Genomic DNA, 110783 nt, shown 5'->3' with positions numbered 1-110783 from the left:
GCTTGTGGGCGATCCTACCTCACTAGATACTCTCTCTCTCTCTCTCTCTCTCTCTCTTTTTTATCACTTCCGAACCACTTACTCTCTCTTCTTCCGGGTATATTCCATTACTACCACCGCCTTTCACATTTTTCCCCCGTTTGACGTAATTCCGGGTTTTTTTTTACGAGCTTCTATTATATATTTCTAGTTTTACAGCCAAACTATCAGTGTATTGAGTCGTAACACACACACACACACACACACACACACACACACACACACACACACACATGAATTACCGAGCTTCCCTAAGATGTGTTCAATTAGATACTCAAAATTGGGAGAAAAAATAATTGAAAAACAGTTTGTGTAGTTTATCGTGTCATATAAAATCACATTTGGATACTTTATATGTTAAACTAAACACTTTTTTTTCCATGATTTAATTAGATGTCAAAGTTTATGTTGATTAGCTGGAATCAAAACAAAAACCTAAGCTGTCTTGTACGTGTCCTTGTACTTGTCCTTGTACTTATCCTTGTACTTGTCCTTGTACTTGTCCTTGTACTTATCCTTGTACTTTTTTACTTGTCCTTGTACTTGTCCTTGTACTTGTCTGTACTTGTCCTTGTACTTATCCTTGTACTTGTCCTTGTCCTTGTCCTTGTACTTGTCCTTGTACTTGTCCTTGTACTTGTCCTTGTACTTATCCTTGTACTTGTCCTTGTACTTGTCCTTGTCCTTGTCCTTGTACTTGTCCTTGTACTTATCCTTGTACTTATCCTTGTACTTGTCCTGTCCTTGTACTTGTCCTTGTCTCATCCTTGTACTTATCCTTGTCCTTGTCCTACTTCTGTCTTTCCTTGTACTTGTCGACTTATCCTTGTACTTGTCCTTGTCTTGTCTGTCCTTGTCCTTGTGACTTGTCCTTGTACTTGTCCTTGTACTTGTCCTTTCCTTGTACTTGTCCTTGTACTTATCCTTGCTTGTTTACTTGTCCTTGTCCTTGTTGTACTTGTCCTTGTACTTGTCCTTGTACTTGTCTGTACTTGTCCTTACTTGTCCTTGTACTTGTCCTTGTACTTATCCTTGTACTTGTCCTTGTACTTGTCCTTGTACTTGTCCTTGTACTTGTCCTTGTCCTTGTACTTGTCTGTACTTATCCTTGTACGTCTTTCTTGTCCTTGTACTTGTCCTTGTCCTTGTACTTGTCCTTGTACTTATCCTTTTTCTTGTACTTGTCCTTGTACTTGTCCTTATCTTGTCCTTGTACTTGTCCTTGTCTTGTACTTATCCTTGTACTTGTCCTTGTACTTGTCCTTGTACTTATCCTGTACTTATCCTTGCGTCCTTTACTTGTCCTACTTGTCTGTCCTTGTACTTGTCCTTGTACTTATCCTGTACTTATCTTCTTGTCCTTTCTTTATCTTGTCCTTGTACTTGTCCTTGTACTTGTCCTTGTACTTGTCCTTGTACTTGTCCTTGTACTTGTCCTTGTACTTATCCTTGTACTTATCCTTGTACTTGTGTACTTATCCTTGTACTTGTCCTTTCTTTGTACTTGTCCTTGTACTTGTCCTTGTACTTATCCTTGTACTTGTCCTTACTTGTCCTTGTACTTGTCCTTGTACTTGTTTACTTGTCCTTGTACTTGTCCTTGTACTTATCCTTGTCGTCCTGTATGTTACAATCCAAAACCTGAGTCACCTTGTACTTGGTTATACCCCAAAACACGTGAGTACCTAGTACCTAGTTCTACCCAAAGACCTTGCCCCATGCTGTACCCAAATGCTCCGTTTTACCCCGAAAGGCAGACACTTAAGACTGTTTGTGAAGGCCCTTGACTGCCCTGCCCCAAGTCGTAACCTGAAGATCTTAGTTACCTGGTCAAACAGACTTCGACTACCTTGAATCTAATTAATGACTAAGACCCAGTTATGTAACCACCTCACACCTGGCTATACCTGAGGACCTTGATTAACTTGTTACGTGGTCTCTCTCTCTCTCTCTCTCTCAGGGTCGTGTAACTTGGTCGTCTGCCAACTCTTGTTTATCTTAAGGTACAACGAGATACTGACGGTAATATAGATTAATCAACCCACCTGTTGTGTGTGTGTGTGTGTGTGTGTGTGTGTGTGTGTGTGTGTGTGTGTGTGTGTGTGTGTGTGTGTGTGTGTGTGTGTGTGTGTGTCTCCTCTCTCCCATTTCTCACCGGATTTACATTTATCTCTGGAAATAAATGTCGATCTCAGAGATAAGCCTCGCAGAATTCATCCCAAACCTCGAGGAGAAATTTCCCATACTGATTTAAGGCGATAGGAGGAAATAATTACTAGTTTATGAGGAAAACCACACAGAAATCTTTAAATCCATGTGTGTGTGTGTGTGTGTGTGTGTGTGTGTGTGTGTGTGTGTGTGTGTGTGTGTGTGTGTGTGTGTGTGTTGTGTGTGTGTGTGTGTGTGTGTGTGTGTGTGTGTGTGTGTGTGTGTTATTGGATTAAATGTTGTTCATGTTAACGCAATTACAGACTATAATTGTTAGCACTCGTGGAAAAAGTTTAAAATTAATAATGGTCTTAATCACTAACACTAACCTAACCTAACCTTAAAAAAAATAGAACCACGACCCATTGACACTGATCTCCATTAAGACGGGAACCAATTAAAGTGAGTCCCGATTGACGTGTGATTAGGTTAGGTTAGGTGAATAAGCCTATAGGGACCTTGGTAGCCCGTTTGACAAGTCACCAACGACACTATGCAAATATGGTATTGAGGAAGGACCAGCACCTGTAGCCTCACCTGTTGCCTCGACTTACGTAAGGTGGAGTGTTACTGTGAGGGGGAGGGAGGAGGGGGAGGGGGCGAGGGGGGAGGGAGAGAGGGGGAGGGCGAGGGGGTGGAGGGAGAAGTGGGAAGACAATTGGTATCCAGTTCAAGTAATATCTGGACGTGTGATTTAAGTATATTATTTTGGACGTAATTTTGTGTCTTTTGGTTTAACGAGGAAGAATTAACAAGAGAAGCATGACAAACACTGTACCCAGGGCCCTCCATAGGTTTAATGGTTTTTATTTTTTGTCTGTGTTTGTAGATTTCGGGTTATTGTTGTTGTTGTTGGTGGTGTTGTTGTTGTTGTTGTTGTTGTTTTTTGGGTGGTGTTTTTTTATTTTGTTTTTGTTTTATGTTTTTAAGCAAGAGAATTTCCCAACATTTTAGGAGGGGTCGTAGCGGCGTTTTAATTTGTGTTGGTTCGTGCCTATTACTTCCCCCGGCTGGTTCATCATCACGGGAGTTAGACAGGTGGAATGGTCTTCTCCAGTCCACGTTTTGTTTATAAATTACCTTCATTACCTTCAACTGACGCCATTACCTTCAACTGACGCCATTACCTTCAACTGACGCCATTACCTTCAACTGACGCCATTACCTTCAATTGACGCCATTACCATCAACTGACGCCACACAATGTACGTATCTTCAATTCACTTTCATATGCCCTCTAAGATGTCTTTAAGTGATCCCCTACCACCAATATTTTCACTACCATTTTCACCATCATTCCTCACCATCACCACCATCTCCACCATCCCCCACCCCCACCACCACCACCATCAGACCTCCCTCAGAAACGGTATCTTGAGTAATGGCCAAAGAATTCATTGACCTGAGTCCACCAACGTGAAATTGATCGTCATTGTTTATATTCTGACCCCACATTGAGGTAAGCTTCTCCTCTGCCGACTGTCATCACATCTTCAAACTGACTTTAATCTGTTTTAATCGATTCTTAAGACGAATAAACGTATCTTACTTACTTGTATTCATAACGATGCCAATTTTATCCACTTCAGGACGATGTTAACCCTCTGAGTACGATGAATTAACACTGATGCAGATTTGGACTTCATTCCTTGCCTAGTATAATCCCCAAATTAGTACGACCCGCTGAATAAGATGAAGACTAGACTAGTACTACCACCTAACGAACGACTCTAAGGTTAAGTGAGAAGGCAAGCTGGTACGACCATTGACCTAATATGACGGCGAGTTAATACGACTTTGTACGACCACCTACACGGCACGACCACTTGCTTGGGTGGTCGCGATGTTCTGGTGTTCTTCTGCAATCGTGTGGTTTTAACGGACGTATTCACCCGTGACGAGAGAGAGAGAGAGAGAGAGAGAGAGAGAGAGAGAGAGAGAGAGAGAGAGAGAGAGAGAGAGACCTATCAGAAGAAACCAATTACCTGTATTTTTACCTTCGACTAACTCCATAAAGTAAATATGACCCTTAAACGGAAGCTACACACGAGTTAACGAGTCAATTAGGGGCTGACGTCACTTACATCAATAAATAAAACCAGGATAACATCGTCTATATCTCTCTCAGTATTACGTATGAATGTTTATGAAGCAGAATGATTTAAACAAGTCGCTGGAGATCATGTAACTGTATATATTAATATCAATGTTACGAATGTCTGATAAACTGAACGTGGATCCCATTACACCTGATCGATTTCATTTTCTTGACTGCAGACAGGAACCCATTCACAGCTGGGATGTACTAGGGGGTGCCTCAGACGTAAACCAATGACCCCTTAGTACAGTCAGTGAGAGCTGCATCCACTCGACCACAGCATCCTAGTTATCTAATTATATCGATTCTGTGATCTATATACATTGCGAAGAGAAACATAACTTTAAAATTAATCTAACCAATTCAGAAACAAGTGTAAGATAAGTATACTGATAACAAACTAATGTATATCCTGTACACAGTGATTCTTGGTCTGTATATAACTGAGAACTACACAAAAAAACTTATCGAACTGAATCCACAATATCAACCTCACACTCGGCCTCCACCACGCCCGTAAACACCACTGTAATGTGATAATCCAAGTCTCAGATTCACTCACAGATTTGCTAAGTTAATTTTACCTCTAACTGGGAAGGAGGTCGCTAAGACAGGCAGGAGGGGGAGGGGGGAAGGGGGATGGGGGAGGAGGATGGGGGGGATGGGGGAGGGGGAGAGATAAGGCGTTGAAATTGCACTGAAACCAAACCACTAGACGAGGATCTAAGGAGTAAATATTATTATGTGAGAAATTAAGACCCCCTGAAACACATTATAACGGGGTGGTCACAGTGATACAATCTCTCAACACACTCTCTCACTCTCGGTCCAAATCATATCCATGGAGACTGATATTTTCCCGAAAGCTTTTGCCTTGAATGAAAAAAAAGGTACAATAAAATAGAATTCTGTTACTACACAGTAAAAAAAAAAGTTATCTTAATTAGAAAAAGTTATCTTAATTAGGTGGGGGGATCAATAGCCTGGTCACTACATGGACACCTGTACATCCAGATTTCTCACAGGTTCATTAAGGTGTTCCGTCACACAGGTGGGCTGGCTCATGGTGGTAATAATCTCAGCTCCATGGCCACAAATGACACGGGTCACCACTCTCATATATCACACGAGTTACGACGAATTAACCAAGACTTATTGTGGGTAAATAATAGAGTATTGTGTTGTGGTGTAGACTGGCCAGTACAAATTCCCCTCCCCAAGAACATTAGTTTGGTGAGAATGACAGTTTGGTGGTGGAGTTTAATAGTGGAGTGTGGTGGTGGAGTGTGGTGGTGGAGTGTGGTGGTGGTCGCTGATACAATCACTGTAACCTTGTTTTTGTGATGGTGTACCACTCGCCCGATATCCGTCACTTAATATAGTTTTTTTTAGGGTGGAGAAGAATGATCACGTGTGCTATGAATTGATGGTGTGAAGGTTTAGTTACTGGAATAATCCTTCTTAATCTTTATATCCAAGATCATCTGTCAGTATAAAGTGAAGAGTCTCACAATTAAACCTTCTTATAACGTTCGTGTATCACATTCGGATTTATTATCGGATTTCTTGGGATTATCAACGCTGTGTTCAAAGAGTGGATGGACTTGTCGGGGAGTAGGTGGGGAAATAGACGGTTACACTTGACGCTGGTAATAATTTAATGTTTCCGATAGCTCACTATACATCTTCTTGACTACACTTGACAAAAAAACCAATCTACACTATCTGGAAACTGACGGAAAAAATTACGGTCTAACACCCATAAAAAAAACAATAATAGACACGACCCATATTGCTCACTGCTGCCAATTGAATAAAGATTAATGGGGACAAGACCATAACGGCAAATTGATATTTATATATAGGTTAAGAAACTCCTGTGGGTGGGGTGGGGTGGGGTGGGGTGGGGTGGGTGGGTGTGAGGATTCTTCCGGGTGAGTCAAGATGATTTATAAATATCTTGGAAACTAATTTTGTTTTATTCCGTTTTTCTTCCTTCCTGCCTTCTATCCTTCCTTCCTTCATTCCTCCCTCCCTCCCTCCCTCCCATCCTCCCTTCCTTCCTTCCTTCCTTCCTTCCTTCCTTCACTGGTGCATCCATTCTTCTACCCTACCTTAAGCCCGTCTACATACCCGTACATGCACTTACCCACCTCTCACAACCCTCAGAGAATTGAAGAAGTCTCTGTGAGCAAGATGGACAAGTTTTATAGTCTCAGCTAAATTTATACTACGGTCACAGCTAAATTTTTCTCTACGGTCACAGCTAAAATTTTCACTACGGCCACAGCTTAATTTATACTACGGTTACAGCTAAATTTTTACCGTATCGCCCGTGTTGATGGTCGCTGGAAATTGCCTAACTAGAACACAGTTTGTTATTTGGGGGAAAAAAGTGTTATGTGTGTAGCTTTGACGTATTTCACGAAAGCAAATAATATATACGAGCACATAATGTCATGTTACCGTGAGAAAGAGGCGAAATTACAGAGCCGCTTCTCTCAATTCTCTTCTTAATGACAATGACGAGGGTAAATAACTGGACCGTTCGCCTTATATCATCACTTGAGCCTCTGCACCAATCAACGGGCTACCCTATCATGACGTATATCACCTCTGCACCAATCAACGAGCTGCTATATTATGATACATATAACCTCTGCATCAATCAGCTGAGGGTATAATTATGACGTCCTTCACCTCTGTACCAATCAACGAACGGCCACATTATGACGTTACACACCTCTGTACAAATCAACGGCCATTACAACAGCACTAAAATATCAAAACAACTAAACTACAGACACACTAGAATTTGACCACAAGAGGAAACATTGATTGATCAGTAAACAAAACCAGAAATGAAAAAAATATAAATTATTGACCTCTAATCAATCACTATTCACCACTGCCATATAACAAGCACTACGTCAGAAAATCGTAACTCAAGAGACAAATTTGCTTTCTAGATATCACAGGGACAGTCACACAGAAGCACGGACACTCACACGGAAGCCCGGACACTCACACGGAAGCACGGACACTCACACGGAAGCGTCTCCCCCTTCCTTATGAGCCAATGACTAAGATTTGTGAGTTTATTACCTTGAAAACAACGACTTACGGCACATAAACGTATTAGTGATCTCATTAGTGCTGCCACCTGTCCCCTATTAGGTTATTAGTGTCATATAAATACCTGTATGTTCTTATATTACCATCTGAGGGATAATTATGGTCTTCGTATAGGTGATAATTTGGTTAGTGTTGGGTATTATTCTAACCTAACCAAACCAAACCAAAACAAACCCAACACTAACCAAACCTAACCTAACCTAACCACATTATTATCCCTCGTCTACCTCAACGACAGACACACTACACTGACCCTAATACCTCCACACTATTTGACATAAACTTTACCCAAACCACGACAAATTAAGCCCTCGTAACTTCGTGATAAAGATGGCCTTACTACTCCCACACCTTGAAGAACTCCACCAAACACGACAAAAACATCCAAACACCACGACAAACACGATAAAAACATCCCAACACCAAGACAAACACGACAAAAACATCCAAACATCACGACAAACACGACAAAAACATCTAAACACCACGACAAACGCGACAAAAACATCATCCAAACACCACGACAAACAAGAATCCTAACCCTCCCGTCACCCGAGTACAAGCAACAGTGTCACACCAGACCAGAGTGTCACACCAGACCAGAGTGTCACACCAGACCAGAGTGTCACACCAGACCAGAGTGACAAACAGACAATCATCCACACTGGTGCTCTGTCACAAGGAAAACGTCCCAGGAGGTGATTGCATGCACTTGGAAATTTATAACATCTAATCTACAGGAACATGAGAGCATCAAAGTCTAAGTTATGAGCGAGGTAATAGTGGGACCTTTAGATTTGTCTTGAAGACTCAATGATAGCGGTGGTGATGGTGGTGGTGATGGTGAAATAGTGGTGTGCAGTGAATGATAGTGATGTTGGTGGTGATATTAATTGAGTGGTGGTGGTGATAGTGGTGTGGTAGTGAGGTGAAATTGGTGGGTAGTGGTGGTGATAGTAGTGGTGAAGTGGTGGTGGTGGTAATTGGTGGTGTGATAGTAGTAATTTGAACTGGTGATAGTAATTAGTGGTGGTGGTGATAGTGGTGGTAATTGGTGGTGGTGGTGGTGGTGGTGATAGTGGTGGTATTGGTGGTGGTGGTGATAGTAGTGGTGGTGGTGGTGGTGGTGGTGGTGGTGATATTAGTAGTGGTGGTGGTGGTGGTGGTGGTGGTGGTGATAGTAGTGGTGGTGGTGATAGTGGTGGTGATAGTAGTGGTGGTGATAGTAGTGGTGGTGGTGGTGGTAGTGGTGATAGTGGTGGTGGTGGTGGTGGTGGTGGTGGTGGTGGTGGTGGTGACTACTTCTCTGACTGACTGACTGATTCGTAAATGGCGAAAAGGAACGATCAACAGTACGAGCCAAGCAAGACCTGTTCAGAGATACACTGGTCTATATACACTGTATAAGCTAACCTAAACTATCCTACCATCGACATAAACAACTCCTAACACAACCAAACTCACCATTTTAATGTTATTTTCCGGTTTTATTTCATTATTTCACTTCGCTAAAAGATCTGAAAATAAATTATTGCTTTTGTTTATATATATATATTGCTCTTTATTCCAGTGTTTATGTCCAGTGTATATGTCCAGTGGAAGAGTTTAAATTCCCGTAACTAAGTATCAAGACGTGTGTACATGTAAACCCACCCTCTATATCCGTGTTGACTTCCTGGTACTTCAGTGTTACGATGTCTAATTCACGGTCACCGCTCTAAACACACCAAAACACACGAGGAAATTGGTTCTCCTCCCCCCCCTCCCCCCTACAAGATGTACAAATTGTCCTGATAATGTAGAATGGAGTCGTTTTAAAGGGTAGTTATGTTCCGTACGCCGCGTCTTTACACACCCTCCCCCCCCTTCCTCATACTCCCCCTTAATCCCCCTTACTCCCCCTTACTCCCTCATCAACATACTTTACAGATCCCCATACAGTTATAATATTTCACTCTAGGTTGATATTACTGGTTGCTGTATTTGTCATGGTACCGAATCAAAACAATAATGACAGCGGTTTGTGAAATGAAATGGGGTCTTTTTACGTGTCCAAAGCCAGGAAATGGTCTTATATAAGTGATTTTGTTTTAGTTTTTTAGTTCCGGGAGAGATGACCCAACCCCCCCACGCCCCACTCCAACCCCTCAAAGAGCTGTTTAACCCCAGTAGATTAAAGTCTTGACGGTACTAATGGCAAAAATAAATAGCTCACTCAAATACTCAACTCGGATATAATTGACTAAAGAAGATGGGACGATTATAACTAGAGAGAATAAGAAGAAATAAGTCGAGGTTAGGTTTGGTTAGGTTAGTGTTTGGTTAGGTTAGGTTAGTGTTTGGTTAGGTTAGGTTAGTGTTTGTTGAGTTTGTTGACTGGTGTTGATCGGAAAAAGTTTAAGTCGATGGAATTAAATGCTGTCTTTTTTTTTTGTAGCATTTTTTGTTTTATAGTTTGGGTAAATTTATGAGTTAATTTTCAATATAAATGATAATAAAGAATTCTATTATCTTGACTCCTCTTTTTAAATTGTGTGTGTACTGTCAAAGATTTACCTAAGTCATAAAAGACAAGGTAAATTTCTTATAATCACTCACTCACTCACTCACTCACTCACTCATTCACTCACAATATACAAAATAAGGAGGAACTTAACGAGACAAGCCAAGCACTTTATAACCAATCATTAATCACTCTTAATATACCTTGTGTCGCTTGGCTAATCACAACAAACTTTGCGAATCACGAGAAAAAAAAATTAATTAATCTCAAATTTATAAAACACGAATAAACCACAAACTACAATAAAGTCATAACAAAAAATAATCTAAAACTTTTCCTCATCTAATAACGGAGATAAAAGTTCCCATATATATATATATATATATATATATATATATATATATATATATATATATATATATATATATATATATATATATATATATATATATATATATATATATATATATATATATATATATTATCACAAAACATTTCCTTAACTCAAAAGAACAGAAGCAAAAAGCTATACTTACAAGCGATGGATTCTCGTCAACACCTCAATTTGCGCACGGAGAGAATGTGAAAGCTCAGGATTCTATTGTATTATTTATTTCTACCTAAATAAACACACTCGTCAACTAGTACAGTAAGTGGCAGACACACACACACACACACACACACACACACACACACACACACACATACAGTCAACAACTCAATTACAGTGAACTAAAAAATTATATTACTGTACTCGGACAAGAAATACATGGGAGGGGGAAAAGTACAGTAACGGGTAGTTATTTGTGGTCACTGAACGAGTTAACACAAGACTAGAGGGCGAGTATATGAAAGTTGTGTCTACCTTCACCCACAGGAAATAAAGGTGTTGATGGGTAAATGTCAATTGGTTGGTGTGGGTGGGTGTGGGTAGTGGGTGGGTGTGGGTGGGTGGGTGGTAATGGGTGAATGTAGTGGGTGGGTGGTAATGGGTGAATGTTGGTGTGCCGCCATGATAGGTACTGCTTACCTGCCTCCCCCTAACAACAACCACCATCTTTACAACGACGGATACAATATGAATCAGTTTAACATAAATAAATGAAAAACAGACATAAACACCAACAACACCAGTGACGTAAACAGAGGTAAACATTATCCAAGTACAGGTAAAACATCTACATTATAACACCTATTCAACCCTATCCTCACTCACGACTCCACTCTATCCAACGCATTAATCCTAGCTTAACCGAACCGAACCTAACCTAACCTAATCGAACCGAACCTAACCTAACCTAACCGAACCGAACCTAACCTAACCTAACCTAACCTAACCGAACCGAACCTAACTTAACCTAACCGAACTGAACCGAACTAAAATTCTTCCATTCCTCAAAGTCATTTTCGTCTTTAAACCAAATTTCTACTAATTTTTCTGTTATGTTATTTTTGAATAAGATAAACCTAAATACTGCCTCATAGTTTAAGGTCACAATCAATCACCACCTCGATAGTTTTCAATTTTGTTCTTCCGTGTTAAAGGGACATAACTGACATAGTGGTACAGTGATACCTCCATATAACGGACTTCACATTAATTCTGAATTGTAATGACTTTTTTTTTCCCACAACCTTAACAACTATAGTTATTTATCTTACAACATTTATATAATTTTCTAAATACTTTTAAAACTTTCAAAATAATACACTAGCTGAACGTACGTAACCTGATATTACAAACTTACTCAAATATCCCCATAAAAAAGTGACATGTGGCCCTATGTCATGGAAGGGTATAGAATATTATCTAATGCAATTTTTTTTTATCGTTGGTGATGTAATTTCAGCTTTGTGAATACCCAAGTAGATGGAGCCACTACCTGCCACTTACTCAAGAATGATAATACCTGTACGTGTCTCGTCTTGCTTTTTCTTTTCTTTTTAATCCCAGTTCAATTTAAGGGAGATATAGAAAAGGATTACGTATATCCATTCTTGTCTGTCTGTCTGTCTACATGCTTACACACACACACACACACACACACACACACACCTTCACCTTTCTCTAATGAAGGCTTTTGTTAAACCACCAATGTATGTAATAAGTCATTTATGTCCAATGTATATTTTCAACCATCGGGCTGCAAACTTTTTCAATAAACCGTTAATTATTATTATTATTATTATTATTATTATTATTATTATTATTATTATTATTATTATTATTATTATTATTATTATTACTACACACCCAGGAGGTCAAATCCCTCAAACACAAGCATATGTTTACTATTTCCAACTCAAGACCTTCGATTCCTACACCTTAATATCCACGCTAGACTCAGGTGAACAGGTAAGCGAGTCAATTACCTGTGAGTATCGCTAGAGCCCACAGGTAACCGCACACATTACCTGTACTCTCTAGGTTAAATATAAGGTAATATAAGGTAATGATAAGCAGTAAGGTGAGACAGTACTCCAGCAGGAAATAATAAGAAGGTCTCGGCTCTGGCCTGGAGTGATGACAGTGATGGATGAACCAATGGATGACCCTGGCATAACGGATGACGGGGACTGGGGGTACTCAACTCAGGTATACATGTCAGTGTACTCGGGTAAGTGGGTACAAGTCGATTCCCTTAGGACTCATGAACCGGTTTTCAGTGCCTACAACCCACCCCCCCCCCTCACCCCCTACCCAAGACTCATATATAAACAGCTATATAATAATTACTATCATTATTATCCTATAAGAACTATAAGCAATATCACCATATACATTTCACTATCCACAATATTCTCTACATCTAACACCATCTTTCACTATAAACACATAACCCTTTCACTTAACCGAACCTAACCTAACCAAACCTCTGAATATAATAAAGGCATAAGTACTCTCAGAAACTAATATAATCATTCTCGTCAGGTGAATAAAGTTTAGAATCCAATGTTTTACACTGGGACACTTTTTAGGATATTGTGTTCATATTGGTAACTATGGCACAGGTATAGGAACAGTGGTACGGTGGAACAGAGGTACAAGGGAACAGTGGTACGGTGGAACAGAGGTACAAGGGAACAGTGGTACGGTGGGTGCATAAGAGGTACAAGAGGAACAGTGGTACGGTGGAACAGAGGTACAAGGGAACAGTGGTATGATGTTTAGAGGTACTATATGGTACAGGAGGTACAATAGGCACAGTGGTACGATGGAAGAAGATTGCCACTATGGAAGAGGGTACTATGGAAGAGGGTACTATGAGTAATTTCTCAAGCAGGATAAGACACACAGGTGAGGTGGGAGATAATGAGGTCGTGATGCAGATTATCCTCTACCTTGACAGCAAACTAATGATGCCTTAATAGTACATCTCTCGAGGCCTGCCCCTTGAGAGAGAGAGAGAGAGAGAGAGAGAGAGAGAGAGAGAGACCCCTCACCAGCCAACAACTAATACACTACAGAACTACCAGTCTAATTAACCCCACCATTCACAAGCTAGGTACTCCCCTAAATATGGCACACACACACACCCCGGTACTACTATAACGAGGGAGAGGGGTGGGGGGTGGGGGGAGAGGGGTGTGGGGGGAGGAGAGGGGTGGGGGTGGGGGAGGAGAGGGGTGGGGGTGGGGAGGAGAGGGTGTGGGGGGTGGGGAGAGAGAGGGTGGGGGGGTGGGGAGGAGGTGGGGGGTGGGGAGGAGAGGGTGGGGGGTGGGGAGGAGGGTGTGGGGGTCGGGGAGGGAGAGGGAGGAAAGGGTGTGGGGGTTGGGGAGGGAGAGGGTGTGGGGGGGTGGGGAGGGAGGGGCTTGGGTTAGTACTAATAAGGTGGCGGAGTGGTTACCTCGCTAAGTTAGTACTCTAGCAGTCCATGGTTCGATTCTCCTTTAGATAGTGTGTATGATTGAGGAGTATAATCATAAAGACGTAAATGGTTCCTAAATACCGAGACGTGAGAGAGAATGATGTGTGTGTGTGTGTGTGTGTGTGTGTGTGTGTGTGTGTGTGTGTGTGTGTCCTTCCTCCCTCCCTCCTCTTCTGTCTACGTCATAAGCTTGTTAACTCGTACAGTACATATTTCAAACTCGAGCCATCAAAGGGGATAAAATCGTCACCCGTATCTCCTGTCCCTTTAAATATAACATACACCCCTTCCCTTCCCCCTCCCTTCCCCCAGACGGACGGACGGATGGACAGACGGACATATAGAGCATCCATCAGACCCGTTATTACATTTTAAACTTCTTTGAATTATTTTCCCCATTATCTCACTGGTATGATTATTGGCTCCATTGTGTCGCCAAATAATAACAGGCACAGTAAAAAAATCCCAAACATTATTTAATATTCTTGTATTAAAATATAAATCCACTTTTCAAAATCAATTTAAGTTGACGACAAAACAATATATCGAATGGTGTTACTAAGAACATTTTTCGTCATATAATAATAACCGGGTGTTTCTTTTCTTAATACCAAACAAAAGTTTTTATAAATATACTTTGCTAACTTGAAGAAAAAAAATGGTTCAATTATATAATGTTAACCAAAATTTGTTGAGTACTACGACCTCCCGCTGCTGGAGAACCACACCACTAGCGAGGCTGCATCATAAGGCACATAATCCTACCACACAACCAAAATCATACACCCTTCTGTCTCTCACTCAGTCAAAACAGTGCTAGAAATTATCATTTTTTTGTCATTTAAACATTTCTCTTCATCCGCGGAAAGAAATAATTCACTTCCCAAATATGTAAACTGGTTCTAAATGACTCATCCAAGACTACATAACTCGGCATATATATGAAAATAAGCAAGAATTGAATATAATGGATATATATTACCATTTCTGTGTACATTTCCTCATGAAGTAACTCGTCTTTGACAGGCGGTAAGTGGAGGCGATTGTGTAAGTGTCAGCGTAAGTACCTGGGGTTGTGGTAATACATCACAGGGAAAGTGGTGGACACATTACGACACCAACTGTTATGTGTCTCTCATAACAAAAAAAAAAACACTCATGTGGTGTCAATGGAGAGTGTCTACAGGTACACTCCTGTATACTACACCTACTGGGCCTGGCAATATGTTGGAATTATTTCGGAATAAGAAAATAACGAGTAGAACAACGGATATCATAAAGATACACACAAACAATTATTAAACTACAAAATTCAATATCTGTAGATAGTGGTAAGGTATATACAGTCCAGGCTTAGTGTTAGAGTAGTCACCTTGGTCACTCCCTGCTTAACCTAACCTAACCTAACCTAACCTAACCTAACCTAACCTAGCCTTTAGCCTAACCTAGCCTAACCTAACCTAACCTAACCTAACCTAACCTAACCAAAACTAACCTAACCAAACACTTAACAACCAACCCCCAACCTGTTACCTGACTCCTCTTCCAGTTCTCTCCACGCCAAATATTTCCCTCAGTTAAAAAAGTAAATAATAGTGTAACACCTTTTAATATTTTATACATCTCGTAGGTAATGACATATAATGATCCCCCCTCTCCCTCTCTCCCCCTCACTCATACTAACTCTACTTCTACTTCTTCCCTCCTCCCCCTCCCATTATCCCCCCTCCTATCTAACTTCTCCCCTCTCTCTTTCTCTCCCTCCCTCCCTCTCCTCTTCTACTCCAACTACTAACCCTCTCTCTCCCTCATCCCATCTTCTCTATACTCCTTCCTCCCTCCCTCCCTCTCCGTTCTCCCCACTCCTTCCCTCCCTCTCCCTACCCACTTCAGGTCCCTCTCCAGACAATTGGTCACACTTTCACACGACTTATACAGGTATGGCTGACGTTGCTGCCGTCCCTGGGAAACTCTCCTTAACTATGCGGCCAATAACGAGATAAAATGAAACATATAATAGATATGATTATAACTATATTATAATAACTCATAAAAAGTTACTCCTATAGGGACGAGTCTTTGAGAATACTTTACACTGGGGAACTTTAAGAAATCACAAATGTATATGAATAACCTAACCTAACCTAACCTAACCTAACCTAAATCACAACTCAAAAAATAAAACATTACTCTATAGCATTAGTCCCGACGAAACACAAAACTCCCACAAAATCCCACAGATACTCCCACAAACTCCCACGAAACTAACAAAAACTCCCACAAAAATCCCACAATTTCCCACAAAATCCCACAAAAACTCCCACAAAACACACGGCAGCGGCGACGGAGGAAAAAACACACCACCACCACTCGACTACCTCAGGATAGACCGCACCGAACACCTATTATCCTCCCCTACATCGTCATTTACATCAGGGTCGTTAGAGGCGAGGAAACGACTATCAGAGGTCGTAAGGAGGCAACCAGCATCATCCCCCCCTCCCCAGTTAACTCCCTTAACCATTGTGGTAGAGATCGTTGGACGCGTAAACAGCTGTGGTGGATGAGGTCGTGTGGCTAATGACGGCGACGCGAGAGGCTTAAGTAGGTGTGGTACTGCCTGCTGGATGTGTTTTGTAAAGAGGGGGAGTTAGTGTGTGTACTGTAAGGGGGGGGGAGATTATAAGCTTATATATATACTAGGGTGTAAAGTGGTATACTGTGAGGGGGGGGGAGGGGGGATGAGGATAGGGGAGAAAGGGAGGGAGGGAGACAGGGAGGGGGAGAGACTAGGAGGGGAGAGACTAGGGAGAGGAGAGACAGGAGGGGAGACTAGGAGGGGAGAGACTAGGGAGGGAGATCAGGAGGGGGGAGAGACAGGAGGGGGAGAGAGACTAGGGATGGGGAGAGACAGGGGAGGGGGGAGAGACTAGGATGGGGAGAGACTAGGGGAGGGGGGGGGGGAGACTAGGAGGGGGGGAGAGACAGAGGGGGAGAGACTAGGAGGGGAGAGAGACTAGGGAGGGGAGAGACTAGGAGGGGAGAGACAGGGAGGGGGGGAGACTAGGAGGGGGGAGAGACAGGAGGGGAGAGAGACAGGGAGGGAGAGACTAGGAGGGGGAGAGACTAGGAGGGGGAGACAGGGAGGGAGAGACTAGGATGGGGAGGAGACTAGGAGGGGAGAGACTAGGAGGGGGAGAGACCAGGAGGGGGAGAGACTAGGAGGGGAGAGACTAGGAGGGGGGGAGACAGGGAGGGGGAGAGACTAGGATGGGGAGACTAGAAGGGGGGAGAGACTAGGGAGGGGGGAGAGAGCAGGGAGGGGAGAGACTAGGAGGGGAGAGACAGGGAGGGGGGAGACTGGGGGGAGAGACTAGACTATGGGTATCTTAGCCAAATTATGTAAACTGAACTAAACTGAACTAAACTAACCTAACCTAACCTAACCTAACCTAACCAAACCTAACCTAACCACAGCAGGATAGAGACAAGTTCAGACCCTAAGATGACCCCTTGACGTGATCTCTCTCTCTCTTCGTTATCTTGTCTCCATAATAAAAAAAACGTAACCAAAACACAAGGCGGAGGTAGAGGTGTATATACACACTAGTAACCCGATACAGTTCTTGCCATAGATCTTTTTTTCTCCCTGGATAAGGACTGAGGAAGGCAGGGAGGGTAAATATGTCTTCTAGATAAATATTGATCAAGGCGGCACTGGTAAATATTGTGATGGTAGAGGCTTGATGTATGACGGTTCATTGGCTGAGAGAGAGAGAGAGAGAGAGAGAGAGAGAGAGAGAGAGAGAGAGAGTATCAGTACCTCTCACTCCCTCACAATATAATGCACGTATAGGTGAATATAGACTCGTACGGGGAAAATTTCTACACTAAAATTCTAAACATTAATCAGTTTCTAGTAGGCCTAAAAGAGGTATAGACCCCAAGAAGGCCTATGGTCAGAGTGAGTGATCTGTCTACATCACCAGCACCTCCTAAGGTAGAATTAAACGCCCATGTGTTATGTAAGACTTCATGGTGGTCATAACGAGTGGTGGCCTCTGGCGCCCTCTCTCTTCAGTGTAAAACTTTAGATTTTCTTATTCTGTTTCAGTAACTCAATTCCAATCCTAACCTAACCCAACCTGGCAACCAAACCCGTGCCAAATCCCATCCAAACCCCACCTAACCTATCCTTAACCCGTCCTAACCTGTGTCCCAACCCATCCCAACTCCATCCTAACCCGTCCAATTCCAACCTAACCCATCCCAACCCAACCCAACTGAACCTAACCTAACCCAACTGAACCTAACCTAACTTTTATTAGAACACTGGGAAATCCAAATCATTATTAGACAATGTTCTGCATATTGTTTCTCAGGGAAGGGGGGAAGGAGGGGGAGGGGGGGCGAGATAGGAGAGTGTGTAGCCTCCCTCGTATGTTGTCAGGGCTCATTAGCGTATATAGTGTGTAGTTAAGTGAATGGCTGCTCACTGTAGTGTATGGTGACGTAGATTGAGAAAAGTTTCTCTAACGAAGCAGCAAAATACGTAATATAGAGAAAACCAAAAGAGGATGTGAGAAATATGAGAAATATGAGAAATACTAATTTTTATATGAAACACTGAAACATTGTATGAGACATAACTCGTTAACTATTACAAGACACCAATGCTTCAGTGGATGGGTTCATTGCTTATAGTAGTTTTTGATTCGTTATAAATTATATATGCAAATTATCATCAGTTAACGTAAAGGTTTAAATCAGGTTAAATAGTCTAGAAACTGTTTATAAATTGTTATTCTTCACATGAATTTACAGCAGCGGTTAATATTTTATTTTCCTTTGTAGTGTGAGATAAGAAATACGCAAAGACTCAGCCACAGATAAAACTATACCTAGAAAAACTGTAAATGAAAATACGAACAGAGAATAACAGATAATTTAATGTTATTCTAAATTCTACTTTGTACAACATAAAAATTTGAAGAAAAAAATTGCGTTAACACCATATTCTAAGATACTGTACCTTCAAGTATTAGTTAAAATTCATTATTGCTTTTAGAATTACTGTGTGTACTAAGTCAGTCAGTTACACACACACACACACTTACACACCTGTCATAACAAAACACTATCTAAACTAGGTGACTTATTTTATACCCTGTTGTTTTTTGACTTAAGTGAAGCATTAAAGTCAACCTAAGAATAAAAACACGTGTTAAATGACCCTATTACTAGAGAAAAGACCTGACCAACAACTAATATATTTTATAATCCACGCAGCAGCTTCCCCCAAACACCCATTACGACCGCTAACAAGGCCATCAATGTCTCCAACGACAAGAGTTTAACAGCAGTCAATTACCCATAAAACCTATGACAGCCATCAGTTAACATTTAGGCTCGTGGTTGCTACAAGTCAACAACAGATTCAACAGCCTTATTAACCCCCCTGGACACAACACCTTATCACCAGCTGGCAACAAGACTCATCACCATTACCCTTTCATGTAGGTGGGAAAAATAATTGGAATACGAGTCTAAAACTAATTAAGTACCGCACTAACAAGCCACAGTGTTGATGGGATGAAAGCGAGAACACAGACCCTCCACCACCACCCCCTCCCCCCTCCCCCCAAACAACCATCTTCACTCCTACGTGGTACAATACACTCTCTCTCTCTCGACGCCAACAGAAGCAGGATCACCCACACAACCGACGCCAACAAGCAGGATCACCCACACAACCGACGCCCATGAAGCAGGATCACCCACACAACCGACGCCAACAGAAGCAGGATCACCCACACAACCGACGCCAACAGAAGCAGGATCACCCACACAACCGGACGCCAACAGAAGCAGGATCACCCACACAACTCGACGCCAACAGAAGCAGGGATCACCCACACAACCGACACGCCAACAGAAGCAGGATCACCCACACAACCGGACGTCGCCAACAGAAGCAGGATCACCCACACAACCGACGCCAACAGAAGCAAGAGATCACCCACACAACCGACGCCAACAGAAGCAGGATCACCCACACAACCGACGCTACCGAGAAGCAGGATCACCCACACAACCGACGCCAACAGAAGCAGGATCACCCACACAACCGACGCCAACATACACCTACGCCACTAGACTATACCGACCTTCACAGCCACACACACGACCCCCCCCCAAAACACCTCATTAACACGTCTGCTGGGCCCCAGACACTAGCCCACCAACATCCATATTCCCTCGGCCACACCAACGCCTCAACAAACCTTACAATTATTCCTACCTACGCGGACCCGACCCACGCATGCGCTGAGAGTATACAATTTTATTCACCATGATTTTTTGTTTTCGTCTTTTTAACAGGGTAACATATTTACATTGATGGGTGCGTGCCACTCAAGCTACTGTTTGTTCCGATTATACTGACAAGATCGTCTTTACTTTTAACTCAAGTAATTTACCACATAATGCGTTAGGTTCCGACACTAAGAAAAAACAAAATATTTGATATATTCTATTTATTCTTTATATTCTCCCCTGTATAAGATCAATAACTAGACAATACTCCTGCACAAGCATTAGGACTTATTGATCTGTCACTTATGATAATTCTCAAAGCATAAAGTATAATCCTCGATGATCAGATGTAAAGATTATTTTATGAGGTGGGAATTAAATGGTGGTGACTGAGTTATATCTCGTACCTGAGCTAAAAAAAAGACGCAAGGAAACTCTCTATGAGCAATGAAGCCAATATGCTCTTAGGTTAGGTTAGGTTAGGTTAGGTTAGGTTACAATGGGTGAAATAAGCTAGTCTAAGGTCAAATTCCATAACAGAAAACCAGGAAGTGAGATTACTGCCAAGATCTTGTATAGACACGACGGAGTTATACCTAATTCCTGATCCAACGTTAAAACCTTTATGGGTGTAAGTCTCCTCCTGACCAATATAAGGAAAATACTACTGATACTATACCACTAACTATTGCTGTATATATCAACCTTCCGGGCATAACAGTAGCAATATTATCCCCCTTCTCTAAATAAAAATTAAGCTTTGAAACTCGCACAATAAACTTTAATAAATACAGTATATTATTATCTTTAAAGCTTTGTATTAAATGTCGTGTGAGTGTCTGTCAGTATCAAGGAGTAATATTATTAACATCAAAGACTTTCGGTGTCCATTAGGCCGCCCCCTGAGTCAAAATAAGCTACAAACACTACGTACTACCCACCGTCCTTACTAGGAGAGGGAGGTGCCCAGCCATTCACAACTAAACCAGCGTCCTAAAGTGAAGAAAAAATAAGGGGGGGGGGGAGCAATTCATCAGTTTCCAAATTGCCATGAATGTACAGTAGGGCAACGCCTAAGTCCTAAAATACAAAGAAATACTCCTTATCAATATGCAGAAGTAAACACTACATTAACTCTCAATTTGTCAGGGATGAAGACTCGCCATGAGGGACAAACCAAGTGATGATATTATGTGATAAAGTAACTTGTCACTATTTTAAAATGGAAGGTTATGTAGTGTGCTAGTGTTGATCAGGAATGAGGTAAAAAACACAAATAATAATCTTCACTACACCTTCAGGCAGTTACGATGGTAGTTAAGTCCTTGGTGGTTATTGGTAAACACTTCTGTGGTCGACTTTTTCGTTTAATTGATTCTAACACACGTGTATTATATGACTCTCAATGATCAGTCCCTTGACATCTATAGTCAAGTGATGTTTAGTATATATATATTTTTTTTAGACTTTAAACAATTATAATAACTCCTTAATGTTGGGTTAAGTAATGTTTTTGTTATCCTTTCCTCTCGTCATTAAAATATAACTAAATACTGTAATAATAATAATAATAATAATAATAATAATAATAATAATAATAATAATAATAATAATAATAATAATAATAATAATAATAATAATAATAATAATAATAATAATAATAATAATAATAATAATAATAATAATACTGTTGTCGGTGGTGTTTGTGCTTAGCTTTCTCTGACTGTATCTTTGTGTAATCTGCACTTAAGTGATAGTTTCTTTTTTTCCACGTGGTTTACAAGTCCACGTGTGTGTATAGGTAGCCAGGAGGAGGAGGAACACAGACGTGCTCACTGTTAAAGTGTTGTGTGTTTTGGCAATAAGTGGACCCACCGACTCTTGTGATTAATTTAACTTTTATGAACCTGTGATTTATGAAAGTTTAACCACTATGGCTACGGTGATTTATGGTGATTTTTGTACCGTGTTCCATGAATTATGAAGGCGGGGTGGAGCCAGGGTGAGCAGACAAGGCCAGAGAAGCGGTAGCATTATTCCATCAATGTTTTGTATTCGAGATGTATAGGTTAGGTTAGGTTAGTTATGGTGTTGTTTGCACTTATAATGAATGATTTTTAGTCACCATTAATTGTTGTTTGTCTTCAGAATGTATAGTGCAGGAGTATAAATGTCATAGACGAGAATAAGAAAAATTAAAGTAAAAAATTATAAAAAATGTCTCGGAAGAAGAGGAAGTTACAAATGACTATAAAATATTAACATATTATCTAGACAGCTTATCACGAAGGCTCACAGGAGGTAGAGAGTGCTGTTAGTGGCTATCTGTGACTCGTCTGCTCTGTGGCTGTCACATTTTCTGACGTGAGAGGCCAACACTAATAGCCAGGATGTGAGGCAGCTAAAGTATGGGTTACGATCGTTCATTAAAGCCAATAGGCGACGGGGGTTGGATCAGGGTACGTGAGTGTGGTGGGTTTGTTTTTAAGAGAGAAATTATTTTTTTTTATTTTCTGTTTTCATTTTTATACAAATTCACTGATTGATTACTTTTATATTATCAAATTTTGCTCATTGATTCAGGTTTCTTATAGTTCAGACATTTCTTTAACCCCACGATCCTCAATCATGCTTTAGACTTAGAAATACAATCTTACGATAATTTACGATCCACAGTTAAAAAATATCATACAATGTCAAAAAAAGCTCTTACGATACCCTTACAATGATTCACCGTATAGAAAATGTAAAAAAAAAAAATAAAATAAACCTTACGATACGTTCCACAATCTCCGTTAATACGATAAAACACAAGAAAGGTGAGAGTGTTTAACAGGACACCAATGAGACATAAACAACAGACAACGAGGAATTAAGAGGGCAATCCTGACCTCTCCCGTGACCACCATCCATCGCTAATCTCCCTCTGTTTCTCCCTTTTTTCGTATCTTAATCCCCTCCCTCTCTCTCCCTGATCCACACTCCTCTGCATGATCTACACTCCCCTCCCTCCCTGATCCACACTCCCCTCCCTCCCTGATCCACACTCCCCTCCCTCCCTGATCCGATCTTATCTGGGCATCATAGACCAGACGCCGCCACTGAGCTGCTGGTCAATGAATGGATAACTAATTAAACTCATTCTGCGCTCTGCATGGCCAAGTAGGAGCCGCCTCACCCATCTACGAAGAAGGGAGGGAGGGAGGCAGTATTAAGGGAGGGAAGGAGGGAAAGGTGGGAGGGAGGGAGTATTGAGGGAGGGAAGGAGGGAAAAGTGGGAGGGATAAAAAGAGAGCCTTATAGTACCACAGCCTTATAGTACCACAGCCTTATACCAGGGACTAAGAGTTACTGAACCTCACAGTCACGCAGCTTCCCACCCACCACAGAGGCTACTTCAAGGAACACTAACTTTAGAGGCAGAAAATCATATTACGGGTTATATAATCAAGTCTGTCTTCACGGTCACTCATAACCCGTGGAGAAATTTATATTAACGAGATCGTAGCTATTAGTTACAGCAGCCTACATAACTTAATGGAAAAATATGTTAGAAATAACAGGAATAAAAGAGAGAGAGAGAGAGAGAGAGAGACGCCACGAGACTCCCAGCCATTAACAAACATCAGCTGTTTTACGCCAAATAACTGTCCATTAAAACCTAAAAACAAAACTCGGTAACCACAAGTAAAAAAAAAAAAGTAGCCAGAGAAACATTCATACTATAATCTGACATTTTTTTTCTTTTCTTTTTATATGAACCGTATATAAAAGACGAAGAAATGTTATACAGAATGCCGACTCTGTGACCCCTGACGAAGATTCTCTTTGTTCTGTCACGGGCGATAGATGGCGTTAAGAACAGATACCTACGTCATCGCCTCGACCGCTATATACACCGTAAAAAGACTGAACTGTACCATTGACTACTTAACATTTACCCTCTATCGCACACTGTTATTTTTAGTAGGAGCCATGTTAAAATCCTAATCCCTCCTACAGTGAACGTCAAATATTACCCAAATTATCCTGAAATTTTATGTTGGTGTTATTTTGAGTTATACTGTTAGGTAGGTACAGTACAGTGTTTCGTTATCAGTTACAAACCTTTGAGAATATGAGATCAGAATTTTCAAAGGCCCGCAAGTTGTTATTTTTCACAACTAAGGACATCATAGTGATTAACTGGGAATATAACTCAGAGATGACGGCTAAAATGGTGCGAAAATTACACCTGGACGCTTCAACAACTAAGCTACTCTCTCTCTCTCTCTCCCTCTCTCTCCTTCTCAGTTACAGTGGATAAATATTAATTTACGAACCTTTAAGTCCGGGTGCAGATTCAGCCTTAAAAGGTTCGTACAATACCTAACTTGGCACTACAGAACGCGCCACGATAAAATAGATCCCAGTAATTTCCATGACATATTTTACTTCCATCCTTACATCGTTACTCAAGGAAGGAGGGAAACTTGATGCATATTAATATCCTCAAGAAAAAAAAAAGAATATTTAGATAAGAACCACCGAGAATGCAGGTTCAGGTACAGTCCCTCTGGTGGCCGCTGGCGCTGATTAGTGATTAGTATCTCTCATTACCTGGAGCGCAGCGTGTGACCCTCCCCACCAAGACGCCTCACTACCTGCACACTACACAACCTCGCTATAATCCTAATGACAATGAAACCGATCAATAAAAAAAATAAAAATAAAAACACTGAGTAAATTAGAACGAAAGCAACTTTGCAACTTGAAATTAAAATGGGGGAGCCACCCGTAATTTGTAAATTAAAAGAGAAGCCACCGTGGATTTGTAAATTAAATGGCGTAGTAACCCTGGATTAATAAACTGGAAAAGGAACCAACTGGGATTTGTGTCGATGATAATAATAATAATAATAATAATAATAATAATAATAATAATAATAATAATAATAATAATAATAATAATAATAATAATAATAATAATAATAATAATAATAATAATAATAATAATAATAATAATAATAATAATAATAATAATAATAATAATAATAATAATAATAATAATAATAATAATAATAATCGTTTTCCCGCTATGTTCCACGGTTGCCTGAGCTTACCTGTAATTACCTCATGTCAACTTGTCACGGTCACTAGCGAATAAATTGGAACCAAAAATTATACAGCTGGATGCCCTTCCTATCCCCAACCCGCCTTTACAGATTGACAACTAGGCATTATAGGTATAGGAATTTCAAGCATAATAGTTCAGCATGTCATAAGAGCATTTAACACGTATATAAATAAGATAATGAAGCTTTATACTCTCGATCTTCAACACAGCATAATAATTGTGTTAAATAATGTAACAACAGAACGCAATGGAACTTTCAATCCTTTATGGCGGAACCTTAGCAAATCCTTATATTTATCATTGAAAGAGAAATACACAGTCTTTACGATTTGTTCTACTATAAAATTTGTCTTTAAGAATATAACAGTAACATCTAATTCAATGTCATTCTCTATAGCCACATCAGACACCGTTGGCATAAGGCCCAGTTGTATACGGGAGTGAACACATCAAGTTTGGGTTTCTAGTAAGTTTTAGAATTTAACCCCCGAGTTGGAATACCTGAGTGTGTGTCGCCTTTCATGACGACTTGCAACGTGGGAGATGTGAATGAAGGTGGTGGGTGATGTCCTTTGGCCTGTACCTTTTATTAACTAAACCGTGTATGATCTCTCGTAATGTCACTCGACCTCTAAACTGAGAAGAAAATATTTAACACACTCACCTAATAATTTAAAATAATATTAACTATGAGAATAACCCTCTATTTAATAACTTAATCACTTTGAAATATACGTAAAATATTGTACAAGTTAATCCTGAAATAAACTCATGTTAACCCTGAGGAGGACAACAGGTTAGGACTGATTGGGGTAAACACACACCTGGTTGTTTTGTTAGCTTCCCAAGCAGTAAAATTGGCGGCCAACTTGAACATGAGCTACAGCTTATCTAAAGAAGTCATAGTTTGCTGCTTTGTGAAACTCTCAAATATATCTATTATTTAGAACTGGGACAAGTATTGGCTAAGTTATATATTCGTTACTAAAACATTGTACCTTTGACAGCCAATGTTAGAGTGAGGAGAAGAACGTGTACCTGTATCTGTATCGAAAAACAACAGTCGCACCAGAGAACTGCTCGTCCCGGCATAACTGACACGACGTTACGCACAAAAAAAAAGGTCCCTATTGGCCCAGCAGACACTCGTATCCTCACACTGTACAACTCACAAGCGAAAATTCACCGAGAAAAAAAAAGTTAGAGAGTACCGGAGTTACACGAACCATTTAGTTTAGTTACGGGTCAACAACAGTGCAGGTCGTACTCCAGTTGTTACAGAGAGACACCAGCTAATCTTGGTCAGTGTCTATCTAGCGTGACCAAATCCCATTATTGAGTGATACTGTTTTGCATGATATAATACCGTTTATTTATAAATCAATGAAAACTAAACATTGTAAATAACGCTTCAAAGGCAAAGGCGACCGAAACTGAACGGGATGTGATTGCGTGGCGGCGCGTACAGGAAGCCTGGCCAGGGTACTAGCCTCCCCATGCCCGTAATTAACCTGCGGGGGCACTACAGGGTGGCCGGGATGCTGCTGCCCCGCCGCCTCCAACAATATATGACAACATATGTGGAGGTTTAAAGGCTCCTAGTCCCCCTCAGCCCTTGCCGCAGCCAGGGGTCTCACAACATCCAACACAAAACTAATAACCGTGTTTAAATATTTCCATAATTGGAGATTTTAATGAATCGTATATGACTAAACGTATAAAGGAAGCAAAAATGGAGACAGGTTAGTGTCCGGGACGTAATGGTATCGTGAGCATCTTTATGGTGGGGAGGACACCGAGTACACTCCCGGGCATCATAAAAACCCACAGTGCCGTTTGGGACGTCGTCTGACCTGTGTCGCACCTCCCCGCGTCTCCTGGAATCTGGTCCTCGCAGGGGACCTCACAAAATCTCACTACCATCTCCTCCCACCTCCTGACAGTGGAAATGGCAACAGAATGCCACATAGAGCAAGAGAGGGCAGTGTCCTGGCTCTCGATGACATCTTTTCTTGTCTCGTGATAACTAGAAAGAACAGTTACTGTATATGGTACTGAACAAAAAAGAGCATTATCCTTGTTCTGGCTACCAGAGACTGGTAAAAAAAAGACATCCTATTTTTGTTTTTCCTTCTCCGCTTAGTGATACAGACGAAGGGAAAGCATTGTCCCTCTGTTGTTACCATCTGCTATCAGTGGAAATAATTTGATTCTGAGCAAGAGAAAGTGTTGCAGTTCTTTCTCTGACCAACAACATCTCATGCCGTGTGATAGTGAAAGTACCAGCAATATGGCAAAGGACAACTGCGAGTACTGCCTGTCATATATCTTAAGTGGATTTCGTAAAATGCCAGAATTCGACGAGGAATGTGTGATTGTGGTCTCCGTGTGAGTGCTCTATGAAGGTTGCCGTTGGGTTCGTGCCATTTGGATCACCTTCCCTAAAATTGAGACTTAACCCATTAGCATAACACAAGAAGCAGACGCGACATCGTTATAAAGATCACATCTCCATGCTCTACTGCACTACACATCTGTATGACCGGTCTGAACAGCTCTGGACAATTCATTTCCATCAGGGAGTTTATGTCAGTGGTTTCCTTTCTCATTGTTCCTACAAGAGATAGATACTTGTTCTAGAGATGGCGTTGGACCGTTCGTGTGTTGACAGTTGTTTACATACATATGCACGTCCGGGTAAAATATTACACGGAAATAATGGTGACGAGACGATAGGTCTAACCTACCTGTGTGAGCGGCTCCAGAGGAAGGGTGAAAATGCTGCTGCTGCTTTATTTAGCTGGTCGTCGACAGTTTAGGTCATTACAATCCTGGTGAAAATGTTTTAAGGCGGCGGTACACTGGACACTTCCCCCCAACACGGTCTGGCCAGCACAACAACAACACGGTCGGGCCATCACAACAAACGGCGTGTTTACAACTGGCGGCGGTCGGCTGGTCCTTTAAAGACCCTGAATAGTGATTTAATAATACTAAATAAGTTTTAAAGTGACGAATAAATAGAAAATAAATAGAAAACTGTCACCGTTATATTTTAAATTACAGTATTATTGTTTCATGAATTTATTTAAAATTGTACTTAAACATTCAAAAAACAATAAACAAAATATATTATGGGTACAAAATTAATATCACCAGAGTTTCGTTAAGAAGTTTTCGATGTTTAGTGATGGTGGGAGCGGAGTTCTCCAAGAGTTTTTTAACCTTCACGGCCTACATACTGTACTGTACACGTCATCACCACATGGGTGGTAAGGCCCCGACTTCGTTACTACAGGTATATTCAATTTTATTTTTATTTTTGGGTAAAACTGTAGTTTCGGCCAATATGCCCTAGTAGTTTAGAAATTATTTTATCCTGTGTATTTTGGTTTGATTTAATCGAATTTATCCTTTATTTCCAGGTGAAAGTACCCATTTTAGAGTTGCCCAAAAAGTATGGCAAATTTTAAAATTCATTTCTGACCTTATTATTTTTTGCCTCTGGTTGAAATGGGGTTAGAAATACTTCAAATAAAGAGATCTAAAGGTTGGGGATGATTAAAACAGTCGGCCGTGTATTGGCCGAAACTGCAATAATACCTTTGTTTTGTTAGTGTTGGTCATTTATATGAAAAATTGGCATCCAGTTGGCAAAAAAAGTATATTTCATTTGGGTCTCATGGATTTAGAACTGACTAATACTGTTGTCTCACTCGGGTTGGCAGGCGTGATTGTGAGATTCCTACATATTATGGTAGGCCTAATTTAGTTACTTAATTTGAAATATAAAATAATTTCATTGCTTTACGATTGGTGAGTAACAGTATGCCTCATGGGTCTTTACCAAAATCCTTTGTCAGTTGTCCTATTGTATAACACAAAATCGTATAGATACAATTTCGAGCGAGTGTACACAAGCCACCAGCCAACACCCTATGAAGTATTCCCTAACATTCTAATCCTGAGAACAATGACAAACAATAACCAGTCATTTATAGTATAGGATACCTGTTTGGTTTATACAACACTCTTACATCACAATAAGTAATAAGGAAATATAAGTAATTTATATAAGGTACGATTGAATTGTTCTCACAACAATTCTGTAGTTTTATTTACACAGTCTGTTGTTAAATACAATGGAGAATCATAATGTGAAACAAAACCATTGGATAAAATCAAGTAAATATATTATCTAGGAGTTAATAAAAAATTCACTTCACTAAATAAGTAGATGCTCATGTTCTGCCTTATATAAAATGTTTTCATCTTGCTTATTGTCTTACTGTTAAAATGGAAAGGGCTGCCCCAAACATATTATTCACTGCCCAACATCAGATATATATCAGGGGGCCTCAGGGGGTTCATTTCTTCCCTTCTTCTTGGCACACTGGACAGTCTTCCCCTGACAACCCACACTACTGATTCAGCAGTACTTTTCACCATGGTTCCTTTATATTTCTGGCAACATTTCACAGTGTAGGTTATGGAATAATACAAGAACAAGGCCACTCCATTTAACAACAGGACAATAAAAAAATTATTCCTGTAAATTATTTGGGTAATATCTAAATGTACTGCAACATTATAATATCTTAATTCAACTCCAATTTGAGCTTTCCACCTCTCTTTCCAAGTTTTTACTACATATGTCATCCAGTACCATAAAAATAACAAAGAGAATAAGAAAAGCGCTATACATCTATTCACTTTGTTAAAGGAAGAATGTGAATATAATACAAATGAAAGATAATTATAATCAGAGCCAAGTACAAACTAACAATGGTAATGCACTTCACACTTACAAAAAAAAATTTATTTAATTTGTCTCTCGGGCAATATTCACCAACATAACTGACAATTAATGTAAGGTAGGAATTATTAGCCTCCAGTTCTTAGATTCCTAATCAAACATCAAAAATAGAAAAGTTAAGAATTATTTCTGATTCCCTACCGGGTAGTATGAACAATATACACCATTAAGAACTTGACTAAGAGATGACTAAAATAACTGCACATTTCAAACACCTCTTCAAGTTTTTTAATTAATATTGATATAATTATTGGACAAATACCTTTAAGGACTTAAATTTTGAAAAGTTAAGTTTCAATGTGTTACAACAATGACAATTATGATGTACAATTTATAATGTCTCTTTTAGTTAAGTGAACCAGCGGCATCTCTAGCAAGTCTTAAAGCAGGTGTTACAGCAATGATTAATGATGGATTATGTGGTGACTTACCTAGTAGTAATTGGGGACGTTTTGCTTATAGTTCATTGCAAGTGTAAGGCAGGAGCTGAAGCTAAAGACCGTTAGAGTGCATCAGTATCACAACAGTTACATGGTGCATGGGAAAGCACTACACAATCAGCATACTCTGCTTGTCTCACATCGGCAGTGTGATATAGTCATATATATGTGCATTCACGAATTTGTTTTCAATACTGGTGCAAAATTCATACAAAGCCATTACGCTCATATAAGCAAGAGTGGTTTTCGACAAGTACCTACGCAATATTCGTTCAAACCCTTCCTCAGCTTCAACCCTTGATGCTGCAGTACTGACTCACACAATAAAAGCATCAAAGTTAAGTGATAAAATCTCACGACTTCTAGTTAGTTAAGTTATAAAATTTAGCCTCTTAGATTTAGTTAGAAAAAAAATCATGCCTCAAATTTCGGGAACTGATAAGACAACTTGAAGAAACATTAACTGTACAGAGACAACTTAATCACAATATAAAGACCAATTTTTGTTTTTAATGATACTGTACTGTTTATAAATTTGATAACTGCATCCATAATTGTCTAATAAAAAATTCAATACAAAGTTATTAAAAACAGTTTCATTTTTCATTTCTCCAGACAGATTCTCATCATTGATAAATAAACAGAAACAAGATACACTAGACTAAGGACCAAGTGTCTAGCATACTCCTACAACTGATGAACACTTTACCACACTCACCAATTTTCGACTACATCTATGTAGCAATACAGGTAAAAGTTAATTGGTGTTTTGAAAGGTAGGAAGGAAGGAAGGATCCTGAAATTCCCTTTTATGACCCAGGCTAGACTAAATGTCTCACACAATATAGCAGGTTAACCTCAGGACTTCTGTGGCCAGGACTCATTCCTTAATCAGTTACACATTCTTGTCACAGCTAAATCCTCAAAAAGGAATCTTTAGAAACATTAATCACTATTTAAGGTAAGTGGCAATGAGTTGTGACATTACACTGGCAGGAGTGTACTGTACTTTTCATCTGGGTTGGCCACAAATGGACATTCAACACTTCACCCCCTCAGTTTCAACCTACTTAACATGCTACCCACTAGGGTTTGAGACTGTCTGTGGTGCTTAACCTCGGCTCAGTCATAAAATGGAAATTCAGGATCAATCCTTCATTTATGACCAAATGACATCTCTAAGTGACTCTGTTGTCTGAAGTCAACTAGATAATGGGAGGAGGTGGCACTATAACTTAATCTTCTAAAATAATGAGCTCCAATTGCTAATATGAAAATACATCTCCCTAAAGGTATTAATCTTATTTTCATATAAGTTATACTGTAGTAGAGCACAAGGGAACTATCCACACAAACTTTCCAATTAACATCCACATATTTCAACAGTATTAAACTTGGCAAGGGAGGAGGGAGGTGATTACTGTCAAACCGATGACCCAGTGCCTTTGAAAGAATGGCATTTAAAAGATCAATATGGTTGACCCAGTTGCCAGGTCTGGTGTGCATGTGCTGATGTGACTCATTGCTGGCTACCTTACAAGGTGACTGTTGTTTCTAAAGTTCCCTTCTCAGGGACTCGGCTATAAGAAGAACATGTAACTAAATAATGAATTACATCCTGGCAACTAATGTCTGAGGTCAACCTGCACTCTCTACCCATGAACTTAGTGCTATAATATGTGAGTCACTTTAGGAGAGAGTTTGGTCATAAGTCTGAGTATAAATTACTTGTTTCTAAAAATTGCACCACCACGTTCTCACACACCTTGAAAGTTTCATTTGTCCAAGAATAACCAATGCGATCCACTATTGACAGCATCTTGATCGTCGATACTTCCCAGCAACAAATAATTTGCTCTAGTCAAATCTGACTATTGCAATGAATAAGCCTTAATATTAAGTCAATGAACAGCAATTAATTACTATTCTTGACCAATTCATATTAGTAATACAGAAAGTTACTTTCTGTTTGAAAAAGGTTAGTCCATTTCCTGATACAAAACAAGGAGCTACTACTGACTACAAGACACCCATGCAAAAAAAATGCTTGAGGTGGGAAGGTAGATCAAGTAAAACCTGGAGTTCACATGTTCAAAATAAATAATGTGAGCTACAGGCACTCACATTCTTGCAGTTTGTCAGTCTTGGAACCATTAGAACACAGCTGGGTTCTTGAGTTTATATTTTATAAAAATGTCAATATAAGTACAATTATGCAAACCAGAAGGCTGATATTAAGTACTGGCATTAATAACCTCATCCTTTGGTTGCAGTTCCACAGTAACTGTTTATATTAAGCATACATAATTTACATGATTATGTTTCTAACACTGTAAAAGGTGTTTCAAGTTTCTTTAGAAATGTTCACCAGTCTTATAAGTATCTCTGTATTAGCTTTCAACTACTGAAGAGGAACAGCAGTTCCTGTAGCTTTGTGTCATGGTGTGCACAAGTGTCTTGTGTGACACATTAAAGGATGGCTACTTTGGCTTTTGGTCTGTAGATTTATCCAAAGTCTGGGATTGGTATATGACGGCTCCAGTAGTCTGGTCGGTAACCACTTGTATTGTTGTCTTGCAGAAGAAACAGTCAGATCGATTCATCAAATGCTGTGTTACACACGCCCTGTAAGATAAACACAGCCGGTATAGATTAATTATTAAAATTACTGTTAAATATGGCTACTTATCAATTACTGGAGAGGAGATGACTTGAGTGTAAGAAGATCATAAGATATACATGAAAACAATACAAAACAAACAAACAAACACACACACAAAATGTATGATATTCATAATTCATTACTGTACTGTACAGTAGTGGAAGAACAGAGTAACAATCACATGAGGCAAGTTTTCTAAACAGTGAGAGATACAGTTTTGATGACTCACCTGCAGGAGGAGTGTGCGCATGGTTCAAATACTGCAGAAGCTGAGTATGCATAACAGATTGTACATAAGGAGTCTTCATCGTCCCCTGAGGTGGGCTCCCCACGGCTCTCAACACAAGCTTCTAAATGACTAAGAACACGCTCCACTTGATTTAACTCGATAATAGTTACATCATCGGGGTCTGAAATGGTCAGCATATAATCAATTATGCTATCATAGTAAGGGAACACCATAACAGAAGATATAAGACAGAATGACTGACAACAACTGAAGGAGTGTGATATGCCTGATACTGTACTGTCCCACTCTCCAACACAGTGGATAAGGGCTTGCAATAGTTGACAAAATTATACTGTATATTAAAACTTGCTGAATCCTTCTTCACTACAGTAACTTTCAAATGTATAAAATGCTTAACCTAATATTATAAATTACCAGATTATATAAAATGAAATATGACATATACTGCACTGTGGAAGTCTTATTGAGGAATTAGTGTGTAAGTGTTGATATCTGGCTACAACAGAGGTCTACAGTACACTGCTGACAATATCACGAGCAAACAAAAACTTATCATATGAGAGAGGTATAGGACTAATTTTATCAAAAGAAAATACAAATTTGGTAGAAGAGACAGGGATGTAATATTGACAACATTGCAGGTAAATAAAATTTGGAAAGCAAATGCATCTTCTGATAACTGGCAAAAGAAATTACTGTACATCACAAACAAACATTAATTGGAAAGAAACTTGTACAGTACACTATTTTTTCTCTGTCTTGTTTATGAGGATATATAATAAAATAACTTGATAATTAATAAAGAAAAGATTATTTCTATTCAAAGTCATGTGTACTGGATATTGAAATCATTATCAATTATACTAATTAGCAATAAATTCAAATTGTCATGTCATTATGACAACATTTGAAAAGTTCAAACTTGTTATTCACCAAATTATTCAGATTATGTTTCAAATTCTTAAAAACCTTAACTAATCAAGGCACAATTTTGTTTCTGGGATGAGGCTATCAAGAACTGAGAACGAGGGACTGGATATGACGGGGTGTCTTCTAAGGCAGCCCTGTGTACTACTTCATCATTTTAAGATGTCCTCCTTCTCAAGCTAAAATGTGTAAATTCATGATAAATGAAGTTACTGAAAGTTAATTTTATGTTTAAATAGGGGCCTGATGGCAATAAACAAGTACAGTAATTATGGTACATGTTAAAGCATACTCACAATTCCTTAAGGAAAATTTATTGCCCAAATTATTATTTGATGCTTGAGAATTTCCTCCCCTTGGAACAGCCGGCAGGAGTAAATATTCTAGGTCACCGGAGCCTTCTTCAATTGACGGATTAGTTATGTCAGGTGCTGAGGCTGTTGATGAGGCAGATGCTCCAGCAAATGCCATTCCTGGTGTAGCCTTGATGATATCCTGACCACCCAATAACTGGTAAACAGAACTTAACTGGAAACTGGGCTCATTCAGAAGGGTTCTTGTTGCCACCGGAGCTTTGGGATTTACTGGTTACAAAGAGAAAAAGAAAATTATGATAACTTTCCAAAAAGTGTTGGCTGATACTAATGTACTGATACAAATAGATTAAGAGATGTCTGAATCATGATAAGAGTGGGAGTATAGCATCTTCAATGATAGAGTAGAAAAAGACAAAATGAGATTGAAGTTGAAGATATTTATGGCTGTCATTTCTTTGATGGCTAATGGGGATCCCAGTTAACGGAACTATTACTTATACTGTGTAGTATAAGAGGAAGAAGCTGAAGATGGATGTTGATGCAAGTAAAGTTGTGGGCTTTTAAGGAGAGAGTCAAGGAGATATACAATGTACATATTCATTAAGGTTCAAAATATTGCCAAGATATCCATATCTCCCGACGTCTCACCTTGATCAAAGTCGTGGCTGATGAGGGTGACGAGGATCCCAGTCACCGCTGTTAGTATGGGGTACTGGTGGATAGTTTCTAGACCTGGAATCTCAAGACCCACAACATGGCCAAAACACCCAGACCAGCCACTGACACGGTTGAAAACTTGGCATAACAACTGTCAAGACAAAGAGAAAATACATAAGATATGATATGAGTAATTTTATCACAAGTACAGGTATCACTGTTTAGCATTAAATCACTTAATGTTAATTTGCTTTATTTGATAATTTTTTTTTTACGCCCTTTCTCACTTAATGTTGGGTCAAATTTTGTTTAGCAAAAGCCTAATTTGAGAGTACAATCTCTAAGGTGTAAATTGCCTTCAATCATAATGTTTATGCACCAGCTCCAACCCAGGTGATGGTACGGTAATAATTTCATACCGACAGAGAAAGAGGAAATACAAACTGTAGAAATGATGCTACGACACTACATACCTGACATAACCTTGACAAGAGAAGTTCTGCATTAGGGCGAGAGAAATCTGTAAACAACTGTGGTGCGATGTTAACAATCATTTCCAGAACTCGGAGGAGAGCCAAAGCTAAATCAAAACACGTTGCACATATGCGGAGTTGTCTTGAATCAATAAATACACGTTCCGGACGGTTTGATGCATTCTGGATCTGAGGATAAATTATGCAACTTATATCATTTCTCTTCTACAAGTAAAATAAATTTATAAATAAAGTGCCAAAGTCAAATTTTTCATAAGTAAAAATCTATAGACTGTGGGATTATTTTTTTCTTACAGCAAATCCATTCAATACACAGAAAACTAGTACAAGTATAAAAAAAAATAATGAAATATAAAATTCCCAATGTGTGCAGGTGTTTTACCTCCTGTAACATTCCAATGAATTCAGAGAAGGCCCAGTTGAGCTGGTTCAACAGAGAGTTGAGGAAGGGTATGGCTATGTCAGATGAACTCTCCAGGACTTCAACCACGTGTCTCTGGAATGTCAGCGAATGACAGGGAGCTGTGGGAAGTAGATAAATTATTAGCCTAAATAAATCAAAACTTCATGCAAAATATCACAGTACTGTACAAAAAAATGAGGAACTGATCCTGAAATCCCATCTTATAACTGAGCTTTGACCCGGTAACTCAAGTAAACTAGCCAAAGTCTACAGTTTAAAAACCCAGGGAACCTCAATTCTGGAAGCTGGAACAACTGACTACATAATTAGTTCACTCTTTCAGTCTCAGCCACAGCCATTCAAAATGGATATCAGAGATGACAGCTGCTACTTTACACTGAATGGTGAAGAGTCTTGCCATCACACAAGTTATGTGTTCTATGGCCTTCATTTGGGGCCAGTCCCTAGTTCCAGCTCACTTTAGGTAACTAAATCACCTGATCCAGTCATGGTCATAAACTAGATTTTCAGGAAACATCTGGCATTTAAAACTTGATGTCTGGTGTGGCTGACTCAAGTACAGTATACTAAAGAGTTAGATAATGTGAGACAAAAATAAGTTCCAAGTGCTAGTCCAAATATACATGCCACAGGGGAGTAATTCTTATAAAGTGATAGTACGAAGAAATGATCTATGGCTTCCTTGCACCATTCAGTCCTTAAGTGTTGCTTGTACATCCAATTACTAACCAAATAATTAATTCACAATTAATATAATAATTTCTTCCTTAATTTATGGTGTTAAAACATGAACTTAAAATTTAGCAGACCACCCTAAAATTCAATCTACAGAGATGAGTTACTTGAAGGTTATGCAGTCATTTATCTATTCAAGCTGTGTGGGTCCTGGTTATCAAGGTTTAAATATGTGTTAAAATTACCTGTTGTTTGGGTGAAGTTGGGGTTGTCTGTGTGTGCTGGCTTAGGACCAAATTTATTAGTCATGTGTGGACTTTTGGTGTAGCGGAAACCAAATCCACAGCCTTTCCAAAATCGTACCAAAATCCAGTTATTTTGTGCCCATGCTCTATTTTCATAAGGCTGGAGAAGATTTCGAACCATTTGTTTTCGGCTGTAACAAAAAAATAGTAACTACATTACTGACAAAAAATAGAGAAGGAGAATCAAAATTTTACATCATCATTGAAGAGCCCTTAGTTTTGATAAATTAACATATCCTTTACTTAGCAAGCGGGTAGGCAGTTTTTAAAGTACTACCTGAACCAGGGAAGTTGGTTTCAGTTAAGGGTCTAGATGGTTCAACACTTTAATTAATGTTTGAATATTTCATTTCATAGTTCAAAAGTTTGTTGAAGACCAGAGATCTTTACACAAATATGACAGTTCAACACATTTGATAAGTTCAGTATTTCTAGAAGTATATTACCTGTATATGCAAAATGAAGAGGAAGGAAAAATCTTACCTTCCCTCTGGCATATTCTCAAGAGCAGTCAGGGTTGTTTGGTGACATACAAAGCCTGCAAGGGCCTGGATGAGGGAATCTTTGCTGTCAGCATAGACAATTCGTGAATCACAGAAGTGCAAAGCTAGGAATTCTCCCACACTGGTGAGTAGATTCTGAGAACCTACAAACAAAAGAATATAACTTATATATTACAATACTGACAAATATATCTTATGTACTGTATTTAGTATATAACTGGACTTCAGTTCTTTTCACTATCCTCTGTCTATCTCACTTTGAGAACAACAGTGACATTTTCACCCTATACAACAACTCTCATTGTGTGGCATCTTCTTTTGCTTTTAACATGAATGTACCTTACTGATTAATTTAACACTTACACGTAAGTTATAAATTATACTACTTATCATTTATAAGTTTAACATCAGTCAAAAGAGAAATATTATTATGATGTAATCTTTAAAGAAATTTGTTATGGCAATATGCTTCATCTAATACAAATCAGAAAAATTCTTTCCTTAACCTAACCTAACCTAATCCACCTGCCCTTAAGGTAGGATGGCTATTTTGGGGTTACTAGTCCAAAGTCTCTGGACAAGGAGAAACCTGGTGTCAACCCCAGACCAGATAACCTACTGGAAAGCCCATTCTAAATGTAGAAATAAATAAAGCTAAACTTACTTGGTATACTTTCCGGGGGCACAGTGAAGTAGAGGCGCAATGCTGTGCACATCTCGGTCAAGCTCTCGACGTAGAAATCTGGTACGAACCCAAATAATTCCCCCTCGTTGGAAGCATCCTGCACATGACAGAAAACGGAATTGGGGATTAGAACACGAGTGATTACCGCTTCTTAATGCATCCTTAAATGTGGTGTCTGGGATGAGAGATAAAATGGGGATGAAAAGTGAACTCTATGACAAAACAGAAGTTAATGAGAGACTTAATGAGACTGTATAAGAACAATAGTGAGATATGAGAGAGAAATAGTAATATAATATTCAATGGCAGAAATGTTTAAGAGGCAGAGGATGAAACAATATAATGAGGGACAGTAAAGACTAAAGATTAATATAGAAGAGAGAGGAACACTGACATGCTGAGATAAATATAGTGATAAAGTGCAGAGATAGAGATATTATGAGACAGAGCACAAAGTAGAGATAGTAACAAACAGAGAGGATGAAGTAGTGATGGTAAGAGACAAAGAGAATGAGATAAATGTGTTATGACTTACCTTGAGTGTTGAGAGGATGACCCGCATGAGAGACACAAGATGGGAGTACTTCTCTGTAGAGTGTATGGCAGCGATGACCCACGCCTGCTGCCTTGCCTGCTCCTCCAGCTTGTTGACGAACACTTCCCTCGACCCATTCAGTTCACTCAGTAAGGTGGGACTTGAACCCTATGCCAGATCAAAAAATTTTATCAGTGTAGCAGTTAAGAATTAGTTTTTGACAGCCTTCATCTCCAAAGAAAGATTCATAAAACAGGAGCTCTTATACTTTCGAAAATTTCCCTTTTCTATTACACTTTCATAAATTTTACTGCCTCACTATTCACACTCATCAATCATTTAATTCTTCTTTGCTTGAGTTAATTTATCAATACATTTTATTACTCCATTAACAGGACTGAACGTGTCAACCACCTGTTGTTCAGCATATGTGTCAAAGAAAAAAATAATAATCTGGTTCTTACCTTCTCAATACAGTACTTCATCTTTTTATCAATCTCTAAGACATGGGTGATATTGTCATTCATGGAGTCCCTCTGTGCTGCCACCTTGCCCAGCTGCTTGTGAGCACCAATGTGGTACAGCAGTATAATTCCATCAAGCAGATGAAGCAGGGAATCTCTCATCAGCTTTGAGTTCCCGTGTTGACCAGGCTTGTCTTCCACATCCCCGGGCGTGACATTGACGAGTCGCATGCTACTTTCTACAGTTGGCTCCCCCGACACTAATGCCTTACCCAACACTGCACCTGTAAAATAATTAAAAAAAATTGAAGTCTGAAGAAAGATACTCACTACACCTTATTCAGACTTGGACTTAACAAATACAGTATCTTCACTGGATAAGATAGAGAAAAGAGATAGCCTATTGGTAGTCTATGATTCCATAAAATAATGAAAGATACATTTTAATATGTTCTAAACCTTATTCTTAACTGCTTCTCCATACAGTACTGTACTCTCATATGTTTCCTAATTACAGATGCATTTTCTTTGTATTAGAGCTAGCAGTTGTGTATCTTCAAACCTGTCTACACACAACTTACTGTACACATAGCTATGAGCCTCTAGTGTAAGGATAACTAAAGAAATTAAATAGGAAGATTTTAGACATTTATGCAGCATTAGTCCATTTGAAGAATTTTGAGAATTCACTGGGTAGAGAGTGAAGAAATGAGACTCTGGCATTGAATAAACAAATCCTCACCGATTCACTGATAAAAGTCTGATAAGATGGTGTGGAAAGTCTGTGCATTGCATGATGAATATGAATGAACATTAAAATAGTACTTGAATGGTTCACACATCTTAATATATAAACTTTATTAGTAAATCACTCACAGATTCAGTCCATGTCTACAAATCACTTGACAACACACCTGATGTTGAGGGTTCGCTGTTATGCATAGTATAGTTAATGTCCTCAACAGAACTCACACCAGCTGTTGCATTGTCCAACTCACTGATCACCTGGAAAATTGAAAGCATAAATACTTTGTCCATAGCTTTAAGGGAGTGGAGGATCACCAGATTTGAATAATTACTACACACATAAATAAAATTACTTACCTTCTACCCCTTTAAACCCACTTTCCCAACATCCCCATCAAAATAATTCATGAATTGACAACTTCCACTTTATACAGGGAATCTTTAGGATTTTGTGCCAGATAATATGACACAACAGATGAAGGATTTTGACAACCCTACCTAGACAACAGGACGGTGACGGTTTTCATTTTGAAATTCATCGGACTCCTCAATAAAGGTACTTTTTGGAGTAAGTGGACGTATCATTATTCTATGGAAATACTGTACAGTCTATCAAATTTGAACTAAGAATTTTTTTTTAGAATTCGTACTTGGTATTTTAAGCAGACATGAATATAATCTCTACAAAAGCAAACAATACGATACAGACCTTTGAAGTGTCCATGTGAGTATTAGGAAGAGCCTTAACCAACTCCTTTTTGAGAGTCTTCATTAAGTGTGATTCAAGCCCACCCAATCGATGCGTATCAAAGTAGTTGACGGTCCCATCGTAGAAGAGTCGAGGCGGGATAACAACCTCAGGCTCTCGAGATTCAATTTTCCATAGCTCGTTGAAGATTTTTAAAAGACGGTGAAAGAGGCAGAGAATGACTGGAAGTGGAGTGTAGCCAACGACAGGTACCTAAAACGGAGGAAGGATTCATTTAATAATTCACCAATAACAATAAATGCTAAAACACGGAGTCAAACTAAACGCTGTACCCAGATCAAGGACCAGAAATGTGTAGTTCTGTTAGATTAAAAACCTCATGTTAATCTGAGGTAAGTTTTATTAAGGTGGGGATTAATGAGACCCTGGAAACATCTTGGCAAGTTTATCATTTTAAGAATAACCTGAATTAATAATAACAATAATAATAACAACCAATGTGAATCTAAGCCTGTCAGTGCGAACCTGTATATGACAAGCAATTGAGAATACAAAAGCACTGAGGACAAACAAGCCTTCTCAACGACAGATAGTGTGCAGTGAGAGGAGTGAGTAATAATGCATGAGTTTAATCGAGAATTTAAATCAAAGGAAAGAGTAGTTGGATAAACGAAGAACATTGAGTCAGGTAAGTGGAGAGGATGGATGAAAACTGATGAGAAAATTAAAGATGATCAATGGTACAGGAATTGGGACAGAGAAAATGTAAATAAGACTGGAGGACTATTTGAAGGTATATAATTCCTATTGGACGGTGGGAAACACTATAGTAATATATCACACAGAACAGAACAACTAAGTGATAATATTAATTTCAAAGGCTCCCAATAAAGTGACTGTGAGATGTCTTACGCCTTTCCTATTGTTACTCACCCTAGACCCTGGCGCGTGCTCCTTGAGGAAAGTGCGGAACTTGGCCAGAAACAGTGCCCTGCTGCTCTCTTGATATGTGGGAGCATCAGTGGCATTTAACAGCTGCCTCAAGATGGCTACTTGTATCTCTTCAACCTCTAAAATTTCAATATAAAAAAAGTATTAATAATAATGTCAGTATTTAAATGAGCTTAACTATTACTTGTGTATACATGGCTGCACAGTTTTATGGACACAGTTATTAAAATTTTCACTCATTTAGATTAAGGCTGAACACCTCTCACCTTCTACAGCTAAGCGGATTGTGTTGCACGACTTATCATAGGCTGCTTTATTACCATGAATAAAGGTTTCATCTTTAGAAGTCCACCAAACTGATGGGACCACTTCATTAAGGCCTTCTTCATCAATTGTCTTCATGTTAACAAAACTGGGAAACCTAGAAAACCTATAAAGTTTCATTAAGATTATAATGTTGAAAAAGTGGATCATGTCATAACAAATACTGTACTGAGAGTTGATAGTTTCCATCTCTTATTTTTTTGGAATTAATTTAATTACAATAAAGGAAAACACTCTGGTCTCCTAATGCATTAGTGTCAGACAAGAATGAGGTGGCATACTGTGTATAAACATAGTATACCTGTATCCTAGGCACAAATGTTTAACTTCATCAAAATCACTAATCTATACATTCAAAAAACTTTTAATTCACTCAATATGATTTATTTGATTTTCCATTTATTGATCAAGATAGAGTGTACACTAAATTACCTGACTTTGTCGAAGAGTATGTGCTTGAGGCAGTACTTCCTGAGGCGGGTGTGGGAGAGGATGACATACAACAAACGAAGGTTGTATTTTTGGCCACGAAAAAGGATGTTTTCTGCTGCCTGCTTGTGGCCAGTCAACAAGCAGATGATCAGATTGTCCAGGCACTTGAGGAGTTCATGACTCTAAAATTAATTTCAACAAAATTTAAATTTCAAAGCTTTGGAGATACATTATTTACATATACAGGTGTTCCTCTACTTACCAACATTTGACTTATGAACTTTCAAAGATATGAACATCATTGTTGAGGAGGCTACCTGCCAGGGCAGGTGTTTAATGTAAATGAGACTGGATTATGCGGAAGAAAATGCCTGACAACATTATATTACCAAAGAGGAGAAGAGTATACTGTACTTGGTATAAAGGCTGCACTGTAGGGTATAACTGTACTGTACAGTACATCATTAATTTTTCATTTTTTACAATACATTTGATATCAACAAGACTAAGGTTGGACTTATGAACAATCTTTAGGAACATGACTCATTCAAAGTAATAAAGTACACATACACACATACTGTACTGTACAGTATATCAAAGTTTATGCTGAAACTTATGCTAAATCTAAAGACATAAATTTCAGGGGTAACCTTACCTCCATGGAAGCCATAAGGAAGTCAAATAGGATGTGTGCTTTGGGAAGGTTTAATCCATCAGTACCCAGTCTACGTGAGGCTGGAGTGCTCTTCGCATGTGGATCTGGTGTTACTTCAGCCAGCTCTGCTAGAGCAGGAACAAGGCAAGCTTCTACAACATATGGGGTAGCCAACAGTGGACCCAAGTGTGCAGCAATGTGTTGCACCACAAGGTGTATGCAAGCTTTCCGACGTCCCCCACTCAGCTGCTCCTCTTTTCTTACTAGATCAGTATACTGGTAATGAAAAATAACGTTAAAAAATGGAAGGTATATTGTATACAATAAAATCACATGCCCAGAATTTTTTTTATGAATCTATAGATCTTTTAAGCTTAGTACAGTACTGTATTTCAAAACAAATAATACTTGGTAAGAGTACCTGAAGCCAATGCATGTCGAGGTTCACTAGACTTGTGAGCCACGATACACATCGATAGGCCTTCACTAGATCACTGGTGGGAGGAGCTTCAAGAGGAGAGAATCCTGGCTGTGGGTAACGGAAAGGTGTTGCCCCAAAATTGACAATCAAGTTTTCTCCAAGTGCTAATGACACAGCTGGGAAGTAAGCTATGCCAGGACCAGTTTTAACGTTGCTAAAGGCTGGACCAAGTGACTTGCCATTTCTGATGGAATAAAATTCATCTTTCAATATTTCTTATCAATGAATTAAGTCTTTGTATGTCATTCAAGCTAATGCTCATGTTTAGATACACAGCTTTGACCATAAACATATTTTTCCTATAAAAAAAATCACAGCACTGCCTCCCATATAAAAAGAGGCTGCGAATGAAAAGTAAATTAAGGTCTAGATAAACATCAGTTCTTGTCCGATCAGCTAAGTTAAGCAATGTTGAGTCTGGTTAATACATGGATGGGTGACCGCCTGGCCCTAAGAACACGAGAAGCTGCTGGCATAAGGAATCTTCTACTGGAAACAAGCCTCTCATGGTGCTGTCAGCTGTCCTTTATCAAATTGACTGAATATCAATTATTTTTACACTTTATTATTACATTATCATTACTTTATATCACAGTCTGTAAGACAACCATAAAAAAGGAAATGATAGGATTCCTTTGTTGCTTATGACTCTACCCGCATGATATACCACAGTGCGAGTGAGACTACCCACATGATGTACCCTAGTGGGAGGGGGTTTGTATAAATGAGTGACACAACTTTAAAACTTATTGCTTCACCAAACTACTCCTGATGTTATCAATTGGTGAAACATAATACAAAATTCTTTATCTGCAGGCTGTTTAAGTTTACAAATGAGTAGTAAATCTTATCATATTTGGTGAAAAACTATTCAGCCAAGGATATCTCATGAATATATCCCTTAACAGTTGCAGGCTTAATGGACACCAACCTATCCATTAAGAGTGGTACCCTTTAGGACCAGACTTCTATTTTAATGGTTAGGTTAGGCCTCTAAGGACTGGGGACCATTTAAACAGTCAGTTCACAAAGTCTTTTACCTGAAAAACATTACGATTCCTTCCTCAAGGTCCAAGGTACATGAAATAATGTCTCCACACTGCCACATAGCTCCATATTTGTAGGTAGCTACATTCCACTTGCGTTGTCTGTTGCCATCATAGGCATAAGAATCTGGGGTATCACCTGAGGAAAAAAGATCAGCGGTACCTTAATTTTTTTTAATTAAAGCTCTCAGGAAAATATTCATAATACTGTACAGTATACAGTATATACCATAACCCATAAGAATATACACATAGGCCCCAAATCAATTATCTACCAGTTCAATGTATTTCACACAAATAAATGTACTGCAATTCATTATCTATGTAACCATTACTTGAAATACATTGGATCACCATCACTGACTTATGGTCATGTCTCACAAAAACTTTACTTTTGGATAAAAATTGAATGAGATAGACACACACACACACACAGTACACTACTATAACAAGACACTAAATCACAAACTCACAGATATAAACAAAGATAATATATTATGGGTTAATCCTAAAATCTTGTTGTGTAACAAAGCCTTGACCAAGTGACCAGTGAATTACCCAGACAAATCTACAGGGTCAATACCCACGGAAACCCTGCATGTTGCTCATGGTACTACAGTAATATCTCCGTTAGCCGGAATCCCTCAAACACGAAAGTCTCCGATAGCCGGAATTTAAATTTTCTCTGAAAATCGTTCCCAGAGCCGGAATTTTCCGGAAAATTACGGCATTGGCAACGATTTTTAGAGGGGCACATTTTCCGTAAAATTCCGAGAAAATTTTCCCGATACGTACCCGGAAAATTCCGGGGAAGAGGGATATTTTTCCGGGTTCAAGAGTTGACGTACTGGGCAATTTCTGGAACTTCCAAAAACATTTTTCCATTACCGGGAAAATTCTGGGGATGAGGATTTTTTTTCCGGGATTGAGAGAGACGCCTCGTTACCCGGAAATTTCTCTATCCCGGAAGTGCTCTGCACCAATTGTTCCGGCTAATGGGGACATCACATTGACTATATATTACAGTGCTTAGAATAAGAAGACTGACAGTGAATAAAGGAAACCTCTGTATTTGTTTGAGCAGAAGAAGAAATAGAAGATATGAAGATGACGACAAAGAGAGAACAAAAATCAGAAAATTAAGGAAATTGATTACAGTACTTTGAAACCCCTATAACAAATACCGTAATTTAAAGGTAATTAAGATATTTTTTAAACTACTAAAACTCACCAACGCCCTTTTCTTGAGAGAACTGGCAGGCCATGGTGGCCCAGCCAACCTGCATCACTCCCTTCGTGCCCAACATCAGCTCATACTGCCACTTGGCTGACAATGTGGCAAAAATGTTTTCATGTATTAATAACAAGTAAATAGTTCAGGGTATACAAAAATAATTCTAGTTTAATAATATCAAAACTAAAATACTGTTAAGGAAAACATATGTAATTACACTGTGACCTCACTGAGTTTAGTAATTAGTTTGTTTTATCATTTAAAATATTAGTATACAGTACAATAAATAAATCTTCCTAAACTCTGGGTGATTAATCTAGTCTCTTACAGATAGTGGTCCAATCACCTATGTGAGACTGTACCTCACCATTCACCAGAAACAAATGAAGGAACAATATACAAAGCCATTAACTGTGACTTTTAATGCACATAATATATTTTAAATGAATTTCTATTGGATAATGAACCATGAACAAGAACTCACCTTTATAAACACAACTGTTGGCACGTATGGTTGAAAAATTGTCCTGAGAATTTACTCCTAACCTATCATAATTGTATGAAAAACTTCCCACACTACTCTTGAAGTCAAACAGTACTCTTGAAGGCCCCAGTCTGCCTTCAGTAGACCACGGTCGGAAAAGCTAGAACAAAAGTAAGGTTACACTGCATTGTTTATATATTACAGCATAATAAATACAAAACAATAATGCAAGTACGTAATTACTATTTTCATAAAAAGTATTCTAACACCATTAAATACCTTATAGAGTATTGCGTAAATATAATTCAAGTAATGACATCCAAAATATCATAATTTATTTTTTTTTAATTCATTATCTTAACTATATGAACCAGCAAAATATTCATAAAAATGTCATATCCTAAGTAATAACTCACAGGCGATTGTCCCTGATGCCGGACTAAGTTTTCCAAGATCAGTCGCAGGAGGCACTGTATGGTTCCGTAGTCTGGCAACTGACTACATATACCACTGAAAATATATCACAAAATTTCATTATTTTTTATCATAAGAGCAAAAACTCTTCACATTAAAGGCAGTTGGCAGCACAGCATAGCACAATAATACCCCTTCAACCCTGCTGAGGTAAGGAAGGCCAGGACACCATCAACTGAGTCCTTACTGTTCATTGTAAAGCCGAATAGCCGAGGGAGGGCAAAATGTACACTCTCTTCTATGAATCTTTGCTAATAATGAACACAACAGAGATAATACTGTACTATACTCCCTACCTTCATCATATACAGTATACTGATAAGTCCAGTCAATCAATAATTATAGTCTCTGTGTAAAGACTAACACAACCTATCCACAAATGCAAACTGTTCCATAGTTCCTGTAAAGTGAACTTATGCAAATTTGCCTTTGAGAAACACTTTTTAATGTATAATGAACAAGGTGGAAATAAAGTATAGGAGTATGAAGCAATTGAGTGAACTGAACCTCTAAGACTCACTCAAGAAACTGGCCATCTGGGTGAGATCCTCGGTATCGCTTTAAATCGTCTTCAAAAACATGCCGCACCACAGCATCTAGCAGGTAATCTGTGGGGCAAATTTTAAGAATAAAATGATTACGTAAAAGGACATTATATTCTGCACCAAGTAGAAATAACTTGTACTTTCAATGGTATTATAAGAACATTCTTATTGCATGAGAAGAACTATCAGAGTAAAGACACTAATACCAATGTGCTTCTCTATTTCTGAACATACATGATGAGTAGTATTTATGTAAACCTATAAACCAATTAAAACAGGGAGAGAAATATTAGTTGATATATTCCCCTTCACTGAAATTTACTGAAAGAGAAGCAAATATTTTTTTATCCATATGCTGGGTGTCATAAAAATAACTGTTAAAAAGTTTAATGCGTAGGATCCACCGACTACGTACTTTCAACAGGTATTATTTTAGAGGCATTATTTTCTCTAACTTGTTTCAACTTCTTGGTCAAAATTATGAATACAGTATTGATAATTTGTATTAACGTCTGAGGTGCAGTTAAGAATAATACCCATCAACATTCATACACTGTTGAATTATTAATACTAAATATTTTCATGAAATAATTAATGAATGTTATGAATACTATCTTACCGCCACAACAGCCAGGGTCATATAGCGCCGGAGATAATTAATGATAAAAGGTTTAAATAAATAGAAATGACAAATTAAACAAAACCAGAAAAACCCTGGTAAGTGTACAGGGTATAATATACCCTTGACAACAATACACCTTAAAATGGATTCATCAATGTGTGTAGTATACTGTACACAAAATGGATTAACACTAACAAAATTACATTTGTGTTTTGTTCATACAACAAGAGGATGATTTTTGCAGTTAGTAATGTAAGTTTATAATGTAATAAGCATTAGTTTATGGTGCCATACTGACTTGTTTGAGTAGAAGAGTGCATCGAGGATCCAGCCACAGAGAAATCTTGTCGGCTGTCGTGGGGTAAGGGAGGGCCGCTGCCACCACCACGGTACCCAACTCCTCCGTTGTTACCCATCATGCCAGACATTTTCTTATCAGTAGTAAACAATCCTCACCCAAGTCCAGTATCTGTAATTTCATCAATGATATATATATATATTGTGTACATATTAACTGACACAGGAATTTACAATAAATTAATATCTTATTAGAATTACAGTACAGGGGAGGTATACCTGAACTGTACTACCATCAGGTTCTTATACCTGGCACTCTTCCAACATGCAGAAACTCTAGGATCACCTGAAGATTAAAGACCCCAGTTTATTTCCCTCGCATATTAACAACTCTAATGCTACCCCTAGGGTTAGATTAGGTTAGGTTCGGTTAGGATGGTTAATCTTCAGGTGAAATAAAGTGGGGTGCCTTATTTTTTTGGTGATCAGGATTCTAATATGGAGTGATAGGCTATCTAATTTCTACTAGTGTTGTAATAATATTATACGTGTATTTATGTACTTTTTGAAACATTCGTGCGAACGAAATTTGCAAAAATGCAGTACCGTACTTCAATACCCAGCTTAAACGTTTATCACCTGTGCACACACCTCCACTTCAGACATTGTGTGGATAAGTAAGAAAAAAGATTTGGGTTAACCAGCTACCTAACAAAAAATATATATTGAAGAAAACTTATTTCTTACCCCAAAAATTAAGCAAATCAGGTGGAGGAATAGCATGTTCCAAATTCTGGGTTTTCCTCCAATTTTTCCCGTAAATAAGTCCTTGCCACCTGCCCGCCTCACATAATGTCATACTTGCATGTCACTGTTGACAAATGCTTTGCAGTGAGTAAAGGAACCCAAATACTAAGTGACGGAATGCTTTCCAGCCAGCGAACAGCCGACCTTACTTCCTTTCCATACCTTACCTTACCTAACCTAACCTAACCTAACCTAAAGTCATAAAATCGTAATTCCAAAATAGGATTGGTAGGTTTCACCGAATCATCTAATCTGCAATAAATTAGAATACTGTATTTTATAATGTAATAATAACAACATTCACTGGAAGCGTTCACGTACATATGGAAAGGACGACAAAAATGACAAATCCCACAATTATTTGTCTCTTTTCAGATAATCTTCTTCATGTAAGAAACAATAGTTTATCATCATAGTCTACACAAAAATTACCTAAATTCTGCTGCTCCTGCTATTGGTTCTTGGAAAGTATGAAATAGAATGACATTATTTATGTCTATGAAATTTTCGGACACTTTCTGCTCATATATACCAAGACAGAGTCCTCGTGTGGATGGCTTGGAACATTTTTACGGAGATGAAATACTACGGCAAAAGCCTAAATACAAAAGGTAGACTTACTATTCCACCATCTAATTTACTTGAAACCGAGACTAATTGTAAGGACAAAATTCATCACATTATTTCTTGCGATGACCAAGAACTGAAAATTTTTCGAGAAACCTGACCTAACCTTAAGAGACAACATGACGACTGCAATTTCTCAGTCATCGCAGGAGACAAAGTGATGAGATTTGTCCATACAATTAGCTACCCAAAGTGTTTGCCTTATCCCCGAGGTAAGAAAGAATGCCGACGAGATTCTGAAATTTAATAACTCCAGCCAATCAATGGTGAGTGTCCAACCTCTCCTGAATATGGATGTGTGTGGCATTTGTGAAGAAAAAATAAAGATATTATTAAATTAATACACAACGCTTACAATAATTCAATAGATATTTTTGTGATGCACGACATTCTTAGAAAAATTGCAACCTGTGACCAATGCAATAACCCCTGCGTCTACGGGCAAGAGAGACGCAGTTAACACAAGGTAAAATATTTAAGGTTAGGTTGGGTTACGTTTAGTTACCTTAGGTAAGGTTAGGTTAGGTTAGGTTAGTTTACGTTAAGCTAAGTTGGCTTAGTTTTCTTTTTAGAACAATTTCCAATAAGATATGATAAGAAATTTAAGACTAGATTAGTTTTTTTTTTCAATTTTTAAGAATTTGAAAAAGAAATGGTGGTCAGAAATTATTAATGCATATAAAACAAATAGAAAAAAATATTAGGTAGTTGGTTAACCCAAACCATTGTTCTTAACTATCACTGTACATATTGAACCAATATTGTATGAAGAGTTTTAGTAATATGTTTTACTTAAATATCTCGTGGGGGAGAAAGGAAAAATAACCAATTGAACAACAAAATTATTGTTTTAAATCTCATCACAAAATACTGTATTAGAACTTAGAGGATATTTGTCTATACAGGTGTATATATATAAAAACCTTATGACAGAAGACAGCATAAGGTAACACAACCAAACATGATAACCTTATAACATTATGATACTTTTTAAGAACTAGTTTGGTTAGGAATTCCAAACTATAACACAGGCCAAAATATGTCTAAGTAATTCAGAACTCTAGCTCGAATTGTTCAAGTTTATCATGGCCAACAGATCACAACCAACCTGACACATCTCTATCATGAACACAGTCTTGCAGTCACTTGTATTATAATGTTTTAAAGGGTTACAATTAAATATACACAGTTCCCCTAAACTTCATCATAATTAATAGAGAATTACCCAGGAGAACTATATTTAATTTATGGCTCGCTCGTATAAATACCAAATTTAAATAGGAAATATTTTTTCCTTGAAGGATATAAATGTGGGGATGCAGTGAGTGAGGAGCCTCTACACTCACCTCCTCCAGAGCTCTCCTCTCAGTCCTCCTTCACTTATCACTTCATTTTCACAAAGCGGTGCCTCCAGAGCTTCCAATAGCACTAATATGAGTTAACATATTCTTCTCTTACTGAATGAATCACTCGTCAAGGTCCTTTGATTACTTCTGATAGATTGTTTTGATTCTCTGTCATCTCACGCCTCTCAATATTTAACTTGTGACTTTGTCTTTATAAATCAAATTTTGGAAATTGTATATAATTTTACCTCTCGAGAAACATGAACCGTTCACACCTGACATGTATAGATAATTTTATTTCTGGTAATAATGTATTTTCAGGAATATTACGAAACATTCATTATTATTATATTAAAACATGTCGTCACCCTCAGACACAGGACTTACTTCTGTTCGCCATGCCATCTGGCGACTCGTCCTGACCTCCACCATGGCGGCAAAATCAAACATGTATCATTCTTGTACAGTACACACATGTGACCTGTCATGTGGTCGCCTTCACGTGCCTAACCCATATATGAAAACCACATGTATATGCTTTATACTTTAACATATTCGTACATAAACCTCGATGCATAGATTTGTCTCATCTTAACTGATTTTGTTATTTCTTCGCATACTTTTTTTAATTAATCGACAAATTAATGTGTATTGTGACTATAAAACCAAAACGAGACTTTCACCTCCAGGAGAGACGTGCCCTGTGAGACATGTAACTTGGGGAAGGTAAAGGGATTGGGATGGGAGGCGTGTATACCCCGTCAGTACTCAGAAACTTGAACCTATTTGCCCAAAAGAACTCTTCACGGTGTAAGTGTGGCTTCCTGCAGATGTTCTTACGACCACAGGAGATACTAGTTGGCTACATTAGGTGTGACTACTCTGGTGTACGGGTTGTGGCCAGGTTTTCCCAGACAGGACAAATAGACAAGTGTTTGGTAAAGTTGGTCGATATGTGAAAAATATTTGGGTTTGATTTCATGTTTTAATTCATTTTATTTCAGTGCGTGGAAATTAATGTATGTATACTCGTAAGCATTTAATGATGATAACACATAGATTATTACTTATTCCTAATGTGGTCTAATTGACAAATTAAAATTGACGGCGAGCAACAATGTGGAAACATGGAATAGAACGGAACCGAAAGATAAAAGTTATTTACAAACACATTTTGATTTTAAGCATCTACTGTAGCTTACTCCATGAAACAATATGTGTTAAAAAATGTTTAGTTGAAGATTGACAGACGAATATCAATAGAGTATATAAGAAAGTACACTTACCAATACAATACTACCTGCCGGTCACTACATGCCACTGTGGACAGGCTGTGGTGATTATAATTATTTCAACTTGGTATTTTAGATATTTTGGATTAGGAAGACCATTGATCATGACCAAGTTGTGACTGTTTTATTGTGTAGTCAACAGGAAATGTTTCTCTAACCAGTGCTGTTATTTGGCCTGTGTGTGTGTGTGTGTGTGTGTGTGTGTGTGTGTGTTTTTATGTTCAGTTTATGATTCACACGATTACTATTCAGAAAAATAATGCAAGTAACGACAACATTCAGAATTTAGAATTTAAGACAAATAAACATGCATGGCCAAACTCCGATTAAAACGGAAGAATAACAGGTGAAGAATTGTGGTGGCTATCGTAGTGTGTCCACAACGCGTTGTAGTCGTGTTTTTTTTCGTCAGTAAGCGAATTCGTCTTTTTGAGTACATGTACAGGTGTATACATGCAGGAGTGTACGAGTACCAGAGGCGTGAGTGTCTACAGTAATATTTTGTTATCACTCCACTCTACCACTCTCGCCATCACGCGCTTTGTTTAATAGATAGAACTACTACAGCATCAGGTGGCGTTAACATGCATGTAGTTATTCTAGGAACTTGAAGCAGTGTTTGAGACGAACGTAGTATTGCGAAGGCTAGCGACATATGGTAAGTATAAAGGCGTGTGAAGGTCATTTCGTGTGCGGGGCTCAAATGTTCTGCAACTGAGACAGTAGAAAAAATTTCCCAGTTAGTTATTGAAGATCTCAGAACTATATTGACGTCATTTGGTGTTACTCTTTGTGTTCTAATTTAGCACAGATTAATTTGGGGAGAAAATTTTTTGTACGTTTCTTTTTGATAATCGTAGACCCTTACTACACATATATATATATATGCTCAAATTATTACAAAGAAACACCAAGCTAAACAGAATGTTACCACCACCTTCCTTCCCTCCACACATACTGTACAGTACCACAACATACACAGTACAAATACTCACCTATACACCACCACATTCACTCCTCCCCATGCTAACACTGTCAGGGATCATCACAAGAAGTACACTGCCACAACACTGAGTCCATTGCTTTTACTGTACTATATCATCATATTACCTGGTCTATTGTGGTTCAAGGGACAGACGTAAACTCTGGTATATTTCTGACGTTTTCACCGATTTTAACACTGGGTTTAACACTGACTTTAACACGAGGTTTATCACCACACCCAACAACACTGGGTTTGACACTGACTAGAGTAGCTCCAGTCCTGGTATAATGACGATTACAACACTAGTACACTGACTCACACACTCGCCCGGTCGGGATGGTACGTTTCCTGAGTAAACGTTTAGTCCTCCACTCCTTCCCGGACGCCCCTAAACCCCTCAAGTGCCTTAAACAATTTGCCGCAAAGTGTGTGTGTGTTTAGTGATGTTTTTCTCACGACTTTCAGATCCCGGAGGAGTTAATGAAGTGACTTATATATTAATTTTGTGATTTGTTCTCTGTTACTCATTGTTGGCAAGTATGGTGTATGCTGCATCCACTGATTGTATATGCCGATTTAAAGACGTGGCTCAATGTACAGACAAATATTTTCCAGGGGGCTGTAGGTACACTCCCTTGCACCCCTCTGTGGCCACCGATGCATGAGTGTAAAATTAGTCTTTACAAATAGGCTAACATTTTCCCTCCATTTAGTACTGTTAATTTACAAATGTAATTAAGGCGATACATAAATAATGTACGTTGTCTAGCTAATAAAATGTGCATGATAAGTATTTTCTTTGCCTAAAGATGAATATAATAAAATAGAAACACATCACTTGTGAAATAAGAGTGGAACCTAACCTAACCAAATCTTAACTAATCTAATCTAATCTAATCTGATCTAACCTAACCATACCTACCTAATAGCCTATCCTAACCTAACCTAACCAAACCAATATACTAAGCTTCCTAATAATCCAGAAATCCATTTATTCTTATATTTTTTTTGCTGATATAATCTGTAACGTAATTAATTTTACAAAAACTGATTAAAGTTCCATTTGTGAACTTTTTATTATTCAATTTTCTATAGCTAAGGTTAATTACTTTAATTCGATATTAAAGTCCTGAGTTAACTACATGATAATTATTCTATACATAGCCTATTTAATAATAAAATAATAATAATATTATTATTATTATTTATTTTATTATTATTATTATTATTATTATTATTATTATTAGTATTATTATTATTAGCCACCGAATTTTGAGAAATTTATCTTTGAAATCAGTAGTTCAGACAATTCTAAGACACTTTTCCTCTATGACGTTTCCTTCGCAAACCACCTATATTACACTAATCACATTATTATTATTATTATTATTATTATATTATTATTATTATTATTATTGCCACCAACCGAAACTGGAGAATTTTATCTTTGCAATCAAAAGTTCAAACAATTCTAAGACACTTTTCTTCTGTAACGTTTCCCGCGCAAATGCCCTGTATTATTATTACTATTATTGTTATTGTTATTGTTATTGTTATTGTTATTGTTATCCATTTAATTAAAGTGATACTCGGTTGGTTTCTTTAATACTACGGTAACACCTTTTAACTCATTCAAACTCATTTAATTCCCGTCTTTAAACGCATTCAAAGTAATGTTTAAGTACCGCATTTAAATTCATTCATTAAATGTTTTTTACGTCCATTTTCTATGTTGCGATAAAAGAAAACGAAATTCATGCAAGGGAAGACTTCTTTACTTTTATTATATTAGTAAGTTATAACAAATATTTTATTTTAGTGTGCTTTATTTAATTTTATCCTCTTTGCCGTACTTTAAATTGTTAAATAAATCCTGCAGGCGGCGATCATCAGTCCCAAAACGATTAATCACGTCTTTAATACAGACTTTCTTTCTATCTAATTCTAACACCTTCTAGCAATGCACGTTGAGCATGCACAATCCAGACAAGAGTTCAGTTGACATTGTTGATCGAAGCCTCAACACGTCTCAGCTTGCTGGAGGCTGGAAGTGTCAAAAAGATTAGTATGGTTTCTCGAATAGCAGGAAAGAAATTATATTGCTTCAGAAGATCCATCAAGAACAAGGTTGCCTCTGAATCATGTGGTTTTCTTTTGGGAATAATGAGGCTGTGTTCACATTTCAAACCAGGACTGCGACTCCTCAGCAAAATTATAGATGTTTTAGATATAATCTAACTGTACAGTCTGTGCTCTTTTTCCATATATTCAACAGCCACTGGATCTTTTCTCACATTTCCACCACAACTTGGTTTTTCAAGTGACATGCTGATCGGCTCGTTAGTAGCTTGGATAGTCGGTCACGTCTCTGTTACACACTGTTGGCAAGTACTAGGCATGTACTGGCTCCTGAATGTATCTGTGCCTACGCAGGCTTTGCTTAAGTCTGGTCTTGAAAGAGCTCACACTCGGTGCCTTCACAACACTCACTGGCAGATTGTTCGAAGAGTCTACAATTCTCACCCCGAAAAAAAGTTTGCCCCTTCTCTCAGTTCTCTGGACTTTGATTTCTTCAACCTTGAACTGTAACCCATCGTGGAGCGGGCGTTTACCATCTCCAGGAATGAACTCTTAAATCAGTAGTGCCCTCTGAGATGTTTATAAAATTCAATTAGGTCACGCCTTGCCTGTCTATCGTATAGTTTGTTAGGTTAGTTTAGGTAGGCTAACTTGGTTTAGTTAGGTAATACACTAAATTAGGTTAGGTTACATTACAAAACGTTATATTACGCTAGGATAGATTTGATTAGTTAAACGCTAGATTAAGTTAGGTTAGATCTGCTTTGGTAAACTGTAAAATTTTCCCCTAAAAATGTGAAATTCATGACAAAAAGACAGTGGCTACAGCTTAAAGGCAATTGTGGGGGTAGCACACCTTTAGTACTTACACGAAACGTTTCGTGAATTACTGAAAAGTAACTGATATAAGAGGTGGCGATAAACAACTACACGACATCCGAATTCTCACATTTTTGTTTTAATTCTCACAGTCGTCGACCTGCTATGATCGTCCTCGTCCGGCAAGTAGCCAGTGAACTCGTCGAAGTGGACATAACATTTCTGCTCCAAGTGTTTCCACCTCCTGTTACCGAAATTGTGTTGAATCTTATATTAAAGGTGCCTAAAATATTTACATATGTAGGCAAAAAAACTAATTTGATGCGTTGTTGTCATTAGCTTACACTATTATTATTATTATTATTATTATTATTATTATTATTATTATTATTAAAGGGCCCTTCAAGGATCGCTGACAGCACTAGGAGTTTCTATAGACATTTTACCCTAGCGTTGTAGTTTTTATTTACACTTAATTCTCTATATAAGGAAGTGTCAAGATATTTCGCTAAGGTTACAGTAGAGATACTGTAGGCTCGTTAAAATATCTTATACTAAAATCATTTACAGTAAAGAGAGATTCGCCCTTACTGTAGGTACTGGATAATAATAAAAATAATAATAATAATAATAATAATAATTATTATTATTATTATTATTATAATTATTATTATTATTATTATTATTATTATTATTATTATTTTTATTATTATTATTATTATTATTATTATTATTATTATTATTATTATTATTATTATTATTATTATTATTATTATATTAATAATAATAATAGACAACTAGATTATGTTGGTGATAGTTCAACACTTGTCACCCGTCACTCCACCACGCACGAGGAACCTTGATCTGAGTTTGAAGTTTATTTTAAGTCCCTGTAAGTTGGATCACCTCCAGCATTTCCTTAGTCTTGTAAATCGTTGAGAAATCGAGCACACCCAAGTTTTATGGCCCAATATAGATGGATTTGCAATATTTCATTTACTCTTGGTTCATAGGCCATAGTAGGTATTGCACAGCTGCCATATAACGTGTTAGAACCGATCACCAATGTTACTTCCCTTCGTTCAAGTCTTGTGACATGCGTGTATCTGTGTAGTCATTGAACACAACTTTCTTTTCACTTCCATCCATTTGCTTAAGCTGAACACGTATTCAATTGATGACTCATGAGATTTTAGTCTTTCAGTAAAGTGCCTCCGTTAGCACAACCTTCTTTTACGAGTTTATGTGATGCATTTGACTCTATAATAACTAACCAAGAGAGGGCGAGCTCCCTGGAAGAGCGGGGCCCAGGTGAACACCCCCCACCACCACTCTCCTCGGGACGGATCCTCCCCTCTCTCTCTCTCTCTGTCACTCAAGTGTCTCGCCTGATAGTCACCACACCTCGCCTCAGCCCCTCATTTGACTGGGTGAAGAATTTTATGGTTTACAGAGTGATGGCCTGAGTGTACAGTAGTGTAGAGAAGGGTATGTTAGTTTAACTTCATTGACCATATTCTTCATATCAAGTGACTGTAGTTCTTATATAAACTATTGCAAACAACTTATGAATTACTATATTATGACTGGAGTATTTGAGATAAATATAGCTATGTAGACTCATAAATAAGGGAACTTTTACTCTACGTGGAAGGGATATATGAGGCTTTAGGGTAAACTAAAATATATTTCTTGAGGCTGGTTAATGTTTGGTTGTTAGGCCACGGAGCGAATCTTATTCCCAGCAGTTTGTTTAGTCACCTGTGGGTCAACACTCCGATCAACTTAAGATACTTCTAGTCGTCGTCTAATCTGTTTGCACCATCGTAAACAACACAGCAATTAATCACCGTTGTCACAGTTCTTTAAGACTAACATTCAATATTTACTGGTGTTCATTGTCTTATACTCAGGCTCCCTGGTGTGTAGCGCGCCTCTGTTTAGTGTTTATAGAGGTGCGGCCGCCATTAAACTCATGGTTATGGTTGTGAAGACATCTATAAGCCCAACAACCATCACAACAATCTCATGTCACTAAATACTATTCCTATGTGTGTTTAATATTATAACTCTTGTCTTCCGAGGCCAAAAAAATTGCTGCGTCCATCAAGCGTCAGTAAGTTTTTCTCTATATCTGCTTCTTCTAATCCCTGAAGAAAAAAAACTACTTTCCTCACAATTATCTCTGTCTTCTTGTCATTATACACGCCATGGAGTTAAAAATTTTCCTCCAAATATAATAAATACCAGATTTTTTTTCCCCCGTACGGTGTTGAAATAATTAATTAGTGCAATGGTCAGCAGTGACTTAAGCCTCACAGGTGGTTCTCGCGAGATATTAGACAGGTGTGTGGAGAAGACTTCCCTGGATATCAGCGTGTAGATGTTCAGTATGTGAACAGTGAGCGTGGACTAAGGTATACGGCTGGTGTGTGTGTGTGTGTGTGTGTGTGTGTGTGTGTGTGTGTGTGTGTGCAATAGAACCCCACATCTCCAATCTCTGGCAAGGAAAGCATCTCTCTGAAATAGATTTGACAGAAACACTTGCCTGATCTTTCCTTGAATTTTATATTTGTTTGAAAAAAATGGAGACGCAGAGACACAGTAAGCAGAACTACCGGCAATTTTACGAATGGCTGTGTGTGTGTGGCCGTGTGTGTGTGTGTGTGTGTGTGTGTGTGTGTGTGTGTGTGTGTGTGTGTGTGTGTGTGTTGTTCTTGTCTCTCTCCACAACACCCAACAGTCTCCCACATAGGTGTCTGCAGGTAGTAACTGTTTCTTTATCAGCCAAAGTTGATTACCAAGTGTTATCACGAGTGTGTGTGTGTGATATGACAGAACAGGTGAAGACTCCACTGAAAGATTTACCAATTAAATTATCCCAAGTGTTTACCAAAATACGAAAGACCTGTCGTCTTGAAATGTAATTACAGTGTTTCTCATCAAGTGATCATATGGATTATAATTATTATGTAATTATTTACTACTTACATAATTATTTTTGTATTTTTGCGTATTTGTGAAGCGTTAATTAGTGTCTGTATGTTTATTAAATTTTTACTTGTGTGTGTGTGTGTGTAGAAACAAACACACACATACACACACACACACATCCTTGACCACCGAAGGGTCAAGACGTACCTGGCGCTCCTCTCGGAGCAGCCAGGTCAACTGTTAAGTTGGCCCATACCAACCCCCTCCCCTGAACCCTCCTCCCCACCGGAATATAAACAAGTTCTCGCCAGATGTTACAATTTCATTTAGGAGAGGAACGGAACCAGTGTTAACAGAGGTGAACAGTGGTGAACAGTGCTTAAGTCAGTGAGAACAACTCAACAGCAACAGTCGTGCCCAAGTTAACCTTCACACAGTGAGGTCCCAGGTACCCAGTGATAACGGCCCGTGAGACCCAACAACAAACACGGATGTGTTAATCCATCTACGATAGGAAGGCCTAAGACCAAACCTCACTCATATAACACCATCTGTGAGGGAGTTACTACACCACGTGAGGCCCCTCATAACACCATCTGTGAGGGAATTACTACACCACGTCAGGCCCCTCATAACACCATCTGTGAGGGAATTACTACACCACGTGATGCCCCTCATAACACCATCTGCGAGGGAATTACTACACCACGTCAGGCCCCTCATAACACCATCTGTGAGGGAATTACTACACCACGCCAGGTCCCTCATAACACCATCTGAGGGAACTACTACACCACGTGAGTTCCTCCTAACACCATCAGGGAGGGAGTTACTACACTACGAGTTTGCTGTTCAACACCTACATTAATTTGTATGTTCACTGTATGTTCCTTTACCTTTCTCTAATGAAGGCTTTTGTTAAACCACCAATGTATGTAATAAGTCATTTATGTCCAATGTATATTTTCAGCCTTCGGGCTGCAGAATTTTTTCAATAAACCGTTAATTATTATTATTATTATTATTATTATTATTAGTATTATTATTATTATTATTATTATTACACACAAGACAGGTAAATGTAATGTATATACTAATAGCATCTGCCTCTTCATTATTTTCCTTCTTATCTCTCTTCCTCTTCCTCCTTTCCTCTTTTTAGTCTTCCTGGGCTTTTTCTTGTTCAATTCCTTCTTTTTTCCTATCCCTTCTTCTCTTATTATTCTTCTTCCTCCTCCTCCTCCTTCTTTCTTCTCCTCTTCCTCATCCTCCTCTTTATTCACTCACGTTTTCCTCTTACCTCTTCTCTTCCTCCTCTTCTTCCTTCTTCTCCTCCCTCACTGCCTCCACCACCTTCCCCTTCTCTTGCTCTCCCTCCCATTCCCTCCCCTCCTCCTCTTTCTTCTCCATTTCCTCGTCTCCCTCTCCTCCTCCTTATTATACTCCTCCATAACCCACTAATGCAGACAAGTTAATAGGCTGTTAATTATATGCTGAATTGCCTTATTGTGTTGTTAACGGGACCCTTCCTCTCTTTTCTTGACGATATTATCATAGAGGTATGGTATGTGTGTGTGTGTGTGTGTGTGTGTGTGTGTGTGTGTGTGTGTGTATGGTGTGTGTGTGTTCCTGTAATACCCTACTAACTGGTTGGCTGGGGTGGGTGAATGACGTGACAGTGTTGTGTTTCCTGTATCGAGAGACGGTAATGTTTATAAGGTTCTCAGGGTTGTGACACTAACAGTGGTAGTCGAACGAGCGGTGGTGGTGGTGGTACTACTACTGCCGCGGCTACTACGACTACGACTACCTGTAGTGCCAGAAGGAGCTACCTGTAGCATCTGAAGAAGTAACAACTACTACTCTACATTCTTCAACAGGCATCTACCTTCTCTAAGAACTCGAGGACCTGCTGGTGAACTCCCTCCTCCTCCTTCAGGATGCCCAAAAGAGCCTTGCGAACCTTCCTCCTCTTTGCTGCCGCCAACTGCTTCGTCTTCGTCATCATTGGCTTTGTTGACGTGAGAAAATTACTGTCATTAATGTTATCCTTATTACACTACTAGTAATGTCGCCATTTTTATTATAATTATTATTATTATTATTATTATTATTATTATTACCGGTGCTGCTACAATTGCAGTAAAACTACTACTAATAACAACAACACTAATAATGATAATAATAATAATAATAATAATAATAATAATAATAATAATAATAATAATAATAATAATAATAATAATAAACATTATACTGTCAATAGCTTCCCCCAATTATCTGAAGAAAAACTCTGAACGATAACAACTTTGCTTCTATTAAACATCAGGTTCATATTACCTCTTATCACCTGAAGATTAACCACCCGAACACTGCCTGGGGGTTAATTTAGGTTAGGAGTAGGTTAGGTTAACGTTAGGGTGGTTAAGTTACAGTGGATCCTCTTCTGGATATGACGTTCTGATTATGTTTACTGTTGACAGATGTTAACAGGCAGGCAGAGTCGTCGTGACCAGCAAGTCTCAGTGCTCGGGTATGAGGCGAAGAATGACACACGTTCACCTATCCAGGAATATGAAGTGGAAAGGCTCATGACGGAGAGGCAGAAGGAGGTGGAGGAGCGCTGTGAAGAGGTGTTGACGCCTGAGGAGATGCATCAACCTCCTAACAGCAAAGAGTTCCTGATCAGCGACAAATACCAACTGGTGTGGTGTAACGTGTTCAAGGCTGCCTCCTCCACCTGGCTCAATAACTTCCTCCTGATGTATGACCTAAAGATTAAAAAGATACTGACCAGAAATTCCCCCGTCGAGCAGGCCAGGAAGTTTTATCACCGACCGTCTGTAGAGGTTCTTGACTCCTGCCTCACACAATATAATTACACCTCATTCATCATCGTCAGAGAACCTTTTCAGCGGCTTATCTCTGCCTTCCGAGACAAACTGGAGACCGATAGGAATGAGTTTTACAAGTAAGAACCAATCATATTGTAGCTAACATTGTCCTAACGTTAATTAGATGCTGTTTTCATAGTATTATAAAAATGGTCTCACATAGTAAACAATGGTGGAAGGAATTAGTGTTTAGTGAATCGTTAAACACTCAAGGGATGTTTTATATAGTGATTGGAGCAAGTGAGAGTGATCAAGATGGCGTAGCGGGTAAGTCTTCGCCCCTTACATGAGCTTCCACCAATACGGTATCGTCAAACTAAGCATTTTATACATTAGAAAACCTGAGGGGGTAAACATACATTGAAACTGTTACAATTATTATCAACAAATAATTTACTATATGTTCTGTATATCACTTTGATCTGGAGTCTTACTTCAGGACTTCATACTCTGAACATTGAAGGTCTTACAAGATTCCTGAAGTTTGTAAAAAATTAAATATTTCCAATTCAATTATTTTGTCAATAACCAACATTATATGATCATAAATATATATTAGATAGATAGGTAGAGACAGGTCTATAGATACACATTCAATACACATAATCGTCATAGAAGTTCATATTGGCGTGTATATAGACAGTGTAGGTATACTGTACATTCCTAGTATACAAACAATGTGCATAGACGGTAGAGGTATACAAACAATGGTAAACAGAGGGTAAGTATTGTAGGTTCTCTGTGTTGCAGGTCACTGAGGTGTCAGATCAAACTCAACTTCGGTGACGGGAGACGCACGGGGAAGCTGCGTGGCTGGAGCAGAGACTGTCTTCCCTCCTTCAGCGAGTTCATCGAGTACCTGCTGGACGAGGAAGCTCACGGCAGGTCTCCTAATGAACACTGGGCGCCTTACTACCGCTTCTGCTCCCCCTGTCAGGTGCACTTCACGTACATCCTCCACTTCGAGACCCTCACCCAGGACGAGGCCTTCCTGCTGAAGAAGGTGAGTCCAAGAAGGTGAGTTCGTCCTTGCATGCCTGTGGTAGCTACACCTGATGAACGTTCACTTGTCTCTCAAGGGTACTCGTGGAAGATCTTTGTTTTGGAGAAGTGAGAAAGTTTTGGATGATTTAAAGATATTCCATTATTGGAATATTAGGGTTTGAATCATCAGAGTCTGCCTTCATCCTTCTGGTTTTGATATTCATGGATTTTTTTTTCCAAGTTGTCTAAAATTGTTCACATTAACAAGTTTCTGTGTGTGTGGCGGCGGCCTGGGTCTACTTGGAGCTATTTTCAACGTTCCATCTATATATCTCTATCTTAATCTCTCTATTTATCTCTCCCTCAACTCTATCACCGTTAGTCTCTCTATCACTCTTGTATCTTAGTGTGTTTGTGTGTCTCTGCAGGTGCCTGGGCTCTCGGACGTGTTGAAGCCGCAGAAACTACACAACTCTCACACGAACTACGACAACGTCATCCACAATTACTTCCGTCAGCTCACACGCACCCAGCTCCAGGGTCTACTGGATATATATTCCAAAGATTTTACTATATTCGGATACAAACACGAAAAATACTTCGACTACGTGACTACTTCTTCTTAATAATAATAATAATAATAATAATAATAATAATAATAATAAAAATAATAATATTAATAATAAAATATTACTACTACTTAATACGTGTTCATATCAATATCTGAATCAATCGTAAGTAAATGCATCACTACAACTTTTCTACTCCTACAACTCCCTTCCATCCACACTTTACCCCTTCCACTGAACCTTCTTCACTCGTCACTTGCCGTTTGGTTGTGAATTCAGTTGTCTCTGAAGATGTCTTGAATAAATGCGAAAGTTAAGGTGCTCCATTGTTTCCCTTTTCCTGTGTTTTTATCAAGATATATAAGCATTGATTATGGACAAAAAAAAATTTATCTGGGCCTCTTGTGACCCCCTCTGACCCTTCATACATTACCCGTTCCTACGCCACTGCATCGTCCATTGACTGTACAGCTGCTAGACACCAAAGCTACAAGAACAGCAACTCTCCTGTAGTGTCTGTAACTTGTATGTTCACACCATTTCCTCCCTTGTTTATAATACCAGGCAATATCACCATAAGTAGTCTATGACATCTCTGTTCATTGTGTTAATTATTATTCTTACACGCACACACACACACACACGATCTAGATTTGCCTAAATCTGTGGCATGATTAGTATAAGCGACCTGCACACCTGTCGTAAATAAACAAGCAAACGCACCACACATACCTGTCCACACACATGTTTATCTGAGTTACTGGTATTTTTACTCTTCGTCAGCCTTTTGCAGACACACAATATATCATGAGTCACTCCTTGACACTGTGGTCCTCTGCTGTCTGCTAAGAGATTTTCGTATATTCCAAACCACTTAAGTTACCCCTTGAAAGTAATCATAGAAAACTGAACTCCCAGTAGGCAGGAAACGTGTTATCTGTGACTCAGGAAGCGGGTCGGTCGGTGAGTCCCTGAACTGCTTTCACAATCAACACCAACACCATCATCACTACCACCAAGCCGACAGTGAGAACAGTGCTGTGTGGTGCAGTGACCAAGGGTATTTGCTGTGAGGTGTGACAGTGAGGGGGCCCGAAGCAGTGAGGAGAATGAGGGTGGCGGTGATATTGCCGCTGGTGTTAGTGGTAATCCTCCTACACGCAGAGACAACAGAGGTAAGTAAGGAGAAAGACGCGGAATAAGAAACTCAACTGGTCTCTCTCACAGCAGATTCGGTCTCGTAATGTGACAGTAAAAAACAAGTGAAATATTTAAGTGTAAGTGTTGAAGGCGGTACTGGTCAGGGCAGGTCCAGTGCCAGCAATGCCACCACCCTAATCTACCCGAACGTAACCTTCCCTGACCAATTTTAACCCTAAATTAACCTGATTTTACCTTAAACTAACATCATTTTACCCCAAACTGTTATTATCCAGATTCAAAAAGTTTAGTATATATTCTCCGTAAATGACTGTAAGAATACACCCAACTATTTAACTTTAAACTAAAGAATAAAATAATCTCCATAAATAAGACTCTTATGTTACCTAGATACATTCGCTTACCATTAGTTAGGAAGAATTCTATACGTTAGGTTTGTTTTTTAATTGGTGCTAAGTGAACAGGTTTAGTTAATATAAAGTCTCAATGCAATTTTAAAGCTGTGTTTTTAGATATCATTTACCTTTTTTTTTAATTCACCTATCATTGGATAGTGAATCAGCCTACCTGGTACCGTCAGCTGCCAATGGACGCCTGTTGTCTATAGATAAGTACGACAGCTGGGTACCAGTTTTTGAGAGTTTTATGGACTGGCGACAAGTGCGTCCTCTCTCATGGGTGTTCACAGAGCTAAGATAAGCAGTGGGAATTCGTATATTCCAGAAAAACGGCAAATCGTCAAATGTTAGAAAACTACCACAATACAAGACCGTTAATTGATACTTATTGTTTTTTCCTGGGATGATAAGAACCAAAGTTAACCAAACCTCAAAGATTTCTATTAGGTTTTATTTGGTTGGGGTGTGCTGTTTCCTATAAGAAAAATTAATAAATTATAAGAAAAAAGTTTGGTAATCTTGTTCGTGTTAGTTTTCAACACTGCACACTCTTGATATATAGACGGAACAATAATAATATAACTAACACACCTCTGCCACCTGTCTGTATCATCTGTGTAACTGGGTGGCCTTTTTTTTCCATGCATAGAGTGAGAATAACCATATATTTCAGAAGACTTCATTTCACCCTTCATAGCGTCAGTAATTTGCGTACTTTCGTTCCAACAATCCTCCAGGTATCCCAACCCCTCTAATGTATTTACAAAAACATAGGTCTGTACTGTTGAATTACTTGGACATAACTGTATTATTCACCACGTACAGAAAACGGAGTACTGTGCACATATCGATGTCCTGTACGTGAAATTTCCTCAAATAACTGTCAACACCAACATCAAGGGACTTTATAAACACGACGTAAATCCCATTCTTTGAGTCGATTCTGTCTTCTCCGTATAACATAAATCCGATGCGATTATTTTTGTATCTGTACCTGTAACTGTCTGTGTTTGTGCTTTTGTACCTGTATCTGTACCTGTAACTGTCTGTGTTTGTGCTTTTGTACCTGTATCTGTACCTGTATATGTACCTGTATCATTGTACCTGAACTAACAAAATGAACGTCAGATACAGATGGGAGGTGAAAAGTCTGATACCCTTTGTTTACATTTAAGGGAGATGTGAAGGTGGACTCTGGAAGCTGTCAGGAGCCTGGTTCTCACACGACTGACAGCTGCCGTGACGGAGGTAAGAGAGTGAGAGACCCTTCCGGGGCACGTGTGGCCTCTCCTGGTTTACGAACATAAAATAACAGAGACTTGCCATTTTCTCTTCATCGTGTCTCTTGTCTTCTCTGAGATATTATTATATGTATAGTAATGTTATGGTAATGTTTAAGACCTAAGGGGCATGGCTATAAATGTTATGGTAATGTTTAAGACCTCAGGGGCATGGCTATAAATGTTATGGTAATGTATAAGACCTAAAGGGGCATTGCTATAAATGTTATGGTAATGTGTAAGAAAGTTTGTTGTGGGAATATTTATGATTAAACACAAGACGGGATTTAAAGCCACATTTTTTTTACTTGAATTGGGTCATAAATATGCAAAAACATCCGGGTTATGAATTTTTTAATGTGTTCGTATCCCCTGAAACAGATGACGGAGGCGAGGTATCGGACGAAAGGAAACAGGAGACAGGAGACAGAAAAGGAGAGGAAGTGAGAAAGAGAAGAGATGGCAAAGTAGGAAAAGAGAACAATGTTGATGACTACGAGAGAGACGATTGGAAGGTGGAGAAACATCACGGTAAATATAGGAAGAAGCACTGGGAAGAGAGTGAACTTAATACACAGAGGAAGAAATACGAACACAGGGATAATGATGATGATGATGATGATGATGATGATGATGATGATGATGATGATGATGATGATGATGGAAAAAGGAAAAAATACAAGGGAAAATATCACAAAGAATGGAAAGGAAAAAAGAAGGAGAGTCCGGGTCATAATTCACAAGGAAAGAAAAACAAGGAAAAGAAAGGAAATAAACAAGAGGGAGGAAAGAGATATAAGAGCATAGGTAAGCGAGGAAAGAATGATAAAGACGAGAGAGAAGTACGTGATAAACACAAGATAGAGGAAGGAAAAGAGAATAAGGGTAGATCCGAGGAGAAACAGCACGAAAGAGACAAGACACACTACAAGGAAGATAATAAGAAGAAATATGAAGAAAAACACAATAAAGATTACAAGAAGAATAATAGTGAAGATAATAACAACAACAAACATCAGAAAGACGAAAAGAAGAAGACAAATGAAAATAATAAAAGAGACAAAGAAAATAATAAGAACAAGAAGAATAAAGTAGAATATGAGCATAATGAAAAACACCAGAAAGACAAGAGGAATGAGAAGGACCATAAAAACAGCGACAAACACCAAAAAGAAGACATAGAGAAGAACAAAATTTATGAAAAGAAACGAAAAGAAGAACAGCTTGGGAAAGATCTTGACCATAATAAAAAAAATAAGAGGGAAGAAGGAAAGGAAAATAAATATAACAAAGTACAAAACGGCAAAATAACAAAAGAATCAAAGAAGAACAAGCACGTCAAAGAAAACGAAGGTATAAAATTCACAGAGAATGGATCAGACGGCATTGAAGGGGTGACTGAGGAGAACAAGGGAGGTGACTCAAATGGCCCCACAGCCGGAGAAAGTGAAATGGAAGTGGATAAAGAAATCCGTGGTAAAAGGAAGAGTGAAGAGGAGAAGAGTTCAAGTGATGAGGTAGTGAGTAGAGAGGCGGAGGGCGGTGAGAATGAAGAACTTCTTGCCTCAGGAATACAGGATGAGAAAGGAAGTTCTTCAGATCCTGCAGATGATGTTAACGACCCCCAAGCCGCTGCCATGGAGAGTAAAGACACATGTGGAGATCCTAGCGAAGGAATAGTTCGTGATTATGACTTTATAGGGACTGGAGGCCTTGTGAAGCGTAATAACAAAGTCATCATCGGTGAAGCAGAGTTTATCGACCTTGAAGTTGACTACTCAGAGCGGCTGGAGGACGGCGAGTTAGATGGGAGAGAGTCAGGAGGCCAGGCTGGGGAAGAAGTAACGGAGCCAGACGGTGTTACCTATGGGTCAGAGGTTCCTGGAGGTGAAGGAGACCATCAAGAAACAGGAGGTGAAGATGTAAATAAAGAAGCAGAAGGGAATATAAATGACGGAGAAATCCAGCAAAATACCGAAGGAGAAGCCAAGTCTGACTCTGAAGAAGGACAGACAAGTGAGGAACGAGAACAAGATAAAGTGGAGGACAAAGTGGAAGCCCCAGAAGGACAGGAGGGCGCTGACAATGGAAACTCTCTGACACAGGAAACATCTGAGACCAAATAGACCACAGGCTGGATGTTCTGAGTTTCGTACAATAGAATATGTCCTAGAAATTAGAGACGTGACCACACACTTGATTGCCTCACCTGAACGACTTACCGTAAAGCCACCGGGCTAAATGAAGTCAACATTCCGCACGTCTCTACACCATAACAAGGTCGATTGTTTTTACCTTCGGTTACTAGAAAAAAAAATAGCGTACAAAAGTTTGAAAATCTGACCCTGGGAGGTTCTGTTGATGGTGCAGTGAAGGAGGACGTACAGGGAGGCGATCTATTACGAGGGTTAACTATAATGATGTTGACTCAGCTGATAAATAGACAGGTATATGAAGAATATCTAAGCAGATGGAAGGACCCAAAGTCGAAGATTTACACAAGTGAAAAGTTCCAAAGTCAGAGTCCTGATTCTCAAATATCCTTATGATAAATATTCATCATAACTTGAAGACTTAATACTCACCTAACTAGTGATTTAAGGAAAGGTTTTAAAGGGTAAACTCTGTCATATCTTTAAAGGCCGCGTGAGGCGAGTGTGTGTGTGTAACAGCGATGCTTCAGAAACCAGAATGAGGGAGGACAGGAGAAAGTTTTAGTGACACCAGTGTGAAAGTTACTTGTGGTGAGGGAAGATGTAACTCCCTATATTAATTTCAGTTTGTTGATAATTTTTGTATTAATAAGTTTACTGAATTTAACGACTAATATATTGGTTTAGGAGTTAAGGAAGAATCTTTGTTGTATGTGATAGTTTAGCTTCTCTTCCTTGCAACACTTAACCTAACGCAGTACTGCCTCTCCCTGCAACACTTACTCTTATACAACACTGTGTGTCTCTAAGTCCCTTCTACTCGAGTTATTATTTTGTGATGAAAACATTATTTATTAATTGTCATAAAAATATTAGGATATAATTGATAATCCTGAGTGCATTATTTAGTTTATACATGCGGGTGCAGGTTCCACACCCACACACACACCCACACACACACCCACACACACACACACTCACACACACACACACACACCCACACACCCACACACACCCACACACACCACACACACACACACACCCACACACACACACACTCACTCACACACACCCACACACACCCACACCCACACACACCCACACCCACACACACCCAACAATTTACTTTGAGAGACAATGTTTTGTTTTTCTGTCTCTTAAACATTACAATAAAAAATACATGTTAAATTATCCCCCTTTTTATGTATTATTTAATTTCTCCTTTATTTACAAGTCGGGAAAATAAAACAATAAAAATATAACCTGATTTTCCTTTAATTTCCTTTTAGTGTATTGGATATTATTGAGGTTAATCACAATACTCCGCGCTATTATAATTAGTTAAGTGTTTTTTCTTTATCAACGTAAGTCAAAGATAGAAATCGTATACTTAAATTAATTATTTTATATATGTATTTCACGTAAGGCAAAAATTTCATTATATATTTTTTTAGGTAGATGGAAAAAAATATTTTGTTAGTTTATATATTTTTTTTAAGGTTAATGTAACATGGTTAAGTATATGTTTATGTTAAAAATAAGATCTACTTCTTAAAGTATACTTATTTATACAAAAAACACAAAAGAAACAAATCCTGAATCTATTTCATTTGTAATAGACATACCTGTATGTACTCAGGTGTATCCAAGGTGATTACATGTACTCAGGTGTACACAAGCTGATTACATGTACTTAGGTTATGTACACAAGCTGAGTGCTTACAAACAATTCTAAAAAGACGTGATTAAGCACGCACACACACACACACACACACACACACACACACACACACACACACACACACACACACACACACACTAGAAAAGTCCTAGACATTCAGAAACTCACACAACACATAAACACACTTCAGAACTGTCACATAAGACATGACGCATACTGATTGGTCCTTTCCTACCTTGAAGTCTACTGATGTGCGGGCATGCAGTGCGCTGATTGGTGCTTGCCTACCCACTACGAGGTTAAGTTTACTTTAAGGATACCTTAGGCTAGTTCACACTGGTGAGAACGTAGAGGGGCGTGACGTCATCGATTACAAAAAACCATCACGTTCGCGTTAATGTGGAAGAGAAAGCCTATTGGTGGCCACACTTCGGTCCCTGGTAAGTCCCTCTCAAGTTGTTGATCGGGACGCCCACGGCGACGAAATGTTTCTGGCAGAGGGCGATCTGGAACGAGGACCAAACGTTAGTAAATAAACTTAGATATTAGGCTTAAACTGATCATTTGTTGTCATAGTTAATGGAAGAGGTAAGGAGGAGTAGGAGTGGCAGTAGGGGGGGGGGTCTGGATGTGAGAACCGTAATCAACCCTCAAATACAATAATGAATTCAAGGTTAAAGGTAATCTTGCTTCACTCTGATTCGTTTACTCAAAGTTTGAATCACATCCATATTGTTACAGTTAGATTCATATTCTCAAAAAAAAAACCCGATTCTGAATCACACGAACGAATTTACAGCAGGACTTACATTCGCTCTGCTTAACGTTGATTTTCTTGAGAAGATCCAAGCAAACATCACTTTATGAGTTCCTTGGAAGTTGTAGCAGGTGAACAAACAGGCGTAGGTGACGAAGTCCGTCCCCAGAACTACCATCTCCGCTTCGATGTCTGCAACGTGAGGGTAAGTGGTGGTAATAGGTGAGGGTGATGGTGGTAACAAAGGTCACTAGTTCTAAAAGGTCGCTACAAAAACTACCGTGAAAAGTAGGATGTGATGAATTTCACAATGAACACTACGACTCCTACTGTCAATCCACACAAAAGAGTTTTTTTTTTTCCAGAGCTATTGTCGTACTGTACAAGAGACCCCAATTACATTCGGCGTGTGCATCCTCCTCTCACCTCTCACGTGTGTGGAGTATCGTGCGATGCCGGGAGTTACCGTCACCAGGGTCTTGTTCTGGATTGTTGGGTCCCCGTTCCTCGCCACACCAGTTGACTCGACAAAGAACCCCGAGCCTGGAACATATCAGAAGGTGAAGTAATTGGATCTGGAACGACAAGGTGCTATACGTACTTATAAACGGAGTAACTTATCTGTGTCGACGTAGTTATAGAACACAATAACTCACCCGTGTCGACGTAGTTATAGACACAATAACTCACCCGTGTCGACGTAGTTATAGAACACAATAACTCACCCGTGTCGACGTAGTTATAGAACACAATAACTCACCCGTGTCGACGTAGTTATAGACACAACAACTCACCCGTGTCGACGTAGTTATAGACACAATAACTCACCCGTGTCGACGTAGTTATAGATGGTACAGTTAACGGAGCGCTCTTCATAATTGGGTAGTCCTCCAACTCTGTACCAGCTACCTGCAAACTGAGTAACAAGAGAGAGAGAGAGAGAGGGAGAATTAGATTAGTAAAAATAAAATAATTAGATCTTCAAATTAACAATAAACAGATGGAGATGACGGATGAAATTGAAGCAACGAAGAAGATTGACGAAATTAAAAAAATATATATATAAAGAAACCTTTGTGATGGCTACCTGTGATCTCCATTTGTTTATTTACGCCTGAATGGAGGGTGACCCAAACAGTATCTCCTCCTCCTCCTCCTTCCTACTCCTCCATTACCTCTCCTCCTCCCCAGCTGTTGCCAACATAAAGACCTCAGGCTGGGTTTTCCCGTCTCGTCAAGTGAAAGTACACAAGAATGTACCTACTATAATGTATGCCTCGTCCACGTATTGTTGCGTCATTAATTTGTTTCTATATTTGTTACTCCCATTCCGTTGTTTGTGTTTTTGTTCTTCATTTATTTCAGTTTTTATTCGTTTGGTTGTTATTTCACACAGTAAGAAACAGAGAGAGAATTGTAGAAATGAAACCTAACCAAACCTACTCTAACCTAACCTATAGCCTTCTGTCTCACCTGGGGCAGTATTCCCCACGATTCTTAAACGGGGGTTAAATTTCATGGTCATTAGGGACATAACTTGAAGGAAGGGGAAAAAACTAGTTTATAATAGTCCACCAGGATTAAATATTTCGAATGGCATATGAATCCACGTGTGTTGGTATGGATCAGGTATTGTGTGAAGATTGAAGTGTGTCTTGGGTGAGATATTACCATGATTCACACACTACCATGATTAACACACTACCATGGTTCCCACACTACCATGGTTCCCACTACCATGATGCCAGAAAGTTTAATCCCCATCAGATTACAGCTCAAACCGTGAATCTCCTCTCCCTGTATTTATTATAAGATTATCTCTGTACCTCTTTTATTGTTTTATCTTCTCTTTATTTTATCCCTACGACTCTGCTTCTCCTTCTGCACCTTCGTCAGGATCTTGTAACATCTCTCTACTTGGCACCGCCACAGGATGAATATATTTACCAAGTTTATGTGTAAATAAACTCCCTATCTGATTCAACTCGACCCGACGTATATGGAAGCTGACGTCAGACGAATATAAATATCACCGTCAGGAGGAGGGCTCCCTTGGAACACACATGTGAAGATATTTAGCCAACATTCCACCCCCCCCCCTCCAAGAATGCCCCCATCGTCGGGAGAAAGACGCCCTCTAGAATACTTACTGACGTGGTGTTGAAGTTCTTGGCCAGCTTGACAATGGGGCAGAGACCTTTGACGAGTAGGCCAGTGCTGTTACCCGTGATAGACTGGGACTGAGCCACTGTCCACGTCAACGCCAGTATCGCCACCATCACCTGCCTGTAGAAGGAGGAGCAGGAGTTTACACACACTAAATCAACAGGAGTACTTTAGGACGACTCTCGACTCTGTGTGTGTGTGTGTGTGTGTGTTTAGTACACAGTAAATAACAGCTGCCGAGAAATGAGCTCTTGGTAGACATTAGCCAAGATAATTGACCCTTAAGTAAATGTCATAAATTATCTGTCTTCAGAATCTCATCCAAATAATCCAGCAAAAAGTTGATGATAAACCAGTTGGAACCTTGTGTGTGTGTGTGTGTGTGTGTGTGTGTGATACATGACAACAGACCAACGGGGGAGAGAGAGAGAGAGAGAGAGAGAGAGAGAGAGAGAGAGAGAGAGAGAGAGACAAACACGAAATAAATCCACCACTAACGGTATGAGGTAGGAGAGAGAGAGAGTGTGTGCATTAATCTGGTTGCCTCAATATCAATCCAGGTCTCCAAAAGGTGATAATCTTACGACACTAATCTCTCAACCTTAAAGTTTTAACCGGATTATGAGAGTAAGGTTAGGTTAAGTTAAGCTGTTAACATAGTCTCTAACACTCGTTTAAACACATGATATTGGCTTAAAGTAAAAAGAATTCAAGGTTAATTTCTCCCTCTGTCCCTTACCTGTTAACCATGCCTCGTTATGAGTGAATCGCCTCATTAGCTAGTTGCTATCTATATGCCTACGTATTTACAGAGCGATCTCTTGAAAGGCAACACGGATAATTGATGGAAAGAAACAGACACAGACACAGACACAGACACAGACACAGACACAGACACGATCAAAAACAGCATCATTCTCTCTGACCTCCTTGGGCCGTGGGATAAACAAATGTATTTACAGGTCACACGTCGGTACATCAGAAAATTAAAGTACTAGTGTGGACAGTCGTAAACAATCGCGTGTGTCTAAACTTACCCAGAGAACACGAAGGGGGTTGACATGCTGGAGGTCAACTACGGAGAGAGAGAATCAACACCTCCTTAACTCTTCCGACAGCAAACACGAACTAGCACACTTCTGTCTCTGATCCACATGAACCAAGCCCAATGAGTATGTGGTGGTAAGGTGGGGTAACGTGATAAGTTACCAAGTTATGCATTAAAACGACATATTTTTCCCTCATTCAGAATCTAATATTGACAATTAAAATTTAAGATTCACTTAGATATATAAAAATAACACGTAATATGTAAATACAATGGAACGAGTAAATGAGATGGTTAGGCAGAAACTGTTCGATATTTATGTATGATCTGGCACCTGTTGAGTTGCCAGAGTTATAGTTCGTCTAGCTGTAATAACACAAGGACGAAGTAAAAGGAAAATGTTGCGTTCATGGAGTCTGTTAGGTAACCTGTGAGTTTTTTGTGGTAACAGTGATAACACGTTATTCATATTACTTCGACATTGAGAGATATATTTATAGGTGTGTGTGTGTGTGTGTGAGTGCTTATGCAAGGAGGACTACACACAAAGTTATGCTACAATACACTTAACTATCCCAAGAAAGTTCATTGTTATGTAATGCCATGTATTCTGTAAACAAAATCATGAACGGAATCTGTAAACACAAACATCAAGGGACTCTGAAAATAGACCCCACAAAAAATTTTGATACAAGACCAATATTAAAGACTTGTAGAGATCATGTACATATAAATACAGAAAGATACATATAAAATCGTACACAAGTCGTGTTTTTACAAGTCGTTTCGCACACAAGTCGTTTATGTTTTACGGTATTGAAAATATGAATGAAAACAATGAACTACCTGTAACGTGATCACAACCCTTAACTATGTAAACAACACTGCTGTGATGAGGAACAAGAGGGAGAGTTATGGATGTTTTTTTAATCTAATGTACGAAATGATTCATGACTTGTGTAGGAAACAACGATAATTCCTGTGTAATGAAGGTTGTAGAGTCTCTGGGGGACTGAAGAGGTTGTACAGGGCCCTGGTGACCTATGGAAGTCGAGAATAGGTTTTGGAGAGCCCAGATAAGCTATAGAGGTCCTAGGGAGGCTTTGGAGTGGTCTGGCGAGGCTGGAAGAGAGGCCGGGGGGAGGGTGTGGAGAGGAGGTCTGCTAGTGGCCACACTCGGTACCTTGGTACGTTCCTCTCAGCTGGGCCAGAGGGACGCCAACCTTGAGGAAGTGCTTCTGACAACCAGCGATCTGTGGACGTTAGGTTTGGTTAGGTTAAGTTATACATAATCTACAGGATGTTTAGATAATTCTCTCGATATTTGGGGCTTAGAATCCCTTGAGGAACTTAGACATCCTAAACATGGGTGTGAACTCTACCAGCTTCTACACATAACTGTAGTCATCAGTGCCTCTTCTAAATGATTCCATAGACTAGCAAATGGAGTCGTACTGAACACATCACAAACAGCAGGCCTAAATGTCAATGATGGAGAGGAGACTTGAATTCTGGAGGAGTAACTTCCACAACGGACTGTAAACACTAACAACAAGGGACATTGGAGCTGAGGGTGGGTCCAGGTGCTGTAGTTGCTTCTGGTGCATTGAGATCCCTACATACGTGTGCCTGTAGGTGAGTTAATTATGTTGGTGAAGGAAACATTACCTGTGAGTGAATCTGACAGTCATGTTGGGGCATTGTTTGGATGTGTAATTACGAGAGCTATTTTTGGTTAGCCAGGAGGAGGGAGTATGTGTTATCCGGTGATAAGAACAGGAGTAAAGATATTATACACTGATGGTTCTTGTTCGTAGATACTCTCAAACATTTCCTCTCCTGTTAAACCCCTCACTAACCTCACCACAAGAGAGTTCGAGGTACACACACACACACACACACACACACACACACGAAAACACATCCTGGTAGTGCTAATGAAGTGTGAAAGATTGCTATTGAAAAAAATAATTATAACAACAACCAAAACAAAAATAAAATAAAACATACATCAGCAATAAACAACAACATATAACAAGAACAACAATACCATAAAAGGATATACACATTAACATTGGTCAGGAAAGGTCATAGGTCAAATTGATTTAACTCCTACCTTTTGGCGTTCGAGTTCCAGGGTTCTTGACAGAATCCAGGCCACGAGAGCTTTGTGAGAACCCTGGAAGTTGTAGCAGGTGAAGAGGCAAGCGAAGGTGGTATAATCCGTCCCTAGAACCACCATCTCCGCGTCAAAGGCTGTAAACATAGTGATAGGTGAGTGTGAGGGCGGTAGGTAGTTGTGGTAGGTAGTGATAGGTGGTGGTGGTGGTAGGTAGTAATTGTAGGTGAGGGTAGTAGTAGTAATAGTGGCAGTAGGTGAGGGTAGTAGTAGTAGTACGTAGACAAGATTCAAAGGTCCACTACGACAGAACGACAGCACGGCCAAAGTGATAAGTTGCAGCAACTGTTGCTACAAGTACCAGAGAATCTGAAGAAAAAAATGTAGGGCAGGAGGTGGCGCGCCTCGAACTGGTTAACCACGTTACCGATAAGGGCAAATGGTTTCAGTCTCAATAAACAAGAATTTACATATGTAAATGCTCTAAGGTACGGTAGGCCAGTAGAAGGTTTGCCCTCCCAATACGTGTGTGGCTCTTCCTAAGACGTCGATTACTCCATGGTGTGCAAGAAAGGGGGCTTCATATGCATGAGGCATGACGAAGTAAGGGATCTCACAGCAAATATGTTGAAGGAAATCTGCCGTGATGTCAGGGTAGAACCGACCCTCCTTCCATTGGACGGTGAGATTTTCCAACATAGGACTTCAAACACATCCAACGAAGCCCGTGTTGACGTCAGTGCTCGAGGATTCTGGACGCGGGGACAGCGAACCTTCTTCGACATCAAGATTTTTTATCCCATGGCCGCATGTCACCGTAACTTAGCTCTTGATGCTGCACACAGGAGAAACGAGAACGACAAGATAAGGGAATACGGGGAGAGAATTCAGAACGTGATCTAGGCAGCTTCACTCCTCTAGTGTTCACAATCTCTGTGGATGGGACCAAGTGCAAGATGCTTCTACTCCAGACTCGCGGAGGTGATATCCGAACAGAAGCAGCAGCCCAGAAGTTATGTTACAGCCTGGATGAGATGTCGACTGCCCTTCTCTCTCCTTAGGTCGGCTTTGCTCTGCCCCAGGGGAACGAGAGCATCGGCCCCAAAGCCGCCAACAGTTGCAGATATTGACTTTGAGGCAACAGTCACTGAATGCCGCATAGATCTGCGGCTCAACTAACTCAACACAGCTAGGATAGCTACTTATGTATTAAGATATTTAATATTAAGGTAATAAGGGAGTTATTGGGGGAGGATGGAGACCAATTAAAAAAAGTAGTCGTAGTCGTTGTGGTAGTAAGGAAAGTAGTAGTATTGGTAACAATGGTATAGTAATGGTGGTAACTCTCTCTCTCAAAAAACCCACACCACACCACACCACACCACACCACAACACAACACAACACAACGTCCTCCTTACTTTTGACTCGAATGGAGAATTTGCCCTGGCTTGTTGTAGTCTGGGTGATTGTGTTGCTCTGGACTACTGCTCCATCTCTCCCCTGGCCGTCGGCTATAACATTGTAACCAGATCCTGTAAGTAAAAAATGAATCCATAAGATCCATGTGTATGTTTTGTTACGGTGAGACGGCCATGGGGAGGGCTTAGCTAGGAGGGTCCAGGGGTCCTGTCTTTATCGTGGGATCCCTTGGCTGATATACGTAAGTGAATGGCTGGCTGACATATTTAAATGGATGACTGAGTGACATTCGTACATGATTGACTGGCTGATATACTCGTGGCGTACATAGACGCCTAGCTGACATACATAAATGTTTGACTGGTTGACATACACGAGTGGGTGTACGTGTGTTCAGTAGAAGAGGAATGATCTCTTTGAGAGGTGGCGGTGGAAATAGACCCCAGTCCTATAGACCCCATTCCTTATAGACCCCAGTCCTAATAGACCCCAGTCCTAATAGACCCCAGTCCCAAAGACCCCATTCCTAATAGACCCCATTCCTAATAGACCCCATTCCTTATAGACCCCAGTCCCATAGACCCCAGTCCTAATAGACCCCAGTCCCATAGACCCCAGTCCTAATAGACCCATTCCTAAAGACCCCATTCCTAGACCCCAGTCCTAATAGACCCCAGTCCTAATAGACCCCAGTCCTACAGACCCCAGTCCTAATAGACCCCAATCCTATTAGGCCCTAATTATAATAGACCCCAATCCTTATAGACCCCAGTCCTAATAGATCGTAGTCCTAATAGACCCCTGTACCTAATAGGCCCCAACCAAACCTATCGTAAATTAACCAAATTTTCGTGTACGTAAATTAACCAGTCATTCCTGTAGTACGTAGTTATAGAACACAATAACTCACCCGTGTCGACGTAGTTATAGAACACAACAACTCACCCGTGTCGACGTAATAGAACACAATAACTCACCCGTGTCGACGAGAGACACAATAACTCACCGTGTCGACGTAGTTATAGAACACAACAACTCACCCGTGTCGACGTAGAGAGAACACAAACTCACCCGTGTCGACGTAGTTATAGAACACAATACCACCCGTGCGACGTAGTTATAGAACACAATAACTCACCCGTGTCGACGTAGTTATAGAACACAATAACTCACCCGTGTCGACGTAGTTATAGACAAAATAACTCACCCGTGTCGACGTAGTTATAGACACAATAACTCACCCGTGTCGACGTAGTTAGAGACAATAACTCACCCGTGTCGACGTAAGAGAGACACAATAACTCACCAAGTCGACGTAGTTATAGACATAACTCACCCGTGTCGACGTAGTTATAGACAACAATAACCACCGTGTCGACGTAGTTATAGAACACAATAACTCACCCGTGTCGACGTAGTTATAGAACACAACAACTCACCCGTGTCGACGTAGAGACACAATAACCACCCGTGTCGACGTAGTTAGAACACAATAACTCACCCGTGTCGACGTAGTTAGAGACAATAACTCACCCGTGTCGACGTAGTTATAGAACACAACAACTCACCGTGTCGACGTAGTTATAGACACAACAACTCACCCGTGTCGACGTAGTTATAGACACAATAACACCCGTGTCGACGTAGTTAGAGACAACAACTCACCCGTGTCGACGTAGTTAGAACACAATAACTCACCCGTGTCGACGTAGTTATAGAACACAATAACTCACCCGTGTCGACGTAGTTATAGATGGTACAGTTAACGGCGCTCTTCAACGTTAGGTAGTCCTCCTATTCTGTACCAGTGCCGCAAACTGAGTGACACGAGGAGAGAATTAGAAAAGAAAGAAGAAGAAGAAGAAAAGAAGATCATTTATTCAGAGGACAAGAACAATCACCATGACAACGCTTCCTGCTTATTTCTCTTCTGTTAGCTGTCCTCCCTCCCCCCCTCCTGTCTCCCTCCCCCCCTCCTGTCTCCCCTCTCCTCCTTCTCCTCCCCCCTCCTGTCTCCCTCCCTCCTGTCTCCCCTCCCCCTCCTGTCTCCCCTCTCCCCCTCCTGTCTCCCCTCTCCCCTCCTGTCTCCCCTCCCCCCCCTCCTGTCTCCCCTCTCCCCTCCTGTCCCCTCTCCCCTCCTGTCCCCTCTCCCCTCCTGTCTCCCTCCCCCTCCTGTCTCCCCTCCCCCCTCTGTCTCCCCTCCCCCCCTCCTGTCCCCTCTCCCCTCCTGTCTCCCTCCCCCTCTGTCTCCCCTCTCCCCCTCCCTGTCTCCCCCTCCCCCCTCCTGTCTCCCCCCCCCTCCTGTCTCCCCTCTCCCCTCCTGTCTCCCTCCCCCCTCCTGTCTCCCTCTCCCCCTCCTGTCTCCCCTCCCCTCCCTCCTGTCTCCCCTCCCCTCCTCCTGTCTCCCTCTCCCCTCCTGTCTCCCCTCTCCCTCCCTGCTCCCCTCTCCCCTCCTGTCTCCCCTCTCCCCCTCCTGTCCCCTCCCCTCCTCCTGTCTCCCCTCTCCCCCTCCTGTCTCCCCTCTCCCCCTCCTGTCTCCCCTCTCCCCCCTCCCTGTCTCCCTCTCCCCTCCTGTCTCCCTCCCCTCCCCTCCTGTCTCCCCTCTCCCCTCCTGTCTCCCCTCTCCCCCCCCTCTCTCCCCTCTCCCCTCCTGTCTCCCTCCCCTGTTTCCCCTCCCTGTCTCCTCTCTGTATATCTGTCTTCTCATCTATGTGTGTAACTTTATATGTATGTATTGTTCTGTATGTGTATATGTATATTGTCTACTGTATGTATGCAGGTATGTATGTATATGCATCTATCTTCTATCTATTCATCTAGCCATCTATATATCTATCCATCCTTCCAACAAAATACAAAATGGATAAGAATAACCCCATCACCCTTTTCTATACACACATTGTCCTTCACCACAGGAAATGTATTCACTAAACAGGTAGAATAAAGCAGCTTTATATAGAGGCCCCGTTGTGGCGTCGGCAGCCAGGTGCAGCACAAAGCAACTTTCACCACCTTCCACACCTTCATTGTAACCCCTTCAAGGTGACGTGAGTGTGTGCCTGCGTGCGTGTGTGTGTGTGTGTGTGTGTGTGTGTGTGTGTGTGTGTGTATGTGTATGTGTATGTGTATGTGTGTGTGTGTGTGTGTGTGTGTGTGATTTGTCCCTATATGATTTAGATAAGAACTGTTATTGAGGGTATTGGTGCTTCAATAACCTAAACTAACCTAACCTGTCACATGAAGGTCGAAGTTAAGACATTGATAGCTCATGGCGAGGTAGAATGTGGTAAGAAAAAGCGTACATATGCCAGGTTATTGCTCGCTCACACACACACACACACACACACACCAAACTCTTCCTCGTCAGTAATATGAAACGCCTTTTACCAAGAAATTTTGCAGGGTGTCCTTGCCTCATAAACCTAATTATTTCGAAACTTTTACAGTTTCTTTCCACTTCTCAGAATGTTTTCAGAACGTGTCTCAGTTTCCATGTAACTCGCAGCCTTGAGTCAGTCTCGTTTCTAAGTACTTTTACATTTTTTGTTTTTTGCTGTCAACCCAACGAGCAAGTGAAGTCAGACATACAAAGGACACATAGTTGGAGATTCTAATAGTATAAACTATGCTTCAATAACTAATTAAAGTCTATAAGGGCGTAACAATAGACCATCAATAATTAAAAACTATAAGAGATAGAAATCACTTATGGTACATCAACAATGACTACAGCTTCACTTAATATATAGACAAGAAACACTGGGTCCTGGTAACGTATCTTTATTACACCACAAAAAATGGTATAATCATGAGGTAGTTATGACGTCATATCGTATATATTTTTATACTTTCAGTTCAAACATCGACTGAAGGACGTCAGAAATACTTGGTTACTTTTGAATGATCTCAGACTGCCAACACGATTTTGCCTCGATATTTTTTTGTCAATTATCAGCGAGACTGAAGGCCAGAGGCACATGTAATTATACTCTGTGAAGATAACTTTGGTAAAGGTCGGTGTAAGTTGAGACACCTTTATGATGCTGGCGTCCTGTGGTAATACCCACACTTGTACAACTTAATGAATAAACTTGTAATTTTAATGATAATTCTATATAGAGTTTATGTTCCTGATAATGCATTATACAGATACTTGAACCATTTCCTTACGTATCTGGGATTACCTTCTTATCTACAGAAAGGATCTCAAAGGGTCCTCCCGAGAATGGCAGTCCTTCACATCTGGCTGACGTGGACCAAAGAAAACGGGTTAAATATCCTCAGGGATGAAGACGTAATAAAGACCATGAAGAGACTTGGTGGGGAAGGGAGTAATATCGTGACGAAGGAGTAGGTGGAGTAGGAGAGGGAAGAAGAGAGGGAGGTAGGGTGGGGGGAAGGAAGGAGACAGGAGGAGGTTGGAATGGATGGGGTGGGGGAGGAGAGAAACATCCAATTGCCTGAACTAAACCTCTATGACACACAAAGATGACCGACTCCCACCACAATGTCGTGAAAAGTGCACAGGGTGAGTGGGATGACAGTGATGTCTGAGTGGGGTGAATGTGAGTGGGTGTCTTAGAGGGGTGAAGGTGAGTGGGTTATCTTAGAGGGGTGAAGGTGAGTGGGTTATCTTAGAGGGGTGAAGGTGAGTAGGTTATCTTAGAGGGGTGAAGGTGAGTGGGTGTCTGAAAATGGTGAAGTGATCAGCCCTCACCCCAGGCACCCCTCTTCCCCCAACACACAGACCCAGCGCCTCGCCAAACAGTGCGTTAATGTTTGAAATAAGGCAAACAGAGTATTAGGTTTTATATCTAGAAGTGTAAGTAATAAGAGTGCAGAGGTCATATTGCAATTATATCTTGCGCTAGTCAGGCCGCACCTCGATTATGCTGTTCAGTTCTGGTGCCCTTATTATAGAATGGATATCAATTCATTGGAGTCGGTGCAGCGAAGAATGACGAAAATGGTTCCGGGACTTAGAAACCTTCCATATCAGGATAGGTTAAAGAAACTAAACTTGCATTCCCTAGAAAGACGAAGAGTGCGGGGAGATATAAAAGAAGTATTTAAGTGGGTGAAGGAAATCAATAATCTTATAATATCTGAGCAGGATAGGACTCGTAGCAACGGATTTAAGTTGAATAAGTTTAGGTTTGGAGGAGATAGGAAGAAACTGGTTCACAAATAGGGTGGTGGACGAGTGGAACAGGCTTAGCAACTTTGTAGTAAGTGCTGGGACGCTGGAAAGTTTTAAAAGGAGGCTAGATAGATTCATGGACAATAGAGGGTGGTTGTAACTCCTGACAGGAGCTGCCATGCACAGGCCAACCGGCCTATTGCAGACTCCTCATTTTCTTTTGCTCTTATGTAACATCCCCCCACACAGAACCTCACTCTCCCCTCCCCAGCCACCTCCCCCAAACAGTTAAAAATCAACAAAACATTCACTTAAGCAACTTCCACATCGTTGTAGGAACACTCACCAGACTAGGGATGAAGTGAGGAACATGGTGGTGGTGAGAAGCACGGTACTACTATAAGGTCCTCACTATGTAACCAGCGTCTACTTACTGCCGCCGTCCACCAAGTGATCCTTCCCTACCTTCTCCAGTTACCACACACACAATATAAAACACGCGACAAGAGATCTAAATTTCCTGAGCTGTCTTCACTGTTACCAAAACCATAAGATATTATATTTGTCCATGATGGTAGTTAAATATTCCAACATGAAGAAAATATTAACTTTGAAGAGTTTAGATAAGATATTAATGTTTAATTAGTCTGTTCTCACACGCTGGTGGTTTGTTGCAACTCTGGTTCTATGGAAAATAATTAACCTGTCATACTGCATTGATGATGATAATAATAATAATAATAATAATAATAATAATAATAATAAGACTCGCGGTGATTTACAAGTCTCAGGGTTATTTTTGTGTACAATGCCACTTGTGACGTAATCCACACTTATGTAAGGACGTTCGTGTACTGCACAGAACAATACATATACCTATGTACACAAGTATACCTGTATACATGGAAATAAAGCGACACGCACGCACGCAGTTATACATTAATGAAGAAGCATGCACACGTATTCGCCACACACACACACACACTCTAGGGGAGCTACTCGCCCTATGAAAGACGAATGGTTCACTTTCTCCTCATCTCTTCACGTCTGGCCACCTGGCTGTCTTCTTCAGCTTTATCCTTCCTCTCTACTATCCTGACCACAACACACGTCCTCATCTATCATGTTGACTCTTGTCTATCCTGTAAGTTTAATTTAGTTGAACTATATTACCATTGACTTACTTCATTCATTTCTTATCTTATCTCTGGACCTCATGCATCTTAATTTGCACTCCCTCGAGAGACGTAGAGTGAGGGGCGACATGATAGAGGTGTATAAATGGAAGTCAGGGATAAACAAAGGGGACATTACAAAGGTACTCAAACTATCCAACCAGGAGCGAACTCGTAACGATTAAATTAGACAAATTTTGATTTAGGCGCGAAATAGGTAAACATTGGTTTGGAAATAGAGTAGTGGACGAGTGGAACAAGTTACCAAATATCGTCTTTAACTCGAATACGCTGGATAGCTACAAACATGGGTTGGGTGGATGTATGGGCATTAGGGTTTGGGTGTAAATGGGACTGCTTTTGTCAATCAAGTGACCCACTTTCCGATTCCACCATATGTAACGAATCATATCTGTTCATTGTATATTTTCAGCCTTCGGGCTGCCATGTTATCTTAATAAACCGTTAATTATTAAATTATCATCATTACATGCACACACACCTGAAGGTAAGTCAGTTCACATGGCGATTAGCCCTACGATCTTAGCTTGTTTCCACCTGATGATTAAACACAGTTTCATTACCTGCGAGGGGTTAGATTAGGTTATGGGGTAGGAGTAAAGGGAGGTGGGGAGGAGAGAGGATAGGTGGGAAGGGGTAGGTGAGGGATGTGGGAAGGGACAGGTAGGCAGGAAAGGGTAGGAAGGGACAAGTGAGGATGGGACGAGTGGTTAAAGTTTTCTCACAGATTAAAAACAAATCACTAAAACTAAACCTATTTTCATGATGACTTGCAGACGATCTACAAGTTAAGAAATTCTAACCTCTACTTCGCGATTGAATATTTATGGGCTGGCCACCTGACAATGTCCTGTTTATTAAAGTTTTTCTTTTTCTTCTTTTAAGTTTTCTATCCTTTCATTTCTTTTACTTTTATATTACTTTAGTCTGAGTTTAACAAGTATCATATGACGTTCTCTTTCTCTCTCCCTCTGTGGGCTACTGAAGGAAATATTTCTACAGTAACTTTTCAGGCTTTGTCTTTTAGTTTTCAACAGGTTCCTTCGTCTTTGATTAGGTTTTGAAGGGTATTATTTGACTTCCTAACCTTGATGGATGTTATTTACTAGCAAACAGAGTAAATATGCAGTTTTTAATAGTGACGAAGTTACCAAGACCCAGGTCAGACTAAGGACTCTGTGAGCAAGTATTTCAGAGACTTTCAAATGTAATTTCCGTATTTCTCATTCGTCTGTTGTATGGCGAGTCACCTCATGATGAATATTGTTCACACATGCACACAAAATAATCCACAATAAACATGGAAGCATAAAAACGAAATTAAGGAACATGTTCAACAGGCGCTGATTTTTAGTATAGTTTACCATAAAAACTAATGTTAGATTCTTTTTTTGTTAAAATAGGTTTTCTACAATGATCTTTAGCAGAAACTAAAATATTTACACCACTTACGTGCTCTTTATTGAATTACTTCAAGTTATTTTTATTATTATACAAGATGAGGAAGACATAGTCCCAGATCTTCCCATTTTTATATTCTTATATTATAACGAAGGAAAACAGTGCTATAAAATCTGTAAACAAAGTGTAAAATGAGAAGCGAGTGAATCCTGTTATCAGACCAGTGAGAATAATATATCGGAAGAGAATGAGGAAGCTTTGGTGGGTCTCTTGAGTGCTCGGAGGGGAAGATCCCAACATCTGGCATCAGTCCCCACGATCGATAGGTAGACGCGCTAGCGAGTTCTCCACCAGTATAGAGTCTATACTGTAGACAATGTGGGTTTCCTGGGCAGCCTTTACCTCTTCTACTGTTAAAAATAAATAAAAACATAACAGCATTTGCTCTCTAGGGCTGTTGATACTCTCAAAATAACTCTTTCTGGAAAAATTATATCTGTGGTTTTATTAGCCGCATTGTTATATGTGGACCACCTAAATCATTCTTGGGTTAATGAAAGACAACCCAACCACCAGTGAGCCAGTGCCTGCCCAGTACTTGCCAACAGTGCGTAACAGAGACGTGACCGATCGCCCGGGCGGCTAACGAACAGTGGGGAAGAGGATAAAAGTAAAGACAGAAGAAGAACCACCCTAGATATGGAAGCAGTAAACCAAATACAGTACTCCAGTTAAGTATGTTTGAGAATGAAAGAAAGGATTATGGATTAGCATTATCCCCATAGTAAAGGAAGTGAACATAAGGTGGTTAATAGGACAGGTAACACGGTAATTAATTAATGAGAACACCTGGCAGTAATATATATCTTCTATAGGTAAATCAATCGCTTTTTATCTTTCTATTCACACTTTATTTACACGTTCGTTTCTTCTCCCGCCTCCTACCGACAACACACCTTAATAACGAACATATGAAGAATTACAAAAGTCTTATTACAAACTTAAGTCTTTACAAGGTGTCTAAATACAAACAACAACAGACACTGAATGAATAATACATTTGTTGTATAATGCCTCGACCATCAACAAGTAAAATAAAAATAAAACATAGATAATACAATATAATAATGCCCTAATCTATAACACAATGCCCAAATTTGAAATAAAATGCAAGAGTTGTCAAGGCATTTTATTCATTAGATCAATTTTTAATAATAACCCTTTGCCACCTGATCCACAGAAGGGAGTAGGGGAGGGAAGGGAAGGGCAAGGGTGAGGGGTAGAGGAGGGGAGGGAGGGGAGGAGGGGAGGGATACGGGGATTTGTGGGGGTAAGTAGGGAAAGGGTATAGGGGGTAAGCGTTTGATATTCATTTTATCTCCGACAGTGAAAAACCACTGTAGTTAGTAATGACGAGGGAGAGACGAAGAGGTCAGGTCAAGTCAGGTCAGGTGTCATCAATCACACTTGTATGGTTTACCTGTGGGTTCCTGTGACCCTGACAAATTGACACTTGACGAGGTCGCTGCTTCATACCACCAGTCCACACAGCCTGTAGTGTAGAGACGGATAATGTAAAGGTTTAGTGTTATGATGCCTTACTACCCTAGCAACCACTCTGTTTGTCTGAGCTGCCGTGGTTGCTAGGGATGGAACAGATGTGGGAAGAGTTAGGTCTAGAAGTGAATTATTGTATCACAGTTGTACGTTTGGTTTATTTCTACGACAGAACACATCTAGGAAGCCAACTACAATGACTACATGATAGTGAGTGAGTGTTATTCTTGGTTGTGTCAAAACCGGAAAGAGCTTGTGTAAGATTGAAAAAACTATTGCACATTTGCATTTGACACGGATACCAAGCAAAGGTGCTCAGCATTCCCTCGGGTGATGTAGGTCCACACAACTCAACTACTAATATGATCATCAAAAGTGGGGTAAAACTTGTCTTCTACAACATTAGCGCTGCGGTCCTCACTAACACCTATGGTGCCGTAACTCATGATGTCAGAGATGTGGTTGGTGAGGATGGAGAAGAAGAGAGCAGCGTCTTCGTGTCTGATCTTGTTATCGTAATATTCCACGTTGACGCTGAACCTGTCCCTGAAGGTCTGGAAGACGAGAGTAAACGGGTGTCCGGTGTAGCAGTCAGACACACATCTCAGCACGTTGGTGATTTCCACAGGGCCGTCGCCATACTTACCAGGGAGGAGGTCCCGTAGGTCCCCCATGTTGGTGGTGACAAAGTGATTATCAGTTAAGTTTCTCTGGCCAAAGAAAGTCAGCCAGTAGTTACACGGGACCACCAATGTACAGGAAGCAAACCGGGTTGGTTTTTGATCGGGGTTTTATTGACGTATATGTTACGGTAAACATCGGCGTGATATTCTTTCGCTATCGACCAAAAGTTTACTTTACTGCTGCCGTCAGTGTTGTTTACGGTAACTTCCTGCTCTTCTACCGAGACGTGACACCCAGTGGCTTCCTGGTACTCAATCGGGAAGAAGCGGCGCATGTTCACGCAATTCATTATTCGAATTTTTCCTTGTTTAATTTCAACGTCGGAGAGCCGCTGAGCCAACTGGAAATAAGCAAGTCTGGCTACAGTCACGACGCAGGAGTGGACGGTGATGCCTTGATCCCTACAACACTGTCTGAGGCGAAGTGTGGCCTCCTCGGTGAACTCTTCGTGGAAAACTTTACTGATGGAGGATTTGGTCTTGGGCTGTGGGATGGCGCCATTGAAATATACGAGACTGTTGGCGTCACCAAATGGAGTGTTCAAGACCTTGTAGATGGAGAATTTAATGGCATGAAACCAGTCTGTGACGGTGATCAACTTATCGCAGGTGAAGGAAACACATGCACGAGGAGTTGGCTGGTAAACCTGACCCATCATGCTGGCGTTGAGGACCTTGAGCGTCTCCCGGCAGATGACCATGTTAGTGTAGGCGTCGGTGATGGTGTGGTGGACTGCGAAGATCAAGACGGCCTCGTGACGCCCCGACTTCGACTGTGGGAGGGGACAAACTTGCCCTCCACAGTGGTCCTCGATCCATTATATAAGGAGTATGCATCAGCTTGTAGTAGACCTTGATGGGGTCGCCGTGCTCAACGCTGAAGGGGATCTTGAGGTGAGTTACCCGGCAGAACCAAGGCCACAACCAGCGGATCTTGACACACATCTGCAGGAACTCCGTCCTCCTGTTGGGGGGTATTAGCGAGCTCTGATGGTCGTCTGCAGGTATTGTAAATATGAGCATGAACACAACACCACACAGACACACACCCCCAACACACACACACACACACCCCAACACCACACACACCCCCCAACACCACACACCCCCCTTCCACTTACTGTGCCACGGTCGTTACTGCTTCCATCATGGTCTGGACCGGGATAGGCTGGGTAGAGGAGAGCTTCAGCGCCTGGACAGTATTCATGGATCCATAATGACCCCCGATAGATAACAGGAACTCCAGGATACCCAGTGGTCGGACATACTCCTTCGGCTCCAGTACACTCCCCGTGGGTAGTGGTGACGGCTGGGTGCAGAAGCGGACTCGATCTGTCGTACCGTCGGAGTCGAATCCAGTGTTGGATCCGTTTTGGTACCGGAGGGGATGTATGACTCGGACCCATATATGGTACCTGGGTGAGAGATAGGGGAGGTTAGTGACGTCACGAGGTACTCTAAGGTCGATACACGGTGAGGGGAAGTAAGTTAGTGAGGTCACGGGGACTTGATGATACTGTAGTAGTAATTTATATAATTAACAACGGTAATGATTACAGTAATAACAAAACTGATACAATTTTAATAATTATTGAGAATTATGATAAGGTTAAGAAGTAAAGAACATCATTAAGGGCAACAACAGCAATAATAATAACAATAATCACAATGCATCTGCCACTTGTGTATTCTTAGTTACCTGTTCATTATAATGAGTTACCGTCACTCAACTCTCACCTTTCCATTATAATGAGTTACCGTCACTCAACACTCACCTTTCCTCTCCAGTTCCTCCACCAACTGTGTGAACTCCTTGAGCCTCGGGACGTGTTTACTCTGATGCTGCGAGATCAACTTGAGGAATTTGACGATTATCTGGGAAACAAGAGTACGGGTGAATACTTAACTCAGTAACTCGCTATCTAACTCACCGTGTACCTCACCTACTATGTAACTCACTAACTAACACTCGTATGACACTAACCGATACAAGAACAATCAGTAATTTTTGGTTTTGTTTTACTAAATATTCAGAATAGTAACAGTGGCTATCTGGCGCTATCGTTTAGGCCAGCCTGTGTTGAGGCGTCACCAGCTACTTGGGTAATGGCGTGTACTGGGTAATGGCGTGTAGTGTTGCTGTGTGACCTTATATCAAGCTCTCCCATGACCTTCAGGGCTGACAAGATACTACTCCTGTCTTGTCTCAACTCTGAAGGCTTCCTTAAACACGATAATCACATAAGACGTCTTGGAGATATTTGGTCAAGGTTAAGTACAGGTAGAAGTCAATTCATTCTTCCGGTGCCGTGTCTACCTGCACGTTACATATGGAGAGGAGCCCGTAAACTTCTTCCTTCCTTCTTCCTCTTTTTTCTTTCGTTTAATAGGCCCAAGGTCTAATAGGTTCCCTTTAAAATAGACCCTTGATAATGACAAGTCAACAGTATCCTGCCACACACAATGATCAACCCCCAAATGATCAACTTCTAGATCAGAACCTTCCAGTAACAAGGTCGATGGAATAAGAAATAAGTCTCATAATATGATAAAATATACTTCATAACTATTAGGGTTCAAGAGAACAGAGAAATGACGCACGCGAGACCTTGTTACTGGAGGAATGAGAGCGGAGGGAGGGAACACGTACCAAGCTCACCTCCATCCCGCGCTAAGCCTACTGTACACCCTCAGCTCTTAGGCCTTTAAAACACCCATATAAAAGGGGGGGAGAATAGGCTGCCTAGTATCTATACCGACATACTGGGCAGCCAACTAGATAGATTCATGGATGATGAAGTGGTAGTAACTCTCGACAGGAGCTGCCATGCACAGGCCAACCGGCCTATTGCAGACTCCTTATTTTCTTATGTTCTTAAGTTAAAACAAGTGTATCAACTCTTGAGTCTAATGCATTACTTAACTACACTCTTAGTTCAGGAAGTCTATGACGTCTTCTACTTCGCCTTCTTCCGTGTTTCTTCAATTTCTAAGCTGTTTATCCCGTTCTTTCATTCCTCATCTTCTCTCTAATCATCTTTCATTCCATCTTGTTTTTGTTTTGTTCTTTTTTTTCTATATTAAAACAAAATAAAACTCACCACAAGCAAAGGAGCCGAGGATATACAGGTGTACGTTAGTGAGGTAAACTACAAGTGAGGCTACGAGGAGGTCAGGCTGGGTCACGTGGGCGGGGTGGAAGTGGTCAAGGGCTGGGGTGTATATCGCCTCCTGGCTGGCAAACTCCATCCTCACAGGTCAGAGGTCAACCTGAAATAGATGATGATGGTTGTGAGATGTGACCTGACCAAACTAATATAATTTAACAGTCTAAGCTAACTAACTTAGCTGATCTAATTTAACTTAAGCTAATCTGACTTAACCTAACCTAATTCAATTTAACAATCTAAAATGACGGCCTCTGTAGTGTAGCCGTCTGCCTGACTTGTCCACTACTATAACCTTTAAGATAATTACAATTTAAACATAAAAAAACCCATTAGATTTACTACGAATTTTATACAAAATAACACAATAGTTGGTTTGTTGTTGTTTTTTCAGCGTGTAAATAACTACTGTTTTCATCTTACAGATTAATTAATGCCTAAAGCAGGAAATATTTTAAAAGCCTTCACCCACCAAGAGGTAAGAACTGGCTCACATATAGCAGGTAACTGAAAGAGTCTGTTGGGCGTCTCTACCCCCAAGGGTTTGTTTTTTCGGTAATAAAAAGGTCGATAGTGAAGGTATTCTAGTTCTCCCCACTAGACCCCACCTATTAAGATTGTATCCATTTTTGGCACTTAGTAACTATATCAGTTCTCATGTACAGAACCATATACGCAATGTGCTTGAATACTTCTCACGTAAATGTGAATAACAAAGTGTGAGGCCAGACATACTGCCTCACACGCCTGTACTCACGCATTTGTGAATAAGTTACCCTTATGTATAGAACTAAACAAATAATGTAATTGAAATACTGTGTAACATTCAGTGCCATAATATCCTGACACAGGGGTTAATTATTATGACCTGTTGTAAACTCTACTCTGTAACCCTTTTGCGCTACCGCTCACAGGATGAGTGTGGGGTGCACAATGAAGTAGCCTCTGTAAGTGGCAAAATCAATCAAATCAAATCCCGACCCCACCTTAACCTGACCTGCCTGCCTGCCACGTCTTCCCCCACACCTGCTCCGCCCCGCCTCTGCTCCGCCGCCCTCCCTCTTGCCCCGCAACAAAGAACTCCAAGGTAAAGATTTATAAAAAAATCTCACACACATTTCACAATGGTTCATCTCTGTTAATGTCTAGGCAAAGGACTGTCGTGTGGTTGATGGTGTTCAGTGAGGAGCTACCACACAGGTCCCTCACCACATATGACCAATTTATCTAAAAGTGAGAGGTTCCTTAGGCCTACTGACAGTAAGAACATAACATAAGAAAATAAGGAGTCTGCAATAGGCCAGTTGGCCTGTGCATGGCAGCTCTGTCGAGAGTTACTACCACTCTCTATCATCCATGAATCTATCCAGCCTCCTTTTGAAACTATCCAGCGTTCCAGCACTTACTACAAAGTTGCTAAGCTTGTTCCACTCGTCCACCACCCTATTTGTAGACCAGTTTCTTCCTATCTCCCTCCTAGAGAGCAGAACAGACAACATTCTGAATACTTAGTTTCTGGGGCACCGGACGCGAACAAGAGACTCAGGACAGAAAGGGACTATAGGACTGTATTCACGCCCAAGTCCTTTTGTCAAATGCACACAGATGGAGTTAGCAGATCACAGCGTTAAGTTAAAGAAGCCACAAGTACAGAAGACCTTCAGAGTTAATTTCTCAAGTGTAAGATTATTGGGAACTCGTGGAATAACCAACTCGAGTATTTTGTGAGAACTCCTTTAAAACCAGACATGACCAACACTGGCACATGTTTAAGGATCCTGTACATTCAAAACTCAATGCACGTCCTGTCCAGTACTTGCCAACAGCTGTAGTTCGTGGGTACGTACGCAGGTCACGTAGGGCTGTGTGGGCGGGCAGTGACCTGAGAACGACACGGGGGGGGGGGGGGGATAAATATAGCCGATATCACAGGTAGCAAAAGGCAGAGGAGCAGCTGCAGATCTCAGTCACTATTGGAGGACAATAACCCTAGCACCTGCGACTGACCTGAACCAAGATGCTAATTACTGTCCTCCACCCGTGTACTCCGTAAAACTACAGGAAGTTCTAAAAAAAATTTTCGAATGGTCTGAAAAATGGCAGATGAAATTCAATGTGACAAATGTAAGCAGGGAAACTTGGATACTAGATGAACAACGATGTTATAGAGAAATCCGACTGCGAGAAAAATTTAGGAGTAGTGATAAGCCGAGTAAACAATGTGTATTTGCTCGAAACACGGATAATAAAGTACTTGGGTTCATACAGAGGAGTGTTAGTTACAAGACTAGAGAGGCTATCCTAAAACTGTATCTTGGGACTGCCCAGTATGGATCAATAGGCCCGCGGCAGTTTCCTCCATTCTTATGTACTTGGGGGCAAGAAGGACGCTTGATCCACCTCACGGAACACAGGTAGTCGCTCTCCAGGATTCATACCTGACCATAATGATCTGAAGGGTTGCGAAGGAAGCGAAAATTACCCGTATTCCGAGCCTTAAAATCATCTGGTTGTTCTGGTCTGCTGCCCTTGACCGAGCTCACTGACAGCCAAGGACTGGTTATGTTGCCCCATCCTACCTCACCCTTACCTTCCTACTACTCCTTGTCCTATCTCACCCTCTCCTTCTCTTCCCACTCCTACACCTATCTCACCCTCTCATCATTCTCCTCCTCCACCTGCCTCAGCCCCTACCCCCTTCTGAAAGACACAGGAGTCCACAGGATCTATACAATGTTTACCCTCCACCACAGCCACCCAAAAAGTACCCAAACTCGACGCCAGGTGACAGAAAAGACACACAAAAACAAAATATAACTCCTGTTGGTCGTTTATAGAATGATACCAAGAACCGGTCAGACGTTTTCTCTAAAATAGACAAATGGCAACTCCTCACCTTGACCTTAGTGAGTTGGTGGGAATTCTTATGAAGGGATGGGGGTTGCACAACTGTTCTTGTTGTTTACTGTACGTCAAACTATCTACCTGCCCCCCCCCCACTTCCTCCTATATACCTCGCCCTTTCCTTCTCATCCTCTCCATTCCCTACCTAACACACCCTCTCCTCATCTATCCCTCCTCCTCCTCCTCACCTGACCTTGCAACACGCTAATGAGTTATGAAGACAAAACCACGTGGTACCTCCGTGGCAATACATAAACAAGCAAAGTTATTTTTCAAGACGAATATGGTAGATAATTTATTGAAGCAGTTATACAGGTGCCTCACCACGGAAGGAGAGAGAGAGAGAGAGAGAGAGAGAGAGAGAGAGAGAGAACAAAACATGGGTATATAAATGTAAGAACAACACATCAATTATTCAACACAGCATCATACCCACTACATGAATACCCGTACCGTGCCCTTAGCGTACCCATATTCAGTCTGTAAGGGCTGGTACTGTAAGTGTTCTGAGTTCACCACCCCTTAAAAAGTATCAGGGAGGTTCACTTACCCTGGGAGTAGGAGAATGAAGCTTCCCTAATAATAAACCTCTTCAGGGCTTCTTTTCGTCAGCCTTAAACTCACCTTATCTCCTGACCTTAGTGATGGATGACTTGGGGTGAGTGAAGGAGGTTTGTTTATCTAGCGAGGTGATGACGTAGCCAAAGACTTAACCACTCCATACACACAAGCAACACACAGACCTAAACACAAGCAACACAGACCTACACACGCAAAACACACCTGGTAACAAAAAATCTTGCAGGGTACTATACAACCTATTGGTATTAAAAAAAGTTTGTTATATTTTAATCTTCCAAACAATACCTGAAGGTTCTTTTGTTTTCTGTATAACCTTGAAGTGGAGTAGAGACGGGTCACTCCACCTTTACCTTCAGGGATATACACTTATTATAAAAAAAATTAACTAGTTAATTCTGGTTACCATGATACGCACTCGTCAGGTGACTCATACACCCACTGAGGAACAACTGAGGAGCCTGGTAAGAGGGGGTTAACCTTTTCACCTAGCAATTGCGTAAATGACCTCTAAAGCCAGTTGATTTACACGTCTTTATAGGATATGTTACTGAAGAATCAATGACCGTGAGGCTCATTCTCAAAGACTCCTATGTGGTCTTTTTTCCTCTTAAGATACAAGAAGACTCCTGACCACGTGAGATATGATACTTACGAATTATTAAAAAAATCCAATGAGACTACGAGACTATACCCAAGACTCTCAAATAAGACTACGACACATATATGACCTCTCAAAGACTCCAAGGTTAAACGGGTCTTAGTATACGTAGACGAGAGAACCATTTTGTGAATCTGAGCATAAGCTTCACGTCACTCATTACGTCACTGATGATTAATAGACGTAAATAGAAAACATGACGTAAGTTCACCTTGTTGATTACTGGACAGGTAAGACGAGGAACGCGGAAACTCAGGTGTATGTGTGTAAATTCAATAACAAAAACTACAGGGTATCAACTGGAGGTGAGGTCGATGGATTTCAGAATGAACACTGTGACTCTTGTTATAAAGGTAGTGTTGTCAGAATCCTTCGTCCGTTGTGTCATATTTTTCAACCCAAATTTCAAGATGCTTTTTTAAACGACTGTACACACTAAAACAAACATTATTTTTAATATTTAACATTATATTTGTTTATCTTAACGTGTAAAAACAAACAAACAAACATATTTCTACTAGTATAAATAAAATTACAGAATGCGTTTATATTTTCAAAGACTTTAACAAGGATAAATGTACCGACTCAGGTATCCTTGGTTGAATGGATTTACAGTGTACCGTTATATACCTGTGTTACGGTCTTGACATATACTTACTCAATGTAAACTTCAATTGTGATTTTTTTTCTGAATAAATAATTTCTCGCTCTGTTTATTTTCACTATAAGTTTTGAATTTAGTATTATTATCACCATCACCACTACCATCATCACAATCTTCATCACCACTACTAGCACCACCAATAATACCATCACTATCACCACCATCAACGAAACAAAGATAAAAGTGACAATAAAATTCTTATCACTATAATTATTTCCGACACTTATCTTGATATATCGATTCACACCTGAGAGTCTACCTGTATTTACCTGGTTTAATTTACCTGTTAATTTATGTGGGTTTATTTGACTGTTGTGTGGTTTTATTGGTTTTGTTTTTGTGGTTTATATATGAAACTGTAAATATAATATGATACTGAAGGACATCTTGTGGTACAGGTGTGTGTGTGTGTAGACAAGAGAACAAATGCCAGTTTTCTTGCTGACACCAACTGTAGGAGCATCGAGGCTACCATTATCCATGAACAACTACGCTGGACTGGCCATGTTACCCACATGGACGACAGTAGACTGCCAAAGCAGCTACTTTACAGTCACCTAACGAATAGTAAACGTAACGCCGGCGGGCAACTGAAAAGGTATAAGGATAGTCTTAAGACAAACCTGAGAAACTGCCAAATCGACCCCCTCACCTGGGATTCGATTACTCCACACCGTAACGCTTGGAGGAGCACCACACGAGAAGGTGTCAATACTTTCGAGTTAGCCCGACTGCAAACCGAGGAAGCCAAGCGTTAACACCGGGAAGACGCTGCCACCGCCCCTCCCGCACTAGATGTAGATCTCCACACGTGCAACGAATTTGAACGACTCTGCGGGTCCTGTATCGGCCTCTTTCGTCACCTCAGAACTCACCAACCTAGGTGACATCCCTAATAACTCTTATCATTGTATCACAGCTGGATGATCGTCATACTTGATTCCGAGTGACAGCAAAGTAGTAGTAGTAGTATATGTGTGTGTGTGTGTGTGTGTGTGTGTGTGTGTGTGTGTGTGTGTGTGTGTGTGTGTGTGTGTGTGTGTGTGTGTGTGTGTGTGTGTGTGTGTGTGTGTGTGTAACCAACACCAGGAAAACAACGGGAAAGTGAATTGAATAAAGTCACTAGTCTCCCTTCGACTTTTCCTCCTCCCTCCATACGTCACCTCTGACTTCCATTTCCTAGTCTCCAATCATCAATACCATCTGAATCCTTACTTACTGTTGATTCACAGCCCAAATCGTCATATTTCGAGAATAATCAGTGAGTTACATGAATGAGGAGGCCATCTTACCCTCCATGGAAACAAATGACGCTCACTTCCCACATATTGTCCCGCTATCTGAAGGCCAAAATGGTGGCACCCCTGAAGCCAGATGAACTTGGTTATATCTCTTAATTTCTCGTATATAAACGTCGAGATAAATTTATAAGAGGAAACCAAAATTATATAGAATAAGCACATACAAATAAAATGTTAGTCAGCAATGGTGAAGAACAAATGGGGTAACATTTTCAAATTAGTCACGTCATTCAAACCTCCCCCACAATTACCAGATGTTACCAGCTACAAAAATCCTTAAAATATATTCTTAAAAATTGACAAATCTTATAAAATCTGTAATTACATGTACTACAGAATATATGATGTGTATAGTAATATATATGATCGTCTTCTACGTTAAAATTAACATGACCTATTAATAACACTAATCCATAGATGATAAACAACAGGTCATTAATAACCCCAGGTAGTTGAAGCACCTGAAGATATAAACACCAATATAAACGTAACGAAAAGAAACTTAACGAAATATTATGAAAAATGGATTGAAGACGTTGGTGAGGAAGGTTCTTTACCTCTTAGTTTTCTAACCCGTATATAAGTGTATGATGGGAACAGCTACACGCATTGACTCTAAATGAATGAACTGGAGTGTATTTCTGAATCACTAGGCAACGTGTATAGAGTGTGAATCAAGTGTATGTAAGTGTGTGTGTGTGTGTGTGTGTTGTAACCAGACATATCTAGAGTTGCTGGGGAAGAAAATAATAACAATAGTCTATCGGTAAAGAGAGTATAGATTCTTATGAAAGTTATATTGATGTATAATATGTAGGCCTATACAAATTGACAAATATCTAAGAAAAGGTGATAATTCTCATCATATTCAGATGCACTGGTAACCATGCATCGTCAGGCAGGTATTCAAGGTCACCACGCATCTCCCATGTCTTCTGTCTGTATGGTACGTTATTAAGGATAAACACCTGACTATAACGATGAGGAAATGGAGGTGGTCGATTGCAGTGCCGATGGGACCTTTTTTTAATTATTCACACACACACACACATATAAGGAACCCCAATTAACACAAAATCCTCATCATAATGAATTATCCACCCAGTACACGAACACCTTACGTGAATCCGGGTACAAACAAGCGGCCAAATCCGGATTCAGAGACGGACCACAAAAACGCCAACCACGCATTTCATCACCGCCAAAGAAAACGAGAATAAGATCAAAAGAACTTGCAAAAACAATTGGGCGGGAGGGGGCTGCAAGAAAGCGAGGTTAATTAAGACGAGAATATATTACGTAAGCGTTGACCTTATAAAACACTTCTGCCATAACACAAGGGGTGGTGGAGCATGGCGAGCACAACGCGTCCACACAGCTGGGTTTTTGGAGAGGGAGGGACTGTAAGCCCCCTCCCACCCCCCCGAATTTATTTTGAAATCCGACCAATATCATGTGCATTTTGAGGTCATGTGCACTTGATATTTGGAGATATTCTTAAGTCAATAGTGATTACATTTTACTATACAAATACACCTATAAGATTTCTCTGATGAAAGGGACTGGATCCCCCGCATTCGCACCTGTAATGGGTTGATGGATCGTTGGGGAAATACCCGATGTTTAGGTGATGAAATTGGATGGAGACTTATCAAATTTTGCAAGTAAGGAGATGATGATGGTGTGGTGAAGAAGTTAGAGTGTTCGCCTCCTCCCTCTGGGTTGTTAGTTCACCTTAAAGCACCTATAGACTACATCCGGCTATGAATGGGGACCTAACCATTGGGGGAGTGAAGGCGGCCGAGTGTAGCTCAGGCCATATACTGCTTTATTTATATTGCCGGATCTAACTTCTCAACGACACGAACTTTTAAGAACTTAAGTAAAGAGTTTCGAAGGCGGACATCTGAGTGTAAGTTAGGTGAACGAATTTAACATTACGATCTTGGTGTTGTTTTGGCCAAGTTAGGTCAGGTTATGGGCCAAGTTAGGTCAGGTTATGGGCCAAGTTAGGTCAGGTTAAGTTATGGCTGCTTCATAATTTATTCACCCCAGATCACTTCGTAGTGTCGTAATAACTTTAAGCGTCTGTGTGGACATAAACCCGTCTAGTACTGCCTGGGGTGAAGGGGGAGGGGTAGACGTAAAGACAAGAGCTCCTCATACGCACTGGTCAAACAATCTACCTCACTTACCAAGGAATAAATTATCAGGAAAAACCCAACTTTGTAACGTCTGGAATTACCCGCAGTTACCATCAACCAAATGACAAGGCATATTTATCAGTGTTGTTGACGTCTCCGTGTTGGTGTTGACATCAAGACCTCACCCAATATTAATAAACAAGATCGGACTAGCCCTCGAGACTTCTAATCATCGTAAATCCTTGAAGGTTAAATTTTCCTACAGTAACAACAGCCACCAACAAGCTAAACACGTAGTCGACATTTTTAACAAGGGGTAAATAACGTCAACACTACTAAGACCAGTACGGACACCCTGTTATAGAGGAGGGAGGCCGGGGTAATGACTGGAGTAAATCATAACCAATGTATTTTCTACTCACCTGTCACTAGGAACACAAGAGCTGATGACTTCAACCCAACTGTCAGCCTCACTACCCAGCTCACCACACAGCCTGTTAAAGGAACTCCTGGACACGGGAACAACACACCGCCACAACCACCTGGTGCTGATCTGTGCCGGTCCGCCTCCACACCAACACTGGCAGGACAGAAGCTTTGACGCTCCCTCTCTACCTACCTCTCTACCCTGGGTACCGCCACACCCCCTGCTCTTACCCTTCCCCCCTACCCCTCTCACTCCCCCTCCCCCTGTCTCCAATTATCCCGCTGATACACACACACACACACAAAAACACAGAATTTTTCATTTAAATTCAACTTGTTTTTATCTATTGAGACGTATAAGCCTCTGCCAGCACCACCTCATCCCGACTGCAGCCTCCGTCAGGTTGAAGAAGGAGAGATGAATGCTTGTTTATCTGTGAGGAGTACCTGGCAGAAATGAGGTTAATGAGGTAGGACAGGAGTTTGTTTCTTTATCCATGAGTGGATACCTGAGTTAGTAATGAGGGAGGAAGAGGAGTGATAGCGTTAGGTTAGGTTACGTTTTAGTTGACGTTAAGGATGACAGTTTAAACCACCATCCTCAAAGGGTTAAACCACCATCCTCAAAGGGTTAAATCATCGTCTTTTAAGTGACAAATAAAAAAGCAATAAAAGTGACCCTTATAAAAAGTTATAAAAGTAACACAAGAAAAGTATTAAAAGTTGTGAAAGTTCTAAAGGTAAAATGAGTTACAAAGTCGTTCATCTAATCTGTATTATTTCTAGCAGAAAGAACTGGTAGTGGCTATTTGTTCACACCGTTACACTTCTTGTTCATCCTGTCCTTCTTGTTCTCATTGTTGCTGTTCTTGTTCTCGTTCCTATTGTTCTCCTTTTCCTTGTTCTTCTTGTTCTTGTTGTTCTTTTTGTTATTGATGTTATTCTTGTTTTTATTGGAGGAAAATTGGGAAGGAGGAGGAAAAGGGAAGAGGAGGTAGAAAATAGAGAAGGAATAAGAAGAAGAAGAAGAAAACGAAGAGGAAGATGATAATAGTAATTAGTACTGACAATATCTAGGAGGATAGGTAAGGTAAAAACAGTCCCTAAAACACACACACACACACACACACAAAATGGTGGGCTGTAGTCGCCAACCCTCAGACTAGAAAATGATACTTTACTCAGTACTATAAAAAGTTGTACACCAATATAACAAAAGTTTAATATTTAAGAAAAATAATGAAACAAAAAAAATTGTGTCATTGTTTTTTGTTGTTGTTCACGCGTTTAATTTTTCCTTGAGTTTTTATTTTTTTTTGGGGACTTTCTACGATGATTCAGCAGTTTTTTGTTGTTATGTGTTTACAGTTTCTAACAAATATTGAGCTTATCCCCCACCCCTTAGTTCCTCCGTCCCTCCCTTCCTCCCTTAGTCCCTATCTCCCTTTGTCTCTCCCTCCCTCACACTCTCCCTCCTTCTCCTCCCTGGCTAATCATCAGGTAAAATAAACTAGGGTGTCTAATCCACAAATAAAACAAATTACAATGTCTAATCTTCAGGTAATCCCAATATTCGACCCAAGAGGTTCAGCAGGTCACGTGTCCACCTCATGGCATGAATAATGGACTCGACTGCACCACGGCGAGAACTACTGTAGCAACATACCCTTCTAGAACAGGTTATAACCCTCTCGGCATGTACTCCAGTTTATTGTTGCTTGGACAGAAAGACAGTACAGCTGCAGCATGGTAGAGAGGACGAGTAGTGTGTGTGTGTGTGTGTGTACGTCTGGGGAGGGGGGGGTCCCTATAAAAAAAAATGTCCAAGAACTTATGACCAAAATTGAATACCTCGTAATAAATGTACACTCTGCGACAGACATCCTCACTACCAGGCACATGATGATAAATACATCGTCGAGGTTAATTTATTTTTTTTCATTTATGTATCAATAGAATATAGATCCTTGATATTTACGTTGTTTTTTTAAGTAAGAAACATATGAAGAATAAAATATCTACATCCTTTTAGCTTTGTGTTTTGAGAATCAGCCAATCATATGAACCGATGGTGATGACGTAGGTTTTATGGTGTTTTTGATTGGTTGAATTAAAAGGGCAACAGCTAATGAGATAGGGGGGTCGTTCAATAGGTCGTACTAGACCTAGGTGGTGGTGGTAGTGGTAGTGGTGATAGTAGTGAGTCTTTTTAACTTAATATAACCAATGAAATATCGTTTCATTATAATGGTGTATTGTGATTGGCTACTAAATCTTAACTAGAACCCTAAACCTTATTCTTTTAGTATCTGCACCCGATCAACACAGCCAATCAAAATTAAAATTAGTCTTGAATGTCCTCTGTGATTAGTTTACAGTACAGTAAACATTGCTTTATGCCTTTCTGTTGTCTGACGCTTAATTCAACCTCCCTCATCGTTCTCACCTCCTCATAATCTCTCTCCTCCCCCTCTTCACTCCCTCCCTCACCCTCACCTCTTCGTATACAGCATCCTGTTGCATAAGACCACCAGAACACATAAAGATCTTGTTTTCTCTGCGTCATTGTACAGCAAGACCCCCGAACCCATCAGTTGCTTTCTGTTTTTGTTGTGATTTGGGGATTTTCTTTTTGTGGGGAATTGGAGTTTGTGGGTGGGACTGGGGTTGATGTGTAGGGGTGTGTGGTGTGGATGTAGGAAGTTGTGGTGGTGTGGGGAGGTGTGGGGTGTAGGGTGTGGGTGTAGGAAGGTATAGGGGTGTGTGGTGTGGATGTAGGAAGTTGTGGTGGTGTGGGGAGGTGTGGGGTGTAGGGTGTGGGTGTAGGAAGGTATAGGGGTGTGTGGTGTGGATGTAGGAAGTTGTGGTGGTGTGGAGGTGTGGGGTGTAGGGTGTGGGTGGAAGGTATGGGGTGTGGTGTGGATGTAGGAAGTTGTGGTGGTGTGGGAGGTGTGGGTGGGTGTAGGAAGGTATAGGGGTGTGTGGTGTGGATGTAGGAAGTTGTGGGGGTGTGGGGAGGTGTGGGGTGTGGGTGTATGTAATGGGACCACACATGAAATACTGGACTACTTAATACCTGTGTAAGCGGACCGTCTCGTCTGGCAAAAACAACTATTGTTTTTATACATTTTATATAATTTTTATACATTAATGTTTATGTTAATACTTTTCTATCGTTTAGGGATTTTCTTTATTTTCTCGGCATTATTTTTGTTTCCATTTTTCCCATTGTGATAATTTTTCATTTTGCAACATTTTTATGCATAAGTTTTTGCCATATTACCCAACAATCTTTTCAATGTATTTTTCTATTTCTTCTCTTAAGACCAACTCTCGCGGAAATTTTATTTTTTTTCCCGATTCCTTAACCAGTTTTTGTTACATTTTATCTCATAATGTTGCAACTTTTTGTGCAACTAGTTATGGCCGTTTCTCCCTCTTTTTAGCTTAGTCGTGAATGACCTTGTACTGACCTTCTCTGTCCCTCAATGACCAGGTGTGTGTGTGTGTGCGTGTGTGTGCGTCCATGCAGGATTTTCAGGTTCTGGTTCTCCGATGTAAAAACCTGCATACATCAAGGTCATGAGGCCAGGAAGGTGTGGCTTAACTCAACAGGTATTGGTCTTCTAAAAGGAGATAATTAACCGTAAACTAAATCGAGTACACACCTGTAGACAACGTGTTCTTGACTTGTGTTGCTTTAAATCTCAATGTATAGCTAAAACGATATCTCTGACTTTGTAGGGTCACCCAGGTCCTTCCGAGACCCTTCCATGACCTCCTAAACCGTGTTAGGTCCTTCTAGATGATACCAAAGCCATCTCAGTCCTTTTAGTCCCTTCCAGATCTTCCCAAGACCCTCCAAAATAAGACCCTCCCAAGCCCTCTGAGCTCCTTCTGAATCTTTCCAAATCCTCTCAAAGCTTTCCTAATCCTTCTGTGTCCTTCCAAATCCTCCCAGGACCCTCCAAGGTGTCCCAGACCCTCCAGGTAAGCCTCGAGAAATGATACGATTGTTTACTTCACAAACTTTATTGAAGCCAAAAAAAACAAAATGGAAAAAAAAAACGTTACCCATGATCACAAGGTGCCGTGAGCTTCCCTGCTGTAAGGGCCTGAGTGTGGGGCTGTGGGGGCTGTGGAGCTGTGGGAAGCTGTGGGGGCCTGTGTGGCGGCCTGTGGGGGTATGGGGGAGTGTGGGGACTGTGTGGAGCTGAGGGGATGCGGGGCTGTGGCGGCTGTGAGGCGTGTGGGGGCTGGTTGGGAAGGTGTGGGGGCTGTTGGGGTTATGTAGGGGTGTTGAAGGTTTTGTGGGGTTTCTGTGGGGGCTTCTGAGGGCTGTAGGAGGTATGTGTGGAGCTGTGTGGGGCTGTGGGGGGCTGTATGTGTGGAGTGGAATGTTGTGGAGTTATAAATCAATCTGGACGTTTACACACACACACACACACACACACACACACACGTGAAGGTAACCATGCTAGAAATATTCAGATATATAATGTATAAGCAAACACTGAAGAGAATGCCACTACAAACATCGAGAAAGTAAACAGTGGTGCCATTTACAACTTATGAGAGAGGAATAGGTGCCAAATTTTGCTACGGGAGCCAAAATTGGTGCCAGATTACAATGGAAAATATAATAGATGCTATATATTAGAATAGGAGCCAAAATTGGTACCAACTATGAAATGGGGTACAGAATATGTGCCAGAAATTGAGTTTGAGGTTATATTCTGAGGTTAAATTGAGAATAATGCTATAAACTAACATTATAATTAACATAAGTGGGAAAATTAAACAAAATTTATATCAGAATAGGTGACAAATTTACATAGACAATCAAGAGTAAACATGTAGGTTATTATGGAGGGATTTTAACACTTTACAGATGAGGGAAACTTTCTCAATATTACAAAGAAAGATTAACTACTACGAATAACAGATAAAGACGAAAATAGAGATAGACAGAGAGAGAGACTAGCTAGTTCTAATATACTCGTCTAGTATAGTATATTATATACCATCAGAAATATAACCTAGCTCCTATAATCAACTGCTACATATAAGCCTAATATATCTTGGTCCAGTATAACCAGCGCCCTAGTATACTACAGTAATAATTTGACTTAATAGTAACATAAAGACCATAATTTGCTCTATGTCTCTCAGGAGTCATTGATTATATATCTCTCCCCGTCTCTCAGCGCCGGCGTCTGTTAACAGGGTCACTCTATAACCCAACATGACTTTCAAATATGACATTCAAGTATGACCTTCAAGTATGACCTCAAGCTGACATCAAACAAGCCTCAAAATGACATCCAGTGAGGGTCCTGTTAACTCCTGAAGCTACGATACATAAACTAACCAGCTTCTGTAACCTCGACTGACTTCAGTAGATCCGAAACGAGCGCTGGTGACGGAGGTGACCTGACCCTGACCCCAGACAAGAGCTTTGGTTGCTTGCTGAGCGCACAAGACCGTGAGAACCTTGGCCATGTCGTCCCCTTACAACAGGCAAAGTTCCACACTAACACCTAATACTATAGTTACCCCTTAAATTATAGTTTTCTTTTACTTAATTTACATTTTCTTTAATTAAATAATACTCCAAACTATTATTAATTTGTTTTCAACTTTTTTTTTAGGTTCTCTTTAACTATATAATATACTGAAGTTTTTACTACTTAAATGAAGAACTTAAAACTATAGTTAACCCTTAATTATAATAACATAACGCCATCATGAAGTCTTAAATGTATTATTTGACTATGACTAAAGTTAAATTATCAAAGCACGTATATAATTCTTAAGAAACTATAAAATACGAGACTACGAGTTACGAATCCCATTATAAAAAAGACGTATAATATATTCCTATAGGTATACATATATTAACTACATATAAAAAATTTTTAACTTTGTTTCTTCGTTAACTTTATCAAATACAAATTAACTAAAACATCTGTCGTAAATATTAATATCATATGTAATTTAACTTCACTGTTCTCTATGCAATCTGAAGAACCATGACACAGATTATATAGTTCTTCAGAGCACAGAGTTGTTATGGTGTCTATGGGGCGTCGTCTATGTCAGTAAAATATTATGTAAGAAAAATAACACTGAAGACAGACAAACTAATATTATGTCCGGTGAGTATAAAAAGAAACTGGTCTTCACATATTCATTATTATATTATATATACTTAAAATTTGTTTATATAAAAAATTTATTGCACTTAACACACACACACACACACACACACACACACGTAAGCCTAAAGCCATTACCATAACCACAACACCAACAGTGGCCAAAGTGCATCTGGCGAAGAAGTGCCTGGCAAAAGTTCTCTACAGCAGAAAGAATGATCGCCAGGCGTTGTTTTATCGCCTATGCTGGCCGTCGTGTGTTCAGAGTACCGACCTTAGTGTTCACCATTAACTAGTAAAGCACTTGTGGAATATAACAGTGACCAAACACAAAGAGAAAGAGAGAAGAGGTTTGTGTTCTCTGAAAAATAACATGAAAGTTTTTTTTTAACACAGTTTTATTTATCCACTACGATCTTGGGTATATAAATAGTTATAATATTTAAGATCTACACGTCCAGGTAACATTATCTGGCAGGGTGATCAGAGAGAGACAGAGCTAGTGAGTCTTTCCTCTTGTAAGGATTCCATTACTTTTTATCTCTGTAAAGCGTTGAGTGGTACTTTTTACACGATACAGTGAAAATGCTTGGCGTCCAGGAAATGAGTTTTGGGGTAAACTTCTATCTTTTTTTTTCATCTTCAACTCACCAGGAAGACTTTTCAAGATAACTGGATGACTATTGTAATATTTACTTCTTAGTTTCATCATCTGGCGAGACCTTTCTGGAGTCCTTCAGGCCCAGGAGCTATGAAGGGAAACTTCACGATACTTTATTTTTTTTCTTCATTTGGAGATGTTATCTGGAAGGCCCATGGCGGTATTTGAAGCCCTGGAACGAACTGGAACACTCTTGGGACACATCTTTCACTCTTAGAACTTATCTGGAAGGCTCTTGGGGAGTTCTTCTGGTCGGAGAACAGGTAGGAGGAACAATTGAGACAGAACATCCAGTAGAACAATCAACTGAGACTCTTGACAACTGTATCGTCCTCTGAAGCTAATTGGAGGACCTTTGCCATATATTGTCCACCTTAAAATATGATTGGACAAAGACACTGCTCACGTTACCCAAACCAGCTTCCTGCGACAGTTGTACCTTCTGGAGTCATGCTGGACTGGACCTCACAGACGGACACACCTCTGGATCTCTTAACACCTACATTCCTACATCATAAGAAGCTGCTATAGCTGGTCTCGATACTAATTCAAATACAGCTTAAAATACTCTGAAGATTTAGAAATTAATTTAATTTATAGAAAAATAAGCAAAATACAAGTTATGGAATGACCTAGCGTGATAATTATTATTTGTTTAAAGAGAATTATCATCAATGGAGAGGTAGGCTACAGTACTGACACTGGAACTTAAGTTAACAAAACGCTTGAAGTGGTGAGGACCACTTGTTCTCGTAACCTCACACGAAAGGCATATCACGTAGAAGAAGACGACCACCTCACGTAGAAAACGACCATCTCACGTAGGAGAAGACCTCTCACGTAGAAGTACACCATACAGGAGGGTCTCTACAGTCCCCACACCCTGACACCCATATCCCAGGAGGAGGTAGCGAAGCCGATGCCATTGTCAGTCACCGCCAGGGAGGTGATCCTGTTGTCGTGGCCTTGTAACGTTCCTGTAGGGGGAGGAGGAGGAGGGGGCGTGGCTTAGCGATTCATACATGTTACTAATAATAATTGTAGTAGTTGTAATAGTGGTAGTGGTGTATTCTTGTACCTGGCTAGTAATAGTGACGATGGTGACCCGGGTCCATTGAATCTTGTCATTATTTATTTTCCAGATGCTAAGATTACATTCAGTGGTATAGGGATCCTTACACGATGATAATTAAATCGAATATATATTTCTTTTATTTCCTGAATCTACCAGAACTTATCCCATTATATACTAAATGTCATAAAAGCAAAAACAAGAAGAACAAGAATATAAAACATGTAATATTAACTGACTTTTGTTTTTGTTAGATCCAGTTATTTACAGAAGGTGCTGGAATCTCTTATTTTTTGTGTTTACATAAAGTGTCTAGACAACAGCAACATCCAGATTGAAGTAGTTACCACCGTCTATTAAATCTGTCTCTTACTTTTATATAGTGGTGACGAAAGGTTGGGTTAGGTTAGGTTTTGTCCTACCTTAAACACAGACTCCCTGATGACGTAAAAGTGTCCAATGCCGTGTTCAAACCCCTTTAAAATATCCTTGAAGTGTCTAATGCTATTTCCAGCTCCTATAAATCTCCCAACAGCACCCAATACCATGTTTAATTCCCTTTAAGATGTCCCAAAAGTGTCCATTACCTTGGTGAGTGGTCTTCATGGTGTCCCAGAAGTGGATGGTGTTGTCATCGGAGCCACACAAGATGTAGCGGCCGGACTTGCTGAGGCCACAGCAGGTGAAGCCGGAGTTACTGGTGGGCGGCTTGTACTCCGCGAGCTGCTGGTCACTACGCAGGTCCCACATCCTCGCGGTCTTGTCTTCTGAACCAGACCCGATAGCGAAGCCTGATGGGTGGAACTGTCGGGGGAAGAGAGAGTGAGTGAGTGAGTGAGTGAGTGAGTGAGTGAGTGAGAGAGAGAGAGAGGTGCCGTGAAACGGCCATAGCTGTGAGGGGGGGGGTGGTGTAAGGCTGTGTTGAGTTACTTATGCCTTGTAAGTCTTTCCTGAAGGTGGTCTAGTTCTCCTGAGGGCGAGCTAGAGAATAGGTATTCATACAGACGATCTTAACAGCTATTTATAAGTGTAACAAATATATTACAGTTAAACCCTGAACTTATTTACACATCAATCACTAATTTAGGTCACAGAAATTTGAGGATAAGGAGGGGGGGTGGTGAATAAGGATTTCTGAAGATGTTCTAGGTCACAGGTACTCACGTAGACGGAGTTGACGTCGGAGGTGTGGCCCCAGAAGGTCTGTTTACAGGTCTTGGTGTCCCGTAGGTCCCACACCTTGATGGTCCTGTCCACAGACCCCGTCACGAAACAGTTCATATCAGGCGCCAAGCTCATGGTCGCTACGTCTCCACTGTGGCCGAAGAACTCAACCACTTTCTTCCCAGTCTGGACGTCCCAGTGGATCCTGAAGGAGGGGATGAAGGTGTAAGAATGTCCGAAGGAACCAATATGTAGGAAGGGAGGAAGGAAAGAAGGAAGGAGAGAAAACCAAAGAAGAGAGGAAGATGAAAAAGGGAAAATGTTATTATTTTATTTGTTGATGTCCCTCCTCGACGTCTCTGAAGAACAAAAAGACGAAGAAAAAGAGATAAAATTTAAAACGAAGCAAAAAACAAAAAAAAAGGAACGATCAGATGACGTGAAAAAAAGTTACAAGCACAAAAAATTAAATAAAAATCATTCCGCGAGATGAAGGAAAGATAGAAGCAGAGGCAAAAAAATAACAAAAATAAAAGTAGGAACAGGATACATGACTAAGCAACAAAGTATGGTGATTGTATCTCGTAAATCACTATAAGGTACAATGAAACTTTGTTATTGGTAAAAATCACGCTTTTTCTTCTTGTTATTTTATATGTATTTTTTTTCCCTTATTTTTCGTAAGTTAATTCTTGCTATTTTTCCCATTTATTCCTTTTCTTAAGTTCTATATCAATTTTGAGAGTTAGGGTTTTTTAGCCTGTGGGACAGGGGGGATGGGAGACAGGGGATGGGAGACAGGGGGATGGGAGACAGGGGGATGGGAGACAGGGATGGGAGGATAGGGGATGGGAGACAGGGGGATGGGAGACAGGAGAACAGGGCACAGGAGGACAGGGGCACAGGGGGGCAGGGGATGGGGGACAGGGGGATGGGGGACAGGAAGACAGGGGCACAGGAGGACAGGGGGATGGGGGGACAGGAGGACAGGGCACAGAGGGCAGGGGGCAGGGGAGGGGGGACAGGGAAGGACACGCATGGATGTAAGAGGGATGGTGTCTATTCTTCCAGGTGGGGATAGGAGGAGTCCTTATTTAGCAACCCAAAATACACCCACTACTACCACCCCACACACACCACTACACCCCACACCCTAATACACCACATTACAATTCTAACACACCACACTTCACACCCTAATACACCCCACACACCTTTACTACACCTCTAATACACCATCTAATACACCACACCCCACACACCACCACTACACCCTGTACACCACTACTACACCTCTAATACACCACTACACCCTAATACACCACTACACCCCTCTAACACACCACACACACCCTAATACACCATCTAATACAATTACTACACCCTCTAATACACCTCTAACACACCATCACACCTCTAATACACCACTACACCTCTAATGGCATTGCCATCACTACACCTGTAATACACCACCACACACCCTCTATTACACCCTCTAATACACCACTACACCACTACTACACCCTCCAATACAACACTACTACACCCTCTAATACACCATCTTAATACACCACCACTACACCCTCTAATACACCACCATCTACACCCTGTAATACACCACTACTACACCCTGTAATACACCACTACTACACCCTCCAATACACCATCTTAATACATCACCATCTACACCCTGTAATACACCACTACTACACCCTGTAATACACCACCACTACACCCTCTAATACACCACTACACCCTCTAATACACCACTACTACACCATCTAATACACCCTCTAATACACCACTACACCCTCTAATACACCACCACTACACCCTGTAATACACCACTATCTACACCCTCTAATACACCATCTTAATACACCACTGATATACCTACACCTTCATGTCCCCAGATCCGGTGATAAGGTTGGTGTCATCAAGGAATCGC

The 110783-nt window shown here is 40.2% G+C and overlaps 6 protein-coding genes across 12 annotated transcripts in view; 3 read left to right on the top strand and 3 right to left on the bottom strand.

Moving 5' to 3' along the window:
- The window catches only part of LOC121857272 (TRAF3-interacting protein 1-like), a 21979-nt gene extending 1916 nt beyond the window's left edge, over positions 1-20063 (top strand). Inside the window, exons 3-4 of the mRNA XM_042353264.1 lie at positions 12996-13057; positions 19555-20063. Of these exons, the coding sequence (XP_042209198.1) occupies positions 12996-13057; positions 19555-20063 (571 nt within the window). The remainder of the gene's footprint in view (positions 1-12995; positions 13058-19554) is intronic.
- Positions 20064-29383: 9320 nt separating this feature from the next.
- Positions 29384-53718, bottom strand: LOC121857316 (E3 ubiquitin-protein ligase RNF123-like). 3 transcript variants are annotated; one of them, XM_042353324.1, is made up of 25 exons: positions 53506-53718; positions 48440-48610; positions 47495-47582; positions 46917-47010; positions 46501-46660; positions 46014-46109; positions 44777-44921; positions 43677-43920; positions 43256-43531; positions 42601-42782; positions 42111-42274; positions 41827-41963; positions 40894-41145; positions 40352-40442; positions 39438-39721; positions 38974-39141; positions 38418-38535; positions 37734-37896; positions 37191-37381; positions 36229-36368; positions 35826-36014; positions 35344-35503; positions 34675-34962; positions 33431-33611; positions 29384-33164 (listed from the first exon to the last, which is right to left on the bottom strand). In XM_042353324.1, the coding sequence occupies exons 2-25, from the start codon at positions 48567-48569 to the stop codon at positions 33020-33022; spliced, it is 4086 nt and encodes a 1361-aa protein (XP_042209258.1). In that variant the 5' UTR covers positions 48570-48610; positions 53506-53718; the 3' UTR covers positions 29384-33019. The 3 variants fall into 3 exon arrangements, with proteins under 3 accessions (XP_042209258.1, XP_042209259.1, XP_042209257.1); XM_042353325.1 differs by lacking the exon at positions 53506-53718 and adding an exon at positions 51219-51522 and having other exon boundaries at positions 42111-42265; XM_042353323.1 differs by lacking the exon at positions 53506-53718 and adding an exon at positions 51219-51521.
- Positions 53719-57785: 4067 nt separating this feature from the next.
- Positions 57786-64095, top strand: LOC121857136 (carbohydrate sulfotransferase 12-like). Of its 3 annotated transcripts, none has more exons than XM_042353024.1 (5): positions 57786-57881; positions 61208-61348; positions 61811-62298; positions 62972-63224; positions 63634-64095. In XM_042353024.1, exons 2-5 carry the CDS (start codon positions 61268-61270, stop codon positions 63829-63831), a joined length of 1020 nt encoding a protein of 339 aa, XP_042208958.1. In that variant the 5' UTR covers positions 57786-57881; positions 61208-61267; the 3' UTR covers positions 63832-64095. The 3 variants fall into 3 exon arrangements, with proteins under 3 accessions (XP_042208958.1, XP_042208959.1, XP_042208960.1); XM_042353025.1 differs by lacking the exon at positions 57786-57881 and adding an exon at positions 60085-60124; XM_042353026.1 differs by lacking the exon at positions 57786-57881 and adding an exon at positions 60163-60198.
- A 631-nt stretch (positions 64096-64726) lies between these two features.
- On the top strand, positions 64727-69765 carry LOC121857128 (uncharacterized protein DDB_G0290685-like). Its single transcript, XM_042353015.1, has 3 exons — positions 64727-64949; positions 66509-66581; positions 66995-69765. Exons 1-3 carry the CDS (start codon positions 64884-64886, stop codon positions 68737-68739), a joined length of 1884 nt encoding a protein of 627 aa, XP_042208949.1. The 5' UTR covers positions 64727-64883; the 3' UTR covers positions 68740-69765.
- A 475-nt stretch (positions 69766-70240) lies between these two features.
- LOC121857211 (crustacyanin-A1 subunit-like) lies at positions 70241-74531 on the bottom strand. Its single transcript, XM_042353163.1, has 6 exons — positions 74408-74531; positions 73355-73490; positions 72033-72120; positions 71631-71747; positions 71257-71396; positions 70241-70953 (listed from the first exon to the last, which is right to left on the bottom strand). The coding sequence occupies exons 1-6, from the start codon at positions 74431-74433 to the stop codon at positions 70861-70863; spliced, it is 600 nt and encodes a 199-aa protein (XP_042209097.1). The 5' UTR covers positions 74434-74531; the 3' UTR covers positions 70241-70860.
- Positions 74532-104011: 29480 nt separating this feature from the next.
- Positions 104012-110783, bottom strand: part of LOC121857218 (guanine nucleotide-binding protein subunit beta-2-like) — a 15207-nt gene continuing 8435 nt past the window's right edge. For all 3 annotated transcript variants that reach the window (XM_042353170.1, XM_042353172.1, XM_042353171.1), the window contains exons 5-8: positions 110733-110783; positions 108836-109040; positions 108259-108475; positions 104012-107576 (exon numbers count right to left, since the gene is read on the bottom strand). The exon at positions 110733-110783 is cut by the window's right edge and continues 115 nt beyond it. In XM_042353170.1, coding sequence (XP_042209104.1) covers positions 107467-107576; positions 108259-108475; positions 108836-109040; positions 110733-110783 — 583 coding nt within the window. In that variant the 3' untranslated portion in view covers positions 104012-107466. The remainder of the gene's footprint in view (positions 107577-108258; positions 108476-108835; positions 109041-110732) is intronic.

The sequence above is a fragment of the Homarus americanus genome, unplaced genomic scaffold, assembly GCF_018991925.1.
Source record: "Homarus americanus isolate GMGI-L3 unplaced genomic scaffold, GMGI_Hamer_2.0 scaffold20465, whole genome shotgun sequence".
Taxonomy (NCBI): domain Eukaryota; kingdom Metazoa; phylum Arthropoda; class Malacostraca; order Decapoda; family Nephropidae; genus Homarus; species Homarus americanus.
The sequence above is the reverse complement of the archived record's forward strand: the minus strand, read 5'-3'. Positions and strand labels throughout refer to the sequence as shown.

Coding starts and splice junctions, on each gene's coding strand:
- LOC121857316 (XM_042353324.1), bottom strand. CDS start 48,569: ATGTCTGGCATGATGGGTAACAACGGAGGAGTTGGGTACCGTGGTGGT. Junction 44,922..46,013: donor CTCTCAAGAAAAGGGCGTTG/GTGAGTTTTAGT, acceptor TTTTTTCCTCAG/GTGATACCCCAGATTCTTAT. Junction 38,536..38,973: donor TCATCCTCTCAACACTCAAG/GTAAGTCATAAC, acceptor TGTCATGTGCAG/GATGCTTCCAACGAGGGGGA.
- LOC121857136 (XM_042353024.1), top strand. CDS start 61,268: ATGCCCAAAAGAGCCTTGCGAACCTTCCTCCTCTTTGCTGCCGCCAAC. Junction 62,299..62,971: donor GATAGGAATGAGTTTTACAA/GTAAGAACCAAT, acceptor TCTGTGTTGCAG/GTCACTGAGGTGTCAGATCA. Junction 63,225..63,633: donor AGGCCTTCCTGCTGAAGAAG/GTGAGTCCAAGA, acceptor GTGTCTCTGCAG/GTGCCTGGGCTCTCGGACGT.
- LOC121857128 (XM_042353015.1), top strand. CDS start 64,884: ATGAGGGTGGCGGTGATATTGCCGCTGGTGTTAGTGGTAATCCTCCTA. Junction 64,950..66,508: donor TACACGCAGAGACAACAGAG/GTAAGTAAGGAG, acceptor TTTACATTTAAG/GGAGATGTGAAGGTGGACTC. Junction 66,582..66,994: donor TGACAGCTGCCGTGACGGAG/GTAAGAGAGTGA, acceptor CCCCTGAAACAG/ATGACGGAGGCGAGGTATCG.
- LOC121857211 (XM_042353163.1), bottom strand. CDS start 74,433: ATGTCAACCCCCTTCGTGTTCTCTGG. Junction 73,491..74,407: donor ACCCCCTTCGTGTTCTCTGG/GTAAGTTTAGAC, acceptor CTCCTTCTACAG/GCAGGTGATGGTGGCGATAC. Junction 71,397..71,630: donor ATACTCCACACACGTGAGAG/GTGAGAGGAGGA, acceptor CTCACGTTGCAG/ACATCGAAGCGGAGATGGTA.